The sequence below is a fragment of the Sceloporus occidentalis genome, unplaced genomic scaffold (genome assembly GCF_023333645.1).
Source record: "Sceloporus occidentalis isolate IW3139 unplaced genomic scaffold, rSceOcc1.0.p SCAF_23, whole genome shotgun sequence".
NCBI classification, from domain to species: domain Eukaryota; kingdom Metazoa; phylum Chordata; class Lepidosauria; order Squamata; family Phrynosomatidae; genus Sceloporus; species Sceloporus occidentalis.
The window spans coordinates 13,062,232-13,206,410 of record NW_028317003.1 but is presented as its reverse complement, the minus strand read 5'-3'; the positions used below and the strand labels follow the sequence as shown (position 1 = coordinate 13,206,410).

Sequence of the window (144,179 nt, the reverse complement as noted above, 5' to 3'; positions counted from 1 at the left end):
TGCTCGAATCCTTCATGGTGGGATGATTGACCGACAAGGCCTTCTCCACGTGGGTGACATTATTAAAGAAGTCAACGGACATGAAGTTGGAAACAACCCAAAAGAGTTGCAAGAATTGTTGAAGAGTATTAGTGGCAGTGTTACTCTGAAAATACTACCCAGCTATAAAGATACCTTTACCCCACAGCAAGTGAGTATGCAAGATAATGGCTTTATTTGTACGGTTTCAAATCACAGCATGAACCTTTGGTTGATTTATTAATTTGCATGTGTTCAGATTAACTCTACTAGATGCCGCAAAACCGTCTATAAATAACTGATCCTAATTTGCATGTTTGGTAATTAATCCTGCAGAATATCATTTTTGTAATTACGATGCAAGAAAATGTCTTTCTCTGAGCCACCTTAATTACCTAGTTTAGGGTCATACAATTTTGCTTACAAATAACTTTTTTTGTGCCTTTTCTCATTTCGTTTAGTTTATCTTTTTGCTTTTTTGTGAAAGAAAATCTATCCAGTAAAAATATAATTTTCCTGAGTCATTTTAATTGCGTTTTTGTTCACAATTTTTTTCTTTCAGAATTTCATTTTGGATTATCAATAATTTACTGTTTTTTTATTTCTTTAATGGTTTCGCCCTTCATTATGGAAAGGCAGCAAAAGCAAAGGGATAAATGAAATAGATTACAGTACAGCCCCAAAAATAGATAAGTAGATGGCACATTATCAATGGGAACATCAACAAACTATATGACTGTAGAATTAGTAACATATATGCCAATCATATTGCTATTGAAAATGACACACATTGGGCAGTATTAATGAAAGAGTAGGTAAGTAATATATCATACATTTCATTAGAAGGAACAATATTGTGAGCACACATAACACTCGCTGGCACAAAATTATATAAAAGAGGAGTTTAGAACATTTTAAACATTTAATGTGTCCTCAGCCTAGTGAAGCTATTTACCTCTTAAATACGTCTTAGTACATGAAGTAGGAGAACATAAATTCTCCTACTTTATGTAGGAAATTCAGAACACCGACCTGAGCACAAACAGTAATGGCAGTAGCCAGTTATGTTGAACCTGTCAATCACTGGGCTCCATCTTTATATTGAGTTATTAGTGTGTGCAGTCAAAATCTTTAAATAGACCTGTAATGTTCCCAACACCATCAAAGAGCTGTTAAAAGAAATAAGTGCGTTTTCATTTGTTAGATGTGATATATTACATAAAAATATTCTGTTACTCTCTTTTTAGGTATATGTGAAATGTCATTTTGATTACAATCCTTTCAATGATAATTTAATCCCCTGCAAAGAGGCAGGGTTAAAGTTTTCCAAAGGAGAAATTCTTCACATTGTTAACAGAGAAGATCCAAATTGGTGGCAGGTGGGGCAAACTATTTCTTTCCAAATACATTTGACATTTTGTACATTGCATTCTGACATCTCACATCAAACTCTATCGTGAACTGTCTAATTGTTATTTCAAATTCTCGCCTTGTTCACTAAAATCCTACCATTTCTTTTGTCCTTGTGGATATGGTTTGTTAATGAGATGGTGAATTTGTGCCTGCTTTTTTGTGTTTTCCTCTAAAATGTAAACATAATTACATTATTTCTGGTAAAGTGTCAGGCTTCAGCAGTACTAGAAATGTTATTTCTGTTTCTTAAATTGTTTCCCATTTAGTTACATTTAGTACAGTAAGTGCAATAGCACATTCCAAAGCCTAAAATTATGTTTAGGTTGTATTTAAATAAAGATATGGTTTAATGATTTGCTGTAAGTTGATATAAAGGGAGAACACCGCAGTGCTGAAGAAAATTCACGTGTGGCAAAACAATTTGGAAACTGTTTGTTTCAAACTTTTGTTTTTTCTCCACATAGTCTGATATAGAACTCTTAAAATTAGATCTCTCTCCCACTTTGGTAGAGCTTTCTTTGATGTGATTTTCAGGGAGTAATTTTTTTTTGTACCAATGCACAGACGCTTATTGTGTCACAGATGCTTTACTGCTATATTTTGTTGCTTATTGATGGACCAGACTAATTCTTCATAAAGCTTCCAACATACTGCTTGGTATTCACAGAAAGTTCTGAGATGAAGGTGTCCTGTCTGGGGAGCACAGGCTTTCCATGTCAATGAGCATGGTGTGTAGTCTCTGCTCTGTTTTCTTTATTTTTCTTGTAACAAAGACAGAGCAATTCCAACATCTCTATTTATATTAAAGTATGACTCTGCTCTATACATACTAACCCATTTGCAAACCCTTGCGATACAATGTTTATTTGCACCTTCTAGTGTTTGTGTGTGTATGTATATATATATTATATATTATATAAATATGGCACCAGGTCACCCTGGCGACTAGAAACCACTTCCTGATGCCCGGGGCAGTGCTGCCAGCGTGCATCTGGTACCCTATGTTTTCCTGGAGGGGCCTGGTGAGCGGATGCCGTGAAGTGGCCAATGAGGTCACGTAATGAATGTTACATGACCCCGCTAGGTGCTTCACAGCACCTGCTTCACTGCACCCGCAGGGAAGCTTAGTGTGCAAGAGTCGCGGTAGCAGAAGATGCGCACTGATGTGGCAGTTCCCACAAGGTGGTGAGGAGGAGGAGTAGTAGTGGTGTATGTGTACACTATAGTGTCAGTCCGTGTGTATATCTGTAGTGCTCAAGTTACTGAGTATGTTTGTGTATACTGTAGTCACTTTGTGTGTGTGTGTATATATATATATGTGTATATATATATATATATATATATATATATATATATATATATATATATTAGTGCCAGAGTCCGTATGCCTACTGTACTGTAGTGCTGGATTCAGTGTGTATGTGTGCATAGTGATATATAGTGTATAGTGTTAGCCAGTGCGTGTATGAGTGTAAATTGTTGGATAGTATGCATGTGTATAAGAGTGTGGTGTTTATGTTACAAACTCATGCAAATGCATATTGTATGTCAGCATATAGTGTTAGTGTGTGTATTAGTGTATGATGTTAGCATGTGTGTACATGAGTGTCAGATGTTAGCATGTGTGCTTGCTGGTGTTAACATCTTGTGTTCAGAAGCACTAACGTGTTTGTTACTGTATCATATTAGCATGTGTAAGTATAAGAATAATGGTTAAACATACAAGCTTTAATCTTTATGGTTTGACATACCCCTTGTCATGAAGGGGTTAAATGCAGAAAGGTGTGTTTGTATGTTGTTTTGCCCTAATAAACATCCATTAACTGCAGACCAGGGGTAATAAATGAAAAGAAAAAAAAAAGTTGGCGCCTATCCTTTTTTTTTTTTTTTTTTTTCTCTCTTACTGGCTCCTAGATCCGACTCCAAACTTCCTCCGGATTAATAAATATTATAATTATAGTATTTTCTGTGAAGTCTCCTCCTCAAACAAATACAACAAACACAGCTGTCTGCTGTAAAGCCAATGTTCCCTTTCATGTTTCACTGCCAAAGATTTATTCAGTTGTCCATACAAGCAATAAAAATTTACATACAGTGGTCTTTAAGACAGGGCTCGACAAATCCCAGGTCGCCATGGCGACTCAGAATTTTCTCCTGGCGCCTAGGTGTTTGTCAGCCTGTGATCGCGGGGGGGCGCTGCTGCTGCTGTCTGCCCAGGAGTCTGGGCAGACAGCACAGCCACGTAGAGCCCGCCCCACGGAGTGGTTCTGTAGGCTGAAACCGCGATTGCAGGAAAACCTGCAATTGCGTTTTCAGCTGCCACAGGCAGCTTCAGGAAAGGGGGTTGAGTGTTGATTGGGTCCACACACAAGTGTGGGGACCTGACACAACATCCCCTTGCTGTCTGATCGCTCCATGAGAGCGAAAGTGCAGCGTTAACCCCTTCAATGCCGCGATCGCGGCATTTTAGGGGTTAATTCCCGTTTTGTACGGGGCTCTGCTGCTGGTGGCTTCCAGGCAGGCCAGCAACAGCAAAAACGAGCCCCCACAAGCCCTGTGATGATTCCTGTAGGCATGGAAGCCTACAGCAGTCATCAGAGTCTCCCGTCTGCAATGGCTGGTCTATAGACCAGCAATTGAGTCCCAGCTGCCAGAGGCAGCTTCAGGGACAGGGGGAGAGGGTTCTTCGGTCTCCACATGAGTGTGGAGAGCAGTCCCAACACCCCCCTGCTGCCTGATCGCTCCATGAGAGCGACAGTGCAGCGTTAACCCCTTCAATTCCACAATTGTGTATAACACATTCGTGGCATTGCAGGGGTTAACATTTGTCTCCACAAGCTTGTGGGGACTAAATATCAGTCAATGCTGTGCTCCAATGGAACATCAGCATTGAAAGCGTTAAAAAATAAATAAAAAATAATTAAAAAAGGGTGCTTCCAGGTCAAATGCTGTGAGTTTAGTAAGTGGGCTGATGATGATCAGATCACTCCTGACCAACTGTTAGTTTAAAAAAAAATCCTGGCTCCTAACTTTTTTAACTGGCGCCCAGATTCACAACAAATTTGTCAAGCCCTGCTTTAAGAGTCTTTTGCATGTTTTTGGTGGTTAGGGTTATGTCTTCAACCAAAACCTGATATTAAAACCTGTTAAATGATCATTATTGAAAACTGGACAACAAACTATTTTGATATTTTTGTTTAATAGAAACGATATGCAACAATCACTTCCTGTAGCAATAAATACATTTAGGTTCCTCCTGTAGTTAGTGCTCAGTCATTCACAGCATTGTGGATGGATTGTGTCCCCCTCATTCATGCACTGTTCCTTTTTACTTTGTGGGTTGCACTTAAATTGACTGATCAATGACCTGGCTTTGTTCTGTAGAATTCTGATACATAGCAGAATTCATGGTTACTTCAGTGGTGTAAAGTTGTGCAGGTGATGTGATGCAACAAATCATGGCACTACCACCACCTTGCATGACAGATGTTTGAAGCCTTAAGTGTAATGTGGTATTTGTAAGATGTAAACGTCTGCATTTTGACCAAAAAGTCCCAATTTCTGTTTGCAGAATGTTGTCCCAACGCTTAAGATTCATCCAGGTGCCATTTTGTCAAACTCTAGACAAGCTGTGATGTCCTAAGAGGTGGTTTCTCCTTGCAGATGTACCATGATTCCCTCCCATGATTGTCCAGTGTATTTCTGATGATGGAGTTATGAACACTGTAGCAGTTGTGAGAGAGGCCTGCAGATCTATATTTTTTTCTGTGTCCTTCCCAAGACCAATAGACTTGGGAAGATTCAATACTGTCCCAGAACTTCTCTATTTCATCAATAAGGTTGTTAGTGTCTTAGTAGAGTCCTGTTGCCTTAGAAGTGGATGTGTAGTACTTTCTGGACTGCTTGTGACTGTTTTCCAGGGTTGTTCTGGAATCTCTTTTTTTGGCATGATGTGGCTTGAGCCCTGTGATGGCAGTGGTCAACTTTAGTAAGTTTTACATTGGGTAGTGCTAGCCCAAACCAGACCTGAGCTGTTAGGAAGCTCTTTAAACCCTTGACCACAATAGTGCCTTTCATAGTGATGAGTTTTATGAGACGGGGAGTAACTTGTTCATATCTGACAATTGTATGTTTGCTTATGCATCAAACAAATGAACAACACTCCATTATTTTGTCCTCTTAGACGACTCTTGTATGCTGCAACGTTCACAACAATCTGACCAAATGTGGAAAATATAGAACAGGGCAGAAAATCAGACAGAGGACAAATATGTTGTAATATCATAAATCCTAAACGTGATATGTATGCATGATTCATGCAAAATATCTTCAATCCCGTAAGATGTTATTACTGTAAATGCATCTCTAGTTTAACAGGGCAGTCCTATCTAATGATTTTCCTTCAGTGGCCGGTGGAACAAATCAGACTGCATTCTGGTGGACCGTTCAAGAATTGTTCTGTTAACGGTATATTGAATGCTGTTAGATGCTTTACATTAGAGTATGTGAAAGTCCAGGCTGGCATAAACGGATATTGACTGGATGTGGGGCTCTTTCTTGTGCAATAATTGCCAATGTTGACTATTTGCAGGCAAGCCATGTGAAGGAAGGAGGAAGCGCAGGTCTTATACCCAGTCAGTTCCTGGAAGAAAAGAGGAAAGCATTTGTTAGAAGAGACTGGGATGGTGCAGGTAGAAGTTTTTAAATCTAATAGGAATGACTAGTTCTGCCCACTGATGTGTTTTGCTTTCTTTATTTGCATTTCGTCAAAATGTTCCTTTTTATGTTTCTGAAACACTTGTGAATCTGGAAGTTGACTGGCTCTGAAGTGTGCTTGTTTTTTGTTCTTTGTGTGTTAGTTTTTTTGTGTTTTTTGCAAAATCACATATGAAAATCAATATAAAACAAAGTGTAAATCAACAGACTTTAATGTGAACATAATTTGTAATTTACACATAAGAGTAAAACAGAAGTAGATGGATTGAAATTCCTGTTAAATGCCTACTAGGCTATAATGAAAAGTGCCATAATCTTTTGGGCTCTGCTAGAATAATTGGTGCTAATGCAAATGTTTTGACAGATTTTATGTTGTAAAACTAAAATTTGCTTATGTATAACTTATTTTTTGGTTTTATTTTAGGGCAGTTTTGTGGTACAATTACAAGCAAGAAAAAGAAAAAAATGATGTACCTCACAACAAGAAATGCCGGTAAGGTCATCGGCAGATATTTCATCAGCTGTCTACTGATCTTATGGCAAAAAGCACCATTAGTGTTTTACTCCCTCTGTCTGTGCTTATGAAACCCAGCAGTCACAAAAAAGCCACATGGATTAGAGCGTCTGATGGATCAGAATAAAAGTTGTTTGTCTACATTTTTTTTTTTTTTAGTTTGCAGGCCCGTGATGCCAATCATCAACAGTACCCATTGCACATTTTTCAGTCCTGCAATGCCTTGCTCAGTTACATGCACAGTACTGCTCTGTTTATAGTCTAGCAAATTTTTTTGGATCGGCATAATATGTTTGTAGCTTATGGTTACATAGATGAACCAGTCTTTACAGACAAGGAAACATTTTAAGCTATTTCAAGCAGCAAAAAAAGTTAATAGGTAAAAATTGTGATTACATCCACTGTTGGATATATGGAAGATGAGAACTTTTCTGCTGCTCTTGTGGAAAATTCCAGCTAATTGTGCATAGATGGATCTACACTATAGGACCAACAGTATATGGACACTCCTCGTAAATTGCTTACGTGTTTCAGCTAACAGGTGTATACAAACTATATATAAGAGAAAAATACACTATATGTAAGAGAAAAATACACTATTGTGAATGATGGTCAAAATAACATTTCTAAATAAGGGGTCAGAAAACTGATTTTTATGTATACTCTGCACAGTCATTCTCATGTTTCTTCCAACTTCTGGCCTACAGAATTCGACCGACATGAAATTCAAATATATGAAGAAGTAGCTCGAATGCCTCCATTTCAAAGGAAGACATTAGTTTTAATAGGAGCTCAAGGAGTGGGACGTAGAAGCTTGAAAAACAGACTTATTGTCATGAATCCAGCCCATTTTGGAACAACGGTTCCATGTAAGTGCTATGTGATTGTAAGTGATTTGAGTAGAATCACTTGTATGGAAAATTAAAGTTTACAAAACGGTTTAGTAATGTTTAGTATATTGATAATAGAGACTAGGTAGATACAAATTCATAGGAAAGCTATAAGCTGTTAATGTGCTTCAATTTTAGGGTGAATTATTAATTTCAACTATTTATATACTGCTCAATACTAAATATATATGATTAAATCTTGTGTAGTAGGTTGGTGTAAAATGGCTTTTGTTCTGAGGGGATGTTTTCCTACAGAGCTCCTCTTTCATTAAAAACATGAACTGTTTTCTAACTCTAGTGAAAGCTACAGATAAATCTAATTTTATGGGTCGGTGAGTTTGATGGAAGTACACTGACCACAATTTGTGGCTTCAGAGGCATTCCTGATAACATTTAAGCTTTCTATTTGCAGCAAAGTAGTCAATTTAAGATCTGAAAGGATTTTTAAAAGCGGGAAAGCGACTCTGGTAAACCAGACTTCAAATTCTAAGACCTTAAGTGACTACCATCTTTGTTTAATTATTCAGTTTATAATAATATAATTAATTATACATTTAATATATTGTGTTTAAATATTAATTATTTTATAAAATAGCTATATAGACTTGACTTGGAGCAGTATTTCTGAGTAACACTAGAAGGGTAAATGTTGTTTGTGACCGTTTTAAATAATGGGAACACCAGATCTTTGAAAGGTAGGAGGAACTCTGCCAAATATATTTTGATCATAGTTCATTACACATTGTCTAAGTGCTTCGTGTGTAGATAAAGAACATTGGCACCCCGAGTTAATTAAGATATATTAAGTGGCACTTCTTTTAAACCATTTTAAGGTTTTATGTAGTTATTTTGGATGCGGAATTGTATCGTCTTTATATGTTATTGTTCCAAAAAATATCAACTACGTTTATAATACATGCATTCAGAACAAAATGGTTTATAGGAGCTAGTTTTAACTGCATAAGTGTGTTCTCGGTAAATCATGCTTTTATCAGGACCCAAGAGGTATATAGAAAAAAGGTATTCTACCCAGCAAGATTAAAATCTCAAGGGCAGGTTTCTAGTTATAGAAAAGCCTCAACAGTGTATAACAAAGGCAACATTTCCTTCATGTGCATGAATATGTACTGACTGGTCCTCAGTTAAAGAGATCTTATTATTTTTTATAGCGCCAACAGTTTACGCAGCCCTTAATAAATTCATATATTAAAGGGGAATGACAAGACGAGAATTGACAGACTAAGACTAACCGATACATTAGGTAGAGAGGACCCTGCTTACAATCTTAAAGGAGATTTCACAAACATTTACACCCAAATGTTCCACAGCCATGCAAAATGAACATTTCTTCCTTTAATAATCTTTGCAGTCACTTCACGCAAGCCAAGAGAAGATGAAAAAGATGGGCATGCATACAGATTTGTATCCAGGTCAGAAATGGAAGCAGATATAAAAGCTGGACGATACTTGGAACATGGAGAGTATGAAGGCAATCTTTACGGGACCAAGATAGACTCCATACATGAAGTTGTAATGACCGGAAGAACATGTATATTAGATGTAAATCCACAGGTAACCTTTGAAAAAATTATTCCGGGACAAACTTGCAGCCCTGTAGTTGCATACGGTTTCTAGCATGTTTCTCCTAGGGGAGAAATGGGAAGTGAATCGAAACATAGGTGAAGCAGTGGAGGTTCTTATACATGTAAACTTGTATAAGTAAATAAGTAAGCTTGCATGATAATAAAATCAACATAAGTTCTGAGAAATGTGTACTTCAGGAAAAATATAAGGGAAAAATATTAAATTAAGAAAAACCGTAATTGTGTTTCAGATGGAGAGTAGGGGGGGGCTGGTAAAACAGGTTAAAGGGATGGCTAGCTAGACCATCTAAGAAAGATTTCGGTCTAAAAATATAAATGGAGGAAGCAGGAGGATAGATGTTGATTTGCATATGATCCAGTGTAGAAACCTAAATGTTTTTATATATATGGTGGAAAAAGATAATGCATGGGTATCCTATGAAATACAGAGATGGAGAGATTGGTGAAGCTCAAATTGTTCTTGTTATAATCCTTACAGTTAGTTGTTAGGTTTATAATTGCTTGAATATAGTTATATATATTAATATATTGTTTTCAAGACGAAGGGCTCCTTGTTTGTGTCATCCACCACTGGAATCACTCCTGAGCACTGTGGTAGTCTCACGTTGTCTTCTCGAAGTTCCATAGTTCCAAGATGTCATTGTTGGCAGTTGAAGTCACCAGCACTAAGATCTGAAGCTGTAGTGTGTTGGCCCGCTTCTGGACCCTTGAAATGGTTGGGTTACAGGACACATACATAAAAATGATTTATAGAATGAGATAAATGGTCCTTATATAGGACAGTTTAGTAATGGCCACCATTTTGCTGCATGATACCAATAAGCTCAATGCAAACACAATGTTTGCTCATCCTCTGTTTTACGTGATCATTTGAAATTTCAACACTCTACAGTTTTCTTGTATCCCATCCTTCTGATTTAGTAATTGTCCTTGGTTCAGCATGCAAATGCAGTACCAGATTAAGACATTAAGATGGAATGTGAATGTTAACTACAACTATATCATGATAGTTACTGTAAATATTAAACAGGTTATCATGTGACACCCCAGCGCCAGCCTTGTGTGCGATCAGTTGTTCAGATTACATTGAAATGGTGTTGCTGTTTACGATTGAAATAGTATGTGGATAATATAGACATCATAGTTGGCATTACTGTTTCCAGTTACTCATTTTTTAACTCAGAAATCAGTTGCTTATGTGTTTATTATTTAAAATATATTTTAATAGCAATAAAATCTTTCTGAATGCTTTTCCGCCCCACAGGCATTGAAAGTGCTAAGGACATCTGAATTTATGCCATACGTAGTGTTTATTGCGGCTCCTGAGCTGGAGACTCTCCGCGCGATGCACAAAGCTGTTGTGGATGCGGGAATCACAACCAAGCTTCTTACCGTAAGTTATTTATACACAACACAAGTATTATAGCATAAGCTCTCTGTGATTAAAAAAACTTTCTTGCATCTTGATTTGTTACATGACATCTTAATTTTATAATTTTAAAAGTGGACGCACTTTGCACAGAATTTATGAGAAAGAAAAACATACTTGCCAAGGTATTTTTAGTTGGTCATCAGATTAAGTAGATTAAAGCCCTTCATCTTTGCTTTTAAACTATTAAATTGGATTTGTTGAAAATATTTATTGAACCTGAGCCAAAGCTCTCCTTAGATAATATTCCAAGTGCATACAGCTAATGTTATTACTGTTGGAATGTTCTGCAACAGCTCTGTTTTGTATGTATTGCACCAATTCGGATTTAAAATATCCTTTTTTTTTTATTATTATTATTTTTTTTTAAGAAAAATCCCAATTCCTTCGTATCTCAAAATTTTAAGTGCGTAAAGGATTTTTCCATATAAAATTGTTAGTGTTACTAACTGGGATAGATACTATACAGTTAATTTTGTAGTACAATAGTACCTAGGGGTTTTTCCAAGAGGCTGGACTAGATGCAAAAATTGTAATGAGCTATATCTAGCCTTACAGTCCATCTTTTTACATGAATGTGTTAAATTATAGTAGTAATCTAATCAATTATTATGTTTCAAGCTTCCCAGGTTGCTCAAAACCCCTGTAGTCAGCATGTGTTTAGCCCTTTTTTATTTAGAAACAAGATTTCTAAACATCCTTTTTGTAATTCTCAAGAGGCCGCCTCGTGTCCTTTGCTCGGCTGTTTTTAATAAAACAGAAATGTTTGTGTAAGCATCTTAAAGCTGTGTGTAAGGAATTACAATATCCCATTTCAAAAATCGCTGGATTAGTATATCCAATTTAATATTCCGCTCCCATTAATTTAATCGCTTTTTTTGAAGATTTTCATTTTTTATAGTAAACTGCTGCCAAAAAACTATGATATCCGTGCTTACATTCAAGGATTGTTATTTCTATTTATCTACGAAGACACAAATTTGTACACAATGTGGCTATGATAGTTTTTAAATATTCAAGGTAATGTATTTTTCACACACTACAGAAATGTTTAATGCATATGAAAGAAAAGTGTTGAGAACATCTGTGTTGTTGTGCTTAACACCCTGGTACACATTGGACTCTGTATAGGCATTTTCAGATAGTGTGAAATGAGTAGTGTGTTGATTCACATTATAATTAATAATGTTATATTTGCTGATATAATTTATGGCATTTGTTCACGCTACCATAACCACACGCTCTAATGAATGAAAGCTTGCTAGATTAATTGACAGGGATCTAATTAAAAATAAATTATGAATGTTTGCCCAATTTGTACATAACCAGTAGATGCATTTATCATGGTGATAAAAAAACAAAACAAAAAAACAACACGTCCAGTGACTGATTTATGAATAAAGCCCTAAAAGTTTGAGGGAAAAAATGCTTGGCTTAAATTTGACTAGCAAAGAACGTTTACAGCAACACACACTTATTAAAAGTACTCTCATGCAAGAGTTACAGGGTTCTAAGGAGAGCCCTGCACATGCACAGAAAACACCAATTTATTTTAATATATTTAATTAATGCTCAGTGTATGAAAATCATGTACCCGGGGCAAAACAGGACGTGAAATAAAAACACAAGATTTCTTTCAATGGTGGATTGATTTATGATCTCAAATGGTACTGTGCACATGACTGTGTGGAAATGCCTGATCCAGCATACTTTCACACAGACAGCTGTTGGGTCTCTTCAGTGGATGGACCTTACTGCTTCCCGTTCAGTGCAACTGTTAAAAGGAAACATACCAGATATGCACTAAACTTGTAGGTAAAAAATCTTGCTACTAGGGCTGCAACAACTAATCGATAAAATTGATAATGAAAATTGTTGGCAGCAAATTTCATTATCGATTAAATGCTCTGAAAAATACCCCTCCTGTTATAATCCGACCTCAAACAAAGGTTGGATAATAACGCTAATATCCAGATCCCCCGCATCGCTGCAGGGGACCCAGATCCTCCTCTCTGGCATCCTCCGCTACTGCCAGCACTTCTATGATGGAGCACCAGCGTGACATGACCTTCCGATGCTCAGTCATAGAAGTTCCAGCGAAAGTGCCGGGTATATAAGGCATATGTGGGGATGGTGGAGTGGCATATCTGGGAGGCATGTGGCATATCTGGTAGGCAGTGTGGAAAGCGGCGCTCAAATGTGCATAATTGGGGGGCAGGTTGGGAAATAAAAACAAGAAATGCATATTTATTCTGTTTGGTTTTAACATCCAGTTTGTTCATTAAATTATTTTTAATAAGTGAAAAATGTACATTTATTTTTTTATCCGATTAATCGAAAAAATAATTGGCCAACTAATCGATTATGAAAATAATTGTTAGTTGCAGCCCTACTTGCTGCAAGCTCTTAATGGCTACGAGCTCTTAACATTGGCACACAATCTTCTTTAACCTGCACAGTCATTCTTTTAAAGTTATAAATGGTGGTTGTAGGTATTTTAACCATTTCCTAGGTTGTTTTTTTATTTTTTAATGGTTGTGTAGTTTATATGTGATGTTGTTAAGACATATGATGGCTGGAGGGACACTCCAGCCATCATATGTTCTCTGATGCATTTGATAGCTGCACGGTCCCTTAAAACTTAATTTAAAATGAAATGTAAAATGTTTATATGGTCCATTTATGAAATCCAAATGATGCACCGTCCATTCTAAGGCAGAGTAATGCAGAGCACGGCCATACAGTTTCTCTTACAATTATCCTATAAGCCATGTAGATCCCTCACAAGAGGATGAATACAACTTTGTGGTTCCTGCACAAACCAGATTTTAAAATCACAAACAATAAATGCCACAGCTTATAGCTGCCTTCACTTACACAAGTAGGAACAAAGCACTTAATAATATTTAAAAAAATAAATTTGAAGCAGCGGAGATAATGGTAATATCACACATTTTTCAATACTTGCGAGTCCTTTTTTTTAATATATATATATATATAAGTTTACCTACCAGCCATGATTCTATTTATTCTTCAGTAGTGATGATCTCAGTGTGATTATAACACAATCTTCCTTTGCTAATAAAATGTAAATTAAATAATGTATATTTTTTTCCCTAGGATACAGATCTGAAGAAAACAGTTGATGAGAGTGCCCGGGTTATAAGAGCCTACAACCATTACTTTGACCTGACAATTGTGAATGATAATTTAGACAAAGCCTTTGAGAAGCTGCAGGCTGCAGTAGAGAAGTTAAGGCTGGAGCCGCAGTGGGTTCCCATTAGTTGGGTGTACTGACTTGTTTGCTGAGCTAGTATTTTATTAAGAGACAAAAAGACACCATTTACAATGAGTTCATACACTGAGCAAGGAGACCTGCTCTGGTGTCTTTATTTTTTTCCCATTTACCCCATTTAAAGGATCGTACACTGTTCTGAATTTTTATATAACACTTTGAAGGGAAAGTGTACATAAATATGTAATTTATTTTAATTTTTATAACTTTTTACAGATAATCTTTTTATTCATAATACGTGAAAGAAATGCGTTAAAGCATTTTTTTTATTTCAATTGGGTACGTTTGCCTTTCATCCAAGAAGGTTTGTCATTCGCATTAACATTTGGTCTTACATTTTCACTGTGATATAAAGCATACTTGAAATAATTTTGTAAATCTTTGCTGTTTGATACATGAATGAATTAAAACGAATTTGTATGAGTTAGGGGAATAGTACCTTTTAGTAAGATATATAATAAAGAGAACTCAAGTCAATGTAAACCATTGTGGTATGACGCCATGTATGTTGTATTCTCATTGATAATCTAGTCGCTGCCATACGTCTGAGATGTGCCGCAGAGCAATACATGAAGAGCCCTTGGCCTGGCCGTCTGCCTAGCAGCTTCTCAGGGGCAGCGCCATTAGGTACACAAAAGACATGGCACATTCAGTCAATTTTGTTCATTTAAAGAAATCTCGTAATGGGGTTTCTTAACCTTTTCTCGGTTAGGTACTATATCATATTCCGCCTACTAAGTGTTCCAATACTAAGCTTTTGCACAACAGGTACCCATAATTGTTTTCTATGAAAAAAGTAGGTTGTAAAGTACCGACTTAAGTTTCTGAAAGGGTACATGTACAATATGTTTGATTAAACAATGATCTCATATTGAGCTGCTAATGCAGTGTATTAGCAATTTTGCCTGAGTCTACAGCTATTATTCAGTGGAAACTTAGATAAAATATTTATCAAGAACGCATACAGTGGACCATACTGAAAAAAGCTCCAGTTATCCATGTGCGTTTTCCTTACACATGTAATAGCAGTAACAGTGTTCTGTTAGCAGATTTTATCCAGCGTTATATATTGTGTGTTTTTCCATAAAAAGCTATAGCTAATGAAAGTGAAAATATGTATGAGAGTTGGATACTATATCTGACCTTTGGGATTATACGTGTAGTTCTGCAGCTGCCTGGAAAGTTTTTGTTTTTATGTCTTTACACTTTATATTAAGTGCTCAATAACGCACACAGAAAATAATTGCCTCTCTGAAGGACAACAGGTGATCTCCAATGCCCTTTAAGACTTTGAATACAATCAGATTTGATGTATATTTGGAGATGTCTCCCAGGCAAATGAATCTGAGGTATTACTTCGCTGATGATGGGTTTGGGTTGCTGTGAATCAAGTATACTTCGAAGACACTATTTAGTAGTTAAAAGAAAAATGTTTGAGTTGAAGTCTGCAAATCTAAACTGCAGTGCTGTTACTTATATACAGTCTAACTACATACGACTGAAATCATTGTAGTATGTCAAGGGAGTTCTTGTAGACGTACACCCCTCACATCTTTGTAAATATGTTATATCTTTTCATGTGACAACACTGAAGCAATATAAAGTAGTGAGTGTACAGCTTGTATAACAGTGTAAATGTGCTGTCCCATCAAAATAACTAAACACACAGCCATTAATGTCTAAACCTTGGCAACAAAAGTGAGTACACCCTCTAAGTGGAAATGTCCAAATTGGACCCAATAAGCCATTTCCCCTCCCCAGTGTCATGTGACTCGTCAGTGTTACAAGGTCTCAGGTGTGATTGGGGAGCAGGTGTGTTAAATTTGGTGTTATCGCTTTCACACTGGCCACTGGAAGTTCAACATGGCTCCTCATGGCAAAGAACTCTCTGAGGATCTGAAAAACGAATTGTTGCTCTACATAAAGAGGCTATAAGAAGACTGGCAAGACCCTGAAACTGAGCTGCAGCACGGTTGGCAAGACCATACAGCGGTTTTACACCACAGGTTCCACTCAGAACAGGCCTCGCCATGGTTGATCAAAGAAGTTGAGTGCACATGCACAGTGTTATAGCCAGAGGTTGTCTTTGGGAAATAGACATATGAGTGCTTCCAGCATTGCTGCAGAGGGTGAAAGGTGGCGGTGGTGGTGGGTGGGTGTCAGCCTGTCAGTCGGTCTGCGTGGCTGTCGTCCCAAAAAGAAGCCTCTTCTAAAGATGATGCACAAGAAAGCCTGCAAACCGTTTGCTAAAGACAACCAGACTGAGGACATGGATTACTGGAATCATGTCCTGTGGTCTGATGAGACCAAGGTAATCTTATTTGGTTTGAATGGTGTCAAGTGGGTGTGGCGGCAATCAGGTGAGGAGTACAAAGACAAGTGTCTTGCCTACAGTCAAGCGTGGTAGGGGGGGTGTCATGGTCTGGGCATGCATGAGTGCTGCCGGAATTGGGGAGCTACAGTTCATGAGGGAACCATGAATGCCAACATGTACTGTGGCATACTGAAGCAGAGTATGATCCCCTCCCTTTGGAGACTGGGCCACAGGGCAGTATTCCAACATAACAACCCCGAACACACCTCCAAGACGACCACTACCTTACTAAAGAAGCTGAGGGTAAAGGTGATGGACTGGCCAAGCATGTCTCCAGACCTAAACCCTATTAAGCATCTGTGGGGTATCCTCAAACGGAAGGTGGGGGAGCACAAGGTCTCTGACATCCACCAGCTCTGTGATGTCATCATGGAGGAGTGAAAGAGGACTCCAGTGGCAACCTGTGTAGCTCTGGTGAACTCCATGCCCAAGAGGGTTAAGGCAGTTCTGGAAAATAATGGTGGCCACACAAAATATTGACACTTTGGGCCCAATTTGGACATTTCCACTTAGGGGTGTACTCGTTGCCAAGGTTTAGACGTTAATGGCTGTGTGTTGTTATTTTGATGGGAAAACCAAATTTACACTGTTGTACACTCACTACTTTACATTGTAGCACAGTGCCATTTCTTCAGTGTTGTCACATGAAAAGATATAATAAAATATTTATAAAAATGTGAGGGGTGTACTCACTTTTGTGAGATACTGTATATATGTGTTGTCATACTAAATTATTAGCAGTCTTCTCTACAGTTTTTTAATATGGTGCTGCCAATTACACCAGTTGCCAATTGATTCTCTTTTAGTACAGATGGGACCAAGGTGTTATCATTAAAAGAGCTTTACCTTTACATTTGACTGCATTCAGCTATAATGTCTGCTGCTCAGAAGTCTTGTTTAAATATATACCAATTATTTTACATAATTTTAATTTGACAGTTCAATATTTGTATTAATAATCCAGCTAAATTAAAATTGGTTAACTTGTGGTAATTCTATTTTTTTCTTCCATCATTGGCATGTGATCTTGTATTGTGTTTTGATATTAGTGGTGTACTAGTATGTTTGTTAAATGTTTAGAATGTGGCCTGTTTTTCCAATTTTACATTTTCGTACAGTTTTGTTTTTTTTGTTTTTAACTTGGTCTGATATGGTTTTTTTAGCCCTTTAATTGTTCCATGTTATTAAGATGTAGACATATGTAGTTTTGTGTATGCACAAATGTTTCTTTATAATGGAGCAGCTACATCTTATAGTGAGTATTTTGCTTATGGGGTGATAATACTGGGGGAACCATTGCTATTATTAAACCAGTTATAAAGGATTTAAATTTGGCGCTCACAAACACACTTGCTGCTATTTTTGAACATTTCTAATTTATTCTTGGAGCTTCATGTTTTTAGCATAATTTCTCAAGTATTTAATATGAAAATTCTAGTGGATATGTAGTCTTTGATCCTTACTGAAAAAAATAATTAAGTATTTAATGTTTTGACTCCTGACACCAAAGCATACAACAGGATGTGATTGAAGGATGCTTCCTGTGAAAATTTCTTTCCAAAGGACAAATCTCCTAATAATTTTTAAGAATGAACGTTGTTAGCTTATGAATAATGTTAAATGTGCATTTAAAGTATGATTTTAAGATATTTAACAGTTGTGAGTTTATATTGATAATATGGAAGTCACAATGGTAAAATAAAATTCAATATTTAAGGTGACGGCTTTGTTTTGTAGTACTATTTGTAAAAAAAAATTGGTTGCACACATTATACTAAAATACATAACACATTCTCTTTTTATGGAAGATCAATCAACAGATTATCCATCAAATCCCAAAAATCTAAAAAACCATCTAAATATCTCATTGGGCTTCAAGCTTATGGATCTAGATGTCAATGGCTTTATCTCCTGTTGGTAAATTTAAAAATGTGTATCTCAAATGACTTCTTTTGTTTTTGTTTTTTACTTTCATGATAGATAAGAATACATTTGTATCGAGATTTTTCACTTCACCTGACCCTTAATGTTGTGAAATTATTAAATTTGAGATCCATGTGTAAGGCAATATTTCATTGACCTAATCTGATCATGCCTATCACTAACACTATACAGTAACTGTATCCTAAGCCTAACATCTAACATGCCAACAGTACTCCTGCCCTACACCTTACACTATCCCCTAACCCCTAGGTATATTAACTAAGCTGTTAGGTTATTTGCATGCTAGTTGGTTCTGTGATGCTAAAAACACATTTGAAAACTTAACCCCAAACTCAGAGAGCGCACACACACACACACACACACACAAAAACATTTTAAAAAATTGCCCCAAAAGCCAGGGAAGGAACTTCAGCAAAAATCCATGCCATGTGTGCAAGAAAAACGAATTCTTTAAATTCATCCTGCTACGTGCAAGAAAATGTGACAGAGAAAACGTCCTCTCCTGTGTTCCAGTTTGATTCCTGGTTGTGGTGTTCCATTTTTAGAGGTAACTGGGGTGGGTTTGAGGTCCTCCAGCTTTGTGCTTTCAGGGAGTATATAGGTTATGAGAATATTTTGGTCTTTAGGGTAATAGCTGTATCTCTGCACGCTCATGATTTGGGGGTCTCCTGTGATCGTGTAATACTGACATACCACATGTGCAGTATCTATGTGCTCAGAAGTGGGAGATTGTTTTGTTTCAGGTATCCCAGTGGGTAGCATTTATCCCAAATGTGCCTGAGATGTGAAAAGGTACAGAACCCCCTGCAAATTGTGTTCTATTAGATTTGTGCTTGCACGGGATGCTAAGTGGGGTGTGCTTTTAGGGAACATATAGTTTTATGGGGTTAAATTAAAATGAGACATGGGGCTAAGAAAATTATTTGTCAAAATTCAAAGTTTGAGGACTGAAATGCACATGCCTTTTGACACCACAACATCTGGGAAACATGACATATGTATGGATGTGGGGCATTGCTGTACTCGGGAGATGTTGCTGAATACAAATCAATATTTATATAATATAATGCTGTTTATTGGGTGAGGAGAATGTAAGAGCCCATGTGAGACGTAAGACGTTTGGTACAGCTTCAGAATAGTCATGTAGATATAGTCAGTGATAAAGAATAACTTATTTTTTAGGGGGGGTGGGATTGAGGTTCCGATGGGGATCAATGCAATTTTGGTTACTGTGACTATGTCACCCGTTTGGCCCTTCTCGCCTTGCACCATGGTACTCTCTTCCTCCCCCGCTCCCAGTGGGTGGTCCCCGTCATCTGCGCCGATCCTCCCCTATTTCTCGCCGCCTAGCGGCTTAATCCGTGCCCACATGGGGTTTCTGCCTGCGGAACTGCCTATTGCTTGTTGAGGTCCCCCTCCCCTCAGTTGTTTGCACTAAATGCTATGTATGGTACCAGTATCTGCTATGTCGCCACTTCCGGGCCTTCATTCCCCGCTTTATTATCCTCGCCCCCACGTGTGGCTGTGGCCCTTGATCGCTCGAGATACTGGTATTGTTGATGTTACAATGTATTTACATTTGCTACCACATGTCAAAAAAAAAAAAAAATGGCGTCTAGGCGCAGCTCCTGTCTAATCTGATTTATCTGTATTTTCTTATTCTGTCACATGCTGTGCCTGGTTGTCAATAAAAATCTTTTAAATCGAAAAGAATAACTTATTTTTAATCAGGAATAAAGTTGCATCATTTTGTTTCCTCCTAATGATACCCTCATAAAACATCACATGAAAAAGCCATAAAAAGTAATTCTTCTGTTTTGTGCATAATTTCACCCTTAGGGAATTCATTAGAGATTTGCACAATTATTGTTTTCATAAAATAACTATTATATAGACATTTAAGAGGCAAACCTTCTGTAAATGCCATTTGATTATTGCTTAGGATAAAACACACGGATTGTGTTGGTTTACAGGTACATTTGCAGATAACATTTTTATATACAAATACACGCGGAAACACAACAAACCAACTTGCTCTGAACAATATGTCATAAAAGTAGTCTCAAATAGTCTGTACTGCTTTAATTCACCAAATTGATTAATTTTGTATATCGCATGTGACCTTTTAGCACAGATCGAGGGCCAGATTAAAACTCCAGCGGCCCTTAAGCATATAGAACACTCTTTCTGTGTCTGTGAATGCCTTGTTGATTCCTGCCCCTTTAAGTGCTTTTCCTGCATCGGTGAAATTTTCTGGAAAATACTGGCCTTATGATGATCACGCTGTATACAAATCACTACTATTAGAAGCAGTTGTATTCATTATCACTTATTTTTTTAGTTGCCGCAAAAGAAAGATTTTTGGGCTAAGTTGTGTGATGTGCATTAATGCATAAAAACGGGATCAGAAGCTAAAAAAGTGATAAAGGAAGAAATCTTAATGAATTCATTTCTTGAGGAATTTGATCTCAACGGTATTCTATCCCCATTCCACTACAAAGATAAATAAAACAGAGATCATTGCGATTTGCCTGCGGGCCCACGACACACACATCTACACTTCTGAATAGACCTTTTTGTTTCATATAAGAGGCCACCAGCCCCCATCACGTGCATGCAAAAGAGTGTATATACTAATGTTTTTATATTAAGTTTATTGGATTGGATATCCAGTATTCAATGATTAAGGTATTTTTACAAATAGTACAGTTTTGTGCCTTTTGTTTTGTGGTGTGATACATTATTTGTATGTGCTTTAACCCCTTAACGACAATTGCCGGTCCTGGCACGACACGGAAAAGCATGTGCTTTACGACAATTGACGTGCCAGGACCGGCACGTCTTTAAACGGGTGCTGAAAGCGATCTGTTTTCGCTTTCTGCACCCAAAAAACGTTGCTGAATGCCTCGACCTCGAGGCATTCAGCAACGCCGCTATCGGAACGAAGGGGCCATCTCTGGCCCCTCCACGGGGCGTCAACATCCGCCATACTTTGTATGGCGGCGGACGCCCGTATTAAAAGCGTTTAGGAGGCGATCGACGATCGCCTCCTAAACTTAAATGGTGTCGCTGGAATGCCTCGATCAGGAGGCATCCAGCGACACCAAACACTTACCTTTCGATGGGCTGTGACCGCTCCGGAGCCGATGATCTTCGCCATCAACCAAGATGGCCGCTGCCCTGTAACAGGAACCAACAAATTTTAAAAGTTCGCTAGACGGTCCAGACCATCTAGAGAACTTTGGCTCCACTTGCAGGTTGAATACAGGTACTGCATTCACCATGCAAGTCAATGGAAGCCAGCTTTCTAATCACAGTGTGATTAGTAAAAATAAATTAAAAAATAAAATAAAATTTATAATAATTAGAAAAAAAATAGTAAAAAACTAGTAAAATGTAAAAATCATTTCCCACTGATGTCACTATCAGGGGAACCTCCAAGTTGAAAAAAAATATATTTTTGTGAGCAAGTCCTAAAATTAGCATATTAGCTTAAAACAATTCTCGCATGGAAAGAGTTAAAATACTGGCATATTAAATGCCCGTGGGGTGTCTACTTTTAAAAAAGGTATGATTTGATGGGGTAAATTGAATTGGCCAGGTTCAACAACGTCCCAATTAATACCGGGGGAAGGATGGCCACACACCTAATTTCCAATTAGAAAAATGCACACGTACCAAATGTGGCCTTTTAGTTCCCACAAAAATGACACACCCATGCATGTGGGATATCACTGCACTCAGGAGATGTTGCTGAACACATTACGGGGTGTCGTGTGACAGCGGCATATACCAGGAGCTGTAAATTCATACATAAAGTAGGTGTGTGTGGGAAAAATACACACACAAAAATACTACTGCAAACTTTGAAAACATGCTGGTGGTAAAATGTGTGCATGCAAAGAGTTAAAATACTAGCATTTAAAATACCCTGTGGTGTCTAGTTTTGAAAAATATATGGTTTTGTTGGGCACACTGAAATGGCCCGGCTCAAAGATGTACCAAATAGGGCATGGGCAGTGGATCCCCAAATGCCAAAGTTCAACATTGAAAAATGCGCATGCCCCAAATGTGGCCCTTTTGCCCCCAAACGGCCAGGTAAAATCATTCATGTGAGGTATCGCTGTACTCAGGAGATGTTGCTGAACACATATTGGGGTGTTTTGTGATAGTGACATATACGAGAACTTTTTAATTCATACCTGAAGTAAAATGTGTGTGGAAAACCAAATGCAAAAAAATGACTACCACAAAGTTTGACAAAGACTGGTGGTAGATATGGTGCATGGAAAGAGTTAAAATACTAGCATTTGAAATACCCTGGGGTGTCTAGTTTTCAAAAATATATGGGTTTATTGGGCACACTGAAATGGCCCGACTCAAAGATGTACCAAATAGGGCATAGGCAGTGGATCCCCAAATGCCAAAGTTCAACATTGAAAAATGCGCATGCCCCAAATGTGGCCCTTTTGCCCCCAAACAGCCAGGCAAAATCATTCATGTGAGGTATCGCTGTACTCAGGAGATGTTGCTGAACACATATTGGGGTGTTTTGTGATAGTGACATAAACGAGAACCTTTTAATTCATACCTGAAGTAAAATGTTTCTGAAAAAACAAATGCAAAAAAATGACTACCACAAAGTTTGACAAAAACTGGTGGTAGATATGGTGCATGGAAATAGTTAAAATACTAGCATTTGGAATACCCTGGGCTGTCTAGTTTTCAAAAATATATGACTTGATGGGGTAAATTGCATTGGCCGGCTTCAAAGATACCCGAAATCGCACATGGGGGGAAGAATTACCAGATTTGGAAAAAATGGCTTTGAAATAGCAAAACGCTACCTGTACTTATTGCCCCATAATGGGTAGAAAAAAGCAAAAAAACATAAAAACATTGGGTATTTCTAAACTCAGGACAAATAGTAGAATCCATTTAGCAGGTTTTTTCATTACCTTTTATAGATGAGTAAAAGATTTTTCAACTAAAAGTTAGAAACAGTCATTTTTTTCTAAATTTTTCACCATATTTTATACTTTTTTTAGTAGTAAATAATATACAATCAAAACAATGTCATCTAAAGAAAGCCCTTCTTGTCCTGAAAAAAACAATATCTAATGTGTGTGGGTTCAGTAAACGGGAAAGAAGAAAATTACAGCTAAACACAAGCAGCGCAGAAATGTTAAAAAGGCCATTGTCACGAAGGGTACAAAAAGTAAAATCAGCCTTTGTCACGAAGGGGTTAAACAAGAGAACTGTGCGTTGTCATCTGAGACAGCTGTCGGGGAGAAACGTTCCTTTTCCAGCCTAAATGTCTGAAAACACATTGAAAGCACAAGAAAGCCCTCCTGCACACTGCGTCTTTCCAGTACTGACCAGACTTTCTATTTATAGAGATTTTGCAACTGCGACAGTAGATAAAAAAATTAAAAAGGCAAGGAACTTTTGCATATGCTAAACTTTTTGATGTTTGCTGTATTTATAGCACGCTACTGCTTCCGAAAATGAAAATAGAATAGTAGCTGTTTGGTAACAGATTTTTAACATAAGTTTAAAAAGCATCTAGAAGAGTATCATTGTTTGGCCTTGCCTGGAAAGTTCCCTGTTGTGAACATAGCCTTCAAAAAGAGTGGTCATAGCCTAACTTAAAAACAATGGGGGTTTTTTTCTTATTAAAATGTAGTTTCTGCTTCAGTTTCGCAGATAACTGCCTTGTGCTTCTACTTTCCACACATGGAAGGCTAAGGGTTATGCTGCAAAGTGAAATGTAACAAATTATTTTCCTTGCATGCATGTACTGGGGTGTTTATTTACTCGGTGTCCAATGTAGGACATTCACAGGACCCCGTCTGTTCTCGCATTACACTGCCATTCTTGGCAAACTAATTTTGCCCCCTTTTAAAATGTCAATGATGCAACCATCATACCTACCTCACACACTTGCTGCTTTAATTTTGCATGGCATGCCGGCAAAAAAAATAAAATACGTATTTTGGACTACAAATCCCTTAACCCTCGCACTAGCATGATGATGAGGGTAATACGAGTTTTTTGCCTGCACAAGCAGTTGCACCAAAGGGTTTATTTTTACCCCTCATATCTTATTGGATGAACGGTTTGTTTTAAGTATCAATGAATAGTTCAAAGTGTTCTGTAAACCGTTTAAATGGTCGCTTAAATCACAGCTGGGGGAATATAAGAAAGAAAAATATAAGAAAATGCCTGGGGAACCTCCAGGTCATTGAGGGCCATAAAGTGGCCCTTGTGGACTATGCTATATACCATAGTGAGAATGGTCCAGTGACTTTGACTCTGCAACATGGCACCTTGGGGCTTGCTAGGGTATTGTTCCCACCCAGCCATAGGCTGTGGCATAATAGAAAAAAAGTTTCCTGAAGAAGAAAGGCATCAGAAATGTGACTGACTTCCAAACCCTCCAAAGTTAGACATGCTATTGAGCACTACGCTACTTCAAAAAAAAAAAAAAAAAAGAAACTGCAACTGCAAGCTAGTAGCTCAATTCTCAATAAAAATCCTCTAGAAGGTTGAACAACCTGAGGTAAAAAAAGTATAAGATGACTGACATTGAAAAATGACCTAAAGTGGCCTTGAGGGCTGAGTTTAGATGGGACGACTTACACCATGAATGACATTGAATTTGCTGGTTCTTGCATCTAGACTGAAAAGTCGTTCTTCCTCTCGTTTGTTGTACAGTTGTTTTTGTCTGTTTTATTTTGAAAGGTTTGTATGCTGTTGTATGCAATGGTGCATTGATGGACTAAAGCAATCAAATTCTGCCTAATAAAATGACAAATATATACACCACTCACCCATTTGTCTTGCATCACATAATTACTACAACGTTATTTAATAAACACTAAAAATTACATATTATGCATTATATTTCATTACTAAATATTTTAAGGTGTGTACACGGTCAGGGTTTGTCTCAAGAACATTTTTATCTGTTACAAAGCAAGATGATTCTAATCAGTGGATTTTTGAGAGAAAAAATCATGGTTGGGTGTGATGTCTAAATTAATCCTGGAATGGAAAAGGGAAGAGTATGGAAATGAGGAGGTAAGAAAGGGTGGAGTGGAGAAAATGGGATACGGTGAGAGAAAGAAGGAAGGCTGAGAATACAGAGATATAAAATTGCATAAAGAAACAAGTGAAATATTAAAACATAGCCACAGTTTTATTCCATTACAGCGAGCAAAGCAAAAGCAAGATCAGACATGTTTTTTGTCTGATTGTTAATAGGAGCTGTATGCTGCTGCTTTGGAGTTGGACGGGTTTCTGGAAGACCTAGAAGATAGTGATGTTTGTAGAAATAGCACACACGATATTTATTTATACTGTTTTACAGAGACTGGAGACTTTGCCATTCATGTCTTCAACTTCTTCTGTAAAGCCGATAACCCTGATATTGAAATGTAAAGGATGAGGGGTAAAAAGCCAGGGTTGTTGGTGGTTGTTGCAATTATGTTATGCTCATTCATTTCCAGTTTGATGTTTGATAAGGTAAACAGTCTTTGTACAATGTCAAATTTCCCTTGGTCGATGAAATCTGACAGCATTGGGTCTGTCCTTGAACAAAGTCCTTCATCTGATGTGATGTTTGGCTAATCAAACAAAAAAAAGAGAACACGGGGATATGCCATTAATCCCATGGCCTAAAAGGTTATGATTTATTGCTCTAAACAAGGACTTGAGTTTATAAAGCATTTCAGAGGCATCGCCAGCAGCAACCAAATGCACTGGAACTTCTGAAATTATTTGTATATGTAACATATGTATTCTGAACTAAGATATGGTCGAAAAATAGGAAACGTCATTGTTTTATACATAAACTCCAAAACATTCAGCAATATTTATAAGACACCTACATGGAATAGGGACAATATTTCACATGACAGGGATTTATTAGGTTCATTTTCATGCACTTGGGTTGCAAGCACAGGGTAACCTTATTTATTATTAAGTACTTTAATAAGGTGACGTAACTTACCAAGGCGCAGAGTACTGGTAAAAGTTGAAGTTTACAGCAATCCCCAAGTGTTGCCAAGGCATAGTCTGAAAATTCTGAAAGACAGAGAATCCATGTTTTGGTTTTTTTTCATAACGCCAAGTGACACTGCATCCACAGCTGCTGTGGTCCACAACACCTTTATCACAAAAAGGTCAGCTATTGGCGATATAGCGCATGCTTTATTAATTTGGATTGTTTTATGCAGGTCAGTGCCAAGGCGGCTGCACAGCGCCCAGGCAGCAGTAAGTAGAGATCAGAGAGGGGCACTGAGCAGTCGCTGAAAACTTTCTCACGAACAACTGGATCATGAAGAGGTTTTCACCAAATGCTAGATGCCCTCTCTCCTCCGCTCCCTGCCGCCACCCTCAGTGCACCTGTGTCTGCGGTGGTGGGAGCACAAGGTCTCTGTCTCAGTTGTGGTGCTAGTGCTTGATGATGTGTTTTCACGTGCACTGCGAGGAAGCAACGAGACAGAGGCCTCACATTTCCACCACAGGACTTCATCAACGTAAGTGAATAAGATAAGGGAGGGAGAGGAAGAGGAGTGAAATCTAGATGCTGGGCAAGTCTCGTGGATGCAACCTGGGTGCTGGGCAAGTGGTTTGGATGTAACTTGGGTGCTGAGCAAGTCCTGTGTGTGAAATCTGGGTGCTGAGCAAGTTTCGTGGATGCAACCTGGGTGCTGAGCAAGTCCTGTGGATGCAACCTGGGTGCTGAGCAAGTCCTGTGGATGCAACCTGGGTGCTGAGCAAGTCCTGTGGATGCAACCTGGGTGCTGAGCAAGTCCTGTGAATGCAACTTGGGTGCCAGGGCTGGGCTTTGGGATATGTAACCAGTGATCTACCTATCAATACTAGTGTGCATTTTTCATTTGATTGCACTTTGCTAGTTTTCTGTTTGGTTTTTTATTCTAACTTTTGTTGAATGTGTTGATCTGAGATGAATAAATGTAATTCTTAATTGTGCATTCTTCTAGCTGGTCCTTTATACATTATGAAGGGCCAGTTTAAATATTAATTAATTATTGGACAACTTTTACCAACAACTAAAAACTCGGAAAGCTTGCACCAATGGCCCAGCACATATAATTAAAAAGTGATAGTGATGTTTGGTACAGTATATAAAAAAAATATACTGGATGAGATATGCTGTGCTACTGTCTGTGTCTGTCTTGCTATAAGATATTGCTATATACTAAGAGTTATACTGTTGGGGGGGCAAAGATGTAACTGATAACCTGCTTGGGCCCAAAATGGCACTGACAAACTGTTTGAGGACAAACTGTGGGAAGTGAGTGACATGTGATATGGTGAAGTCGAGGGGGGGGGTAAAAAGGTGGAGTGGTTGCCATAGAAAATGGGTGTGGTTGTAAAGGTTATGTTTTGTTAAGGGGAGGAATTAGCAATATTGCCACACCCAACATTTTTCCACCCAGACATCGTCCTAATTTTGTGAATGGAAAAAATGTTCATGTTACATTCACATATCCTAATCAGTGAATGCTGTTTTGGCTGTGTTAAAAAATTCTGTTATGTTGCGTGCCACAGGGACAAGCCACTCAAATGAGTTGAATGTTCATAACATGTAGAATAATTCAAAGTTCATGTGGTGAAATGACTATCCGAAAATTATACTATTTAAGAGACCAAACTCTTCTTGCAAAAAGTGAGTATCCCTCCTTAATGTATGAGAATGAACTCTAGTGCGTCAACATGTAGACAGCCACTAACATCTTGTCAACTCGGTAAGAAATAACGCATGGAAACCCTATGAGAATGATGCTAGTAAAATACCTCTTTTGCAGAGAATCATAAACAGATAAAAACAATCATGAAAAATTACCATCTAGAGAGCTAAAGAGGATATGCAAGGCAGTTAACACGTCTTTTTTGACTCGGTAGATAGGGTTTCCATTTTGCATATCAAATCCTGCAAGGTGCAGAATGGCCTGTACTTGTTTCCTCTGGGAAGGCTTTAACTCATCCAAGACTGTCAGACTGGGCTGGTCTCCTGAACATATCTCTTCTACCTACCGGAGACCGGAGTGAAAAAAGAATAATAATAATGAATGTGATCATTAGTCAGCCCTAAGAAGGAATACAAATTACATCTGATCTGTGTTCACATATAGTTCTCTGCTTGACAGAGCAGAAAGCAGTAACATGAGCTATATTTAAACAGTGCAAAGGCAATGGTACAGAACGGGGAAACATTAATTGTGGCCCTGAGCATATTAAAGTAGATTGCACTGTAGCGATGTCATTTATGATATGAAAATGACCTTACAGCCAATTTAGCTATTTTACTTTGCAGCACAGAAAACCCACATCTCTCCCATTTCTAAGCAGCGTGAAAGTAAAATGACTAAAACAATTGTAGTCAAACTGTTGGAAGGAAAGGTAGATGTGGCTCTGTGGGTTTTATTTTTTTTTACACTGACCCAGCCTAAGAATCTATTCTGTTATATTTGCTTCTTACATTCTGTAAAAATGGATTTTATTTGTCATAGTCTCTAGTCAGAAGGGAAATGTTAATGTTATTTGGTTATTCAGTAAGGGGTAGGTGGACACAGAATAACCTTCCTGCAAACAGTTACTAACACAAGGAAATAAAAGGAAAGCAAAGGACTCCACCAGGATTGTGATTTTAGAATACCTAAGAAAACAGAGAGGGTAAGAGACTGAGGAAATCTGATCCAATTTCAAGGCCATGTATTCTAAACGATGCCACATCCAAATGTTATTTGCTTCACTAGCCAGAAACCTTTTCAGAGATCAATTGGCAGGTGTTTTGCTATTAGTGTTGCACAGAAAACTTTTTCTTGGGTGAATAAAAGCAGTGGAGCCATGTACTATCGCAAAGTTACGCTGATGTCATTCTAGCTTTCTCTTTAAACCATAAGCACATAAAGCATGCTGAAACTAGCTGTGCATGTTGCATGTTAATATATATGAACATATATACCTTGATGTATGTTGGTATATCTTTTCACCTAGGGGAATGGTGGGACATGTAAAATGATGAACCAACATCAAAAGTCTTACCTTGCCACTGCTATGTACAATAGCAGCTTTTCCTAACAGGTCTGTAGATACTTTGTTCAAGAGCATGTGTTAACCACATATAACATTATTTCAAAGGGGATATGTAAATAAAAGAAAAAATAATCATACTGCTATTATGAAGACTAATACTGGTAAGTTTCTCCAGCAGGATCAGACGGGACTGCATAATTCAATGGCTCTCACTGATTTAGCTATGCATTACCCAAGGCCAGCCAAGTTCTTCCTGCACACTCACCTGACAATTTTCCCTTTAGTGAATAAACCCCTTTTAGACCATAATACTATGTGTAGAAATAGTAAAGTAAATCTTACCATAGTCTGTAATAGAGTAACTGTTTGATAATCATATAATATTTCACAAAGCAGTTTATACAGGTCCAGACACTGGGCTTCAGGAGCCTCTTCCAATGCCAAAAAGTGCTTTGAAAATTCCAGTACGTCTTTGAAGAGAGAGAAAGGGGGGAAAAAATAAATCACAATTTTGCAGAAACATTTAAAAATATTGAGGCAGCGTTCATATCTTCAAAACAACCTTTTAAAGGGTAAGAACCACTTAATGGATTTGATCCTGTACAGAAGTCAAACATTCTTTACAGCATCGCTTTCTCCTGCTATGTTTGGTGCTTTGAAAGGCTGTCTGCATTTTCAAAAAAAGAATTGAAACATTTTTGATAATTAAATGAATATTAGTGACTGTTTTATTTCAAAGGATTTTAGATTGATCGAGTGACATTTGTGTGAACGGTAGCAAGATCCACAAAATAGTGTGCTTCATGAGAGTGAATTACTAATTGGGTAGTGTCACGGAGCTGGCTAGTCTGACCGACTACCTCCGCTGTCTTGTGCTCCCTTAGCCTGGGACAACACACTTTCCCCGGTTCCCCAGTCACTAGCCGAGACTCAGTGTAGGGTAAAACCAAACGAAGACTGATTTATTTCTCACACACAGGACTGGATATATCCAGCAAAACACACATTAACATAAAACAAGATATTGGGACACAAACCGCCGCCTTAATCTGCCTCCCAGAGACAACAGGGGCAGTAACGGGATTAACAATACAATAGGGGGGGGGGAGACTGATTTATATAACATTAAACTGAAACAATGGTGGTCACTCCCTGGTGGCAGATCCAGTGATGAGATGATACTGCTGGGGGTAGCCACAGATGTCTTTACAAACCCAGGGCCCATAGTCAATAGGGAGGAGGCTGGCAGTCAGGCTTCTCCAGTGGCCCCAGTGATGGAGGCTTCCGTCACAGGTAGACTACAAGACCAGCTTCTAGACACAAGTTTCACACCCTATCTGGCTTCCTTATATTCATTTAACAAGCAGTGGCATAACAGTTTTCCATTTATGTCTTCTTCTCAGAACCATGCCATGCATTGTACCCACATTAATTATATTCATTACCAAATTTAACAAAGTTAAATCAGTGCATTGGGTTGTAAATGATACAAAAGACAGTACGTCCAGTACCGGGATGTAGTAGGGAGAGGTAAGCAGCGTAGACTGAGAGCATGAACTGAAGACAACCCGTAATCTGGCAAGGATTAGCACAAACAATGTTTTTTTTTACCCTGGTATTTGTGAAGTCAGAATACTGGATCATAGTAGTTGTTAAACTTCATTCTAAATTTCATTTTTTTTCTACATTTCCTTTTTGTAACATTTTGTGTTCCAATATTTACAATTGTTCTATGGCAAAAATATGCAAGCTTTTTTAGTGCGGGTTACTGCAATTTATCATCAGGTTGCTCAAGGAAGCGGAAGAAACGGACCAAGACTGGGATGTGTTCTGCAGCTATGAATGGAAAGTCTATAGGAAACGTGCACAATGAACTCGACCGTAACGGAGTCAATACCGATAACATTCTAATTTTTATAGAAGCCTTTGTGAGGCTCTACAGACCCGGGAGATAGTTTGTGCAAATTGTTTGTCTACGTCCCTGGGGTGGGTGGAAAGCATAGGGAAACTTCCTCTACACTCAACAGTCTCTCTGATGTGCTGGAAGGGGACAAGTCCTGGACTGGACTTTGAAAATCCGGTATGGAGTTGGAGCATTGGGCCGCTCTGCTCTCGAAATGCTTCACGGCAAGGAGCTGTACACACAATTTACACGTCACCTGTGTAGAGAATATGCACAAAACATCTCCGTGGGGCTGTACAGCGTCACAAAATATACATACATACATCTTTAAGTATATAAAAGTATATAAAGTATATAAAAATCTGCAAAAAAGGGCAAAAATCTTTGATTCCATCTGACGAAGAGACCACTGAGGATCTGACAGCTTATGTAATCTTGGCCCAAGACTTCATTTTCTCGTTGACAATCCATAAAAAACAAAACTTAAAGCTTCCCAGCACATAGACCTTGTTGATAAGGTAATCAAAAACTAAAAATCTACAGATAGCTATACGTATCTTTGTTATTCTATGTCTACGGCTCTTGCTCTGAGGTTTTCTCTGTCAATGTTTCTAACTTTTAGGTTTCCCACATTTTCTTCATAAACACTGCAAATAACAGCTTGCCGGCTGCGGTGATCAATAAACAGGTACTGGAGCTTCCCTTTTACGATACTAGAGAATGGCATCTCCATCAGTACAGGACACATTCATCTCATTAATAACCTTTTCAATACATTATTGTGCTGGTGAGGATTCAACCTTTCCCCTCGCATAGCAAAATTACTCATGTCACACCTGTACTGTACCTTGGGTTATTAAATGTAAAGGCGCGTTGCTTTGGACATGTTTCCTATCCAAGTATGTTTCTCTGAGACCATCTATAACATCGTAATCATACTTAGACGTAGAGTTTTCCTTCTCAAAGCCTCCTTGTTTTTCCAGCAACAAACAGAACTCTGACAAGAAAAAACAATTACGAATACATTAAGCAATGAACAGATGTTGCAAATGAATTGTGTGGATGAAACAATGGCTCACTGTTTGTGACTTTATGGTATGCCAACCCTCTGTAATATTTCAAATAATTAAAACAGGATCAAAAAGTTTGTCGATTAATCATAAAGGCTTCATGTGATGCAATATATCAAATACTATTAAATCAAGCTTTGATCTTTCTGTTCCAACACTGATTGGTTGAGTTGTACCGGAGACAGAAAGGTGGCGATACATCCGAATGACTAACTCTGGGTACCAAGGGTTAACAGAATATAAGATTTACGAATAATACACGCTATAACTGAGAGAAGACACAGGGGTGCCAAGCATTAACTAATACATTTGTTTTTATGTTTCACTTTCTTTTAGTCAGGAAGAAGAATAACACCGCTAAAGGAATGCAAAGCATCTTATTAAAATCACACCCTGTCAGATACCATGCTGATACCGCGCGGCACTCACCGCAGGAACATTCATATATGACCTCACAGAATGTGGCAGCTGCAGAGTAAATAGACGCCTAGCGCCCAGCAGATGGAAACTAGTTAGAAAAAACTGTGATAAAAAATGGACTAGACCTTTACTTCTCATCTTCAAACTGTTGGTTTAATTTCAGGGTGAAAACAGATTATATATAGCATTAGGAATGAGAAAGCGGAAGAATGAGAAAGCGGCGTACAGAGATGCACAGGCAGTGTGTCAGATAAGATAAAACTATACATCTGTAACATATACAAATGCGGTAGTGTTAAGCCTTAAAGGAAAAGTAATGCTATTTCTCCCATGAAGTTCCACATAATATGGGATTCAAACGTACACTATATGTGGACATATGACCATCACACCTATATGAGCTTGTTGAAGATCCCATTCAAAAACCCTGGACATTAATATGGAGCTGGCCCCTATAATAGCCTCCACTCTTTGGGGAAGGTTTTCCACAAGATTTTGAAATGCGACTCTGGAAATGTATACCCATTCCGCCAAAAGTGCATTAGTGAGGTCAGGCACTGATGCTGGAGATGTTCAATGGGGTTAAGATCAGGGTTCTATGCAGGCCACTCAAGTTCTTCCAAACACGTCAAACCATTTGTTTATGTATCTTGCTTTGTACACAGGGGCACAGCCATGCTGGAAAAGCTAAAGGTGTTCCCCAAACTGTTCCCACAGCGTTGGAGAATACATTTTCTAAAATAGATTTCTATGCAGTAGCATTACCTTCACTTGAACTAATGGGCTTAAACCCTGAAACAGCCCCACACCATTATCCCTTCCACCAAACTTTACAGTAGGCACTGTGTGTTCCAGTAGGTGTCTTTTTACCGGCAAACCCAGATTTATCCTTCCGACTTCCAGATATCGAAGCCTAATTTATCACTCCAGAGAACACGTTACCACTACTTCACTGGCATTGCGATCTTCGGGTTTTATGGCCACAACCTATCAGTGTCTATTTTTCAGCAAAAAACATGATTTAAATGATTAAAGATTTATCTCGTGGAAGGGTTTAGGCTTTTCATGGGTAGTAGAAATTAATTTTCTAATTTGAAGTGTTACATTTTATTTTATTAGCCCTATGATACATACGATAAACTATATAAGTGCTGGCTCAGTGAGTTACACATCATTTTACATATTGTCGCATTAACATTTGAGTGTACATTTTTACACAAAGGTAAGCAGTACAAAATAGAAACAATTATTTTTGCGGCAAATTAACTCATTAATCAAATGTGTGTATGAAGATCTCAACTAGTTATAACATTTGCTGCATATGAATGGCAAAACAAAACACAGTTTTCTTACCAAAGCGGCCATCACGTTGAACAAACAGCTCCACAACACCGAAAGCAATTACAGTAGGAGGAGGGATCTCCAGAACTGTGTTTTCGTCTTTAATATAGTTTCCATTGTCATTAACAGCTACCTGATCAACAGAAAAATATGCGGTGAGATGATCTTAGGCAGAGGAGGCCTGACAACATTCATCCATGTGGCCCACTGGTTAAAATCACATCCGCCACACAATACATTTAATGTGCATTATCTACTTTGTTACACAGAAGGGGTCCGGTATAGATGTAAATGCTGGTAAATTTAAAGTAAAAAAAAAAAAAGCCATTGGATACTGGCTCCAAATGGCATTGGAAAACTAGCTATTGTATTTGGAGTGATCAGTAAGCATGCACCATGTATGACACAAGAAGGAACCATAAAGAAACATGTTATGGAGACAGGATGCCTTAAGGGGGAAAAAAACTGAGATTTATGGAAATGTTATGAAAGCATGAGGTCTTATACATGTGGAAAGGGGAAAGCTAGCATTGAGGGAGTGCAAAAAGGTACAGACAATTTGGAACACAGAACAAAATAACTCAATGATATGAAACCACTGACTCTATACAAATGGAGACTGAGACAAAATACAGATAGTATAAATCACTACTTATTACATAAAGTAATCTTATACAAAACACCAAATAGCACCAATCAAATGAAAATGCTCAAAACAAACTAACAAAAATGCCTTACATGTTCTTTCCACTGTTACGGAAAGTTTGAGTTCTGAACTTTTGGAGACAAATGACCAAACCCTTCTCAATCTTATAACTCAAAATACAAGTAACTGAGTCAATGGCTTGTGAACAATGAAAAGAAAGGAAGATGAAGTGAGAAAACAAAAATTGCGGTTCATAACTATATGCCTACAAATCTCTTTTGTTTCTACGTTTTATCTTTTCAGAAGGTATTTTTTGGGCAGGAGTTACTGAAACATTTATTATAGATAGCAAACAAGAATATAGCGTATTGTGTACTTATTGGTCATTATTATTCTAGCAGCAACCCTGGAATCTGTATTTTCATACCTTTTATGCTTTTTACATAGTGTACTCCTCTACTTCTGTATATGTAGCAAAGATAAATACACAGATGTAGAAGTCGCTGCTCTTATAAATATGCTGAACGAACAAACCTCATCTTCTAATAGCCACTATGTTCCTGGTATAGGTAAGTACCTATGTTACTTTATTACTGGTTTCGCGATACAAATAAAGAAAGAATATGACCTAAAAATGTGAAATTACATACATATACAATTTTAAGGAATAGAAAAAGTAATGTTTTAGGGGAGTTGTGGTTTACACATTAATATTAGTAAAGCATTTAGCATTAAGAAATAAATGTCAAGTAAATTGAGTATATTAGGATGTGCCTGTGCTGGCCATCTTGGTTTAACTTTCAGGAGAACAACTATAACTCGGTGCTGACTTTTAACTGAACTGACCATGAACTATATTATTAATAGTAATGCATATTAAGTTACAGATGATATATTTAGCAGAAGAAGACAGTGGGTACTTTTTGTTACTGTTTTGTTTTTAACTTTTCATTTGAACATTTTCCTTCAGCTTTTAACAGCTTTGCCCTTGACAGGTTGCCCTTGCTAGTTTTCACATCTTCAGTGTAACCATTAACCTGCAGAGCAGTCAAATCTATTAATGCCACTGACCATTTGACTAGTACAGTAAGTTTGGAATAGCTAGTGTCTGGGAGCAGAGCAAAATAGGGCCCTGCATCCAATCAGTCCACTGACCCGTCTGATAGTAATGAGCTTATAAAATAAAAGTTTGGAGTCTTTTAAAACCCCCGGTTTGGGTCATTCCGCTAGCTCTGTGGTCCAGATAGTTATATAAAGCTTTGGATCTTTTACACGATGCAGGGGCCACAGCTTCACTAAAGTGTAAAAGCTGCAAAGTGGCATTCTAGAGAAACCAGAACAGATTGAGATGTGAATCCTGAATGATTGCTTTTTATTGGTTTCTCGGGCGACTCTGCTGAATACAAGCAATAAATTAATGAACACTCTGGGTGAGCAGACATCCATCCTACCTTCACTACCTTTCCCTTCATCCCAAGTTTACTCCCAAACGTTTCTTCTGTTTGACTGTGTTCTGTAATCACGCATTTTTGGGTGGTGACTATTTTCTCTTTTAGGACGCACAGTACATCATTTCGATTTTCATGCAGCTGTTTAATAAAAGGATGGTCCAAGTCTATTCTCCTTAAAATAAAGAAAACAAAAATCCATTACAGTGAAAAAGCAACCATTCTGTAATACAACGATCACTGATCCGCAGACATGGCAGAGGTAAGTTATCATTCCTAAAGATCAAATCTACAAGTCTCGTCTAAAAATAATTGACAATGTAAATGGTACTTTTAAATATAACAGCATTTTTCTCATTGCGTTTTTGCATTTATAATCTAAAAACGAATGCCCCCCTCGCTGGCAGCTAATATGAAGTGCAGAGCCTGCAGTGCAACAATAGAGTATAGCCGTAGGAATTAAAATTCCGCTTATCAAATTGGCAAGCAGTTACAATGATAGCCATAATTCATGTGGAAACGCAATGCGGAAACGAGGACTTTGTCACCCTCTAGTGGTTCTAACGTAAAATAGCAGAACCATTGGGCTGGTTCACTGCTGGTCAAAACATACATTAAATATCTACAGGCGTATATCAGGTATTTATATCAGGTATTTCTTTGTGTTTTTTCCTCTCTCCTATATACCAGTGACCAAGAGACCTCATACAGTCATACAATCCAGCTGTAGGCTGTCTAAAACAAACATGATACCAATAATTACAATAAGCATTAGAAAATGTTATACCTTTTCAATGTCTGCAAAGTAGTTTCTTTGCCATGGTAAACTGAAAACGAGCATTTGCCACGGGTTAAAAATGAATGAATACAATAGGCTAAAATGTCATAGAATAACATGACTACATTTATTTTACGGAATACATTGAAGCATCATCTTTCCAAAAAAAAAAAAAAAAAAGAGGTCATTGGTGTCTATGGACAATCTTTTTTTGGCTGTTAAAGCAATCTGCCTGCTAAAATATTTAATATATTGTCCTTAAATTCAGGGATAATTAAAAGGCATCTCTTGTGTATTATGCACAGCATTGAGGTAGACAGAGGCCTTGTTCAAAAGGCTGTTCCCTAAGTAAAAGTCGAACCTACGTGCTGTTTCCAACTACAAAGCCGTCTTGCATAGCTGTGGATTACAACTCTCTTTCCCACTGGGCCTATAGGCTTATAAATCATTGATGTTAAACTTGATCCGATTCTCAGATTAATCGAGTTAAGGGGACACTCCTCTCATTGGAACACTTATGATGACAGCGGAGTCTACTTATTTTTGTTCCCTTGCATTGGATTCATCAGAATACCTCCTATGCGTCAGTCCTGTCTCCCAGCCACTTGGCTTGCAGAACATGCTTACTACCACTGTGCACATGCAATACTCACAGCCAACCCCCTCCAGTGCCAGCTCTCGCAAGAGTTCCAGGGGGCTAATGAACCCCCCAAACATATGCAGCAAGTGTCCAACAGTTCTTTCTGGCCACTGACTGGCAGCTTGAAGTGGCCAAAAGTGATGCAAAACAGACCATGGAGGGGCAGTGCACTCCCGCTCTCCTAGAGTGATTTATTTTCTCCAAGAATGCTTATTCAAAGAACATCAATGTTTTTAATATGCATTCTTTGCTAGGAAGGTTGCATAGGACAATAAACTGACCCTTTGACTGTCTGTGTGAGCTTCATATTCATCTCAGATAAGATGAATTCCAGAAGGGAAATGTATTTCTTCGGGACACTGTGATTCACCAATAGGCTTAGAGATGTGTTTCCATTAATATATGTCGTTATATAGCTTTCTATAAAGCCAAAGTCAGCCAAACTTAAACTGCCCAACTTTGAAATGAATCATAACTTTAAGAAAAATATTCTTTGTTCTATAACTTAAGTCACATTCAGAAACACCATATTTATCTTGCACGTATAGGTTCTACAATGCCAATAGATAAATGACACTGACAATGTTATTTCTTACTTTATTTAGACTGATGTGTAAAGGAAGACCTGCATCACGTCAGATCAAATCATATGTTCTGATGCGACTATCAGACGCCATATCAGAAGCAGAATAAAAATTAAATTACAAGAGATATAAAATATTGAGAAACGTGCAATACATGTGTGAATTATAATTGATTTAAGTATCAGTATAGTGTCAGTGCCATTCAAATACATGCCAGAACTATAACAAAACACAAGTAAAAGAAAAAAAATAATGGTATCACTGACTACATTCTGTCTCCTTCCCTGACCAGTATTATATATTATCACATCTGTTACATAAATCATTACTGTTGTGATTTCTTAAAGAGACAAGTTTGGAGCAATAAATAAAAACAGAAACAAAAAAGGACTCCTGTAAGGACAAGTTTGGTTAACAACGAATGATCATCTGTTCACATTAGTGGTGAGGATCCTTATATTAATGATTTTAAAGGAGGAGAGGAGCCATGCACCTGAGGTGTAAGGTGATTTGTTTTGTGTGTATGGATGGATGTATGTATGTGTGCATGTAGTTGTTTACAAATTGTAACCACAATGTAACATACACTATATGAACAAAAGTATTGGGACGCGTGACCATTACACCAACAGGGACTGTTATGACACGACATTCTAGATACATAGACAGTAATATGTAGCCGGTCTCCTTTGCGGCTATAACAGCTTCAACTCTTCTCGGAAGGCTTTCCACAAGATTGTGGATCGTTTCTGTAGAGATTTTTGCCCGTTCATCCAGTAGAATATTTGTGAGCGCAGGCACTGATCTTCTTTAGCAGCGGTTCCTGCTCACACGTCCAGATTTCAGAAAAGACAAACAGTGAAGGAGTAAAATGAGACACAAGTCTCAGTTAACTACAATCACTAATGAATGCAAGCACCAATTTGCATGCAGTATTGCAAAATCTAATCCAGCATGCATTAAAAAATAACAAAATACAATTTGGGGGATTTACTTGGATGTTAACATCAATGAGGACTTAATTTGCCAGATTATCTAGGAAGAAAGGCAAGAGGTCAGTTTTTAGTTGTCACAATTTCCCACGTGATAGTATCCTATTCAGTTTGGTCGTTGAAAATACCTACAACAAACGTATTGAATACCACAAGATGAAAATTCACCCTGTTTTTAAAGGGTACTCCACATAACCCTGTATTGCTAACTCACAAGCAGGAACCAGAAAGAATTATGTTACTATATCAAAGCCTAAAACAAAGTAAGAAGGAGAGCACAACAAAAGTAACTATGATTGCTACAGATCACAGATTATATGAAGTAACATTACTTTTTAACCAAATATAAATTGGTAGACAAAGAGCACAAGATACAAGTACATTTAGTTATGACAATTATGGCGGAAGGTGAAGCAACACGGAAATCATCACACATATGTACATGAGTTTCTTTTGTGAGAGTTAATCTTTCAGTATTTGTTTCCTATATGTCACTTGCAGGAGTTCCAAACATGTACTTAAGTTGAGTGAATGTTAATAAAATTGATAACATTTCACAGGGGATCTTACACTCTTAAATATATATATATCTATATTTATATATATATATATATATATATATATATATATATCTGTGTGTGTATATTAATACATATTTCTAAGCACCAAACTCAACAGTAATTAGCAACTTGTGAAAAAAAAACCATTTTTAAGACGTGGCTCATGCTGAAAAACAGCAACAGACTAATATTTGTAGCAGGCACATTTCCATGGCTGCCCTGTCCAGACACGCTATCCATCCACTCATCATCAGCAGATCAGTACACTACAAAAGTGAGTGATCTGTTCAAAGATATGTCCAGAAACTGTCCAACTTCCTGTAGATTTTCAGTTCTATTTGGTGTTCCAAGCATTGGAAGTCAGTTCTCTATATATGTGTAGCTTAAAAGGTAAGGATCACCTTAGCAAGATAAAGCGTGCTACACTAAAACGAGCGTAACAACAACCCATGGGCTCAGTTGAACAAGGAATCTTACAGAAAACCACAACAAATTTATGTATACAGGAATTTAATTCAACACCAAAGTTAACGCAAAACAAAAGCGATTGTGATTTCTATATCGACAACAGATTATGGTAAACTGCTGCCAAAGGGAAAATAAAATGTGAAAAGAATTATAAAGGCAAACTACAAAAATGTTTACAATGTTTAATAGAAAACTGCAGATTATTTAACATGTTGTTATCTGACAGTTTAACATTCAGATAGAATTATGACGTGAAGGGGTGTCATTCTTAGGAGTTTTATGGTTCTAGTGCCCCCCCTCCTGGGTGTACACGGAAAATACACTTTTGAGTGGCGATCAGACAATATTTCATACTTTTGCTGTATTGCAATCTCAATACATTGATTTTCTTTGTTGTTTTGTATGTGGGATAAAGGTTGCTATGGTGACCACAATCTAATCTTTTTTTAATAGCTTTTAATGTAAAACTCACATATAAATCATATTGCGTAATTCCATTGTTCTCATGCTGCATTAAGGTAGGTATTTCTCGAGTATTGTAATCATAAATCCATTGATTAATCCAAAAAAATGTTCTGCAGACTTACTATGCAATACAGTGACAAATTCTGGGGTTTGATAAATATTGACATGAAAATTATTAAATGGCTGATCAAAGCACAGAATTACAGAATTTAAAAAAGTTCAATGAGTAGCCACATTGGGTTGATGTATCCACAAAGATCAACCAAGCTTATATATAAAAGTAATCCTGGTGCAACGTTTGAAAGGTTTGTCAATTACTGTAGTAACCAACAGAATGGCCCAAACAGCAGGAACGTTATATCTCAGGAGGATAAAAATCACTTTATTTTAAAAACTTTTCACTATAATGACCTCTATTCTCGCATCTGTGTCATTGGCCTCGTTTTTAGGAAGATTCCATGTTCTGAAATACTGTGATACTCATCTGTTCTCTGCCTGATATTCATATGAGAATGTGAGCAATTCATTGCTGTGAAAACTTTTTTACACAAGTTGAACAGTTTAGTCAATTTACAGTTGAGATAAGAAAAATCTAAATCAAGCTACAGTTGTTGTCAAGCTACAGAATAAAGTTCAGATGCCTCCATGATGGTATTGCCTGATAGATTAGTATCTGCCTGTACCTCTCAGCATTGAGGAGATCATTAATTCTGACCAAATCTCCATCTCCATTTGCAGAAATGCAGCCCCAAACTTGCAAGCAAACTCCACTATGCTTCATTGTTGACTGCATCTTCTAAAGAGCTTGGACAGAACATCTGGAAACCCCTATCTGCCCTGAAATTTCTGCCAGGCAGGGACCTTGCTGATACAGTATAGCTACCTTGTGTCTTGTTGCTGTGCTCAGTCTTGCCACGGTCTATGACGTTTGACATTAAACAGGCTCCAGCAAACTTGTTATGGAGTTTGGCTATCCCTCACCCAGTTTTATTCCTCTTACACAGCTGCACCTGTTTCAGTAAATTATTGTGTTTCACCTACATATTGTTACATTGCCGCGACCTGTTGCTGGCAGACAGCCCCCTGTCTGCCAGCGCGGAGCTTCCAAGCAACGCATACATACCCAGTCCCGGCTGGTAATGCCGGCAGGTGCCCCTGTGACATGTGGCACAAGGTTGGGCGCTGCATTAAAAAATCCGGAACTGCTCAGCACAGGCATCCTGTTGTGGTCCAGTTATTCTGCATTTTGGAGTTAGATTGCATGTTTGCTGCTATTGACCCTTGGCTTGCCTGACTACTCGTTTGCCTAGTGACTGTGTTCCTACTCCTGAGCCTCCTCACTTTTGGAATCTTCTAAGTCCCTATCTACTTAGCTTGGCGTCCCACTCCTTGCAAAGCAACTTAGTGCTGAAGAACTTCTGTTGTGAGTTCTCATTCGGTGACGGCAGATGTGATCATTGACACCTGTTAGGAGTATGATTAAACAATTATACCACACTATACAAAATCCCGGACGTTTGCAAGTGTAACTAGAACTGAAACCGTTTTGAGGACAAAGGGAGGTCACAGCAAATATTGATTTGGTTTGTATTTTTCTTCTGTTCGCTCACTTTGCATTTTGTTAAATGACAAAATGTCTACTTTTAAAAGCATTCTTACTTTACAGCTTTTTTTACACCTGCCTAAAACTACTGTATATTCATGAAATTTTGATCACATTTTTTTGTATACAAGAACCAGGTTTACTTGGTGCAGCCTTTTACAGACAGGTGTATTTACACCATAAAGCCTACAGGTGACCTAACATCTTTCATAATAATATTCACAGGGTTTATGAATTAAATATATACACACAATAAGTGAAGCAAACTACAGGAGACATAAGTGTCAACCCTTTCAGTTAGTTGTATGTTAGCCTGTCCTACACAAGTTTAATATAAAACCACTAGAGAAAAATGCACACACACATACATACAGAGGACCTGGCGCTGACGAGTGACAGTATGAAATATGCACAAAAATAAAACACCATATAATATGAAAGCAGTGAAAACACTGCTAAAGACTCGGAAAAAAGCAAATACCTTTCTTGTACATCTGTCATAAGATGCTGCAGGTCTACCTCTTGCTTCCTGAGGGTACCAAAAGATGACTGGCTCTCTACATATCCTATCCCAGCCATGTTCATGTGCAGAGCACCCACATCAGCTCCGATATTTCCTCGTATTACATCTCCACAGGTCCCTTGATATTTCACAAACTCAGATTCCACTACCACTAGAAAAGAAAAATAAAGGAGTTTTTTAATATGTTTTATTTTTGCAATTAATGCTTTCATGATCAAGAAGCTCTGGGAAAATCAGGAAAATCAAAATACATATACATATAGAACAGAAAGCGATATGCACTGTCAATTATTTATATATAAATATATTCATTTGTGCATGAAAAATATCACATGGATTTCAAAAAATCTATGTTCTTGGTGATTAACGCAAGAAATGTCACTGTAAAACCAAAATTACACAAAAACTTTATTATAGTACCTATGCAGACCCTTCCATCCCTCTTTGCAATCCCTCCTTAAATACTCGGCTTCGAACAGACACCCCCCCCCCCAAAAAAAAATAAATCTTCACTGGGGCCATATCATAAACACGAGCAAAAATAAAAGTGTGCCACTGAACATGTAAACAGATCAAGTGCTATACCAGCCACCTATAGGCTCGGTCATTTTAAGTGCATGTGCATATTACTGCATGCTTTAGTTACTGGATGTAGATAATGAGACTTCTAAAGGCTAAAGATGTAGGTTTTGTTTTTTTCTCTAGCTTTGGATTTAGGCGACCATTATGGATGAGATCAGTTTATTATGCAAATACAGAGGTTTTCAACTTACCGTATTTGCCCGAATATAGGCCGCACTCCCCCCCCCACTTTAAGTCTTTAGAGTGGGGGTGCGGCCTATATTCGGGGTTTAGCGCAGGAATGTGCAATCGTATCACCCGCCGACCGGGACATCCAGTTCCGGGCGCCGGGCAGGCAGCAGGGTTAGCATCCAGATCCCCGCAGCGCTGCAGGGGAACTGAATCCTACTCTCCGGCAGCCGGTGGATGTCTGCGCAATACGCATAGACAACTTCCGGTTCCGGCACTTCCGCTGTGGGAAGTGCTGGCAGGTTGTCTGCGTGATGCGATTAAACAACCTCCCTTGTCGACACTGGAAGTTGTCAACGCAAATCGCGCAGACGTCCACCGCTGGCCCCGCTAGATACCTGGAGTCTGCATTGGAAAGCCGGTGGGGGGGGGGACAGAGTGGCAGCATATCTGGAGGGCAGTCAGAGTGGCAGCATATCTGGAGGGGCAGTCAGAGTGGCAATATATCTGGGGGGCAGCGTGGTATATCTTGGGGGCAGCGTGGCATATGTATAAGTAGGTGCATTAAAATGGCTATTGGTTTTCTGTTTGTATGTAATATATGTTGGCTAACTGCATAATAGATACCAAAAATTTTAAAATACAGTATGTTTGGTAGAATACTGTTTTACTATTCCACTGTGTATTTTTTTCTAAAAATATAAATTTTTCTTTAAAAAAGCACCTAACTTTTAGGGTGCAGCCTGTAATCTGGTGCGGCCTATAATCGAGCCAATACAGTAAATAGCACAAGCAATTTACAAAAAAAAAAGTATGAAATTATCCCAAGTGGATTTACTATAAGTACAACTTCTGAATTTTGTTTAAAGTATATATATTACTTAAGACTTACCTCCTATATGGCAGGTGAGCTTATACCAAAATACAATACTAAAGTTCATTTTATATGGCCAAATGTCATGCCACTTCTGTGGCTGAATTTTGTCTATTGCCAGTTGATACAATGTATTTCTTTTCTTTTGTTATACTATTCCAAAGCCTCTCTTAGTGTTTTGTGGTGTCATGCAGTAAGCTGATGGCCATTAAGATGATATAAAGCCTACCTGGTTTCAATGCTTTATTTTCGGTAAGCACATCACTCAACATGCACGTTAAGGATGCAAAATGGTATTTTGGTTTTTGCCAACACCAGAATCGCTTCTTCTTTGAGACCACACTAAGAAGCTGGGCCTTATCAGAGTCATTGAGACTGGACACATATATTAAATCACCACCAGCATCAACGTCTTTCAGGAAGTTCCTTGTAGCTCTTGCAAACATCTTAGATTATCTGATGAGAAATACATAACTGATAAATATACAGAACATTATACACAATATTATGCATAGTTATCACAATTACATGTTGAGTTGTTATATTAAATGAAATGTAATTAATGATGTGTGTGTATATATATATATATATATATATACCGTATTGGCTCGGATTTAGGCCGCCCCCGTATATAGGCCGCACCCTAAAAGTTTGGTGCTTTTTTAAAGAAAAAGTTTTTTTCTTTAAAAAAGCACCAAAAAAACATGCTGCCACTCTGCCCCCCCCCGAGATATGCTGTCACTGTCCTCCCTCCCCGAGATATGCTACCACTGTCCGTCCGTCCCCCCCCCCCGAGATATGCTGCCACTGTCCTCCTCTGCCCCCCGAGATATGCTGCCACTGTCCTCCTCTTCCCCCCGACTTACCGGAGCTGACTCCCGGGTGTCTTGCGAGGCCGGCGGGGGACATCTACGCAATACGCGTATACAACTTCCGGTGCCGGATGTGCCGGCACCGGAAGTTGTATACGCGTATTGCGTAGATGTCCCCCGCCGGCCCCGCAAGACACCCGGGAGTATGCTCCGGTAAGTCAGGCGGGGGGCCAGAGGTAAAACGCATCGTGCGGTTAGACAACCGCACGATGCGCTTAGACAACCTCCCGTGCCGGCACCCCCCCGTGGGAAGTGCTGGCAGGGGAGGCTGTCTGAGCGTATCGGGGAGTAGGATGCAGGTCCCCTGCACCGCTGCGGGGGATCTGTATCCTAACCCCGCTGCCTGCCCGGCGCCCGGGACTGCATGTCCTGGGCGTCGGGCGCTAGACCCCGAATATAGGCCACACCCCCACTTTAAAGACTTAAAGTGGGGGGAAAAAGTGCGGCCTATATCCGAGCCAATACGGTATATATATATATATATATAGTTGTAACCTCTATCATGTTGATTAGTATTGCTTCAGACCTGATGAAGGGAAGATAACTCTCGAAAGCTTGTCTTTTTAATATTATGTTAGTCCAATAAAAAAGGTATCACCGCATACTCATATACATATATACACATATACATATATATATATATATATATATATAGTCAAGTTCACACCAAACTCATTCAACCATGCACAACACATCAAACCTTGAAGCAGATGGGCTACAGCAGCAGAAGATCACACCGGGTGCCGCTCCTGTCAGCTAAGAACAGGAAACTGAGGCTACAATTCGCACAGGCTCACCACAACTGGACAATGGAAGACTGGAAGAACATTGCCTCGTCTGAGGAGTCTCGATTCCAGCTGCGACCTTTAGATGGCAGGGTCAAACTTTGGCGTAAACATGAAAACATGGATCCATCCTGTCTTGTATCAACAGTTCAGGCTGGTGGTGGTGTAATGGTGTGGGGGACATTTTCTTGGCACACTTTGGACCCCTTAGTACCAACTGAGCATCGTTTAAGTGCGACAGCCTTACCAAGTATTGTTGCTGACCATGTCAATCCCTTTATGACCACAGTGTACCCATCTTCTGATGGCTACCTCCAGCAGGATAATGCACCAGGTCACAAAGCTCACATAATCAAACTGGTTTCTTGGGCATGACAATGAGCTCACTGTACTCCAATGGCCTCCAGTCACCAGATCTCAATCCAATAGAGCATCTTCGGCATGTGGTGGAACGGGAGATTTGCATCATGAATGTGCAGCCGACAAATCTGCAGCAACTGCGTGATGCCACACATATACAGCCATCAGCATAAAATACACTTCAAGGAACACTTACCTAGTGTAGAAACATTATCCTTCTCTGTGGTCTGATGAATCTTGAAGCAGCCAACCAGCGTCAGGAAAGCGTTTCCGCTGAATTCAATGGGACTACTTTTTGCACGTGCATACGGGGGTCTGAAAAAAGTAGAGCATCACGTTGCACACTTTAAAGTAGACTTGCCATGCAAAACACCCAGACCTGTATGGGAAGCTTAACATAGTATAAAGCTGGACGTGTCCTCTAAACAAATATAGGCAGTGTTTGTACCTGTGTGTATGAGAGTGTATTGTGCAGGTAGCTGTATAACATACTGATTAACTAGTACAATCTAACACTGCAGGAGGTGAGGTTAAACTCTGATCACAATTTCTTCTCACAATCAGTTATAACAACATTTAAAGGGGAAGCTGCATTGTCGTCGTCCTCCTCCTGCCTGTGTGCTGCGCAGACAGAGGGAGAGGAAGGAATTGCAGAAGTAGAGAAATGATTGGCAGCTAAGGGTACGTTTGAGGGAGGCGTGGTTTTTATAACTTTAATATCTTAAAAACTAAATGTTTTTGGTCAATTCTGTCAAATGCTCTAAGTTGAATTTCCACGACAGGCGCTCTTTAAATGAAACAAATGGGGGGACTGTCAAGCAACTGCAGGCACTCACTGTGCTGGGACTCCTCGTGTCAGGAGACTGTGCAGACTAGTAAACAAGAATGACTGTGCTGCATGTCATTAACAACTTGTCTTCAGCCATGCCTTGAAACTGTTTATTATTCATACTGAATCAGGCCTGGTGATAATGTTAATTATGAAAGGAATAATCTGTTTCTCCCAAATAATTTGGACCTTAGAGAATGTTTATATGAGAAAAACTATGCAAACACCTCTGCTTACACCACCAGCACATTAGTCTGTCTCATGGCTTGTATTAAATGCATAAGATCCATAAGGCATTCAGTCACGGCGCTTACTGCTATGTGTGATTATTATGGATTCCTCATCCCATTATTACATTAAAACATTCAAATGCTCTTGAACCCGTGCAAAGCCAAGCATGTAACAACCGTATTTCCCCATGTATAAAACGCACCTTTTTTAGAAAAATTTGGGTGCGTCTTACAGTGGTGGCAGATTATTATTTTTTACCTCTGTGTTGCTCAGCAGCGTCTCTTGTTCCGTCAGTGGAGTCACGTGAATGTACATCACATGACACCGCTCAGTTCCTGTTCGAGCAACGCAGAGGGAAACAGTGGCCCCCATGGAAGTCTGCAGTTCAGGTAAGGGTGGGGGAGTAGGGGGCACAAGAGGCTGAAAGTGATGTGCATGTACTGGCTGCCTGAGCATGATAGGAGTGTGATTGCTAACAATTGCTATCAGCTAACATCAATCACACTCATATCATGCCCAGGCAGCCAGTACAATAACTTTATGCAATATATATTTTTTCACATTTCGGGCCCCAAAATTAAGGTGCCTCTTATACATAGGAGCGTCTTATACATAGGGAAATATGGTATATCATATGATAAAGGAGTCACGTCCGGACAAAGTTACACAAGGAATGTTTTATCTGCAGCTATAAATAAGCGGTTACCTGAGATGGGAACGTGAAACAGACTGCGGTGACATCTTCAGCACGGACATGTGCTGTAAAACATCTACCTCCTACCCAGTTTACAATTAGGAATGAGATCATGAAGCATGTGAAAGATAATACTAATATCACTGGCATAGTCAGATTAAAAAGGTTTTATAGTTGTTACATATTGTAATCAATCATTATAAACAGGTATAATCCCTGTGTCCATTTAAAGGGTTAATTCCTGTCAAATTTTCAACTATGCTTTTTAATCATGTTCTTTCCTGCAAAGGTGCAAAAAAAATGTTAATAGACTGATAAAAAGATTTCTCAGTGAATCGCATTCTGATGAATATTTACAGGGAGTTTGGAATTGGAGGCCTGTGGACCCGAGCACCAGACAGTCCTGTTGGAGGGTGAACTGGGGCACATACAACAAAACAGACGGCCAGAGTCAGCCTGAGAGGGTCACGCATGTCACACACCGCTTGCCGTCTCCCCGGCAAATAAAGGAAGAGCCTCTCCGCTCACAGAGACCGGGGGCTGCCGGACGGCAGCTGTTTATACAGAGGCCAAGAAACGCCCCAGACACGGTGCACCCGCCCAGCACTCACCTGCACCCCAGCGACTCGATGAACGGACAGTCACCCCCCGAACTCTCCTCTGACAACTTTCCTCCGCTCACTGTAAACATTCACACGAGGCGTCTCATTGGTTGGGTGTTATCCTGAGCTGTCCTGTGATTGAACACATGAGCTGTCAGTCAAACACCACAATGGGCGGGATTCCGCAGGCGATGTACTGTGAGGAGAAATGGAAAGAGGTTGTTAGTTGTTTTGTTACTTTATAAAAAATAGGCTCTCGAAATCAATGGCGGTCGGTTTCCCAGTACTGTTTTTTTCATACAGGAATCTGCAGAAAGATTTTTGAAACATGCACAACTGATCGTTTTAGTCAGCGTCATTTAGTTTTAGAAATAAAACACACTAACATGCAAGCTCATTCTAACACCATACACTTACTCATTATACACTATATATATATACATATATAGTGATTATACTCAGCGGTGTCTCCAGCTTTCATATTTAGGGGGGGCACATGGGGGGACCGGGACCAAAGTAGGGGGGCCAATTATAAAACGCTACATAAACACTGTGTATGTATGTATGTATATGCGTTAGACATGCATTTGTAACTACATAATATGTACTTATCGCTTTGTTTGAAGTAAACAGCTGGCAGTTATTTTTCATTCTTTAATATTAGACCCCGCTTTGCGCTCCCTAGCATGCAATCACTCCCTCCACTCCTGCGCCAAAAAAAAGTATTTGCCACAGTGACTGCAGATTAGGGAAAGACTGTGAGAGTCAGTGCAGTCTTGCCTCCTACCATGACATTGAGAGATTCTCTCCCCCGTAATCATCCCCAGAGTCCCTTTGTCCCCACATTCACTAAGCCATACATCTATTTTACTTACTCCATGTAGTTCAGGTATAGATCAAATAAACAACATATGTAAACGGCACGAGCATGTATAGATCAACTGTGCCATCTTGGCCCCACGGCTTAAACACCCTGCTTGTGCTATCTTTGCCTTTCCTCAAATCAATATAGATTTATGATACACACAAACGCTTTTATAGTCACTCACTAATTCACATTTTCATTCACATAATTCACACAATTTATTATCTCACTCTTTCACACAAATCATTTACACATATTCATTAATGCATTCTCACAAATTCATTGATTCTGTCACTCATTCACACAATTCTTCCACACATTAATTCATACACTCATGCATTCAGACAATTCATCCATACATTACTTCATTAATTCCCTCACTCATTCACACAAATCATCCACACATTAATTCATTCATTTTCATTCATCCACACATTAATTCATCCATTCTCACTCATTCTCACTCTTCATTTATTTAAATATTCTTACTACCTTCCTTTCTCACTATCTATCCCCTCCCCCCCCCTTTGTAGTTCATTTACCTTACAGAAGTCCTTTCGGTGGGAGCGCAAGGTGTCTGCCTCTGCCACAGTGTGCACCGCTTCACTGCTGAGCACCGGATATGACGTCATATTCCAGCACTCAGCTTGAAATTCTGGCACCGCGACCAAAGCAGAGGCCTCGCGAAAGGAGAGTGAGGGGCGCCGAGTGGTTGCTGAAAACTTGTTCATGAGCGACTGTAGCTGCTTAAATTTCAACAAGCTATTTCATGAAACATAGATATAAGGATAAAATATACATGATCACACTAGATTTAGCTACCACAAGCTAGTTACATAAAGCGCTTTCTTGTTATAGAGGTTATTATAAAGTACATTGTGTCAAGTTGATGTATACGTTATTTATTCAACACCCATGTTTCTATATAAGAGGTGTGCTAAAGCTTAAGGTACCAAAAGTGAAGCCATCCCAGATTTTCACTAGGTGGCGCCACATGACTACCTTGAACACTGTATTTTTGCAAAATTCCCTTGATGAAACAGCATACCTAAAAACCTTTTATACAGAAGGTGGAATGGAAACACTTTGTGCAAGAGTGATTATTATTACTATAAATATCAGTCTAATATCTCTCTCTTATTATTATTTCTTGTTTTAAGTAGGACCAACAACTTCCACAGCACTGTACAAAGGGTAAACGGGGCATAACAAGTAATCCATACCATAACAATTTGACTTGAAGCAAGAGGCAAGAAAGGCCCTGTTAGAAAGAACCTATAATCTACATAGGGTATATTACACAAGAGGTAAAAGTATCACTTAGCAGAAGCAATGCCCCCGCGATGTGGCAGCATGAAGGACTGGAGGTTGAGGAAGGGCATTCCAGAGGGAATCATTCAGCAGATACAAATAGCAAATGCTATTGAGATAGAGGGAGGAAGGAGTTTACCTGTCAGGTATAGGTATAGCCAGTATAGGGCATTCCAAAGGATAGAGGCAGACCTTGAGAGTTTTGTATACTGTATTTTTAATGTCTAGGTGGCAGTTTTTTTGAAACAGACTGAATGTGAGGGGTGAATGAGAGTTTGGAGTCAATGGACACAAGACGACAGTAAGTGTGTGGGGAAGACTGTTGACATTCAGGAAGACTGTTGAATGTTAGCATTGGAGGGAGGAAAAGTTCAGTTTAGGAGATATTGAAATAGGGAAAGGAAAGAGATCAAGTGAAGAGAGGCTCATCATCATATAGGCTGTAAGTCAAAAGATGAACTTGGGGTACAGAGAGGAAGAGTCTCACAAAGTTGAGGCATGATGGGGAGGCATGAATGGAGTAGCTGGCACCCATTAGGAGGAGAGATGTCGTGAGATCAGCATCGAGGGGCCACATGCCATAAAGATTATGCTGGTCTGCCTGTGCCGATCCTCACTGAACAACATTGCTAGGCTTTTATCCGATTGGTTACCCTTCCCTATAGGATAAGATGGAAAAAGCTAGATGCTTCTCCAATTGGTGGCCCTCCCTCAAAGAGGGAAAGCAATCCTCCCCTGAGCAACCTTATACCCACCCTGAGGATGTTTAATAATCTGCCTCTCCTGATTGGTTAGTTGATGTAAATATGCATATTAGTTTATTATCTTCTATTATATCACCTTCATATTGTTGATTACATCAAAGAATAGATTAACAAAAAATGATGTTTTGCAGTACCTAAATAAACAGTACAGCCAATAAAATAGAAACACAAAACTTTGATGGCAGATAAGAACCGTTCGGCTCATTTTCCTCATGTTAAAAAATAAACCTTAATCAGTCCTTGGTCTCATCAATGGCAGCTTGACCAAAACTCTGTATTCATGTGTGTAACCCACTTGCTTTCCTCGGCTCCGCAATGGGGCCCGTAGAACACGGCTTGTTGAAATTAGACCCTGCTGTTGTATTTCTGAGTTTTTGTGGTTTGTGAGGAATGTAATATTGAATACCAAGAGTCATTAAATCTTACTGTATGCTGAAGTGAATGCATACATATGTGTGGGAGGGTACGTAAAAATACTAATTGTGTTATTAAAACTCCCAAGCATATGGATATTTAAACTGCAGTGTGTATAAATTAGTCTGCATGTCAATACGCATTTGTCAAATACCTTCTGCTACCATGACAGCACAGGAAATTACCGGCTGAAATACAGCCAGATCGTCCAGGCCTTAAACATCAAACAGACTAAGAAAGAATTCTTCTCTTTGGTTCCTATAATCATGGATAGAGAATGGGACTAAATGATCATAGATTACTGTTCTGAGTGTCCCTTTGATTAATATTAATTTGATTTGTAAATCTTGTGATAAAGTTGGTGACATTGATAGCCTGCATTGCTTCTTGAAGATCTTTTCTTTCTTGCCATCCATCACAACTAAAACTACTCTGGTTAGTGGTCAGATATCTGGAGTTTTCATTTGGGAGTAAAATCACGAGTAGTCCTCGTCTAAATCTCTAATGACCTTATATTACTGGTTATGCAAATACAAGCTATAAATGATCAATGACCACATACCCAAGTGTTTCTCTCAAGATCTCCGACAAACCAGCCATGCTCATTGAACCTTTCTACCCATCTATGGTTCCTGGGTGCCCCCACACCGCTCGCCCCACCATTATGTGTGTGTGTATGTATGTATGTATAATATATATATATTGCAAGGACAAGGATATTTTGCACACAGTAAAGGAATACATATTGCTAATTTACTGTTAAATAGTTTTATTTACACAATTTCAGTAAATTGTCATGCAGGTTTCAAGTGCCCAAATTTTGAATCCCTCTACAGTTAAAAGTCATTATAGCAGCTCGCCCAGTTAGATTAATGTTTAATTTATTATACAGAAGTAAGGCTGTTTTGTCTGATTATGGAAGACATTTAGACTTTATTGTCATGGACATTGTTATAATACAATAATAATGAAATTTATTATCAGATACATTCAGTTATAGATGTACTCTGGAGGGGTCTGGGTTGTATAACAAATGACATTAAACATCTTTTGGATAATGAGACAGAAAGGGAAAAAAAAAACCCCACAAAACATAATTTAGTCCTTATGTCAGATGCAACCAGTATGGTTTTCCAAATTACAATTTCCTTTTTAAAGAACATGTTCATTATAAATATGCCTTAAACAGTGACAATGTGACGGACAGTGGAAAACACACAGCTGTCACTATACAGGGAAGAAAAGCAAATAAAACCTAATTCAGTGGTCCTGGTGTGAAAGGATTAGGAAACCATCAGCTCCACATAGATAAATCCCTTAATCCTGCAGTAAATATTAAACACAAATGTTTATTAATTAATTAGATTACAGATATTTTTGGCTGTCTTTTACATAATAATTGTTAAGCAAACGGCTGCCTATAATTTCCACTTTAAATTTTCAGATCTCTATTTTGGTGTAAGAGAATATGGAAGTTTTGCTTATGAGTTGGCCCTTCATAATGCATGGTTAAATCTACTGTACAAAAATAAATGGATAATTCAACTATGCCTTAGTACGAGAGTAAAGGAAAATAGATTCCTTCCACCTTGTGGAGCAACACAATTTACCAGGTCTGTATTAGAACTAGAAACGCAACCTGGAAAAAAAACCATATTAGTTTTGAAACACACTTGCCAGTGAAAACACAATTTAAGAGCTTGTGGATAGTATTATAATCAAAACTTTCAATTTTTAGAGTATAGAGTAATTCTATTCAAATCATTTTCCATATTCCTTAGAAACCAATATTTCTGTTGATTGCTTGAGATTTAGTACTTTGCATCACTACTGCTGCACGTTTGTCATTAAACATATGACTCTGAAATGCGTAAAACATAATAGTGAAAACATGATATATTTTAGAACTAGTTGTAGGATCTCTTACATTTCACTTTAGAGGCTTCTGCTCACATGGAACCATCAGTATATATGCCGCTGTATGGCAGCATGAGTGCAGCCACTCTACCTTAGTGTGGCCAGTGGCACCCCTACAATTTGTATTTTGTTAATATACACATACATACATATATGCACACTACCGATCACTAAGAAATTTCCTTGTTTTGAAAGAAACGCAAATGCTGTTCATTACAATAACATGAAATAGATCCGAAATACAGTGCAGACATTGTTAAAGTTGTAAATGACTATTCCAGCTGGAAACGGCCGATTTTAAATGGCATATCTTCATAGGCGTACATAGGCACTTTATCAGCAACACTCCTGTGTTCCAATAGCACCTTGAGTTGGCTATTCCAATTTTAAGTTTAAAAGGATAATTTTGCGATCAATGAGAATTTTTTTAAGATCAACTCATTAATTGAACTATACATTATGTAGGGCCAGCTAAGCATTTTTTGTAGGAGAAACGTTCCAGGGATGTCCCTTCCAATTGCACAGGGAAGATCTCTCCTGCCAATTCTCTCTTAACCTCTTAATGGCAAAGCACGTATCCAGGCTCACAATGCATTGTTTTTAATGAGTTTAAGGACAATGTATATATCTATATATATATATATATATATATATTATACACACACATAGGCACATCCTATCACCCTCCCCTAAATACATATACAGATAATAGGTTTTAAGGTGGAAAGGCTTTTATTCTAACAAACACTGTAAACAGATGTAGATTGTGTAGGCTCATTTAGCTTATTCACCTACAATAACTTTGCTAGGAGAGTATTTTTTTACTATGCTGGTTGCATCTTCCCATTAGATTTGACAATAAAAAAAAATATCTTAACTAAAAAAAACCCAGAAAAAGTAACCCTTCAAATATACAAATAAAATGTATGGGACATAAGAATGCTGTAGTTCCCCATTTTATAACAGAAAATGGGCTGCAATCTAAATGTTTTCTGGTTAATGACATGAGCTGAATTATAGCGCTCTTGTAGACAAGTGTCCTAAATCTCACGCACATTTGACCTCTCTGTGTGCTATTTTTTATAAAATGCCATGAATATTAAGATATTATTAAAATGTTATTATTAGATAATATCAGCTATAGTATACAGATACCTATATCAGCTATAATAATTCAAGGACATACTTGAAATATTAAGGCAAGTCCTATAATGCACGTTTCTTAATCTAATTTGAAAAATAACATCGCTACTAAATCCGGATGCTGATGTTCATATTAACAGGTAATATCTATCAAAAGACATTTTCAAGGTGCCAGTTCTATGTACAGAGAATACATATGTGGTCTTAACGTCAGGACCAACTGATATTTTTTTATTTAACATTTCTTTTTCAAAATTTGTTCATAAAAAACTTTTTTTCCTGTTTTTTCCTGTTAAGTAACTGTCAAACTGAATGAGAAAAGTTTAAGCACGTTTGTTAAAATGTATATTCTATGGTAAAACATGTTCCCAAAGAATTATTATCTTGTAAAAATGAAGACTGGGTTTTTCTTTTGTTAAATTAGCGCAACTCTCCCATACTGTAGGCACAGGCATAAAAAGAAGTGCAGAAAGTATATTTTTTATTATAATATTTTATAATATTCAGGACTGGAATGTGTTGACTATAGCTAAGGAACATTAGGTCAGGCTTCATTAATATCTAGACAAGTGTATTGTGTGTAATATATATATATATATATATAATATATATATATATATATATATATATATATATATGACACATACACACACACAATATTTTTTTTTTAAAACACACTGAACTTTATATTTTATTCAGCAAAATTCTAAACAGTGTTTGGTGCAGATCCATCCGTTCATCACCACAATATTGGACAGTCCATTTTAGAAAACCCTGGGTCTTTTCTCAGTTGCCAGTATGTTCCATTTGAAACCCATGAATCATCTTCTGTTTTTCTGAAAATGCAGAATATTTCTGTGTTAATGCAACAAAACCTGGTTGTTTGCCAAGACAAACGATAACACTTTCCCTGGTATAAATACATATAAATCATGAAAAAATGCTACATTATAACCCCTGGTATGTTAACCCAACTGTGGATTACAGAGTGACGTGGAGAGCATTAAAATGGAAAAAAAATTGATAATCCTAGCATTAGTTACTAATTTACTAATATATCTCTATTGCTTGTGCTTTTTGTTTATCAATCAATTATTGAGACATTTAACTTGAAATACACCCTAAAAAAATAAAAAAGACTGTCCCTTTAAGTTGTTGATTGTTGCAGACAGTCTACTTCCTTGGGAGTGCCAAATGCACATACGCATGGAGGTTCACATTAGACTACCTGAACATCTTGTGTGATACAGCACTTCAGCTGGCCGGAGTGGAGGACCTGCTAATGCGCATTGCTGAGCAGGAGATGCGTTAGGCTGACCACATCTCTTGAAAGGCAAACTGCTGGTCTACTGGGAAATTCTGATGAATCCTTCTATGTGTTTGGATGAAACCTCAACCCCCTCCCCCTTAAATATAAGGTAACATTCAGCAATCATATGCATTAAAGTGCATACGAGGGTGGCGTGCAGCTTTGACAAAAATGAAGAGCTAGGTTAGTGAGGAGAAACAATCATGCAGATCCAGAGAACACGATGTTAAGATGCCATCATATTCTGCAGCTCTGTACAATGGGTAAACAAGACATAACAAATAGCACGTAACATAAGAATTTTCACTTACGAAAACAAAAGATAGGGCATTAGGGAATATTTTACAGAAGGTAAAAGTGTCATTCTTTGTGACAGACCAGACATGTATTAGAAGTTATTTTGATAGGTGTATATAGCTTATTTTAATCTGTTTATTTAGGTTATAGAACTATAAAATGTAGAATTTGGGAAAACGTCAATGACAAATTACATCTTTTAAGCTCTACCTGAAAAATCGAGGTTGATGCTCCATATTGTTCCCCTCCAGAACCCTCCTTCGCTCTCTTTGCAGCTGTTCTATCCTTTGTTTTTGCATTTCCGCTGCCTCAACATTTCCTTCTTCAAGATATCTGCAAAAATAGATTTTTAATAACATGAATCCCTATGATGTCCAGGAGATTTAACGTCTTACTATTTTCATGGTCTCGAAAAGTGAGAGAAGCTTAAAGGGCATGGTTAGACACTCAGTTACCTTGACTGTGTTTTCCATCGGGGGATCTATATATTGGAAGCTACAGTTACAATTATTTTCCTGTGCTAAAAACATTTTTTTTTATTAAATATTCAATTAGATACTAGTTGTGTTTGGGTTCCCCATGGAGTTGTTTCTAATGGTGCATAAGTCACTCTACGGCAAAAACAAGGACTATGACCAAAAGTATGTGTTTGATACATTAATATGTAGTTGCCCCTCTCTGTTTATGGTCATAACAGGCTCTGCTCTACTGGGAGGATTTATGGAGTGTTTCTGTGGGTGCATTTGTGAGGTCAGGCACTGAAGTTGGCCGAGAAAGCCTGACTTGCAACTGGCCTTCCAATTTAAAGTGTTTACTCGTGTTAAGTTCAGGGCTCTGTGTAGGCTGCTCAAGTTTCTCCACAACAAACTGTTCAAGCTGTCTTTATGGACCTTGTTTTTTACACAGGGGCACAGTCATGCTGGAACAGGAAAGGACCTTCCCCAAATTGGCGCCACAAAGTTGGAAGCATACAATTATCTAAAATGTCTTTTGCATGCTGTAGCATTAACATTACTCTTCACTGGAATTAAGTGGTCCAAACCCTGAAAAACAACCCCAGACCATTATCCCTCCTCCACCAAACTTTACAGTAGGCACAACACATTCCGGTAGGTAGCATTCTGCAGGCATCCACCAGAAGCAGATTTATCCATCAGACTTTCAGATCATGAAGCGTGATTCAGCACTCCAGTCAAAGCTTGGAATTGAACATAGTGATCATTGTGCACAGCTGCTCAGACATGGAAACCCATTTCACGAAGCTCCCGACACACAGTGTTTGTGCTGATGTTGCTTCCAGAGACCGTTTGGAACTCGGTACTGAGTGATGCTACAGAGGACAGGCGATTTTTACGCACTACTCGCTTCAGCACTCAGCAGCCCTGCTCTGTGAAGGTGCGGGGTCTATCACTTTATGGCCGAACTGTTACCCCTAGAGGCTTCCACTTCACAATAATAGCACTTACAGTGGGCCAGGCCAGGGCAAAAATCTCACAAACTGACTTGTGGAAAAGGTGGTATCCCTATGGCAGTGGCACATTTAATATCACCAAGCTCTTCATTAAGATCCATTTCACTGTCAATTTTTGTTTATGGTGATGGCTGCCCATGTGCTTGATTTTATACGCCTGTTGGCAATGTGTGGCTGAAACACCTGAACTCAATAATTAGGAAGGGTGTCCGTATACTTATTAAAATACAAACCAGTTTCATTTGATATTTTTGTTTATATCAGGTGAGCTGTGTTCTGTAGGCATCTAAAACTTACCACCTGAAAAAAATTGAAATTGACATAAATACTGACCTTTGGTCTGGTCTAAATCTAGTGTCAGTCCCCGGCAGATGTGGTCTTATCTTTGGTTCCATTTCATTTAATGCCAATGCATACTTTGTGAATCCATAGTACAGCTCAGAGTCTTTAGGCACGGGGTCTAATAGATAAGCAGGAATAAACAGCACTTGTTAAAAAACAGAATTTTTTTTACCAAGTACAACTGTTGCAATCCAAGAGCAGGGGTGTCATACCCTATCCATGAGGGCCAAACCAGATCAGATTCTGAATATCCCAGCATAAGCATTGGCAGCTCAGTCAAAATAGTCTGAACTAATTAAATCACTTGTGTTCAAATTATTTAACTTAAATCCTGGTCTGTTTGTGGACCTTGAGGCCTGGAGTACAAACCCATGCTCTAGAGTTACACTTTACATATACTCAACTTTTCTGAATTGTATTTGTGTAACGTTTATTATGCAGAAAAATATGGATATCCAAGCATAATGAAAACGTCCAATTTTAACCCCGCTAAACATGACATACCATGGCGTATGAGGGGTTTCTGAAATCTAAAAAAAATACCTAAATATATCTTAATCTGCACTGGTTATGTATTGCCTTTACAGGTAAAACTGCAGAAATCTGAAGCTTTTGTTTTGTTTTGAAATGTAACCCATTTCTTGAATGTGTTCTATGGACTTGCCCAATGCATTTTTACATGATATGCATCAAACATAAAGACTTTAAAAGGTTGAGCATTTGTCACATTAATGTCACATTTGTATTTTTGGCCAATCTTCTAAGCCAAACCCATATCCCCAAGAATGTATGAGCCCAAAGTCATTTTCATGAACATACATGCTCTCCAGATGCACGTCGGTGAAGAAGGTGAGCCATAAAAAAGACTTTCGTGCCACTTCCCAAATAGCCGATGCACCACTTTGCCATTCCTGTCCATCACCGTTCCTTCGATTTCATGCACGTTTGGATTCCAATACTTTGCCTGTAAATTATTTTCACTGGTTAGGAAAAACATTCTACATACACAATGTGTGTGTAATCTATGTAGGGCGGGACACATTTATATATAAGTGTCACACAGTCTAGTTTTAGAAGACAATTTGCAATGTTTTGGGTCCAGGGAGACATAAAACGGTAAAATATTTAGTAGGTACAGCCAAAGTGTTAAAGATTCTGGTCACAAAAACGTTTTATACAGCTTTGTCATGTCAGTTCTGATGAATAGAAGGCTAGAATGCAATGTCACAAAATCATATTGGGTATTGCCAGACAATTGATGGCCACTTCAGTGAAACAGTCATCAGAGTACAGAAAGTGGTTGGAATGCATTTGAAGATTAATTTTCATGGAAATAGCCGTCCGGGGCCCACCTTTTCTAAAGTGTCCTACTTAATATTTTCTTGCCATCACCTCCATCATCAAGACAACTGTTTTTTGGGGGGGTTTTTTTTAATAGAATGATTGATATTTACCTGATTGGATATTTGTTTGAATACAAACATGGAAGGCTTCAACAATTATTGCAATAGTGATAAAATATTGACCATAAAATAAGTTTGATACGATATTGTGGTCTGGCTTAACAAAAGTTTAGTTGTGAGCAATGTAATGATTCCTAAAGAATATTGGTGTTTCTTCACCAATCAGGATTTCTGGTAATTATATAAAACAACATGACAACTAATCTACAGACTATTCCAACAACTGCAATATCCTACATTTCCAAAAGCTACTAAAGCAGATGCTCTCTTTTCACTGCATTGCTTGTGCTTGCGATTCATTGAAATATTGCATTAAAAAGTTTCATATACACAGTACACCACCTTAGGAAAATATTACATACTATAAATACAGATCATGAACTACATGAGTATTTTTCTTCAGCGTTTCGTACCTTCATGAAGGTTACTTTACAATGACAGTAGTTATTATTGGTATTCTTGATTATTATCTCGCCATAATGTTCAATCCATCTCTGGCCACTTAAAATGTTATGGATGCAAGAGGTCACTTTGTTCCATTCATAGTGGTCATCAAACCTTAATAGAAACAAAATAACCAGTTGTAAAAAAAAAAAAAAACCACCAAAAAAAACCCCACACAAAACTAAAAAAAAAACATCTCATTCTGCATATTTTCATTGCATATATTGACATTTCAAGTACATTTCAAATGAATTAACGCTTTTCTTGCAACAGGTATTCAAATAACAGTTAAAAAAAATCCTCAAAGGGCTACCTTTGTAAATACCTGATTTAGTACAAAACCAAAATACCATAAAACTCTCGGATGTAACGTGTCAGATTTGTACCTTATACTTAAAATGGCAAATCTTACCTTTTTTTTAAAAAAAAAAAAACAAAAAAAACACAAATGCACAAAAAGCAGTATGTTTCGAATTAGCGACAGATGATCATTCGTGACTGTTGCATCCATAGTAAAACTGTAAAACCTCCCACGCTAGATTCCTTAAGTAACAATTTCATTCATACACAATCGCCTTTTGTAATCATGTGTCTTTGAAATGATTTGAAAGATAATTACTGTTCTAACTGCAATAACGTTAAAACAATGTATATCATTTTGAAAAATCTAGCCATTATACCTGGGCCGTACATGCAGTCAGATCTTATCTTGTAAGAGCAAAGTAGACAGGACTAGTGTATTTAATCTATACAGAGCCACCTTAACACATGCCTTATGATAGTTGTGGTGCATTCATTTTGATTCCTAAATTACTGTATTAAAACCCTAAAGGCAACAGAGGCCAATAATTTCATCTTTTAAATCAAGATCCGTGGACAGACACAACCCATCATCAACTGAAACAGATTAAACGTCTTACAATCCAATTATCTTCTCCACCCATGACTCAACTGGTGCTGCAACCATACCATGGAACCTTCATCCACACAATTACAGAGCTTTAATTCTAAAAAGCTAATCATCGTAAAAGACAGATTGCACAAAGAACACAGCACAACTCTAGTTAACATAGACTTAATTATGGCACACGTATCAATATGAACAGAATGCATTGCCCTCCAATCATAGTCACCAACACTTGTCCAAACACCCTCATCATCTATTGCAGTGTTTTTTTTATTATATTAATAAATATATTTTATTAAAGTTTGCAATATACAACAACAATAAAATAAGGGGATAAACAAGATTAAAGGGTAATATTTTTTGTCTCATGTTTGCTTATTGTATTTAGTCTCTTACTACACAAGTGTTGACTTAAATGATAGATAGATAGATAGATAGATAGATAGTGTGACAGGGAACAGGGCATTGTGGTGGATAACATGTACATTTCCCACCAAATACTGCAGTGCAATGTATTCGATAACCCCAGGGAGAATGTTTTGTTACCAGCAAAGTAATGGTAATGTTGTAGTTATGTTTGGGTCCCTGGGGTGGAGCATTTGGAGAGAAGGGAGGGCCAGTGCTCCACTCCACAGTTTACTTGCAGCAGGTGATGCAGCCAGTCCAGGAGCTCTGGTTCAGAGATTTACTCACCTGTTACCAATGAGCAGCAGGGGGCTGCTACAAAAAGGAGCCCTGTAAGTTAGTCAGGTGAGAAACATACAAGCAGTGAGCGAGACTGCATTTTCTCCTAAACAAATCTGCTGAACGGTTCCTAAACGAAAAAGGTCTGTGCTAAATGTTTTTTTGTTGGTAGCGGGTAAGCCGTCCAACGATAGTTAGTTTTTGTTTGTCAGTAAGTGCTCAGAGAGCAAGGCTTTTCTTTTTGTTTTATTTATGTTTGTTTACAGACCTTTTAATAAAAAGGACTACAATTCTAAAAATAATTCAGCCTTATGTGGTATTTCAAACCTTAAGACTGTGTGGTTACATGATCCCAGCTCACATATGGTGGAGAATGCAGGCACCACATTGATAGTCTGGAAAAGGAAACAATACCACAAAACATAAGCATGGAGGATGTTATTAAGGCTTTACTACAGGCAGCAGCCACACAGCAACAAGCTACAACTGCCCAGCAACAAGCTACAACTGTCCAGCAAGAAAATATTACAGTCTTGCAGCAACTGGTGCTTGCACAGAAAGAGGAGCAACAAAATGTTACTCGTGCCATGCAGCAGGAGATCCAGGGCTTATCTGAGAGGCTGGCCAGGTATACTGCAGAAGTGCCACATAATTCTAAGACTCTGGGAGTGAGTAACTATTTGCAAAAGATGGTGGCTACAGATGATGTAGAGGCTTACCTGATGGCTTTTGAAAGGACAGCTGAAAGAGAACATTGGCCTGAATCTGAATGGGCAAGCCTTTTAGCACCGTTCCTGAGTGGAGAGCCTCAAAAGGCATATTATGATTTGGAGCCTGCAGAAGCCTGTGACTACGGTAAGCTGAAAGCAGAAATTTTGGCCCGCCTGGGAGTCACAATAGCGGTTCGGGCCCAGAGATTTCACTCCTGGACTTATAATCAAGACAAAGCGGTACGGTCACAAATGTTTGATTTAATACATCTGGCCAGGAAATGGTTACAGCCAGAGGTTAACTTATCTAGCCACATCGTGGAACAGCTTGTGATGGACCGGTTCCTGAGAGGATTGCCTGTTTCCCTAAGGCGGTGGGTCAGCCAGAGTGATCCTAAAACTGCTGATGAACTAGTTGCCTTGGTGGAACGGTATGTGACAGCTGGAGAATTTTTGCAACTCCCTAACCAGGAGAGACTTAGGACCCCGAAGATCCAGAGTCCCAGTAAATTGGGTAAGACTGATCCAGGGAAAAGGGGGTCTCGGGAGGAGCAGATGGGGTTTTACAACCCTAGGGACACTACAGCAAAAGGCAGGAATTTTGTGAGGCTGGAAGAGACCACACCATCCTCAAGAATAATGCCTAATTATACAATTAAGTGTTTTCAGTGCAAAGAATATGGACATATTGCAAAAGACTGTCCTGAGAATGTTGTTGCAATGGAATGTAATGTTGGCGATCAGTGGGGTGCTTATTCACTTTTCTCTCGCTCCGTATATACTGTCACACAAAATGAGTGTCTGAAGGGCCATCCCTGGTGTACTTTAAAGGTAGAGGGAAAAGAAGTAAATGCTTTACTAGATTCGGGGAGTATGGTTACACTTCTAGACCAGAGTCTGTTAAAAAACACTCCAATAGATGACTCCCAGAATCTAGAGGTTGCCTGTATACATGGGGACATACATCAGTACCCCACTGCTGAGGTGATTATTGAAATGCAAAGTGGTACTGTAAATCATAGAGTTGGTCTAGTCAACGGATTAGTCCATGAAATGATAGTTGGCAGGGATTTTCCTTATTTTTTTACTTTATGGACAACTGCTGAAACGGTTAACTCAGTACCAGTAGAGGGCGCTGTTAGTGACTTTTTCCCTTTTCAGATTTATTGGGAGATGACTTGGACAGAGAAGCTGCTGCTAGGAACAAGCCTTCAACCCCTATTGAAACCCTAGTGGGGAGTAACACTGAGCAGAGTGAGGCAGGTCCTTCTAATATCACGGAGCCTGATGTAGAATTGACTGACCTAGAAGGTAACCTGGGTAACTTCAGAGCTGCACAGTGGGAGGACCCCACTTTATCTGGGGCAAGAAACCAGATCACTATGAGGAATGGGACCCCTGTTAATCCTGGAAAAACCCTGACTTATCCATATTTTGAGGTAGACAATGATTTACTGTATAGAGTTGAGAAATTAGAGGCGGTTAAACAACTATTGGTACCCCAGGCATACCGACACACAGTATTAAATCTTGCACACAGCCATATTCTCGGAGGGCACCTAGGGGTTGAAAAAACAAAAGAGAGAATCCTCAGGAGGTTTTATTGGCCAGGTGTAATGGCGTCAATTACAAATTATTGTTCCTCCTGTCCTGATTGCCAGTTAACTGCCCCTTTTACAGCGTACCGTAGTCCATTAGTGCCCTTACCTATTATAGAGGTTCCATTTGAACGCATTGCTATGGACTTTGTGGGCCCTCTTGTAAAATCTGCCAGAGGACACCAGTACATATTGGTAATAGTAGACTATGCTACGCGTTACCCTGAAGCAATACCTATGCGTACAACTTCAGCAAAAGCTATTGCTAAGGAACTAATGTCCATGTTCAGCCGGGTTGGGATTCCCAAGGAAATACTGACAGACCAGGGAACTCCATTCATGTCCCGAGTTACAAAAGAATTATGTAATCTCCTTCGTATAAAGCAATTGAAAACCTCGGTATATCACCCACAAACGGATGGTTTGGTGGAAAGATTCAATAAAACCCTAAAGTCTATGCTTAAAAAAGCCATTGATAAAGATGGGAAAAACTGGGACTGCCTTTTGCCTTATTTAATGTTTGCTATTAGAGAAGTCCCTCAAGCCTCTACTGGGTTTTCTCCTTTTGAACTCTTGTATGGTAGACACCCTAGGGGATTGCTAGATATAGCCAAAGAGACTTGGGAACATGAGTCTACACCACACAAGAGCATCATAGAGCATGTAAAGCAGATGCAGGAACGGATGACAGCCATTATGCCCATTGTTAGAGAACACATGAAGAATGCTCAACAACGTCAGCAGACTAGCTACAATAAAAATGCCAGAGTCCGCACGTTTAAACCAGGAGATAGAGTGCTAGTTTTGGTTCCTACTGTAGAGAACAAATTCCTAGCAACGTGGCATGGACCTTATGAAGTCATTGAGAAAGTGGGAGTAGTGAATTATAAAGTAAGACAGCCTGGAAGACGAAAGGAGGTACAAATTTACCACGTGAATCTACTTAAGCCATGGAAAGAAAGAGAAGTGCTTGTGACCATAGAAGCATCAAACCTCCCTCCAAAGGATAATGACCCTGCCGTCATTATATCTGAAACCCTGACTATACATCAGAAGAGGGAGGTAAAAGACTTTATTAGATTAAATAAAGATGTTTTCTCCACAGTTCCAGGGAGAACTGCTGTAATAAAGCATGATATTGTTACTGAACCTGGGAAGAGGATCCATCTTAAGCCGTATAGAATACCAGAAGCTCGTAGAGAAGCAATCAGAGCAGAGGTGAAGAAAATGTTGGACCTTGGGGTAATCGAAGAATCCCAAAGTGACTGGTGTAGCCCAATTGTGCTTGTACCAAAGCCTGATGGTACAATCAGATTTTGCAATGATTACCGGAAACTTAACACAATATCCAAGTTTGATGCATATCCCATGCCGAGGGTTGACGAACTTGTGGAAAGACTTGGGAAAGCCCGGTATCTCACCACTCTGGATCTAACCAAAGGCTATTGGCAAGTGCCCCTCACAGAGCGGGCAAAGGAAATTACTGCTTTTTCTACTCCAGATGGACTTTTTCAATATAAAGTGTTACCTTTTGGTTTACATGGGGCTCCAGCAACATTTCAAAGAATGATGGACCGAATCCTAAAACCACATACCCTTTACGCAGCGGCTTACTTGGATGATGTGGTTATACACAGTGAAGATTGGGAGTCTCACTTACCAAAAGTGCAGGCCGTCCTTAATTCCATACGAAATGCTGGCCTGACGGCAAACCCTAGTAAGTGTACTATTGGCCTAGAGGAGGCTAAGTATCTAGGGTATTCCATTGGGAGAGGGTTAGTCAAGCCACAACTTGCTAAAATTGAAGCCATACGGAATTGGCCACGGCCATTGACTAAGAAACAGGTCAGAACATTCCTTGGTCTTATTGGCTATTACAGGAGATTTATTTCGAACTTTGCAACTATAGCTGGTCCCTTAACTGATCTCACAAAAGCTAAAGCCCCTGTCATGGTGAAGTGGTCCCCTGAAGCTGAACAAGCATTTCAAAGTCTCAAGGAAGCTATTTGCATTCAACCTGTACTGGTCACACCGAATTTCTCAAAGGAATTCATCCTACAAACCGATGCATCTGATGTAGGATTGGGAGCAGTGCTTTCCCAGATAACTCAAGATGAAGAGCACCCAATCTTGTACCTGAGTAGGAAACTTCAACCCAGAGAAAAGAATTATTCCATAGTGGAGAAGGAATGTTTAGCTATGAAAAAAGGCTGTTGAAACTCTGAAATACTATTTGTTGGGCAGAAGGTTTAAGCTAGTGACCGATCACGCACCGCTAACTTGGATGAGTCAAAACAAGGAGAAAAATAGCAGAGTTACACGTTGGTTCCTTAGTTTACAACCCTATCATTTCTCGTTAGAGCACAGGGCAGGCTCTAAACAGGGTAATGCTGATGGTCTTTCACGTAAACATTCACTTATGACCGTGGTCGCTCACCCCACAAGGTTTGAGCTGGGGGGGAGGATGTGTGACAGGGAACAGGGCATTGTGGTGGATAACATGTACATTTCCCACCAAATACTGCAGTGCAATGTATTCGATAACCCCAGGGAGAATGTTTTGTTACCAGCAAAGTAATGGTAATGTTGTAGTTATGTTTGGGTCCCTGGGGTGGAGCATTTGGAGAGAAGGGAGGGCCAGTGCTCCACTCCACAGTTTACTTGCAGCAGGTGATGCAGCCAGTCCAGGAGCTCTGGTTCAGAGATTTACTCACCTGTTACCAATGAGCAGCAGGGGGCTGCTACAAAAAGGAGCCCTGTAAGTTAGTCAGGTGAGAAACATACAAGCAGTGAGTGAGACTGCATTTTCTCCTAAACAAATCTGCTGAACGGTTCCTAAACGAAAAAGGTCTGTGCTAAATGTTTTTTTGTTGGTAGCGGGTAAGCCGTCCAACGATAGTTAGTTTTTGTTTGTCAGTAAGTGCTCAGAGAGCAAGGCTTTTCTTTTTGTTTGTTTTATTTAGGTTTGTTTACAGACCTTTTAATAAAAAGGACTACAATTCTAAAAATAATTCAGCCTTATGTGGTATTTCAAACCTTAAGACTGTGTGGTTACATGATCCCAGCTCACAATAGATAGATAGATAGATAGATAGATAGATAGATAGAATAAAAACAACTTACCCAGGTAGGATTAAATGTGTTGTACCAATTGGTACAATTTCCATAGATTTGCCCCAAAATTTATTTTTCCACCGGATATCTGAAACAAAAACAAAATAAATGTTTCATATGTTTGTCATGTATATAAGATGAGAAATGTAAGCACATTATGTAAATGCATCACATTTAACAAATTATTCTATTAAACTTATACTGGACACATTTGAAATTGTGGTAGCTGGACAAGAAGAGATGACTTTAACCGTATTAAATACTATGTTCCAGAAAGTATTACAACAAGACAGCACAAAACTCATTCAACGTGAACTTATCAAGTAGATACACCACATTTTACTTTATTCCAATATTAAGGAATCTGCATTAACCCTATGGCACCTATTCCAGACTATATCCACATTGCAAATGTCACCTTCTTGTGAACCATTGTAACCCTCTGTCTTTTGCTTGGTACATCAACTCTACACCTGACCCACTCCTGATTTCATCTCATAATTGAAATCTCTGATTAATTGGTATCCAGCTGTCCAGCTTGTTTGAAACTGTTGAAGGCCAGGTACTGACTAGATATAATAAACTATTCGGGTCACTTATGGTATATCCAAATATCCTACGTGAAGGCTAATGCTTGATACAACAATGCCGTTAAGTCACCCAACGTGAACTTATCTCAAGTGGACAGGTGGACTCATTGGTGTTCAGCTGGAAGGAAACTCCATCTTCCCTTGGCATCCCTACGTATTTAAGTTTAATTTACTTATTTGTTCCTGTTAGCACTAAGTTTCAATCATGGTTGTCTCATCATTTTATTAATCCCCCTTCCCTTTCCTTTATCTTACTGCTTCTTCAACCACACTCTAAACAGAAATCATCTTTTCCCACCAACTTTGAGATCTTCATACATGTGAAATTGAGATTTCTGCATGTGATTCTCCCTACAACCAAATAATTCTGACCCAAGCAGTCGCTCCCCACTCAGCATCCTAATAAGACTGTTCAGTCACAAGGACATAGCCCTCTTCTTCTTCTTCTGTACTAGTGTGTTTTATGTTTATTCATGTTATTGTCAGTCTTTGTTATTGTTGTATGACTGGCACTTGTGCAATAATATATACTACCACTACTACTACTAATAATCTAATACTGTCAGTAAGTTCCTGACCAACAGTGAAACAGCAGCTGCATTTCTCCACTAGGGGGCGATCAAGTGGACTATTTTGGAACAGAATTTACAAAGGGAAAGACACACACTAATATATATACATACATACACATATATATACATACATACATACATACACATATATATATATATATATATATATATATATATATATTAGTATGCATTATAAACACATACATATAAACACATACATACACTATATGGACAAAATTATTGGTACCATTATACCAACAGGGACTTTAATGACATTGCATTATAAATACATAGACATTAATATGTAGTTGGTCCCCTCTTTGATGCGATAACAGCTTCCACTCTTCTGAGAAGGCTTTTCACAAGATTTTGGGATGTTTCTGATGGAATTTTTGCTCATTCATCCAGGACAGCATTTGTGAGGTCAGGCACTGATGTTGGATGAGAAGGCCTGGCTCGCAATCTCCCTTTTCAGATCAACCCAAAGGCGTTCAATGGGGTTGAGGTCAGGGCTCTGTGGGGGCCAGTGAAGTTCTTCCACAAAAAACTCATCCATTCATGTCTTTATAGACCTTGCTTTGTGCACTGGGGCACAGTCATACTTGAACAGAGAAGCGTGATTTGTCACTCCACAGAACGCGTTTCCACTGCTCCAGAGTCCAGTGGGGGTGTGCTTTATACCGGTCCGACGCTTGGCATTGTGCTTGGTGATGTGAGGCTTACATGCAGCTGCTTGGCCATGGAAACCGATTCCATGGAGCTCCCGTCACACAATTTTTGTGCTGATATTAATGCCAGTGGAAGGCTGGAACGGACCATGTGCCTCAGCACTCTATGACTTTACATAGTCTTCCGCTTCGTGGCTTCCATCTTCCAGTAATACCACTTAGAATAGACCATGAAATATCCTATTGCAAAGATGGCATCCTATCACAGTACCGCGCTTGAATTCACTAAGCTCTTCTGAACGACCCATTTTTTTCACAGATGTATGTACACGCAGACCTGCATGGCTGTGGCAATGGGTCTGATTGAAACACCTGAACGCAATAATTAAGAGGTGTGTCCCAATATGCTTGTCCATATAATGTAAGTAAGGGTGCGGAGACTTTTTTTATCGTTTGCATTTTACATGTCAGTTCTCGCTTTTATGGCACCCCAATTTTTTATATATTTTTTCTTTGCTCTCAGTGATCCCTATTCTTTTAGCTTGCAGCTTTTGACTGTATTACGTGTTGCATATTCCTCTGCAAATCTACATAAATGTCTCAAGAAGCTGTCAAGTCATTTGCGAATAATTGATTTGTCTCCCCCAAACACTTCAGCATAGGATATAGAGCCATTGGACTTGGTGACACTAAAAGCATATGCTTTGGAATACATTATTCCAATGGGTGAAGTAGGGAACATGGGAAGCAGTTTTCAACTGTTTAAGTGTTTGTATTCTACATAGTGCTTTCTGGCATAGAAAGGGTTAACCTTTGTTCTCAAAAGAGCAGAAAATTGATTATTAATTCTCTTAGGTTCATGGATTAATAATTAAAGGCAGAAAAGTAGCTAGTTAGCCTGTAAAAGTAGAAGAAACAAACACAGACACAAACAAAGGCATATGACAAAAGGTTCACTGGAAGAAGATATTCACAAGTAATATAGCAGATATAAATTTACCAACAGTGTAATGGTCCCTGTTAAGTTGAAGTGAATATAAATTATATATTGTATAAAGTTACAATACTAAAAGTGTCTATTTGTACATTTGTAGATGGTGCTTTACAAATTGTAGTAACGTGTTTTGTTCCCATAAACATTAAGGTGGGCGTTCTTAGAATCCTTCCCTCCCACAGTTCACTAAAGGAAGTGATGAAACAGGATGTGATGTCAAATGAAGGGTATATAATATAATGCCACACATGAACTGCTTCAGTTCTTTTTCCTTTTCCTCCATGGTGGATGTGGTGAGAGTCAGCTCCCAGCAGTGAGCTATTATGGGATCTGGAGGCTTAACAGTGGGTGAGATCAAATTGTGTTGAAGGGAATTGTTATATGTATAGAGAGAGATAAAAGGGGGTTGTTGTCCTGTGGGGTTTGGCTATGCGTGTATATGAGATAAATGTGTTTGCTGTGTCGTTACCTTATAATAAATACCTTTGAATGTAGACGAACCTTTGTTATATTTTTATATTTGGTTTAACACCACACAAATCAGTAAGTAATAATTGCTAGTATAATATTTGATCATTAGGTAGAAAAATGGTGTTAAAAATAAAAGATCCCTTTTGGAGATAAAGTAAAATAATGTATTTAAAGATAAAAATGCAAATCCAACATCCACCCTCCTGCTGGTGCGAAGAAAGATGGAAGCAAAATCCCAATAAATCCTTGAACCGTACCTACAACTTTTTTTTCACCACAAGCTACGCCATTAAAAGCTGCATTATGCACCATTATGTCTCACCCGAATTAATCACCAAACCAGACCATTTCAGAAACGCAAACCTCATTACAATTTGCACTAGGAAGCGTAATGTTCCCAATCATTTCCAGGCTTGCTATCAATATAAAGGGCGTTTGTGAATCCCATGGTGAAACCTGACCCATTAAAAGCTACAAGAGATCTCAGCCAAGCAGGCAGCATCTCACTTATTTACTGCTAATGGTTTAGCTTGTCTCAACATGAACATGTTGTGGTGACCCCACGGGCCACTGTCCCGGAAATCTCTTGGAAAAACCATTTACTAAAGAAAAAGAATGGAGAAAGGAAAAAGCACTTAACACATAACAATACTTCTTAATTGGACTGACGTGTTTTCTATCACACCTTGATGGTGCAAACTGCAATTAGGAAATGCGTCAAAATAATTGGAAGGTGTTAAACATCTTCATCTTATCGATTAAAAGCCATAAAATCTTTATTTTCAACATACAACTTGTAAAGCTGCTCAGTCTCTCAATATTTATGTTTTCCCAAGCCTCAAGTATTAAGCCAGTATACCAACCTCATGCTGACGAGTCCCGTTAAGGACGAAACAGCTGTCCATGAGCGGTGATCTGACTACTGCACCTCTTACCAGAGTTTTGTCTAAAGGCTGTCCTGTACAGCGGGCAATTACTTTCAAGGGATCAGGGGCGTAACTAGACGCCTCAGGGCCCGGGTGCGAGAATCTGTTAAGGGCCCCCCCACCCCCTCACCCCCCCCCAAAAAACATGATTTTTACCCAACAATTTTTTTTCAACTAATTCAACAAATTCAATTTACATATTGAATCATATCTGTAAAAAAAATCAAAGAAAAAGGGGCGCATGTACAAAGGGCATAATCCAGGGGTGTCCAAGTTTTTTCTGCAGTGGGCCACTTCATCAGAATTGTATACGTGCGCGGGCCGCACTCATTTTTCACTGTGACAAAAAATATGGCCTTTGATAAAATATGCAGATTAAAATAAAGTAAATAACACAAAACCTTTACTCTTCCTCTCACTGATTTCTGGGCCTTGAAAGTTTTGCGACTACAAATTCAGGATTCCCTAGATTTATTCTAGGGATGAACTAAAATGAAAATTCTGGACCAAAAACATTCAGGGTTCACTTAGCCAAAACCGAAAATGACCCCCACCTTTAAAAATAATAATAAAAACTCACATGTTTAATAAAAGTAGGTAACACACAATTGGACAAAATTAGCAATATGACTTGGCATGACAGGAGTGTGATTGCCAACAGCAATCACACTCCTATCATACCCAGGCAACCAGTAAATGCTGGTACCTAGGCATGATGGGACTGTGCTCGCTGTGATTGCTGTTAGCAATCACACTCCTATCATGCCAAGTCAGCCAGTACATGCTGGTACAGGGTGGCTGTAAGTGATGTGCAGACCCCATACTGCTGGCAGCATCACTACACAAGGGGGGGCAGCTAGCCAGGTTTCAGCATGTACTGGCTGACTTGGCATGATAGGAGTGTGATTGCTAACAGTAGTCACAGTCCCATCATGCCTAGGTTCCAGCACTTACACATCCATCCAGTAAATGCTGGAACCTAGGCATGATGGGACTGTGATTGCTGTTAGCAATCACACTCCTATCATGCCAAGTCAGCCAATACACGCTGGTACAGGGTGGCTGTAAGTGATGTGCAGACCCCATACTGCTGGCAGCATCAATACACAAGGGGGGCAGCTAGCCAGGTTTCAGCATGTACTGGCTGACTTGGCATGATAGGAGTGTGATTGCTAACAGCAATCACAGTCCCATCATGCCTAGGTTCCAGCACTTACACATCCATCCAGTAAATGCTGGAACCTAGGCATTATGGGACTGTGATTGCTGTTAGCAATCACACTCCTATCATGCCAAGTCAGCCAGTACATGCTGGTACAGGGTGGCTGTAAGTGCAGACCCCATACTGCTGGCAGCATCACTACACAAGGGGGGCAGCTGGCCAGGTTTCAGCATGTACTGGCTGACTTGGCATGATAGGAGTGTGATTGCTAACAGCAATCACAGTCCCATCATGCCTAGGTTCCAGCACTTACACATCCATGCTATCACACACACACTCATTTATTCATATAATCATTAATTCACAGATTCATTCCCTCAATCACACACACTCATTCAAACACCCTGCCCACCCCCCTTACCTGCACTGCAGCTCCTCGATGCCGCTCACAGACTTCAGCAGGGGGCGCGGCCTCCCTCTGCCTTCTCTGCTAAAGCACAGAGGAAGTAGGATGTCACGTGAACTCCGCTTCCTCTGTGCAGTCCAGAAGACCCTCCCACAAGTAAGTAGCAGGGCTTGAGGTGCGGCTCGTGTAAGATCGGTTGCCCTGGCTGCCAATCTTACGCGGGCCGCACCTCGAGGTCTCGCGGGCCGCATGTTGGACGCCCCTGCCTTATTTAAAAAAAAAAAAAGATTTCGGGCGGCCCCTTGGCTTGGGCCCCCCTGCTGCCGGGGCCTGGTCGCAGTCGCGACCCCTGCGACCCCGGCAGTTCCGCCACTGCAAGGGATCCATGTATAAAGTGGACACAGAGGCAAAAGGTGGTCATTGTTGACCTTATTTGATGGAGTACAGCACTGAAATTATGTGTAGAGCTTTTAAAATAATTGGGAACAAGATGTGAATACACTTTATACAATACAAAATTATGAACAGATGAATACACTTTACTACAATAGATGTTATCATTCTCTGAGAAAGGAAAGAAAAGGAATGATGGCAATATTGTAAACTTTTTACCTTGGTAAAATACAAACTTGTCAGAATCGGCATGGCAAGCAGATACTGGAGGGTGGTGGCAGACCTGCAAGGAAGAAGGAGATTAACATTATGTTTCTAAAATATATATATACTGAATAACACCAATCTGGATAAAATAAATGTTTTTCATGCACAAGCAACATTTGCTCAGAACAGAGGAAGAATTCACCTCCGGTCAGAATAAACCCCAAATACCCTTCATTACCAAAAACCAATCCAGTTTACCTGCCGGTACCTGTGCCCATCATATCCAAAGATGTGCCTATTAGAGTTTTACAAAAGGACTCATGTTTGAGACCTCCGTTCTCCCTATGTTTAAGCCAGTTGTCAATCTATGTACAAACAGTTGCAGATACATGAGTAAATCCGGCTGCAGTCTTCGTATGAGGCGCCAACAAATTTGTTTCACGGCCTGGTTGAATCAGACGGTGATGGGAGTCGAAGACGCCTCCAAGATGACACCAATCACAATTGAAATAAGCAGAAAACTCCACACTCGCATTTCGTGACCATGCTGGTACTTACCGATGAGTAAGCACCAGCACGGGCGCAAAACACGTTAAGCTTTATTCATCCTATGTCAACTTGTTCCTGTAAGCATGGATTTATTTGATTAAATTCTGAGACAAGCAAGTGCAGTTTTCTGTCTATTCATTAAAAACAATATCCCCTGGATTTCGCAGAATCCACACATATGCATTTCCCCTTTTCCCACCCACAAACTAAATCCTGTGCAGGAGATATGCTCAGCCGGATACATCTACCTAGATGTGATGAACTGACTTGGGGAATGCTGCAGACGAGGGGTTCTGTTCATAGCCCAGTCCATTGATTTCAAAGGATGCATTTTTCCTGCTTCAAGCAGCCAATCAGTGGCAATCAATTGGACCATGAAGATCTATTTTAGCTCTATTTTAATTTAATTTTTTTTTTTTTGAGGATTTTGCATATTAAAGTACAATATTTTTGCACAGTGAAATGATCGCCACTTTATTAATAATGATGATATTAACTTTATATTACACTAACAAAAAGTTAGAATAAAGAATTGTACCTGCTCTGCTATGAATTTAAAGCCTTGGTCCTCTTTAATACATTCATATGTCTCACCCAGCACAGGGTTAAAAGGCTTGCTTCCAGCCCTATAGAAGCTAGACGCATATGCAGATACTGCAAAAGTGGCCACGTAAACCTGTAACAGACACATACATAAAAAAGAAAATAATTGGATATAAATGAAGAAATGCAACTTGTGAAAAGACTGGGAATGGGAACAGGGGGGCTGTCAATGTTATAATTTATATTAATAGCATGAGTAAATTAATTTAATTAAACTAAGAACGGTGGCCAAAAGGGGCAGAACTAGCACATCAAAGAATTTCTTAAACTAATATCATCTCTTCCCCTAAACAATACAAAAGCTCCACAAAAGGTGGTTAGTTGCTTAAACTTATAACACACCTCCTTCAAACTTCAAGGTATACAAGCTAAATGTATTGTTTATATATATATATATATATATATATATTTATATTTATTTTGGAGCATTACAGTTACTTTTATACTACACTACAGGGTAATGTATGGTTGCATATGTAGCACAGTATGTATATAATGGATAGCTGCTTTGGTATTCAGAAGGTACAGTAAGTATAATAGTTATACAGCCACTTCGCATTTGGTTTTGCTATTGTCTAATGAACAAGCCCTAATTCATACCATTCTTTCGTATGGGTCCTGAGTCTCGGCTGCCTTGTCCAGCAACTCGCTGTATTCAAGTTCCTCACAGAGCCTCTGCAAAGTATTAAGGGGCTCATTGAGCTGCACTGGCATGGACACCTTGGACAGATCCTTGCCAATGTTATTCCGAAGGATGTTCCACAAGCTAATGTTACTTGTGTTTGGGCACGGGGCAGGAAGGCAAGTACGGCTTTTTATGCAACCATCCACTGTTGTGACACCAGCTGAATCTAAAATCAAAGAAATAAAGTTGGACAAAAATAAAATCGCCTAAAATAAACTTAAGTAAATGGGATTAGTGTTCCTGGTTTGAGGACTGCTCATTCTTCACTACACAGTGGCTCTAACCAACAATAACCAAAATACTTCCCATGGAACAACTGGAAAGCAGTGAGAAATACTGTTGAAAGTTGCAATTTCTGCCACCACCGAATAGGATTTAACAAGCCAAGATTAAACATTTCTTTAAAATCTAGCCCTGCAGACGTATTTTATGTATACATTGGACATTTTTTCAATACCACCTTCTAGAACACCACTGGAAAATAAATCCCAATACCTACCTAAAGACTGTCTTTCATTGTCAATATCATTACTTAGATTATCCTCTGAAATGTTGTCACTTATGTCACTTACATACGAGTCATCATCTGATATCTGGAGAAGAAATGAGGACAAAGAATGTGGATTAATAATAAAATATATTTTGGAGACAACAACCAATGCAATGGATAATGCCAGCCAAGCTAGTCTTCTGACCACTTCAGAGAGAGACTTCACATAAACCACGCAAGTACAAGAAGAATTTGAGTTGTTGTAGTGTGAGGTTCAAAGACCAAAGGACTCTGCCCAATATGCAAAAATTCATTGATGAGTGAGTTGTAGATACCCAGATAAAACTTGATTAGCACTGTAAACATGTTTTAACTATCTCAGGAACACTGTAGCTAGAGTTCTAGTATCAAATGCGTCCTCTGGTCCGACACAAGGGTAGTAACGTTGGAGCAGAGAAACAGGCAGACCAGAGGACATGAATGAGCACAGATTTCTACATATGGAAGAAGGAAAAAATCTTACTAACTTCATTCTCAGATGAGCTCGATGATAGTAGCACTTCCTGAGCATCATAGAACTCAGTGAGGGAGTCTGTGATTGACAGTCTACTTTCATTGGACATCTGATGGACCAGAGGTTTGCTGTCCTCGCATGGGACCTCCTATTAACAAGAATTGCAACATAAAAAGAGGTAACGTTACATATGGGAAATGTTGTATTCAGTTAAGGTGGTAATTGTTACAAATCAATGAAATGAACGATAACAAAAAATATAAGAAGACACTAAAGGGACAAAATTCCACCTGTTTGGACAGACAAACACCGTGTATTTATTGCAATGCATGGTTGTTAAATATTTTCATACTACATACCAAACTTTAAGGTGAAATGTGGCAAAGATTTCTAAAATATGCAGCATTTCCAACACAGGGGGGAAAAAAGCATGCTCTGTGTGTTTTAGTTACAACAAAATAACATCATTGGTGTCATCTCCATGCTCTTTATTTTCAACTCTTTTCTGTGCTGTGTCTCATTTGCTGATGCCGATGTTCTTGTAGCAGATGCTGTCAGCAGAGATCTAACTCCAAGCATGGAAATCTGACTTCTGGACTTTTCCTGTTTGTGTGACTGTGTGTATGACCTAGAAGCCCACCTGTGTACTGCTTCTTTAAATGGCCTTTAAGCACTCTGTTAAAAACACCGTCCAGAACTTGTATTATAAGTAGATCAGAGTTCGTTTTTTGTATTTTTTTTTTTTAAACATTTCTACTTAGGTGCCTGAGGACCTGGAGGACAAGCACCATCTTTGCTTACAGTGGTTTCCTTGTTTTCTTCTCCAACCTAAAGTCAGCCTAGAACAAGACTTTCTTTCATCCATTCTGCTCTTCAATTTGAATGACTATTCCTGATGGAGGTGTTACTTTAGGCATTGTATTTATTTTAAGAATGATTATTAGTGGAAGATATGCACCATCTTCTAGAAGCGCTAGCATCACTCTACTTCTGAACTTTTAATTTTCTTTTGGATTGACTTTCCTCCATCTCAGTTATATGGTGTTGTACATTTATCTCAGTTAGTTATGCATACTAAGTATGACTTATGTCCATATCAAGTAAATGATAATTTGGGGTCACCAGTTAAAGCAGCACTGTTATCTTTATATTACTTGAAATAATTCAAGACAATACTATTAATATATGCCTTTTTTCTCATGTGTTCAAGGACCCACGCAATATTCATGCTTCCATTATACAAGTCAGAAGTCTAAAGCCTTTCTTCTATAGTTTGTGAATTAAGGTGGCTTAGATAAACAATTTTTAACACACATCTGGCAGATGGGATCTGCCTCACTAGAGTTGATTGAGTGAATGTGACATACTTGGAAACCAGTAGTTCTATACTAATTGGTCAATGATAACTTTACCTTCTTCTGGCACAGATAATTTAACCTGGGTAAGGTACTAGCCTGGGGATTTTCTTTGGAAACCGTTTCATTGCTGGATCAACTTTTGTGTAGCAGTTATTTTTTGTGACCAAAAAGTTCCTTTTAATCATGGCTGTCACTGAGCAACAGAAGTGAGGTCTAGCATAACTGTCCTTAAGTTGGTTTTTACAAATTTATTCCAGAGACTTCTCTTCCATAAGTTCATCCATGTGAAGACTTGATGGCTCAGTTGGTTCTTGTCTGCCAAAATCTTTATCTTAAAATCACGCAGTGGCATCTAGTAACAGAGTGCAGACTAAGACTCGCCTACATGTAACCCTCAAACTATTGGAGTAACATAACACGAAATAAAAACAAACTTTAACAAGCCAGTTTTGGATATACCATAATATACAGCAATGAGATCCACTGGTCGCCAAATAAATTTTTTTATCTAAAACTGGACAATAATCATCAATGTCTGTATTAATAAAATATGTTAATATGGATTTTCAGGATCAGTGGAGAAAATAATATCTGATAATGCAGTAAGACACCCACATCTGCCAAAGGTCTGGTTCACATGTTTAACAAATTTTACAGGAGGTCTTAATGAAAAAGGATTCTTTGAACTTACAATTTGAGCAGATGGAGAAGACACTTGTTCCAGCATTTGTTTCAGTTTTTCTCTCTCTGTGAAGACTGTGCTATAAGCAGATTTTAAAGTAGAATAAGCTGATAAGGGAGAAAAAGTAGAACATATTTAGCTATTGTATGAACAAGTCATAGTTTAACAAAATATGGTACAAATATAAAGTTAAAAATCTCACACCAGGCATAAGATAGAACATGGATAATATCAGGCAGATAAGAAACACTCGTATCCAACCAGCCAATCGGGTAAAAGATTGATATCTGATTTTGATGTTTTGTTTTTTTATTATTTTACTATCATTAAATAAAAGCCATTTAGGATTGCAATGTTATGTGATTATCTATTATATCCTTCGGCTAGTTTACGCTTGTTACTAAATGGATTTCATATAGAGCTCTTTAATATGCTATTATTGCAATTTAAATGCAAATCGTATCCTACGTGACCTTTCTCACCTTTGTGTGCTATATGACACAGATCATCTTGCATTTTGGTAAACTCCGAGCTTTCAGAGCTAGTGGAGTATTGTTTTTCCTCCACGTAATCGATGGTAGATAAGTTTGGGTTGGAAGCGTGTAACCTCATGTTGCCAGACATGGTTGGTGGCACCTGCAAGCAACACACAAAGCTGGTCAGGACAAGAGAGCACATCAAAAGCACCACGTTTACATTCTGATTTTCTTTAGCATTAAAAGAGAAAACAAATGGAGGTCATCAGAACTGAACTGCGTAACAAATCAATATAAATAATGGATAACAATTTACATTAAGGTTTGGAACAAATTAACCAATAAGCAGATGGATTTACACAAATAACAACCAATTGGATTATAGCACACACTTAGGCTGGGGGAAAGGTGGCTCATGGGAGAATTGCCTCCCTTGTCCAGGGGAGGGCGACCACGCCTACTTTCTCCATGTTACCCTATGGGGCAATGGTGGCCAACTGGAGAAGTGCCTGTCTTCTCTTTTATTCAATGGGGATCAGCACAGGCAGTCTTAATTTCCCTTTAGAGACTGGCTACTACCTGCAGTGATCTTTTGGAATCTTTGCTCATTCCTTTTGTCCGCCACTTCCTTCTGTGTATTCCTTTTTCTTTTTTAGGGCTTTCGAAAGCAGTTACCTTGGAGGAAAAGGGTGATTAAACATAAAATATCTACTAAACGTTAAAAGTGATCTTTGTTCCTTTGTACTAGCCTTCTGTCTTGCGGCATCAGCTAGTATTAATCAACAAGTTAAAAATAATATGACGGTCCAATTCCTAACCATGACCACTTTCTCCAAACTAAAAAAGATGCTTGCTAAAACACACCAGACAAGCACCTAGTTACTATAACCAAATGACCACTTTACGGACATATGTCATACTTAGTAATTCTAGCCTTCATTATTGATCACATCTAATGAGCCTACAATCATAGCACGTGGAAGTTAACGCATTATAGTCGTGTCAAAGATACAAAAGCAGCTGCAATTATTTGCTGGATGGCTGCTGCTAAACAGCTGTGATCGGTAAACAATTTTGCTATGATACACGTGTGTGTATGATTTTCCTTATATTTCGCAACGGCTGCTATCACGTATGGTGACCACCATAATAAAGAAAGGCAGCTGGGACACAGAAAAGAGTTACACGCTAAATGGGGCATAAATGATTTCATGAGTCAGGAGAGTGCCTTTCTTCCTCCACCACATGTGTTTTCTTTATTGTTGGTCTTATGATCATTGCAAATACCATCAGCCTTTGAAACATTGATGCGTGACAGCTGGGTATTTTTGGATTCAGCCAAATTATTTCCTTGACTATAAAACAAACACAATCCCCAATTAGTGTCACAAAAATATGACATACGTGAGCTGTATGCGGGAAGGGCAATCAACACTTACAACTTGCTGAAAAAATACCAAATGAGGCCATCGGAATATAAGCAATAGCATCATTCTGAATTATGTAAAATACGGAACTTTGTGTATTGTGCAATGTCCATGAAAACAAGTGACTCAAAAACTATTTACTGGGCATAACTACCCAAACCCACAAATGTCATGCAAGACATATGTAAATTATGGTAGTTTTAAAAATATATATTGCATATTTTATGTAATACCCAAATGTAGATGGTATTGTACCAGTATGTCTTAATGTGTTATGACACTGTTAATGCCAATTTTGTATACTGCTAATTTTAAGGTTATTGTTATTTTCCCCTCTCCCCTGTTGTAATAGCACTATGGGATCCGATGGTGCTATACAAATAAAGTGGAATGCACTGGAGCTATGACACGGTCTGAGTCATTAGTAATTGTCAGGGTTATCCAATCTATAGTTTATCTATACATCTATATAAAGGGTTAATTCTCACCTGGATAGCATTTATTGCAGGTGCCGAGTATGTCCTATGAAGAACGTCCATATTTTGCAGAAGCTGACTCATTTCCAGCAAATAACCGTGACACTGGGCAAGGTCTACATGAAAGAATGAAGGCAATTACTGTACAACGCACCCAGGCCAGGTTATGTCAGCACTGCCCGCATCTCCAACATCTTTCCACGACACCTATGTAGTGTATACCGTCATTATGTTGATATAATTACAAAAGACTGGATAACGCATGAAGATAAAAAAGGCAGTACTGACACCACTTCTGAAATCATTTAGCCAGGCTTTATATTTTCATCAATACATCTCCAGGCAAATATGGCAGCACAAGCTGTCCTTGTGGAAATACCCACTTATGTGAGATATATAGCTAAGGTAACTGCCACCTAACGAAGAATTCATTTTACCTTTTGCACACTTTTCCATATCATCAGAAGACTGGAGCCAAGCTGGTATTCTCGTGTCAAATGGCAGACTGGGTCCTAGCTTCAAGGAATTCTTCCTATTGAAGTTGGATTCCTGCGACATTAAATAAAAACCCATACATACTTGCATTTTCCGAAAAGATCTGCACAAAGCATAAAAACTTACATTTCTTATTAATTTGGCTTGCAAGATCCGTTTTCCCATCTATAAAGCGTGACATGTTCATGACACTTGAAGCTTTAGGAATCAGTTGTTATAACACTTTGTGACATTAAATGCAGACAATGTGTAAAATATAATACAAACACCCCATTATCCTGTTTACATTTCTTATATATAAGACAGATCCCTAAAGAGATCACCAAAGGATAATGTGTTACATTACATTCTGGAGAACGCTATATTCTAAGCTTGTTTTGTCTGAATCTGTGCCTTTAACAGAGTAAAGGCCTCCCTCGTGCGTAATGTATGTGTAAGATGAGTATCGGACTCAGTGTTCATTTATTCTAGCAAACTGATCAATCTCCTGCTAAATGTCATGCAAAGTGATCAATACACATCAGTGCACATGACCACCTTATGCGTTACAGATCATCAAACACGGCCAAATCTGTTTTATTATTGTTCTTATTATGCAAGACATTAAGTCGAGCTAGGTTATGGATGAGCAAACAAGCCCCTTAGTCTATGTCGGGATACAAAGACCCTCAGCCTGCCAAAAAAAACTGGAGCTAGAAGGTGGGACAAGAAAACCCTTCTGCAATGTCCAGATTTGCCAGCAGCTTTGACTTGTGAGTTTCTCGGACGTGTCTGACGCCTGTCCCTGGGGTACTAAAACACTTTTATAATGATATTCATTTTATATTGCGGAGCGACAGAAACCACATGATGAATGACATAATTACATACGTTCTAAATATTTAAAGGTTCTGGTCTTGAACAAGAACTTTGTACAGGTTTGGTTTTTTCTTAGTGATAATCCCCCCTCCCCCTGTGCACTGGATGCAGATGATGATCCACATGAAAAAGTGAAATGGGTGAACTTGCCTGCACATGATTGACTCCACGTGCAAGCAAAAGTAACCTCCCTGTTCATTCGATGCATAACATTTAATATAAGGACCTCTGTGTTTACTACAGTAGAGTTAAACATAAGAATTCAAATAAATAACTACAGATGACACACATGTTCATCTGGCGGCAAGGTGCATATTCTCAAGAAAAGGAAAGATATATGGATACCCTATACATTGATAATCCAGTTCATCCAGCAGCGGAGACAGTGACTGTGTTCAGGGGAGTTGGTATGTCCGATGCATATCCAGCATCTTACATGAAAAACGGATCAGTATGCGGCATAAATAAAGTAAAAGCGACTAATGAATGGGCCTTGGGCACAAGTCAGCCCTAACCGAAATACTTTTAATTGCCAGCAGCTGGGAAAAATGCCAAAAGACACCTTGGCTCCAGAGTGCAAGGATCCCATGACCTGCCTCCGACAGCCTACAATAGCAAAGGAAGTCTCTGCCTCCGGTTTGTAGCCAGGCTCGTCACAAGTCTCCCGTTCGCATAAAGACCAGTACCGTGCATTCACTTTTTATTCTCTTCTATCTAACAGGAAATGCTTGTTTTTGGGGCTATTACTTAACATCTGAGTTACATCGGGATATTTTTTTTTTTTAAGACTCTATCTAATTAAAAGCACTTTTTTTTTTTAGCACTAATGAGCCCCCAGTTCAATTTACCTCTCCAGGGCTCTGTCTGATGTCATTAGTGACGTTATCTACAAGTTATCAGCCCGACGAGGTCTGCTCACACATACATTATAGCTGTAGTTGCAGCTCTGATTCACTGAGCAGGTCAGTCCTGCACCGGCTGCCTCAGCTGTAATCAGGGAGGAATCACACAAAGGATTAGAATATAATGGTAACCTCCCTTCATCCCGCAGACAAAAAGACCTAGCTAGGTGTGACCGACATTAACTACACACACTCCGGCTGCCAATCAAGAAGGAAAAACACGCATTGTGTGAAAAGCTACCGGTATACTGTCATTCCACAAACCTTTGAGGCAAAACGAAACACAGCAGAGAAAATGTGGTCTATTTTAAGTCCTTAACTATACTATACATCATGAAGGGTCGACCCCAGTGCTGCAGGATGGGCTTGGCTGGCCCCGTATAATGATTAGTTAAATCATCAGGTTTCTTCAAAGTCTCCTCAGCCATTGAACTATACATATAGCAGGGCCAGTTTAGCCCTTCTTTCCGGAGAAACCTGCCAATGCTGTCCCTTTCCTAATGAATAATTAAGTGAAGGTGTTGAAGCCATAACTGTCCTGCCAACTCTCCCTTTAATAACCAATTGCCAATACAGTGAGGTCCCAATGCCATCACTACGCCAGATGGAGTACCCGACACAGGATACTCTGCAAGAGGAAACCCCAAACAAATAAAGGACCATCCACGCCATATTTTACCCTCCCTAGGCCTTTACCTGTTGAGATGACACTGGATCAAAACTGGAAGATGATTCAGTGTTGGAAAGCACTGGGAAAAAGGGAAGGTTCAGATCGTGTGGAAACACCGATATTTCATTCTGCCGGTAGAGGCGGTGATCACGAAGTTTTAGCACCCATTCTTCAAAAACTTCTGGAGACTTTGCCTAAATAATTACATAAATATATACTTTTATAGTCTCAACAGATTCCACAACAATAAAATGTAACACATTACATAGTTTTATGCAGAAATCATCTATACAAAGTAAACCTCTATGACACTTACTAGGATATAGTAACGGTCGTTAACATTGTTTTTTCCCCTGTTTTATGTGACCATTACATAAATGCAATCAATTCATCAGCAGGACTGCATCCATTCTCCTCTAAGTCATTATAATTGGTGTCCCTTAAAGCAATAAAAGCACATTTTTAATGTAGATGGCCATTAAAGGGAAATTTTATCAAAAGATAATTTGTGGTAATCTGAAAGAAAGTGAATGTAATTATAAAATGATTTGTGGATTAGTGGCAGATTTTAGTTAAGTACACTTGTACTTTTAAATCAAGGCCACTTTAAGACCAGACTATAAGGCTCTTTCAAGACTTTTTATCAGTGATCTAGCGTGGGGTACTTCTTGCCTTGCATTTCTCAGTTTCATTTCAAATATGTGAACTTGCTAAAATGTTCATGACCAAAAGCCTCTAGAACACAGACGGAAAATCGATACAGCTACAATACAATTGCAGCCGCACATGGAATATTGAGTAAAAACAAGGGGGGGATGGGTGCCTCATATAATTCATATTAGTAATGTTTGGGGCTGGAAAACACTCCATTGCCCCTGGTTAATCCACCATTAGTTCAGCAGTGCGCTGAGGAACACCAGGGACTACAAAGTTTTAGACTTCAACAAGGTCTTCTCATATCTCAATGATCTTCGTAGAAGGATTACCTTCAGGTGGTATATATGCTCTTCTGTATCCAAATCTATACACTTTGTTGACTTTTTGACAGACATCACAGAGAGACCAACGTCAATACAGCCGTGCAGTTTTCCCTTCTCCATCTTCGTGGAAGGAACAAAAGAAGGAAGATAATTTAATGGGATTCTTACAACATTTTGCGCATCAATAATTACAACATCGGCATGCACGTTTTGCAGAAGAACAAGTCTAGGTACATTTCTGTTTGCAGCTTTTGCATAAATGGAATTATTTTCTCTAAAATAACGCAGTTTATAATCCAAGTAATAACTTTTTGTGGGTATTTTTACTTTTATTGTACATTAACATGGGGTGGCCAAGTCACTTAAAACCACCACTACAAATTGCTAATTTTATTAAATGGTAGTATAATTGATTAACTTTGGGATTTTTCTGCATGTATAGACGTGTAGAACTCCTACAGAAACCTTCTTCAACTGAAATATCAACTACATTTCCAACTTTCATGGTTTTACTTTGTTTCCTTAGCATTCGACACCTAAACTAATGCTACACTACAACTTAACATTCTGATCAGAAGGATCGATTTAGGTAATGGAAGGCGCACGATTTTAAAATTCAAGTTAACGATAGAAAGGACATAATGTGCATTAAATGACAAAGCAAGATTTATTGGGCCATACTTACAAAGAGCAGCCAGCACGATCAGTCTACTGGCTTCCAACATGTATCTCAACATTTAAAACTTTGCACAAGCTTTATACAAATATTATAGCAAAAGTGCTAAATATGGATAATAAGAGGAGAATCTGTGTCCATTGTTTCTTTTACTTAATTTTAGATGGGATTTGAGACTCTTATTTTTTTACTCTTTTCTAGGCATTATTACTTATTTTGTTTGCCTGACAAAATAAAAGTAATAAAAATTAAAATTACCTCAGTCGGGCCTTTGGCATACTTCAGGATTCCTTTGTCCAGAAAAAAATATCTCTGTTTACAGAAAAACAAAGTAAGGATAAAAAATACCAAGTAGTAAAATAGAGAAATTCAGTTACTGTAAAAGAAAAATTCTATAAGGTGAAAGATGAGGAGTAGCACTCTTGTGTGACACAAATTGGGTTGATTTTTAATACATCGCTTGCAACAATTTTAATACAATTTTTAGTCTGATAGAAATTTTGCCGCATGCAGCTCAATTTCTGCACACGTTGTCAGAAATGATTTTACATATTGAAATAAATTATTTTGGAAAATTGTGATTACATTTCCGGGGAGCCACATTTGATACATAACTTTTAAATTGTTGTTGCATCATTATTAGCTTTGTACAACAGGAGCAAAATGTGCCTTGCAGGCAGCAATGCTTTGTGGCAGAAACATAACCAAACACAAAAATGTGCCAGATGATTCCTTCCTTGTAAATATTAATGACGCACGACATTGTAAACACAAACCAATAATTAAGATGATGGATGTTTGAAAAGCCGGCTGTTTGTACACTCAGGAACGGATTTCTTACAGATATAACATTTGAAAGTTTTAAACACTACACAAACTTGTGCAGTGGTGTTGTGTACATAGTTCTGTCTTCAGTCTTCATCATTAATACTCTATTCCCTAATACGAAGCTGCTGACTATATACTGCTGGTCCTGACCCAGACTGTCACCAATATCTGCTTCCATGAAGTGAATTTTACACTAAATATCTCCAAAACAATTATTCTGAATGACAAGTCAACAGCAGAGGTAATGGGTATTTTGGTTTACACACACTAACATTGGGCAAGCTAGGGCAAAGAAGTCATAGTCTAAACTTTAGGGTAGACAGGGTATGCTTTGCAGAACTAAAATTGTTTTACTATAAGTGATCTTTCTTCAGAACGCAGGTACATACCTTGTGCCAACCTTTCAGCGGCCACTTTCTCTTCTTCAGCAGGAAGCCTTCTAGTTTCCATGGTTCCTCGATGCAGCTTGCACTGCCACGTATGCCTTCTACTATTTCCCAGCTATCCTGTTCACAACAGAGAAAACTTATCTATGGACTTCTACAGACGAAAAAACCACCAACATTTATCCTTTAACTGCCCCCTAGTTTCATATCATCGTAGCATATAGTACAAATCAAATATCTCAAACATGATGCTTAGATACGTTGTCCAGAGTTACGGGTAGGTCCCGTCCTCCATAAACTCCCACTCCCCCCTGGTACACACATCACATTTTGTAATAGTGCGTGTCAGATCCTGAGGCCATCTTCAAGCAAGTCAAACACATAATGTCCAGCATACAATATAGATCTGCATGTAACCATATATGGCAATTCCACAAAATATTACATCGGATTTCAAAACTAACAAAACATAATAAACAATAAAACAGTGTATCCAACCAAAGTACTTTTGCCCATTTGGTATTATATTGTTCGACTCACATTCAATAAGAAGTCATCATCATCCGTCCCAAATGTATCCTCTCCCCCCTACAAGTTACAGTCCCTTCAGTGATGGCCCTATCTTATACACAGTTGCTAAGAACCTCTTAATATAATACAGCATCGCAACTTCCAAACGGCAGTAAAAAAACAACAAAAAACATTTCATTCACTGGTTTAATCCTAAACCCAGACCTGCCCATGTCTTCAGTGGGTATAAACCAGCCTCTCATATGCCCAGTGCCATGATATGACTGAAGTCAAGAAGAGCCTTCAGTAAACACAGAATGGCATTTCATATTTTGCAGAACAACTTGAATCAGCAACACTAAATCCCTTAAAAAACACTGTCCCTTTAACACAGTTAGCCTAGGACATGCTTATATTTCCCTGCATTCATAATTTGCCATTACAATAAAAGGAGTCGTTTCAGGCAAGATCAGGTGAGGAACTATTCAGCAGGAAACAGAACAAAGCCGGAAGCATAGTTGGAACAAATACATGACTTCTGGTAAATCTAATACTTTAACCCTTTCCGTGTCAGAGGGATCAAATAAAAAAAACACAAAAAAAACCCAGCTCAATATTAACTTTTAATTCATTACTTTAAATCTGCTATCTCCCTGAAAAGTTGAAGTTTTGTGATGATGCATATGTGCATACGATCCGGCTAGGACAGCGGTCTAACATACATGAATAATGAATGGGAATGTGTCTGGCACCTACAAATCTCCAACTTCCCAGCACTTACATTTTACAAAAATATGCTGAATGAGAAGGAACCAGATCTAGTTTGAAAGCACTAAAGTCCCAGGAATAATTACAGAACGTTAAACATGTTACTACTGCAGAGGCAAATAAAGCCGCTGCTAAAATTAGCCTTTTAAACGGTTATTAGGAGGGAGCTAATGGCTGAAGTTACGGAGAAATACCGGTTTCTTTTACAAAATGATAATTTCAAGTATAATATCCATTAAGCCCATCTACTGACAGAAAGCTGTAATATGTACACCTCCTAACTGTCCCTGTGTAAGAGCCCATCTTTGGGACTCAAATCATTGTCCCTCTTTCATCCCCTGATAAATGTCTATGCTTGGAATGTTTGCTGGGTATGAGCTTATCATGGCGTTCTATAACCCTAAAGGTCACGGTAACGTGTATTGTCAGCAGAAATATGTTTGTTTTGGGAGTGCGTTAAAGGCACAGTCAGCACAATGTCCCTTGGAGAGCTTTGTCATGATGGTAGGTATACAAATTCCCCCTTTTGCAGAATAAATTGGAAGTGGATTTCCGGTGGTTGCCCTTTGCCGTCCGCAGTTACATTAACCATTTAAGCTTATGATACTCTCTGAGACCATACGTGGTGAGGAACAGAGACATCACTGGATAGGATAGCGAGAATCCGGATAAAAATTTTACTATAAAGATATGTTTTCATTTAATTTTTTTTGTAAAGCTGCTTGTGAAAGTGATCATTCACATTTTCAACTGCGAATAAACACACGTAAAAGGCACACTTTAAAATATCGAAGCCACCATCCATAACCATAAATTTAGGTTTTTGTTTGCTATAACAGCTAGACACAAAATAAGTCAAATTACTTCAATGAATATTTTTACACTGCTTTTCTCTTACTCATCACATATTACTGTAAATACACGACCATAATTAATATTTTATTTGTTATGAGTGTACTCCGTAGTATTGCGTATACAAACCTATCCAAGAAAAATAATCATTAAGTGAGAAAGAACTGGCAGCTCCGCAACTTTCAGTTGCTGACTCCGGAGACATTATTTGTAGGTTTTGAGACTGCTATTTATAAAATAGCTAACATATGGGGCGGTGACACCCATTTCAGAGCACTGTTTCTTTATAAATCTTCAAATTTTTATTGAAGGTAAATAAATACTTTGATAATCAGTGGAACGGTCCAGCTTTGTCCTTGACCCTGTGACTATGACATTCTGTTGCTGGGCCAGCAGGACATTTTTTACATCTCCAGATGGTGGGATTAATAATTTGGCTCCATCCAATTGCCCACAGATAGGGTAATTTTCCAGGCCTGACTCATACTGCTTTGGAACATGTGACATGAAGAATGAGCAGCAAGGCTTACTTGAGAAAGAAACACCATCTTAACCAAAGCCAGACAATAGAGACAAGCATCTCCTCAACACAACCAGAACCATGAGTGGGTGAATGACAGAATTATGCATAGTGACGTGTACCGCCTCAATCTTCACACCAAACATTCTAAATATTTAGTAATATGTTATTGTGTTAAAGTGAATCTGTCCCATTACACAAATCATATATTTTACAGTTCTTTACACTAAATAAATGCAACAGTGTATACAGATTAAATATGTTCTTATAAAAAATAATTGTATGTTTATAACCCTGGGAGCAGCCATTTTAACTTTCTACTCCTCAGGTTGGCACGATAATTCTTCCCTATTAACTCATGTCCCTTCTGTTTGCTGATTGCAGATGTGCTATTTTAAGACATAAAGCTCAGTTCCGTCAGATAAACATTTAACTAAATATCTCTAAAACAAGCAGAGCGGTTACAAAACAAACCAAAAAGTAGAACAGAGTTCCAATAGATGAATTTGGTTAAGCTAAAAGTAGAATGAAAATACTTCTTCTAAACGTGATACCTCTAGCGTTTGAACATGTTCCTTTCCATTACTTTATTATTCCTATTAGTTTCCTCTGCAAATATACAGTTCTTAAATACCACTATTGATACAGACCATCCCACAGAATCTCTACGATCTTCTCCACATGGACACAACTTCTACTCCCATGACAGCAGTAGTGCCAGTGACTCCACGGAGCTGCAGCAAAGCCGGTTAGGCAAGGGAGGCGGAAATTCTAGAGTGCATTCTTCCCAGAGGAGTTACCTTTATTCTCTGATGTCTTTGCATGCTCATGGCACTGACATAGAATAAGATCATTTTACATAGTTTCAGTCAACATGACCCAGAGTACAGGCATTTCCTTATAGCAACAAATAACTCATTGGTGAATAAGAATTACCATATGCCTCATAAATAGGACTGTATTTTCAAATAGCTGAAAGCACAGACACGAGATGTCACAATGAACAGCATATAAGGCCTTTTCTTGCAGGTCAAGAGCAAGGGTACACTCAGATAATTATGTTATAGAGAGGTGATGGAAACAAAACGCAGGACATGGCGTATCTGCAGATGGCCAACGTCTTGTGTTCTACTGCTTTTAAAATGTGCAATAATGAAATGACCATCCATTCTGATAAAAAAATTGTCTTCTCAGCCTCCTCATGCCCTAAGGAGGGTTTCTACGGAAAGCCCTACTTTTATAGTAATATTGAATGTTAGCCTATCAGGCTAAAGTGCTAAGGTGTAAACGTTGTGTACAATCCGGCACAACATTATTGATTTTTTACACAGTACCAAGAAATTTTTGGCTATTCTTGTGTAAGAAGCAGGATACAACATACAATGGCTTTCAATCCATCCAATGTCTCTTTCAGCAGAATTTTTATCCCATCGTATAAGGTTTCCAACTTAAGAATAACTTCTGATCTTATATCCTCCAACAAGAAGTGGGGGTTTAAATGAATAATAATTACATATTTAAAAGAATTGTAAAAGTTGACATTTTTATTTAGCCACTATATGACTGAATAAATAATTTACTTTCCTCATGATCTTCCACACAGGGAAACGCTTTCGCAGAGGATAAATATTCTGTGACTACTATCCCTTGGCCTCTATAGGACCACATATAACTGACATGCTGGGTAGTTGCCCTTGCTTTGCTTGACTATTAGAAGACAGGGATAAAATTTTTGTTTGCCATCATACTATTACCCCTGTTTAACCCCTTCAGGTCCGGGACGTACCTGGTACTTCCTGGTCACAGGTCACCGGTAGACCGGGACGTACCAGGTACGTCTTCCTCAAAAACCGCCCCCCACATCGCCACAATCGTGGTGATCGCGGGGGGCGCTGCTGCTGCTGTCTGCCCAGGAGTCTGGTCAGACCAGCACAGCCTCTCTAAGCCCGCCCCCAAGTCTGAGATCACTCCCACGGAGTGATTCTGTAGGCTGAAACCGTGATTGCAGAAAAACCTGCAATCGCGTTTTCAGCTGCCACAGGCAGCTTCAGGGAAGGAGGTAAGGTGTGTTGAATGGGTCCCCACACAAGTGTGGGGACCTGACACAACACCCCCCTGCTGCCTGATCGCTCCATGAGAGCGTCAGTGCAGCGTTAACCCCCTTCAATGCCGCGATTGCGGCATTGAAGGGATTAATTCCCGTTTTTTATGGGGCTCTGCTGCTGGTGGAAAAATAATTTCCCTGTGAACTTTGGTAGACATCAGTGAAGAAATGGCTGGCTGAAAACTGTCAAAATTACCCTAGTTGAACACCTTGACTTGTCTGCTGTACATTAATATATACTTTTATGGGGTAATTTATAGTGGGGGGCTTCCAAAATCTCCCAAATGGGACATGGGCCCAGTAAACCAATTTCTGAAAATTCCAAATTTGAAAACTAAAATGCGCATGTTCCCGGTTCCCCTCATAGCTTCCTCAAAAAATGCATGAACCATGCATGTGAGGCCTTGTTGGAACCGGGGGATGTTGGTGAACACAATTAGTTTTTTTTCTGCAGTTGCACATATTCTATACAAAATATAATATGAAATCTAAAGCAACATTGCAACATATGCAAAAAAAACCAAAAAAATATAAAAATACCTCAAAATTTAGCAGCAATTGGAGATAAAATCCCTGTTTGAAAAGTGTCAAAATGACCTTAGTTGTACACCTTGACTTATCTACTATTCATAAACATATAATTTTGGGGGGATAATCAGTATCTGTGACAACTATTGCAGTTATTAGACTACCATGCCAAATTTCAAAAAAAATTACATTTTAAAAACGTGATGCATGCCTTGCCCTATACTGGTCAAAATAGATGAAAATCTTGGCTTTATTGGGTGGTTTCCAAATAAGGACAAGTAATGAATATATTTTGGATAATTTTTTCCCATTGGTTCAATGTGTGTACAATTTGTATGTATACAAAACTGTAAAAAAACGCGTTTTTTTCATTTCCCCCCCACTTTTTCCAGTTTATTTCAAACAAAACAATGTACTACCCAGCTTAATATGGTTTCAAATGAAACAATATATGATTTGTGTGGGTGTGCCAATTGATGAGAGAAATTACAGTTGAAGAAAGACATAGCAAAAACACAAAAACGGCTCCGGTCCTTTAGCGACACCTTAGTATCAAAATCCCGGTCCTGAAGGGGTTAAACCTTCAATCTTACATCTCTCTCTCTCGTATTATTGCACTTGTGTAAAAAAATACAGCATTTGGGTACTTATAGTAGTCCCCCAGACAGTAATGCAAATGGAAATACAAAAGCCACTGTAGCTTTAACAAGTTGCCGATTCTTCCACTCTAATATTACATGGCACCGTACAACGTTGGTGTATAAAGAATGTATTCGGGGGGGGGGGGGCGCACTTTGGTACATAAATATGACTATACCTCTATCTGTTTTACAAATAAGTCCCATGAATATCCATCAATTTATTGTTTAACAAGCTAAAAGAGCATCCTTCCCTACTAAATACTTTATAATGTATGAAATAAAATAGGTAATTAAGCCCCAGCCACAGCTCCAACGCCATTACCTTAAAGGAAATTGTCTAGTTTTAAGACATTTGATATTTTGAGTTCCACTTAAAGTATTAATTACGCTGTCTAATATGTTAAGCTAATTTACCTTGGTCGATCTGTCATTTTATTATTTCCTCTGAATGTTTAATCGCATGAAAAACACAAACTTTTAGGAAGGCTTCTTAGTGTCTAGCTAACATGCTGCTAGTGCCTGGTTTTGCGATCATGTGACTATTAGGTGTTCTCATTGAAAATTAAAATGAAGCAAACTTTTACTTGATCAAAGAATTACTAGACAAGACTTGGGAATTGAATAGTTGGCATATCTAATGCTGTATTGGTTTATAAAACTGTTAAATATAGAATAATAGGTAGATCAGCACCTTTGAAATAAATCCTCTTTTATTCTTTATTACGACCCTTACCTTCACATATTTCTCACATCATTGTATAATTAATTTGCATACACTAGAAGCAAGTTTTCATGAAACAGTTTTTTTGAGATGGCCCAACTTTGAAGCGTAGTGCACTGACCTGGCGACTCCCCAACTTGGAGGAGCAGCTGCTAGTACTCCGAGATGGAGAAAGCATCTTTTGGGACACGGCCAGACTTCTCTCTTCCCCCATAACGAAGCTTTGGTGCTGGTCTCAGGGAGAGCAACGTGGCTTCTCACAAAATTCTGTAAGCGCAGGTTGGGAGACACCAGGTACACAAACTGTTTCATTCATTTTCTGAGCTTTGCATACACATTCCTTCACCACCTAGTGGGGAAAAAAAACTCAGTAAGTGATTCAAGTCATAATCTTCTGGTGGAGAGCATTTAAATGGTTAGTATTCTGCACACAATCGGCATATTGGCCCTTCCAGAATAAACTGATGCTTTACCACAACAATGGGAAGTTTGTCTATACATTTCTTAAAATACATTTAACAATGTCTTACAAATGCCCAATTTACATAAGAATTAGTAAAATTATTCAGCCAATATTAAACTTAAACTACGATACATTAACTAAAAAAGCTAAGAACCAGCAACTCCTGGCATGGTGGCTAAAGTGTCCTTTGATCTCCCATCACGTATGCTCAGCCATCTGCTAAGACTTACAGCTCGGCTTGTGGCTATTCAGTCAAACCAGTTTAAAATTCTACCTGTAAATTAGTAAATACCAAAAATGACATGTCCGTTTGAAATAAACTTGATGGGGTACTTTTTTAGCCCCCAGGGTGCTCCAGGAGAGGACCAAAGTCCCCTATGTTCCACTTAATTTTCCTTTATGCCCAACAACTGAATCATGCATAATCCGTAATGTCTTATAAATTATATTTGTGATTTTTTTTCTATGGGTGGAAACATATTTATACCTTGGGGTACACTGAAAATCTGGTCCCGATGGCAAACAAAGCAATGTTGTTTATATTTTTTAAAAAGACTCTGATCTTCTAATCTTATACAGTACACACTGCCTAATGAACTATGTAATTACAGCCTCAGGTGAGTAATCTTCATCAGAACATGTGCCAATGTAACCATGCGTACACTTGCAGAAGTAATACATGACCTCCATTTCACCTCCCAGGTACGTTACCTCCATTTACCATAATTAACATATAGCGTGCAATGTGCTAATGACAAACACTAATGCATTATACACATTTACATAATATAGAACGTGCAATGCCAATCCCGTCCATGTTTTATATAGCAACATAGGAAGTGGCCTAAGTAAAAGTCACGTCTTCAGTAAAGAAAATATACATACGTGCATAACGGAAATATGTTTCGATTCTTAAATTACAACTCTTCTTTTAATGCGCAAACATTATAATCTTCACTCTGTAAATCTACAATCAGCCCCTCTGAGTGGAATTATTTAATCAACATGGCTTTACATCCAACATTGTTGTATGATTATGTGAGCAATATAGATAAATGGAGATGGTAGGAGCCATGCTTGGCAAATTCCATGAGTAGGAGCTGCATTTTTCTCATTTTTTGTTTTTGTGCTACTATTCAGAGGGATCTATGGGTGCATCACTTCTTCATCTCAAAACAATCAAGCTGTTGACGGGATTCTAAGCAATAAACGCAGGACACTTTCATGCGAATACATGTATCCATATGGTAGAGTTGTTTTGTGTTCTGTGTGTTAAATTTCACACATTTTAACACTGATTCTGGAACAATGGACATTTTAGGTTTTAAGCCTAGTGACCTGTGGTTAGAAACCTTTTGGACAAATGCTGAAAGTTTCACACAAACTACATGGCTACAACTGATGAGTAACAATCTCAACAGAATTACATAAACAAGCACAGCAGATTGAATATTGCAAAAGGTTCTGTAAATGGGGTCCTAGCGCCCATAAAAGTCCCAATCAGGAATCGGCTGCTGACAACACGCAACTAGAACATAACGGCTAAACACAAAAGTCTACCAACTAAATGGAGATGGATAACAATTCTAACTTCCTTATACAGTTTCAATAAAAAGTGGCCATAATTTGGACCTTCCTAAAGCATGTTCTGTACAAAGCAACGACAAAGGCAAATGACACGCACAAAGCTACCTGCCTCAAGAGCTTAGGAAACAGATATGTCTACAATCTACCTAAAAATCATGTCCGGTAGCCCCCAAATTTATTTCTGTTGTACAGGTGCCTACAAATCCAAAAGAAACACTACATATAGGTAATCTAATTAACAATACATAAAAGGTCTCTTGTATGGTATTGTGAGGATCCTCGTCTCATTGTCACACACCTGCAGCTCTGTGTTTAGTGAATATGACCCATTAATTAAAAATGGTGTTGGGATCAACAGAACTCCATAGTGGGCCCATTAATATGGAAGGCAAAAATAGCATGGTTCTTAAACTTTTTAACAGCAAAAGATACAAATGAAATAACACAGATCCAGCATTAAGTGAAATCCTGCAAATAGCTGCATCTTATATTAGATGCCCTTGTCACGTGTGCTTGGTTTTAATGGCACTGGGGAGATGTTTAAAACAAGCAATGGAATTAATTATATGCACACTAAAAACTCAATAATATACTCATGATTGTTTAGGTGCGTAGGTTATACTGAGCCAATAATATGTTTCATACTCCTCTGATCACCTGCAAAGATTTATGAAGACCTAAGGCGGCTGCTTGTGTGATCGGGACAAGCAAGCCTTTATGAGGCTAAAAGTATGGATTGAGGTAATGTGGCACAATTTAAAAAGATTTATTTTTATATCCGTGCAAAATAAGAAATAAGTAATACAGATAGGCAACACAGATGAGATAAGGAACACTATAAGCTAGTGTCGTTAACCTGCAAACTGAACTTGTAATAAAAAGAATGAGGATTGACACAGTTTATTCCAAGCTATATGGTTGCCAGCAGAAACACAGCATGGCTAAAAATAGTGACAACCTGCAGAAATATTAATAGAATTTGTAAATGGAGTGCCGAGAGGCACAAAACAGAAGAAAATGCCCTAGCCATGGGATTTCAGTGTGGGAATCCATTGCCATGGAGATTAAGCAGTTTTTATACATCTTAGAATACAAAAATAGGACATTACCTGTCCAGGTTTACTGCATATACACAAACACACACATTTATTTAAAAATAGAAACATAACAATAATGCCAATCAACAACAAGGCCATGTGAGCAAAAAATAGGGATCAAGACAGGATGAAAGAAATGACACAGTTAAGAAGAAACTGCGATTCCCATGAAATGCAATTTTTCTACATCAAAGAGCAAGATGTATCTACAAGATGTTTACCCATCAAAGCACAGATCCTTGGGGTTTTCAGAGTTCTCTAAAAGATATAGGATAAAGCATAAAACATACTCTCCACACTAGTTATGCTACTGCTACAGATGTAAATGGCAAAATAAATAAATTACATAGATTAACAAAATTTGATAATCTGGTATTTGTACCTCACTGAGCATTATCTCAACTAGGGGTACAGTGTACAGAAATAAGCAGGTTCTCAGGGTCACAAAGGCTGTAAAACAGCCACACAATACTCACTGGAAGATGGTGTAAATGTAGGTGATATGCCATTAGGTTTACCACATTTTGCAGAGCCATTTCCTAGACATTCTTTGAAAGGATGCTCCTCGGGGTGTAAAAATAGGCATTTTGTTGTGAAAAGAAAAAAAGAAAGGTAAGTGAAAGGAGAGAAGAGAAAAAGGAGAGAGGAGAGCAAAGAGAAAGTAGATGAATGAGACAAGAACGAAGAGATGTGACTATAAGACATATAAAGTGAGGAGAGAAGATAGTAGAGGGAGACAATAGAAAAAAGGAAAAAAGCAAAAGGAGAGAATACCGAAATTAGGACAGAGAAAAGGGGGAGATGAGCGAAAGTAAATGAGAAGAGATGGAAGAGAGATAGTAAAGAAAAGTGGAATAAGAAAAGGAGAAATGGGAACAGAAAAAAGGAGAGGGTGGGAGCAAAGAGTGTCCAGGAAGCAGGTCAGCAAAAGGTGGCAACCACAATTGTAATGCTCAAGATGTATGTCATATTTTTAAATTATCAGTTAAGCTGTAAAGCACTAGAAGATTCTCTTCTTAATAAATGAGATCATAAATATTTCTAAAATTACTACTACCAGGCATTGGGAAAACCTGAAATTTTTACAAACACAGATTAACCTACTCAAGCATCAAAGTCATACAACAAATCCTTCTGTAGCTTAGGGCCTGAGAATGTAAAATACTACGGCAGTTTATTTGTTGAAAGTTTGATTCCTGGTATAATAGCAAAACTAATACGAGCTAATCAGATGATGGAAATTTCTCCAGGTCTACTAATAATTGTTGAGAAAACCAAAATCTATACTAAGGATAAATAGACCAAATAAGGGTATAACTACTCTCCAATATCAAATGAAAATTCTTCCTGGATCCCGATTTATTACTTCGTTTTTATTTGCAAGTACAAAAAAAGAATCCCCTACAGCATATGTAATAATAATAATTTGAGGGACGCTCGGAGAAATAAAAAAACATGTATAATTGCAATGATGGCCCATACTAGCTGTTGAAGGTGGGGGCAATTTTCGCACCAGGGCCCCGTGGTTTCTAGTTTACGCCTCTGTACACACAGACATACTCACATGAACAACGCACACTAACACACCCCTCAGACGTACTGTGTATAAGTGTCTTTAGGCAGGTACGATGTAGACTGTGTAGAGATCAGAACCACAATGCCATCGAAAGGAAAAAGGCCAAAGGAAAAAGAGCCGAGAGCCACTAATTACGTATGTAATTATGTCTGTGTGCGTCTCATATTTCTTTTGAATTTTTTTTGTTTATGCTAATTAAAGTGCAGTTCTCTGGCAACAAGAAATCCGTAAACATTCCCAGCACATTACTTAACATGATACTCCTCCTCATCTTAAAGTATATAATCACCGACCCAAACTATCTCGCATATACTTAGAGGTCATTTCCCTTTTCAAACAGAGTAAAATAGAGCTAATAGAAGCCCATAAAATAGCTAATTTACAAAATAAAATGCAGAACGCCAATAAATGGCAAATGAGTTGTTTACACATCTGGCATTCAAATTAAACAAGCAGTGTAAGTCTGGGCACCAACATTATGGAGCTTGAAAAAGTCCAGAGGCGGGCTTATTAACAGAGTTAATACGAAATGGGAGCCCTGAATTATGAAGAAAGGCTAGAGAAGTTACATTTGTTTACATTACAAAAAATACCTCTTAGAGGGGACAGCACAGCATTACACAAATACACAGGGGACAACTCCAGCTACTCTCAGGTGACCTGGTCATTAATTGGACTACGTAAAGGACTGGACGTCACTCATTCAGACTTGAAGAAAGGAATTTCTCTCTCTCTTCCTCTCTCTTAGACGCTGTGCTACCAAATGTGATAGATGCCTTAAATTATGGCCTTGATGACTAATTAGCAAAGACGAATATACAGGAATATAATTACTTATAATGACATGATTAGTTATAGCTTGTGGATCCAGTAAGTAATCAGGTTGCCATCTTGGATACTAAAATAATTTTTTCCTCCTTTGAGGCACAATCGGAAATGACTTCAATGAGGGTTTTTTGGTGGTCTTCTGGATTACCAGCAAGGTGAACTTGTCTTTTTTTTTCTTCAAATGAAATTACTACGTTGAAGGGTTACAACTATTACTCAATTCTGATAAAAGATCTGTAACACTAGATGGTAATTTATTGCAGTCATTTGCACTCTACTGCACAATGCAGGTACCATGTCCTCCTACCAAAACCAATTAAAAACCTGTTGTGTCATCAGTTTAAGATGACCTCTGGTCACATATATCTGTAATCTAGTGAACTGCGTGGATGTGATGAATCATCCCCTAATACATTTATACACTAGAACTAGAATTAAGTTATTTTATTAGCTCGCTAACAGAGCAAACAAAACGATTGATCTTATTAAATGCCGTCCTCCAGTATTATGCGAAAATCAAAGCAGAAAAGTGTGTGCAGTCATCCGTTACAGGATTGCATTAAAGGAGACCTGTCAACTTGGCATGTGTGTTATAAAACATAGTATATGTAATATATAAGGATATATCTATTTAAAGATCACTGATTCTTAAAATTCCAAAGCCCCTGAATTATTTATTAGCAGAATTAAAGAAATAACAGAAATCCACCAAATCTAAGTTTGGTGGCATTAGAAAGTTGGAGAATGATGACAGAGAATGATGACAGAGATATGGCTGTGGTCTTCTTGAAAGAGCTGCATGAAAAAAAAAATATAATTTCACAGAATAATTAAGAACTTCCTTGAAAGCTTCCATTCTTAAAACTACAAAAGAGAAGTACACTTTGTATCCAACATCTAAACGCACTACCTGGTAGACCGATCTGATTCAAGATCACACTTATCATATGCTGAAAGTGTCTCCCCCCCCCCCCCCAACACCTGCACACAATTCAACCAGACTGACTTTTCTATTTTACATACTTCAAACCTTGATGCAGTTTGAAAAGAAGGCACAGTATTGTAACAGAACAGTGATGTGAGAATAAAAGGCAAGAAATCAAAGCTTGATGGTTTTAAAAACTAATTCAAGAATAACTCATCGTGTAAATTGCTTTAATAGGTTACACTTTGTTCTGCAACAGAAAACTTCCAGCAGTTCATTGCAGGAGCTCATTATATCCCTATTACACACAGAATAACCTCCACATAAAGAAAAAAAATATATTTATATGAATAACTAATACAATAGTCTATTTAAAATAACATTACACAACTTCATTTAAATAATATCACAAATGTGCAAGTAAAGGAATTAAGCACCAATTACAGATTGGTCCAGCTGTACATTCCCATCTCATGTTTCTAAGGTGGCTTCTCCATGCAAAAACCATCAGGGTCTCCTTTCAAAAAAAAAAAAAAAAAAAATCTTCAAGCTCACTAAATGGCAGACATTTTGCAGAGTGTGGGGCTAGTAAAGCCAATTTTGGACAAAAACAGCATTTAAAGTTATATGTCTCCCATAAAAAAACAGTGTTAAATATTCATCATCTAGTGGAATATGAAATTAAAAGTAATAATTAATGCACAACATACTGGCAACATCAGAAGTAATTCTGAAATACATCTTGGTAAGACTGAGTATTTGGCTAACTGGCATTGACTCCAACAGGCTCCACAATTGAGCATGTGCTCAGATCTTACAGGCACCATACAATATTGCCAGAGTAAAGCCAATAATCTCTGCATAGAACTTCATGCATGTTAAAGAGCTTGACTGGTGACATGAAAATGTCACGTTGATAACAGGTCCTCATTTTTATTCTGTTGATGGCAGGACACCAACTGTCTGCTACTTACATTTTAATAACACTTGCTTTAAAGTGAACAAAACATGCTGTCACTATAAATTCAGAAGATAAATAATGTAGCAGACACAGGGCAGTGAAGACAACCGTCTATTCTTGTTCTGTCTGAGCCAGAGAGGTGATAGATCAGCATCAAAGCTTGTTTATTCATGACATCATCGACTGCTTCCAAAGGCTTCTGACATTCAAGCCATTAAATCTAATTAACACATTACTGGCCACAGAACTGTGGATGAACAGTCAGATGTACAGTATATGCCAACTCAAGACTATCTTGAAGTCACTGCAGTAAAATTCAAGGCCAACACCACCCAAAAAAATGTTGCGCAATCATACATGTGACTTCTAGTACAGTTTTGCCCCTATTTCTATCAACACAAATTAGTTAATATCCATTAACGATTGCTATTTTAACACCTGTTCAGCCCTGGCTTATTGGCCTACTATTAAAGCTACGACTTATGTCTAATAAAATGGCAAAGCTCCCAGTCATCAACTTGTTGACTAAATATTTCCTTGAGTATAAATTAACATTACTTAAACTATAAAAATCCTGAAAGAAAAGTCACGGAACTGCCTTAATGAATGGAAAGATTATTCTAGTGCCAACACCCTGGGAAATGAACATGATCTTTATGAATCTTAGAAATTGACACCAACCTACCTACATTTGTGTGCGGGAGGCATACAAACCTACACCCCCCCTCATCTTTACCGATTTCTGAAGACCGATTTTTACTGGAATATATTATGTTCTAATGTTGGAGGCAGGACAATGAGGACAAATAGGGAAATTATTTGTAATTTCTGTCTTGAAAGGTCATGGTTGTGCCTTAAAGGTGTTTTCTGCACTTTCTAAAATTTATATATTTTGTAAATGGTTATTTCGTGTCTACACTGGAAAGAATTCTCATCCTTTGCTTCAAGCAAATGCCAAAGAAGATTAATATAAAATACCATAGTTCTTGCTTTACTGTTCTATCTGCGCTAAGGAGTAGATATACATACATTACTAATTCAACCTATGTCCAGTAACACATAATTATCAATAGGTTGCCATAGGTTAATGGAAAGTAAAACCCGATGAATGACTAATACTGCAAATGGAATACCGAGTGTTTGAATGGGAAAAAATATATAATTGAAATATTCTGTGGTACATATTAGTGTAATGCGGCATTAAACGGAAAGTTTGATTTACTTTTTACTGTAAACGCTATCTGGTGGCTATAATTGTCAGCAACCATGTGAAATTTGAGTGCTGCCTTGGATTCACAAGCGATGCAATGCTGACTGTTTTGGGACAGAGATTATAGAGTTCTTGTAAGGTCCATTTCTGGTAAATTTTCATTAGAGATCAGGACTGATTGTATGGTCTACCATCGTTGTGTGGGAAGAACTGGGTGTGTTAGATTACCATATTAAAATTAAATAATAAAAAAAAGATTTCTAAGCATATGCATAAAGCAAATATACAACGGCAAGTATAAATATGCCATTCAAGACTATTTATTAAAGTGGATCTGCCACTTTCCTATATATATATATATAATATATATATATATATATATATATATATATATATATATATATATATATATATATATATATATATATATATATACACACACACACACATATACACACACGTATACCACACATGAGCAAAACATTGCAATAAAAATCATAAATATTCAGCATTCAGAAGACTTTCCAGATGATCCCTGATCATACTTCTTACACAGATATACAACACTAACAATACTTTCTCTTTATGCCCACGTTTAATTAAAAAAAGGTCCGCCTCAGCTCTGTTATCATACTACATGCACATAGAAATCCACTTTGAGTAGGCGCCAACGCATTTTACTGCATGAAATTGGTGAATGCATTCTTTAGTTACTGGAGTTCAGCAATGAGTGTTATGTCTCATTTAGCTCCTCCCCCAGCCGCTTCTACCAAAAGAAGGAAGCATTTGTAGGTACACGACTTGCACATGCTCAGTAGGACTCTCAAACTACTCAATGCAGCCAACTGCATGTATGCTTGCAAAACACCCATATTGTGTAAGCATACACGTGATTGGCTGCTACCGAGCATACGCAGGACGTATACCTTCTGTTTTTACTAACCAGTTTCAGTAGAGGGGTTAAATGAGACAGAAGGCTATTTTTTTATTATTAGTTTTGTTCTTTAATTTCAATACGAATGCTTGTACTGTTTACGTGCAGTAATACATTGAGTCTAGACGGTTCACTTAACATAAACCTCTGTTAGTTTCTGTTGTACTGTTGAGCTGATCTTCCTGCTGCCCCCATCACATTTTTTTTTTAAACTGGTGACTTGCGACATTAGCTTTACGGAGAAAGTGTGCGGCTAGAAACAATCTCTAGCATAATTTGTAGAAAATCCCCTGGCTATACCCTTGGTAGATATCAAAGCTAGAAAACCGGTCCCGGTTTTAATGTACTCTATGTTTATATATGAATTTATGTTAGAAGACTAAAATGATCATAGAAAATTAATGAATGAAAGTAGTGAGAGATGCAGCCAGAGATGAGACGTCTTATTTTGAAATGTACCATTTTGTGACAGGACATCCTTGGAGAAATTCCTTGGCTACTCTGCTTTTCTGATCACGAGCAAAACAAAGCATATCTTTCTTTTCTCAAGTATTGCCGCAGGTTTAAAACTTTGCAAGGAAATAGAAAGTCTGCGTGCAATTACATGCAATTTATTATCTGCCCATTGCTTTACAAATGATGCAAATTAGGATCCAGGTAACATTATATAAATTAATTAGCCAATGTTTTCCCAATTATTGTTCTCAAGACAAGATTTCACAGCCAACGTTATTCCTGGGGATATTTATACATTCCACTACCCAAAATACCATAGGTAAATAAGGCAGAATGTTTACTCAGACTAACAAACTCAATATTTTTTTCATCTTATCATAATTTCAGTATTAAAATAAAGATTATGTTGCACTTTGTAATTAGATAATGGTCTCAAAAGATACCTGTGCTGAAACTAATTAAAAATACCGGTAATTGTTGGAGACCAGGCCTGGACTGGTCATCTGACACTTTGGGCAAATGTCCAGTGGGCCGCTGGCCTAACAGGACCATACACTCACCCGATGTGCCGCTCCAGTGGCTAACCAGGTCCTGTAGTGTGTGGCCACTGGCTGGATGTGCCCGGTCGCATGCTATGTGAGCTTAAAAATGCAGCGTGCATTTCTAGACGTCAGCCGCACTTACACTATCAGACGGCCGCTGGCTTTAAAGTGCCAGGCCTGCCTCTTCATCACCAGTCCAGCCCTGTTAGAGACAGAATGAGTCTGCTGTGTCCATTTTTATGATTCTTAAATAGTACCGTCCAATTGAATGGTGCTATATAATTAGAACACTAAATGTAACTAAAATCACGTATGTCTACGGAATATTTGACTACTAAAAAGACAAGCCAAAAAAAAAAAAAAAGCAATATTTCGGTAAATTGTCACCGATGACCTACTTAATAAAGTATCTTCCGCATTTAACCAACACATGCAGTAGTTACTTCATTCATGAGCTTGTTAGGCACATGTTGATTTGCGGTTTCCTGTTCTATAAGGGAAGGACTCTTTGATGACTAGCGTTTTTATCCTAGGCACCCATGGGGTAACAAAACCTCTAATCACTTCCTCTCGAAAGACTATCGGCACAGCAGCCTCTGCCAGACTCTGGATCTGTCACCAGAAACACTTCACTGTTTATGACACTTTGTAGGTAACATTTGGTGGGCTTAGCACATTTAACATAACATGTTTTTACCCTCTTGACAATACTACATAAATGTACTAAATTATCACAGGGATAAATTAAACTTCATTTATGGTACCCCAGCCTCTACTTTTCCGCCATTACCCCAGGTTAGACAATGTATTTCTCTTCTTGCAGAAGGCATCTGTGTGTGCATTGGGTACAAGCCCACAAATTATTCTTCTCTCTGGGACTAATGCCCAGCTAAGTGTGGCAAGTACACCCTAGGAGGTAAGGCTCTAACATTTACATTTTAAGTTATTAATAGCAACACATAAAAAAAAAAGAATATTTTGAAAAGGCTTTGATTCCTCAGTAGGAGAAAGCAGTGATTAACTGCTGTATGAAATTGTGTTTAATTATTCAGAATAATAATTCAAGCTTTTAAAAAAAAAAAAGGATTATATACACACATACACACACACACACACACACACCGGTATATATAGCATTATTTTACTAGAAAAAAAGTAGAACAAACAAGTAATAGTCCTGGGCTTTTACCATTACCTTCTTGACCTTCTGCTTCCATAAAGACAAGATAGATATGGATTTCTTGACCTCAATGTTCTTTATCATGTCAATAAGCCATAAAACATTCAGTGTGCGGAACATTTGTCCCATTATTCATACTCTATACTGCGAGGCAATTATTGTTCATGCTTTATGTCATAATGTTAAATTAGGAATCATTCATTATTAAACGTATTGTTTAATAGCTAAACGCTGATTGTTTTAAGAGAGACACATAGTTAGCTAGTCTGGTATTCATGTGTCTTATTGACTCTACAGACATTCTACGAAAACTGACATATTATATATATGTGGCCTAGGCCTTTTGGTGCAGGTCCCTGGCCACCAAACCAGGGGCATATCTCTATTCAATTGGCCAGTTACAAAGGGGATCTCACATCTCCTCTTCTGGCCCATTTAACCTATGGGGGACCGTGGCTAGCCGGCACACATACTCCATGGCACGCTGTTCCCAAGTGCTGCAGGTCCATACATTTGGTGACTTTTCAAGATCTTAAAACACAGTTAGATCACCTCAAAACAAACTCACTAGAGTTTTCTTCTATGAAATGAAAAAGTAATAAAGAGGTTATTTTTTAAGAAAAAAAAAAAAAGACCTGAGTGCGCACTTGTTCTGGATTGTATATGGATTTCCATATATTTGGCAGTAGTAGCACCTGGGCAGTTTCTGATTATGTTTGTAGTGAGTGCAAGAGTATTGGACTATATATATATGTGTGTATTTAAATATATATATACACACACCGACTATATAGTTAATACAATTTTACATACACTGCAAAAATAAAATCTATTATAATTAGAGCTCTGAAATCCACTTAACTACAGCTAGTAAATATTGCTGCTGAGAAAAATAAATCTACAGAAGAATAGATTATTAGTTGAATTAACTGGACTGCCAAATTGCTTTAGATTGTTTCTTTAATATTATTTTAATTTCATAGCTCTGTAAAATAATATCACAATGCACAAAAACAGATCTAAAGTAGCATAGCTTCAAATGTTTCCAGGGGCCAAGGGGGGAATACTTGCTGCGGGTGCAACCCCCACATTGCTGGGGCTTTTTAGGCGACTTCATAGGTTTTAGTGTTAGCTATTCGCGTAACCAAGTGATTAAAAACAAAACTACGCACCGTATTTCTACATTCCAGGTAACAGACACATTTTTGCTACAGTAACACTTGTTTAATTGACGTGGATCTCTGCAAGGAGATATTGTGGGTTTTAACAAGTGATTTTAGGACCGAAAACTTTTTAATTTTACACTTGCAAAATGTTTGCATAACGTGCTAATCTTTTTATTGCTTGAAGTAAATGCATTAGAAATACTGGCTATTGAACGTGTAGAAAAAAAAGGGAAAGTTATTTTCAATAGGTGCTTAGGCTAATAGAAAAAAGTTGCAAAGTGTGAGCTACGGCAGATCATTTTTGGTCAACACAGTATTGCCCATAGATAATGTAACAATTAGATGTCAACACTATCCTGGACACAGAGTTACTAAAAAAATGGTTAATAGGCATATTGTTAAAGAAATGAATACACTGCGGTTAGCCATTTTGCTTTTTTTTTTTTTTTTTTTTATTTTTTTAATTATAAATGTTGCTTTTTTTTTTATAAATGTGCATTTTAGGAAAAACACTTCTATTAGCATTTTCCAATATATACAATGTATGCGGCTGTATAATATTGCTGTCATGTTTTAAGGAGCAGCTGACATTTGCTGTAAGAATTTTTAAATGTGAGCAACTGTGAGACAGAAAACATCTGTTTGCCGCCAAGCATATGGGAAGGGAGTAGATTGTTTTAGACACACATCTGCAGCACTGGCAGCGTCAAAATTCATTCATCATGTTATGTTCTCGACATCCTGATTTGTATGCCAAAGTGTAGAAGAACTAAGCCATTCTAAAAGGTTTCTAATAAGTCACACGGAGCAAACAGGAATTGCAGTTAATAATTACATATCCTGTAATTCGATTAGGGACATATCATCAGGTCGTAGCGTGTAACCTACCTCTCGGAGAAACGAAAATCTGCAACACTAGCCATCCAGCAGAAGGGTACATAAAATATGCCAGTCTATGGGATTTAGAAGAAAATAAATAAATAAAGCTTCAGTTTGGATGCTAATAGGTCAAGGGGCCTCCACCCCACAGTGGCCACGAATTAAATGGTTAACTGGCAGAATGTAAACATGAACCCTAAAGCCACAAATTAAACTATTCTCAATCAAGGTTCCAAGGATGAAACTATCATCTACTGGGCAAATGTTGAAAAGGATTTTAAACCGCCATTACTCAGCAGTTTTGCTGGAAACTATCCACTTGTGTCCATCTTCCAAGATCCTACTAATGACCGCCACCTGCCGCCTGTGTCAATTTAAATATGAAAAAGGCTATGGGTTTTTTTTATACATTGGAAGGTTCCCTTCTAAATGCTCTACCTAGATTGTTGGGTAATTATAGACTCTCATATATACTTTTTTTGAACAGGGGCAAACTCAGTTGTAAGTCTTTGAATTAAGTGAACAAAACAATTACAGGAGAAGTTTGAAAACCAATATTTTGTTCTGTATCACACCAACTATGTCAGATGATAAACATAACATGAACCTGAAAATGTCAGAAGATCGACAGTAAAGTAATTTATCAGACATAAGTATGTACTTTATAAGAGTAAAGTATATGCAAGTACGTTTTGACTTGGCCAATAAAGATGCCTATTTGATGCATTCATGTAATCTAAGTGTTTATTCAGTAAAAGGGTTGTTGGCAATAAAAGCGGCTCCAGGTTATTAGTAGGGACCCCCAATCTTTATCTGCCACAATTTTGGGGGTCTTAAGGAATAGGCTTCCATTCTGCTTATATTGTAGCACCACATGTACTCGTCACATGACCTATTAATTAATTTTCAATTCTCTAATTAGGAATGATTATAAGTTATGCTGCAAGAATCAAACTTCTTGAATTCAGAAGTCAGCAGGACCAAAATCATTGGCCTTCCGAAGCAAATATGATACTAGAAAAAAAAAAAAAAAACACACCTTGCACCATCTTCGGAGATTTTTTTTGTAAAAAATAACATATTACACATGTTTGTTTCTGGCAATTACAATGACAAAAATATTAGGATTTTTACAAGCAGTTGTTCACACTCTATTACATATTGTCTCGGCTGACTACCGTAGTTTCATTAGGGAATTTGAAACTTCAAAAATGCATTAAGACTGCCTGCAATGTATAGAAGGAAACCAGATGCCATTACTCATAAGTACTCCCAAGGAGTTCTCTGTCTGACATTACTTACTACATATTTACAGCTATTTACTGTAACATAAAGCCTAAAAGCTTCTTAAGCTTTAAAAAGGAACCACAATAATAAGGTGAGTAATAACATTTAAAAGTGCAGTTCCACTGAATAACGACTTCTCTTAGTAGGCTAAGCAAATAAATGTAAGCAAATCTGCCATTTGATTCTTAGCTCTGAATCACAGAAAAATATCACGGTAGCTTTTGGATGTTTTTCCAGTTTCAATGGCAGCAACCTATTAGGGGCTGGTTTTGTGTCAAATACAAAAGTGTTCTCAGCAAAAACCAAAAGGCATGATTAAAGAATTACCCCTAGAAAGTTTTGGGCATAAAACTACTAGAAATAGCTTTGGGCCTCATGAGTCTCAAATTTTGGACCCAATTGGATCACAGGAGAAATCAGGGCAAAAAAAACCATACCAAAAAAAAAAAACCATACCAAAAAAAACATTATTTCAATCAGATAAGGATTTCATGACCTGCTTCATCCTCGTAATATAAATACACCTAAATATAATTCACTTCCAAACCAGGTACCTCCTCCTTCTCACCATCACCTTCTATTCTGTGGCTGCCTCTCTGGGTCTTAAACCTTTAGGAGGAGACACTTTGGTAGGTACATTGAATAGAACGAACGCTTATTGGGATGCTGGACTCAGATTTGACGAACAATGTGATCTTTTCTGTGTTTTTTTTGCACACAACGGCTGTGTTCATCGGACTTCTTTTTCACATCATATACATTTGTTGTCTAGCACAGCAATCGTGAAAAAGAGGTCAACGGAGAACTGATCGACAGCCCAGATAGAGCTTTAGATGTAGATTTTCTCTACACACACATTTTATATTTCTATATTTTTATGAAGAGGTTACACTTCAAAAAGATGAGAAAACAAATAAGATGCATCTATGCCGCAGCCCTCCAAGGGAAAAAATATGTCTCCTAATATGGAATCTCAGAGCAGAGAATCAAGCACACCTTCAAAAGAAACACAGATTTATGGAAATTCCTGTGTAACAACCTCCCAAGTTTTTGCCAAGATATTTAATAATTTCACTAACATATTTGCCCCTTCCCAATTTTTTTTGTTGCATATTTGTCTCATGTTCTCTTTGTCTTCTATTAAAATTAGTTGAATGATCTGAAACACATATATATATATATATATAGTGAGAATTATGAATATCTCCAATAATTCACCATCACAAATAGAAAAATAAGTTTGTCTATAATCAGGAATCATTACATATGCACCCAAGTATACACTTAGTTGAACTCATCTCAGTGGAAAAATACGCTGTAGAAAAAAAAATGGCCAAAATAACTTTTTTTTGAGACCAAATAAAAATTTGTGCATGCACTCTATGCCTGGTACATGCTTTTTAGACAAATGTGTATCTATGTCCTTTTAAAAAAACAGATGAAATAAGTATCTTGTGATAATACCCTTTTTTTTTTTTGGAATGACAAGCTTTCGGGAGCTTTTCTCCCTTTCTCAAGTCTAAAGCATTTCTCGTATGAAGTATTCCATGATTTCTTCCAGGTTTTAAAAATAAATGTGAACATACATTTTTTCAAAATATATTCAAAAACTTTTAGCAAGTAGATGGTTTTTAAATTGATTTCCATGGAGTACCCATTTGGGACATACCCGACTAATCTTTTTCATGTTTATATTTGTAACCCCTGGATACACAAGTTAAGCACAATAACAAACATTATTTTAGCACAAACAAAAGAGCATCACACAATATCCAAGAAACAAGACGCTCTGGCTATGCCAAACAGGGTTAGAATAAGAAAGTAAATCAAACATAAAGGCAAGGTAATAATATACAATGACCTTATGAATAAATACTCATTAGGAATACAAATTGAAGGAAAATATTAGCATGGCAATTTAACTTACTAAACCAGAACGGTGTTTTTTACATTTTCAGTCATGAAGAACAGCCAAATGGTTTTCGGGCAAACCTGTCTTTCTTGTTGTCCAAGCATTGTTTGGTTTATACCATTATTATTTATTGGTGCATATAGAAACATCATATTCAGCAGAGATGTACAACGTAAACAATGCATAACATAACTTACAGAAACAAGGAGGTACGGAGGGCAAGCGTCACTCTTTGGAATGGACCAGCCACACAAGTATAAGTATTCTCCGAGGGCAGGAGAGGAACTAGGGAAGGTGAGCTAAAGGAAGATGGGGGGGGAAGGGTGTTAATGGTGTATGTTCATTAGCATCCCTAAAGAAGTGGGCCTTGAGGGGTTGTTTGAAGAGCCAAGAGGCAGGAAAGATGGATGGGCTGGGCAAAAGCATCCCAGATAAGTGCAGCCCTTGAAAAGTCTTGCTAGTGTGCATGGGAACTAGAAATGAGAGCTCAGGGCAGACGATAGAGCATCAGATGAGTGGAAAGTCCGGGTGGGAGTAGATTTTGAGATGAGGGAGCGGATGTAGGTAGTGGAACCATTATGAAGAGCTTTGAAAACAAGAGTCATGACTTAAAATGAATCAGCAGAGACAGCAAGTGAAGACACTGACAGAGGGGAGAGGAGCGAAGTTATGGTGAGGAAAACACATCTGACAGTAGCATTTGTGATGGATTGTAAAGGGGCTAAAGGGGTATGAGGGAGAGGGTACACAATATATATTTCCTTACGCGAGCAATGCTGGAGTGCCAGGTGTCTACACATGCATGTGGCTTTTGCAGGCATTGGCAGCATACATATACAGTCTCCGAGTGCAAACTGTCATATGGTATGCTACACTGGCATGTTTACTAAGTATGGCAACCATTTACCCAAAATAAACATTTTCCCAAGGACATCAGCTATTAGATCTTAAGAAACACATTTATATATGAAAAGTTTTTTGTTGCCGAGCATATCTTAAGCTTTAATTCCCCCTTTCCCCATGCATACTACCTAATTGTAACCCATGCCACTCATTAAAGAGCACAGATGTTCATTACCACAAAAGGAAAAATGTCCTTTATTCTATCACCCAAATAAATGAATATTGCATTAAATAAGCGCTGAGCTAAGCTATGCTTAGATAAAGGAATATGTCTTGGTGACGATTCATCTATTTCACTCTTATGCCAATAGCTAATGAGTTATTCTGCAAAGCTATTTATTTAGACAAGAAACATACTTTTTTGCAAAGACTTTACTGCATTAACTTTAATTGAACCCACAGATATCCTGTTAAAAGACAGTCAATGTTATTCATAAGACCGGAAACAAAAAGGCAGAGGAAAAGATGTTGCTCAAAACCATAAAGAAAAAATAATAGATTTGCTACTGTTCTACATCACTTGAAAAAGCTGTCAGAATGTTTATTTGTCTGAATTTAATGGAAGCTCAGGTCTCTTGGTATCAGTATGGCTCTGTAAAAATACTTTTTCCCATCCCTCAAACAATAAAAGTCTGATGACAGCCATACAACCCTATCTTACACATTTTAAGAAAAAGAGAATACAATGATTTCATATTTTAACAAACTACATCAAACTATATGCGGTGCTTTGAGAAGTAATTTTATAATTGAGTAACAAAATTATATTGCATATGAACAGCCGTATTAGTAAAAATACCACTTAACCTTAAGGGAAAGTACACCACCACTCAAAGAGTTCCCCTTGGCCAGATATGTATAAGCATACCTTGGAAGTTTCCAAATGAGCTGAGAATGTTGAAATATTAACCATTTGATTGCTCATCGTAAAGATTCTATATGGCAACAATAAAAAATGTGTTAACCAAATGGCTCTAATTCTTGACAGGAGGGCCCCCGCTCCCTCTCCTCTGACTCCACCTAAAACCCCACATCAAACCAAATAAGATGAGGTATCCCCTGGTCCCCACTGTCATGTTGGCCTATGCCACTAAAGCTGCCGGTCATTACTGGTTCTATTGGAATCCTTGACTTGTCATTATTCAAGTAGAAGCATAACAACAAATTGTGGCGTTTTGTATCCAATCATAGCAATGTAGAATAGGAAGGAGTCAGTGTCAGACTGTGAGACCCTGAGAATCTGTCCCTTTACCCTAAGATTGGGCCAAAACTTCAGAGATTCGGTGTCAAACCTTGAAAGTTCCTAGGTATGTGTGTGCCATGCAAATGTTTGGTTTAGAATAATATATAAACACACACAATATATTATATATATATATATATATATATATATATATATATATATATATATATTATGGAGTAGGCTACCCAAAGCTCTCCCACTTCTAGAGGAGCAGCTTCATAAAGGGGCAGGGTAGGAAGACGAGCAAGACTCTGGAAAGACAGTATGTATCTTATAATGAGCGGTTTGCTGATGTGGCAAGTAAAAATAGTTTTATAGACGCAGCTGTGTGTTTTATGAAGGTGTTCACACCTTTTTTAGGGTTATAATATTGATTTCACGGGGGCAATAATTTCCTAAATACAATTTGTACAGTAAGAATGAATAATTTGTAAGTGTTCCAACAAACAGAGGAATTAAGCCCTGGGTGCCCTATGATTTTACCATAGACAGCCAAGGTTGACACATTCATCAAGCAGACTTTGAAAGCTCACCGACAATAGAAGCACTGTTCGGTGAAACAGGACCTATACCGGGAAGAGCTTTTGCCAAGAAACAGAAATTAAAATTTCCTTTATAAAACAAAAGAGCAGAAAGAGAAGAATCCCAAAGATTTGCATCACTGGTGATATCAACTTGTGAAGATTTAACCACAGCTATCCAAAGACAGGTTCATGCTTATTAAATTATTTGAGCCAGTTCTTAATAAAAGAAAGTGGATTACTGGATTCATTCAATTTGAAGACCTGTCATCAATGAGATGAAACCATAACCGATATCGAACACACATGACTCTAGTCATCTTATTCAAAGCACCTTGGTAAAGAGGACTCTAATGGCCACCAATGATGAGTGTATATATATTTAAAGTAATTTAATACTCATTCTTTACCTGTCACACTAGGACCTAGAGATGTATTTAAAACACAAAAAGGTTAAAGACTACACTCAGCTCCATATGCATTAAAGTGCTTATGTGTTGGCTGGAGAGTGCCTTCAAGATGCTTATATACCCCAGCCCAGCATCTACCAAAGACATAGCATGAGCGCTAATGCAAGTTTCCATTTATATCCCATGAGCCATCGTTTAGGATTGGACTGGAATCCTTCTGTCCGCCCCTGTAGGAAGCTCTATTACCAGAGATTGTTTGTATCTTTAGAGTTCATCCAAAAAGCAACCATCACAAACGGGCTGAGGCACACATCCAGCACACGGGTACTTTTGGAATGTGAGATCTCTAACAAATAATACTGAGTTTACAGCTTCATCAATGCTTTTTAGAAGATGGAGCATCCCAAGACGGCAGGAACTAAAGCCCCAGGCTCATTGTCCTGCAAATCCCGTGAAAGTTGGAAGGCGAGAAATCATAATGGTCTTAGGTAATTTTCCTTTTACCATTTGTTGCTACAACTTTACAGCTACAGCCTTAATAACTAAACAAATAATCATCAAATGCAAATATAAAACTCTCACCCCGCTGCTACTTGTACCAATAGGCTTCACATCACACGCAGTCTTTTCAGCTACTGTTCATTTGCACTGAATAACAACACAAAATGTACTTTCTCTACCCAGGCATAATATTTGGCTATCAAGGCTAATACGTGTAATTTATGTGGAAGCACAGGCATAGCACGGCGAGTATAAGGGGGCGAAAAAGTGGACACGTCCAAAGAATCTTCCTTCCTCTGAGGATTACGGGTCCCATGTCACAGCAATTAAACTAGACAAAGTAAAAAGAGGAAAAAGCATATTGGTATTCAAGATGGTAATCGGCAATCTTGGTTTGCCAAAAGGGGAAAGAGAACGATCAGGTACAACAAGCAGGCATCACTTAAAAGGACTTTACCTACTACAGGGTAATCAATGCATTTGCTTTTTAACTGTTCATCACAGAGCAAATATATTGCCCAACTTACATGCAGCGATCCCCAGGGTATGATAGTAAAATATTTATCCAAAGTTAATGCAGCACTTAGGAGGCAAGTTTTTATGGTAGTGTTTGTGGTATTAGCATTCTTTCCCCTAAAATCCATAATGGAAAGGCAACAAATTAAATATTCTGGGAACACACAACTCAAACCCTATCCACCAAGGAACAGTAGAAGAACTAAACACTATTTGGCTTGAAACTACATTGTATAAGAAAGACAATACCATTATATATTCCGTCCTCATCCGTAACACAGAGGAATAAAAAAAATGTGCATATTAAGGCTTTATAATCCTTCAAATGTTAACCCCTTAATGACAAAGCCCGTACATGTACAGGCTCAAGTTGCATTGTTTTCAATGGGTTTAGGGGCCGCCCATTGTCCTTAAGGGGTTAAACTACAACAACACTGGTCACTCCTAAAATAAACATGAATCTACAATCCATATCAGGATTCCTTCCCACCCAACCCAAATGTAATACAAAAATAAAAAAAAATAAAAAAAATAGATTATTGTGCAATAATCTGACTAGTGATCTCATAAAAGTGCACGGCCATCAAAACATTGGGACCTTGCTTAAAATTAGTGATTTGGTTTATCATACTCGCACAGGAAGGCCAAAAAAAGAATCCTTTCACGTACTTTTATTATTCTGAACCAATGGACAGAAAATAATTCCGTGTTTATTGCATTTTACAGTTCAATTTGTCACTTGCCCCAAAGCAAAATGAGACATTATTTAGTCGTTAGCAAATCATTTTAATGTAAAGTCGTGAATAGAAACATCAACTGAAACATAAAATAGACGTTGAGTATTGACATTAAGGTGGATGTCACTTTTTCTAAATCTTAAATTTTTGAGTCCTGCACCCTAAATATATCCATGACATTTTTGTTCCGGGATATCGGATACATTTACATTTGAATTGGTGACCAAAGTTCCATATCAACTGCTACTATTAGAAATATTACACATCAATCTGACCTCCGATGGGCTCACGTCCCGTCTGCTTTGCCTCTTCAGCTCTGCTATCCAGACTTGCCTATGCTGCATATTCCTCTACCTCTATTTGTAAAATTTCCCCATGATAATTGGTTTATGAGTTCCAGTACATTTTGTGGCACTGAGTCTGAACTTAATAGGCCCGAGAAAAAAACAATAATTATGAGCTAAAAAGCATAATAATGATAACAAATGTCAGTCTTTGTTTTGTGACTCTTCTTGCTGTGAATTTTTTTCTAATTACTATTTAACATACTATACAGTGCTGTACAGTTTAAATACAGGGTGGTTAACAAATATACATTTGCACATACAGGGGTTGAGGAGTTGTCCATGAGCTCGCCATCTTACCTTATGGTACTTAAAGTTCCTGGCAACAAGGGCACTGCTCGTGAGTTTATAATATAATCACTACACTAGAGGACAGAAGCTATAGTGTAATTGGGTTTAACTTGTTACACACCCCTCTTTGGTTTAACCCCTTAATGACAAAGCCTGTACATGTACAGGCTCAAAATGCATGGTTTTCAATGGGTTTAGGGACCGCCCATTGTCCTTAAATTCACCAGAAACATACACTTTTAACCAAAGTGTATTCATTGACACCTAACACTACAGAGCAGCTTATTCAAGATATGTGTAATTTTTTTCTACAGTAAGTATCTGTTCAAGCATTCTTGTCTACTTTTCCTTGAAGGCAAACACACATAGACACAGTAACAAGCACACATTCCCAGTTCTCTTAATGGGTTTAATTCTTCTGTATTCTCGGCAGGATAAGATAGTTTGTTGGCACTTGATAATCCTTGGCAACAGTTACGGTATTCAGTAAAAAAAAAACAAAACATGCAATTACTCAACAACTTCCCATAAGGAATTTACCATAAGACACAGGCAACAACTAGGCTACAGCTTGAAGCTGGCCAGGCTTGGTGAGCGTTTAAGTCCTCGACACCTAGAGTCTCAGACGTTGCCTATCTATGTATGTCAAACATTATTATGATGTTATAGCAGGAATCAGAGTTTTGTATTGGAGTCTACAGCAAATGAATGATTTCATTTGATAACAACCAGAAATCGTTAAGTATGAAAATGTGTTGGGTTGTGAAATCTAAAATGTGTCATAAATGTGCTTACACCAAATATGCATTGATCTAAAGCAAACCGAAAATGGTTTTCCAACTCAGTATGGTTATGAATGTAAATATTTTTTATACCAGAGTCACGGAGGCATTTTCTGTAGAATCTCCATACGAAAGCCGTGCAAATACAAAATTTCCATAGAAAACGTATTTTCTTCTCTTTTGTTGAACATGGATACACTCACCCACGTAAAACTCTTTGCATTTCTTTATGTGGACAACCACAAAAATACTGGCTTTAAGTCATATCTATGCATACAAAGGGTTAAGTACACATAGCAGACATTAAGCGTCATGGGAGCTATACGTTGTCCACGTCACCAATACTATCACATTCTACAATCATAATAGTTCATACTGTCACCAAATCAACAAAACATGGCCATACCCTTCTTAAAGAAAAGAAACAACGTCCCCCCAACTCCTGCAGAGTCCTTCCCGTTACGTTACAAGTCCAGATACACAAAGTTAGCTCCCCATTGCTTTGCTTGTAGGCCACAAAACTGTGACACATGAACCTTTAATGAGAATTATATTAACTTTATGTAGTGTTAAATATTTAAACCTTCTGACACTACTCTTTCTAAACATAATCTCTCAGAAGATGAGCAAATTCTATTCTACTCCACAAACTAGTGTCTATATATCAATAAAGGGTTAATGGTCTTATCTAAAATCTCTCTGCTATGTGATACACTAGCATTTTACTTGTATTAATGTGTTTATTTTAACTTCTTGTTGTTAAACTTACCCTCCCTAGCACTTTTTTGCCATTTTTCATTGGTACTTGGCAAACCACTTATGATAATGTCACATAATAGTGGTAACAAAGCACAGTTTGCCATTCCATTGTATTTACTTAATTTTTGTTTCTGTACAGCTCTGAATGCATCTTAGTCTGCTTTATTAAGAGAAAAGGGCGTTTTGTAATTTATCATTTTGATCTTAAACCCTGCAGAAACCATTTGAACTATTAAGAAGGATTAGTGCTGGAGTCAAATTCTATGTTACCAAGGCAGGACTCTAAAATAACATTAACATTAATTGCATGATAATTAGAAAATATCTGCAATGATTATGGTCACTAAATCCTATATACGAGAATATAATAATGCGCAGGGCCTCGTCTCTAAATGGATACTGCCTGAAAATTATGGGTACAAGAGGTGGCATCCAGCTGTCATGTTTACGGCGAAATTCCAAATCTGAAATATTACCAAAAAAAGTACACTTAATATACCGTAGTGGCTCGAATATAGGCCGCACCCCCCCCCCCACTTTAAGTCTTTAAAGTGGGGGTGCGGCCTATATTCGGGGTCTAGCGCCCGACGCCCAGGACATGCAGTTCCGGGCGCCGGGCAGGCAGCAGGGTTAGGATACAGATCCCCTGCAGTGGTGCAGGGGACCTGTATCCTACTCTCCGATACGCTCGGACAGCCTCCCCTGCCAGCACTTTCCACGGGGGGGTGCCGGCACGGGAGGTTGTCTAAGCGCATCGTGCGGACGGTCACCGGGTGCGGAGGTTGTTTACCCGCATCGCCGCAGCCGGTGACCGTCCGCACGATGCGTTTTACCTCTGCCCCCAAGACTTACCAGAGCAGACTCCCGGGAGTTGTATACGCGTATTGCGTAGATGTCCCCCGCCGGCCCCGCAAGACACCCGGGAGTCTGCTCTGGTAAGTCGGGGGGGGGCAGAGTGGCAGCATATCTCGGGGGGGGGGGGGGGACAGTGGCAGCATATCTCGGGGGGGGGGGGGGAGAGAGTGGCAGCATGTTTTTTTGGTGCTTTTTTTAAAGAAAAAAACTCTTTAAAAAAGCACCAAACTTTTAGGGTGCGGCCTATATCCGAGCCAATACGGTAAATCGAAGCCACAAAAATCACTAATGTGAAACGCGAACCACCCCAATTCTTAGCATTGGGCTTCTTCTTGTTAATCCAACCTTTTCCCGTGAGTCTTTTACTTCCTCAAATAACACAAAAAACACCATCAAAAGTCAACCTATATTATATAAAAAGCAATATACAATAAGACTAATCCGTGGGTCTTATTTGAAGTCAAATCTGAAGATTATATTGATGGGTATCATGTTCCTTGGGTGATGTCAGACCTGTTGTCTTTCTGGAAAGCAAGACCTTCATTGTGTGTGTATATACCATGGGAGCAGCCATCTTAACTTTCTCTTCTGTGGATTTACATGAATATTCCTCCCCATTAAGTTATCACTCCCCTATTGTACCATGTGATGAAAAGTTCTGCAAATGCCCATTTGTAGTTATTTGTAACTCAAAACTGTATGCAAGGTTTACACATAAGGAAAGGTAGAGCTGTTTAAATAATAAGCCAGTAAGTCACATCCAGCAGCTATCAGCAGTAATAACCTCCACAAAACCTGGAGCCACTTCCTTTTAGCATGTGTAAACATTTAAATATTAAGGTGAACAAGTAAAAACCGGCCAGCAAAGCATTCTGTAATCAGCAAAAGATTACGGGATATGTTATAGTCTGACTGTTAAGAGTCCACAAAGTTCTACCGCAGATCCCGAGGTCACATTACTAAAGGCCGTACTGGTACACCCCCTGAGATTTTACCTCCCTGTGCAAATAAAAAAAGACTCAATCACCTGAGTAAGCAACGTTTGGTCTGGCCCCGTTTCCAAGCTAAGTGTGGCAGGTACTGTGGGCCCTGAGATCTAACCAGAGTTTGAGAACAAGGTCAGAACACTCTAGAAACCCAGAACTAGAAGGAGAAGGAAAGAGCAGCAGAGTTCACTCAGCCTCCCCCAGGTTTTAGGTGTGGGACTATTCACCTTAATTGATTTTGAAAACCTTAAATGATTGTGAACTCTCATCTATCTGCAGATAACTCTAGAACAAGGTTGTGTAACAGCACTAGCATGGTGGAAGGTCCAGCAAAGATACTCATAATTGCTTAATCTCTGCAGCATGCCATCAACCGAGCCAAGTCTGTACAATGCCAGCCAAACTTCCCTAAGGCAAAGAACATACGTGTGTCGGTTATATTTTGCTACCGTCTAGGGACGGATGTCTACATTTTAACTGGAACTCAGCCCACCACATCTCTTGCTTACAAGAATGACACATCAGAAAATAGAACTGTAATGCTATTTGTTTCATGTCTTGACACGCCACAATAATATTTTGGTATCTTGTTGCATAGCAGACCACCTTTTTTTGGAAAAAAACAGATTTTAATGCTTTAAAAATACATTTCCAAAAGTTTTGTTTTCTTAAAAAGCAGGTCTTCATTCGCATCAGAAACGGAACAATAATGAGTGCAGCCGGTACCCTCAAGAAGCTCGGTAAGGGAGATCATCGTGTCTCCCTTTACCGGCCCCACTAGCGTAACATTGCAGTGGGCCGCCTCCAGTGCCAGCACCGAAACCTTGGTCCGGGCAAACCATCAGGCCACGTACATGCTAACACCATACACTAATACACACACTCTAACGCTATATGCTGACATATAGTGTTAGCATGTGTGTACATGAGCGTGTTAGTGTTTGCGAGCATAGGATGTTAGCGCATGTCTGTTACTGTATGGTGTTAGAGTGTATAACTGAATGTTAGTGTATGGCAAGGCTCCACCAAGCACGGACGGCAGGAAAAAAAAAACAAAAAACATGATGGATGAAGGGGATGAAGAAAAAAAACTGGCTCCTTACTTTTTTTGGCTGGCTCCTAGATGCAGACCTTAGTCGATCCCTGCCCCAGTAACCAAGGCACCTATCTGGGTCATGTAACTCACGTTGAAGCTCGCATAAATAGTACAAGCTGCACTATAGATGGTGCCCAGTGCTCCTGACACTAACAGGTTCATTTACAAAATCCAAAATAGGGTCAGGTTCAGATGTGGACACTGCATGTAATGCAGAGGGATAGAAAAAGGAATAGGGATGCAAACAACAACAAAAAAAATCTGGGAAAGCATTTGAATGAACCGTTCGAAACTTCTTTACAGGAATAGGTGTTCTCAGTGTGTCACATTAGATCACAAAGGCATTCCACTCACACTGAAATCTATTTATGTACTCCTGGAATTATATTTATTCCAATTAAAACCTATTTATGTGCCATTCTTTTTACTGGAACCACACAAAAGGGTAATTCAAGTTGTGCAGCGTGAAACACAGAAATTGTACAAGCAATTGCCTTATCAGCTTGACGTTTGACTTTTAGAGGATTGTCAACACTGACTAGCGATATGGCCGACTGCTTAATGCAAACTCAAGTGGGAAAAGTGCATATATCCCGAGGTTATTGCTGGAATATTGCAATTTCTATTTTGCATTACCAGTAGGGATTATATTTACATTATTTTAGTATAAAAACTATACTTTTTTCCTGCACCAAGGTTTAATACACAACACCAATACCAAATAAACATGTAACTGTACAGTCCGAAACACCGTGCACTTCAATTCCATGGTAATATAATTACTTCTTTTACATTATTACTATGGTCATATTAGCCACAACGGCTTTACCCCCCTTCAGGACCAATGTGGTTCAACCATAGCAGTGTACTGGTAGGATTTAGCCATATAGATTATAACAGCATGATGAGGTCTCTATTCTTGTACAGCAACCAAAAAATAATTCCTAGTGGTGTCATCCTGTGATGTAGAGATACTTGAGATGGTCCAAGCTAATCCTGGGGCCATTATGAATTCCAATGCAGATTGAGTTTTTTTTCTGTAATCTTTGTAACAACTAAAGCATCTTAAAACAAAACAGAGGCAGTGTATTGTGCTTTTTTGTAATATTAGCCATTTATCTACTTTAGTACTTCAAACAATTACTATCCAGACAGAATGTAATGGAATTATAATGACATTTGTTTTCTAGGAGGAAAGTGTCCTGTGAGTTTTTGTGTCGAATGAGCTAAAGTCAGACAAATAATGGACAGAGAATTGATAGCAGAGGAACAGAGCTGCTATGCTGTCATTTATTGTGATGCCAGATTGATACTCTAATGGCTTTTAATCTTTCCTATTTTTCGGATCTTAATGTTTAAATTGTATGCAATTTTTTTATTAATACAGTCAGTCAATGTATGTTGCTTGCAATTTGCTTGAATCACTATATATCTGTTAAGCTTGATACAGAGACAAGACAAAATACAGTGGAAATCCCAATATCCTTATAGACCCTTTTTGTCCATCATACCCTAGGATATTTTAAAGTAATCTGTATTGAAAGCATCGGAAGGAAAAATTGACCACCTCATGAAAAAAAATCCTAGCTGGATTCCATTACAAGTCCTCCTCTTGTGATCAATAGTCTGACGTGAGATGTGTTGAATGGCAATTGTCCAGATTCCTGGGTAGATGGCTTTATGAGCCCACTGAAGGGTTTACTTTCTTCTACCTGCATTAATAGCCTTGATATATGCTCCAATGTGTCATATCTTCATATCACCAAGCCCCACTCACCCAGTTTAGTTTAAATAGGGTCAATTAAATAACATAGGAACTGTAGAGAAAGCTCTGTCCCCTTCGAGCTTCCCCCTATATATCAAGTTAAAAGGAAAGTTTGGCACACATTGTTTTATTAATCTGTTACCTGGTGAGCCTACAAATATCTGCTAGTGTCGTAATATAAACTGGTTTTACAGCAGATAGGCCTTTACATCACATAATATGACTTAGTCAACTAGAAAGAAATACTTCTTGGAGATTAGGTCATCGAGGAAACTAAAATACAGCATACCGTAATTACAAGAATGTTCGGTAATTTCAGTTCATCTTATAAAATGCAAAAAAATTTACTTTAACCTCTTCTGTACCAGTATGTCTTTCATGTGTTCATAATTTTCATTGTGCCAAGATCAAAGTCAAGTCAACACATTTTACTCCCCAAATTTTCTTAAATACAGCTCCGAATTGGGGGCACACTGAGGATAGTTTCTTATAAAAAGAAAATAATATTTTTGTAGCAAATATGTTTATTTGCATAAAAAAAGTATTTGCTACAAAATGCCACTTGTACATAATCAGATGTGCACAATCCCTTTCAAGCGATGAAATATTCCAGAATGAAAAAATGCAAACAAGACTAGGGTGCCAAAAATTCTACTTCCTATTTACTGACATACTCATTTCATACAACACAGATTTATTTTGACCGTACGTGAAAATAAACCTTATAAAGCATGCGAGAAAAAAAATAATGAGGACATGCACATCTGAGAAAGATTTGGCTCAAGGTACATTTAATTATATGATTATTGTGTAGCTGTTTGTGAAAACAAATTACTTGAGTAACTGGCACACAAAATAGACCATGCATGGACACTGTAGGTTCTACTCACTTCAAGGGTCCTACACAGCACCTAAGCTCTTTAGCGACACTTACTATTAGTTTAATGCAAAATCTAACCCAGGTTCCCCAGTTTACTCTATATACTGGGTAACTAACCCACAACTATGCGTTGCCTTGATTTGATGTGATGCATGCTTTTATGGTTTTAAAGTTGTTTCCATGGAGGGTTACTAATTCCCTCCAATGAGTCCCATTGTGCCCTGGGTATTTCTTAGTACTTAATTAGCTAAATCTATTCATTAGTAGAGAATAATAAGGAATATACAAGCTATACATCATCTTCCCCCTACTACAACCAGAGCTCCTGATCTATAGATCTCTATCATTGATTATTTTGGGAAATAACATGAAAATCAAAATCTTCTTGAGCACAAAACGAAGTGCTACGTACAGAAATACGTGTTAAAAAACTTGCTTTTATTTCATATTGCTCCAAATAAGGCCCTTTTATCTGCAGGCCTATATGATGCCAATGCCGTCAGACAAGTGATATTTGTGTGTAATGAAGTCCGGCTTTTCCAATTAAATCATTTCCTCCGTAGACTTTCATTTCTCAGTGTGTCAGAGTGATCAAAACCAGGTCATTCTAATATTTACAACAAGGCAGTATAATGATAATTGAGGCTGTACGTCTAGCAGATTGGGCCAAGATTATAGTTAGAATACATACACATCACTAATATGCAGGTAGAAGCAGGACAAAACATTTGAAAAGTTTTTTTTTTTTTTAATCAATACCTGGGAACTCTCCAGGTTGCGACCATAGACTCTGGGCGAACCCCACTCCCCACCAACAATGGAGCATTCTGCAAGGGGTCCTTTAGAAAGTTCCTAGGTATGAATACTAGTAATAAAAATGTATGCTGGGGTTCTACTTTAAGGTCCTCAAACCAGGGAAGAGATGGAATTAGCTTTTCTTTCATTAAACCATTAATGTGAAAATGGGTTAAACATTTCAATTTCTGATTGCAGAGTTTATTATAAAGGTTCTCTAGCAATAACGGCACGTTTGTCCTGTCTGGTACATAATTTACGCGAGCGGCTTTCTTTTAAGTTACCACAATATTTTATTATGCAGGCCAATGCAACCTTTTTTTGATGCAGAAACTCAGCCAGGGTTTTAATTTATAATGCATATTGAGTAGTTGCTGAACCAAAATGCTGAGCATGCATTCAAACCTCTAGTTTGGCATATACAGGCCATAACCATTTAAAGTGAGGCTGGTGGTATTGTTATCCCTCAATATACATCATTTACAAAAAAAAAATCAAAAAAAAATAAAAATAATAATAATAATAATAATAATCACCGTTCTATGAATGTCTCATTCAATTTATCTTGGGAAATGGACCGTACTTTTGTGTTTTTATATTTACTAAGTAAAAAAGATCTGTGTTTGCTAGGCATCTAGCAAACATAGAAGTGGAACATCTAGGCTTTGGGTACTCTGTCCAGTACGTAGGAACCGTGTCCAGGAACAAATCATAGAATGGCATTAGTCCTGTCCCATTATTTTATTCAAAGCCTCCCGAGACCCTAGGAACATCCAAGGATGGACAGAAACGATAAGTCATCTGTATATGTGATACACTGACTGTTAGTCCACTCTTATTATGAGCTGGGTTTGGGTCCCAGTCTCTCTATTAGATCCCATAACATGTTTGAAAACGTAAAAGAGAAAAAAAAAATAAAAAAAAATAAAAAATCACAGAACGGAAAAGATTCTGGAAAGCAAGATTTCATTATCGCCTTTTAATGAAGATATTTAAACTAAATAGAAGGTTCTACACACCTGCCGTGCTTTTGTTCCAAGCAGCGTCATAGCTACCGTGTGATTTGTCACATGTATCAAGTGTCAAATTACAATGACTCATAGCAATAATGTACCATTAACTAGCAGATCAATGCTTTCAGATCCTATAAACGCTCAAACACTTAAAAATACACTCTCCCACTTAACAAAGCCCTGATTTTCAGAGATCATTCCCAATACAGCTGCTCACGGATACGTCTATTGTTATAAACCTAAAATATGTATAATACATACAAACCGCATACAAATGTTTATCTGTTTGGTCCCTTGCTGCTTTAGCTAGGAGAGATGTGTCCGTGTTACTTTGCTGTAAAATTTGAACCACTCATCTCTGATGCAACAAAGCATAAATTCATAATCGTGAACGTCCCTCAGTGAACAAATACGCAGCCACGCTGGATTTGCGCATATCGAAGGAGGTCAGAATCCTCCCCGGGGCCCCGTGCACTACCCTTTATCTTTGTATGAATTTAAAGGAATAGAAAGCCAAATCATTTAATGGATACGTGAACCCAAATCAAGGAGTAGGTGAATTTCTGTATTGACTTTCGCTCATGTGAAAAGGCTAAATAAAGATTCAAGGAGGATGTAAGTAAAGCTAAATCAATTTAAGTATGCCTCACAAGCAAATGTGTCACCATTACTGCCATCATAGTAATACCACCATTCTGAGACCTTTGCTTTTAGACCAGTCTTTCTCTAGGGCAAAGCCAATAATTATAGCACTATATAGAGTGCGTATGTGTGTATTTACGTATGTAATAGTGTGTGTCTCTGTATGTTAGCTATGTACATAGGAAGCACAAGCAATTATCAAAACAAATGGCTGTTTTAAAGCGTTCTTAAACACATCATCAATAAAGTTATAAACATTCAAATTGACAATAACACCAACACACGTTAAGACATACACTGGCACCAAAGGAGGCGGCGGCCCTGGTCTTGCGATCTTACAATGAATTGAGCATGTTAAGCAAATACAACATAGCAGATCTGTGATTTTATTCTTTTTCTGAAACTTTTATGTGCATAAAAATAGAGACACTTCACTTAATGGCAACAACCTATCAGTGCCTGTTTTATGTCACATGACAAGAATTCCCTGAAAAATCACAAGCAAGGCAACCATTAACATGATAAAAGAGTTACTTCTAGCAACAGTTTGGGGATTCACCAATACCAGTTATGATGCTATACTACTAGCAAAAAAGAGAGAACAAAACAGCATACAAAACATCCTGTATATACGAAGCAACTCTGAATATCATGAATAACCTTAGATCCAGGTCTCAAAGACTCTCCTTTTGTAAAATACGCCAAAAACTACACTATGTTTTGTTCTCTCTTTTTTCATGTATGAGGAAGAATCTATACTATAGATTCAATCGCCTTTTTTCGTCAAAAATGAGAAGTATATATGCCCACTCTTACTATTATCATTTATTGTTTTATATAGCGCCATCAAATTCTGTAGTGCTGTACAATGGGTAGACAGGACATAAGTAGTATATAACATAACAAGTTGACTTATAGAAACAACAGGTGCCCTCTACAATCTAGAGGACTATTATACATTAAAACACATTTATTAAGAGGTGACAATAGGTTTATTTGCTGCATGATTTAATTTATTTAAATTATTTGTGATAAGCGCCTAACCATACCTTAATACTATGAATAATGTTTGTTATTCGGCATTAGGCGACATACGTGTTTAATTCAGCGGACTCTGTGGAACAGCACTATAACAACAAAAACAAACTACTGCGTCATCTCCAATGATAAAGTGGTTTTTTATTTCTCCAGGTGACCCTTATTTTAAATCGCTCGTACTTTATTCTGACATTTCTCATGCCAAGACTACAAAAAAATAAATAAACACAAAAAGCCTTATGCACCGAATAGGCACATTGTCACAGATATGCCATTTTGGCAAAAACAGCATGGTGTCCGATTCTGCGTCCAACTGCTGCTCTCTTTAGTATATATACTGGAAAAATCTGAAAACAGATGTACATCAGCATTCAATAGCTTTGCATGGATGCAACATATTTAATCATACCCTTTAAGGAAAATGTAGAAAATGTGTTACTAAATAAAAAATAAAAAAAGGAGATCTCAGATATACATGAAATTACCCTGTACGGGTGATGCTCTGCTGTTATGTTCTATGAATACTTCAAAATCAGGAACTGAAGTGCTGCGGTACAGTAGGAAATCCTTCCTAGTCCTAGGTATTTTATTTGCCGTTTGGGGGAAGGGATTCCCTATCTATGACTGACAGATGCAGTCAGCAGCACAAGAGAAAGCTAATCCCTCGCCGGTCTCATCATACATAATAAATGCAGAGAAGTGATAAAACATGTCGCTGGCAAGGCCATCCCACACAATGTCCTAAAATACAATCATTGCATGCATGTTAGTAACTAAAAACAATGCAAGACAATAAAACCACCCCTGCACTGTATGTATATATTATATACATATGTGTGTATATTTTTTTATACATATGTATATGCCGTAATATATATGTTTTAAAACATTATACATTTTTATTTTTTACTTGTAATTCTAGAAACAAAAGGTACGGAGGATCCTGTTCAAACAAACTTACAATCATATTTAAAATGTTTACACATAAATGGTTCGGCTTAAGTACAGAAGCTGTACTGAGGAACTCTGTTTTTCCTGGTCACGCTGTGAACTGCAGGTAGTTTTCAAGGCTGGGTGCAATCTTTGCGCTGTGCATCTTTGTCTAGATTTTTAAATGCCACCAGGGTGAATTGTGATAAAGAAAAAGTACATCATTTGTTTGTTTTTTCCTTTCCAAGAAACTCTTGTGGCAATAAATATTACATTGTATTCATAGAAAATATACTCACTTTCTTCAATGGGGGGTAGAGCAAGATGTCATGTAAGGAAAGCGTAGCGAAAGATTCATAGATAAGGGAGTGCGGCTTCAACATTGGATGCATGACAGATGCACAATTGGTACTACTATTCCTGTTGCTATTGGCACAGACAGAAGAAAAACAAACACACGCGCGCGCACTCACACACACTCACCCGTACCTGCCAAAACGGTGAATACACCGGCTGATCAATAGAGCACAAACAGCAAAACCCTCATTAGTCACCCGGGTTTCGCAAGGTTCTTACCACCATCCGATGCAGAACCAGGAGCTACACGGGCATCCAAAGGATCAGGGAATTGTATGTGAGCATACAGTGCACTGATTTCTTAGATTATGCATAATTATTGTGAATTTAAATGGGAATACGGATAATGTTTGTACTGGTTTTAGTAGCTGCTAGCCCTACTTTTTTTTTTTTAGGTTATTGTAGCTGTAAAATTGGTCGCCTTCCAAGTATATACATTCCTTGCGGATATTTTAAGATAGCTCTCTCATGAATACTGTGCTTGTGCAAGTTAAAACATGCATTCGTGCCACTATAAGAAGCAATTACCATGTTTTTAACATATAATTTAGGTAGGGGATAAAGAAGTGTAGCAAAAAAAAATAATCTTTCACCTATACGATATCCCAGTACAAAACCCACGACCCTTTCTACTGCCAATGTTTGTCTATGGAGATGGCTGCCTATATGCTTCATTTTATACACCTGTTAATGGGTACAATGCATATTTAGGCCTACCACAAGGCATTTTAACAGCTCCTTGGCATGCCACTGCGCATGTACGCTACAGTCACCACTAGCCATAACCAGAAGTGATTTATTACTTGCTCTCCATTTTGGCTCTATTTTTGTTGAAGAAATCATGACACGGTATAATATGTCATATGTTGTTCATCTGAGGCTAATGATGGATATCTCCTGACATGTAACACCACAGGCACTTCAAATTATATGTTTTATGAAAGAGCTGAATTTTGCCAACTAGAGGTTTAAGTTTTATCATTTTAGGTTTTGATCACATTAGGAACCAGATTTTCCAAAACGGGGATAACGTGGGGCAAAATGATGCAAGGTACTATGTATTATTTCCTATCTGCATTCCATCACAGCATAGCATGGGCAAGTCAAGACAATTTTAGGGCTGCAGCTTAATCGAACAACCCTAAAAATAAATATTTACCTAGGAACACAGTATGAAAACTAAAGAAAAAGAAAAAGGAAGTTGCATACATTTAAAATACGGTAAACTTAATTTCCTAAGATAAAAATAAATGTAAAAGAGCAACATAATTACATGCAAGGTATGCCTCACAGGATAGTATGAGACTGAGTAGGTATAATAATTAGACTGCATCTGTCCACACAATTTAATTTTACAATATATTGAAGAAACTTGGCAAATCCCTATGTGGAATGATTCAGCATCAATCTACAGCACTGCATTAATGATTATGGATTCCGTGCCTATGGATGTAACAAAGCAAAATCCATTCACCAACCACTAATACCATGCCTCCTAACTGTCTCACTTTGTATGGGACAGTCCTGATTTTGCCACTCTATCTTACTGTCCCACCGAGTTCTACCTCTGTCCCTGCGGCCACGATTTAATTCTTTGGAGAATCCATTCTGCACATGTACAGTAGCGCTGCAAGTTGGAGTGGCACTACCTCCCAGGGGTAGGGAAAGAGGGTTGGGATGTATGGAATACCTATAGATATAGTTGGACAGACATAAGGTTCTGTTTATATTCCATTAAGAAAATAGAAAAGGCATTCCAAACATGGAATCCAGAATCAAGGATCCAGTTGAGGCAAACAATGTAGCCATATTCCCAAAGTCAACTTTCTGGTGAACTTATGAATCTGCTGCATTTATAACGGGGATCAAATAGATTTAAAAGGGGCACTCTAGCCTCCAAGGCAGCCGCCACAACAAAGAATACATTCACTAAAGAAAAGATTACCTTTAGGAGAAGCTGCAGTGCAACTCCTCTGTGGCCTGTTGATTTTCACCACTGATTGGTGCTTGTTTTGGCCATTGTTTGGACAATTTTGGCCAGCTTTAAAAGGGGAACAAAAGAAGTAGGAGGCAACCTGCTTAAGGATATAACCATATGACATGGGGTTTTGTGTAAACCTGTGCAACTGCCAAAAACACAATATGCAAGCCATGTGGCATTTTAACAAAAAAACAGACGGTTTATTACCAAACAATACTGATTGATTTGCAACAAGCCACGTTTTTGTCAACAACATAAAAAAAAGTTTACTCACGGAAGCCTGTGGCACATGGACATGATATTGGGTAAATGACATACAGTATTACATATTGATCCTCGCTGTTAGTCAGATATGTTGTAATGTGGCCCATATTATAGAGCACATGTTGTTACATTGCACAGCTCATTCAGAGAAGCACTATGTGAATCCTGCAAGGTGAGGTTCTACGTTGTACACAATGCTCCTCGCTTCTGTGAAACTGAGAAAGGCTACTGAGCTTGTTCCTCAAGTATCCGACATAGTAAGATGAGAAAACAGTGACCCAACAGAGGCCGGTGCACACATTCATAAATATTGCATATAGTTTCCATCCACTTAGTGCGCACCAACCAATTAACCATGATGTCAGCAGCGAGATGAAGGTTAGAAGGACTTTTCCAGAGTGTCAAGCCAAGGCAAGGACACAAAAGGCTAATTGTGTGGCAAATGCCGTTGTGATTGTCTTTTTATTATTATTTAAAAACAGCAGTGAAAAAGCAGCAGTTTTGAAGTCGAGACATCACGCAGTTACACAGCTGAACTGGGGACGCTCTAGGCGGCACTGGGGACGCTCATCCTTCAGACAGATGTTACCTGAGTTTCACAGATTGGAGAGACATGTTTTACTTTACTGAGAAGGTGGTAGATAAGTGGAACAGCTTCCTAGCAAAAATGGTAGAGATTAATAAAGTGAGGGAACATACACATGCATGGAGTAAGCACACAGCCATACTGAATCTATGACAAATCGAAGGGATGATTAACGTTTAAGTCTTTACAGCACGAAAAATGGGCAGACTATATGGGCCAAATGGTTCTTCTTCAATGTTACTAAAGGACCAACTCTGTATAATAAACTTGCATAGCCACACAATAGTCCCACAGCTTCCAATCAGAGATACTATAAAAAATGTAAACAAAAAAAACACATGATAAATCTTGAATTTACCTTTTTTTGTTATTAACAGGGCACTCCAGCCCTTTTTGATGTAAAATATTATAACGTCTCATTGACATTATTTAGTTATTAGAAGTAGAAAACTTCTGTCTCATTTAACTCCTCTATAAACAGGGAGGATGCGTCAGTACACTTCTTGCACATACTACATGCTACATGTTACATAGAACTCCGGGGAGCATATTTTAGACCTCTAAAAACGAAAAAAAAAAACACCTGTAGTAAAACGCACTGGAGCTCAAGCACAATAGACTCCAACATGCTCTAAACATTAAAACAAATAAATACATTTTTGACGACTAGACAATAGCAAAAAATTATTAATCTGTATCTCCTAGGTCACAGAATCAGTGTGACTGTGAATGAAGAACTCCCTCTTTATTAAAACATGTCAGTCCATATCATAAATCCACAGGATACGTGGATCTTTATGGTGCCCGATTCCTCCATACAACCAAAGACATTACCTTCAAGAAATATTTCATCTATAAGAAAACACAGAACTACTACATGACCCAACCCTTCTTTCACAATATTAAATAGTCCACAGGAAATACCATTACGTATTAGAGCATAGCCTAGTAATCTCTAAACCGTTCAAAAGACACATTATAACCGTTCTTCTTCTTTGCAAACATGTTTATAAATTTTAATGGCAAGTTAAGATAATTAAGTACAATATGTTCTAAACTAGAACACAGTTACTGTAAGCAACGCTTAATGTTTTCCACATACTTTATGTGCCATCTTAATTATTGATGACTTGTATAAATCTAAAATGACTTTCAAGAACCATGTGTTAATTATTCAATAGTCAAACATTTTTTTAGTAAAATTATGTAACTGTAACCAGTCAATCTAAAATTACATAAAAATATTAAAAATTACACTTTATGGCTTTGGTTCCAAAAAGCACAACTAAACATAACTGTGCTAAATAGTATGTGTTCCATTTCACACCACTACATAACAGCATAGCATCAAGGATGTGAAGACAGAGTACCCAGCGGCATCCAATTCCTCCCCTAGGAGATGCTCCACTCTGTGCTGCCTTGTGCTGATCTAGGAATTAATACAAAGATATACTGTATAGCGGCAGATCGGTGCCAGCAAAGCACTTCCTTAGAGGACGCAGGGCAGACTTAGCAACTAAATGTGAAAAAAAACCACAAATCTAAGCTTTTCAGACGATATGATTGCAAAATACAACATATATTTATATATATATATATATAATATAAAAATGTAATTTCTAGGAACATCTCACCCTTATCATGCACTCAGCATGAGTTCGAATTAAACTTTTCTGTCTTCTAGATTGTAAGCTCCCTTCAGCAGGGCCCTCCTAGATCCAAATATGCTACTTGTTATATACCCTGTATACAGCACTGTGGTATATGTCGGTGCTATATAAACCTATAACATATTTTTACAGTGATTTTTTTTATCCATCACACAGTGTAGTAACACTATACCACTTCTAATTGAATACATTATATTAAAATACAAAATGGCAATTTTATTTTTAAATGGTAAATTTACCTAAGAGCCAATCACACGATCGCTTTTAACTTTTGAATACATTATAAATATATACCCAAGTGCCTAAACATATATATGCCCTCTGATAGTTTGTGAGAACTACCTTCCATGTTTCTGCATCTCTCTCAATGCGATCTAAATCAATGATGGTGAAGAGACAGAAATCAGGGCAAATCTGATGCATTTCTAAACTGAGTGATGTGATAAGTATTAAGGGAGGGGCAAGAAAGGTATCTACCCCCATGGTGCAACAAAGAGAATCAGGGGTTATAGTTTAGAATGGGGCTGCCCTATATGAAAAACGCAAGGGTTAACGCCATGCAGGGTCACAGTTATTCCAGCAACGTCTACAATTCAGCCAACAGCCTGAGAACAGGCACTTTCTATTACAGTTAAAGTACAACGTCAACGTTCATTTCCGGTAGGTGATAAAAGGAAGAGCATTAAGCCCACACAGAGGGTTTGCCAAGGTAACGTGCTATTCCTTTGGATGTGTTCGCTGCCACCTCTCCTGCGGTTATGACACAAGAATAGTCAACTTGCTGCTGTGGCTAAGGGTCATGAGAGTTGCCGATCAACAAAAGCCAGCAGGTCAGTCAACCCTCTGCTCTAAATCACCCATCATCCGACCATTCGTTACTTAAAGCACACATTTCACCACCTCACCCAATGTACTCATCTGGGTATAAAATCCAACACGGGAGAGAACGATCAACCCAAGTTATCCGGTGCTTTCGGAAATCCGTCTTTCATTGCGTTAATTCCTACCTGTCTGTCTGCAATCAACCGTCATGTAATCGCCTTTGCAGTTGCTGTGTTACCGGGGGACAGAGACAGAAAAGGCTTTTCATCAATTAGAGCTGCGAGCTGTCACCGCCGGTTTAACAGGAAGCTGGGGGCAGCTCGGTCACCGGGGACCCGCGCTTCGGCGGTAAAGTGAACTTCTCCGCTGCTACTCACTGAGCTTCTGAATGCGGACTCCTCCTGTCAGCTATGGAGCGAGAGCCTAGGACGTTCGGAAGGGCGTGGCCAACCGCCAGCCACAGGCATTCTAAGGTTACGAGGTAGTACTAGAAGCACGGCCCATGTTTCGTGACGTCACAGGGCTGTGGGCAGGTAAAGGGTACACCAGGCGAAATGCTTTAGTAGGCACAGCCATATAAATAGGAAATTGTTATATCCTGGAAATGCTCTTACCATATGATTCTGCAAAGCTTTGTAACTCAAGCAGGAAATGGTTTATACTTTATCTACATGCATTCTTTAGGCAAAGGTCATAAAAGTTTGACAGGTGTAGGGGGCCCGCAGTCCCTCTGCTACAAATCCATGGGGGGCAGATCACCCTCTTGGGCAGTCAAGCCCCCCCCCCATGTCCCTCTGCACAAAGAGACATTAAAGAAAGATCATTATTCTCCTCAACCTGCCATCTTACTCTTTGAGCATGGCCCTCGTTGTCTGTTGTTTCTGTAAGTCAAATTGTTGTAGTGTATACTACATGTTATATCCCATTGTACAGTGCTACGGATATGATGGCACTATATAAAACAATAAATAATAATAACTTACGCTATGGAAGCTCTGCTGGCTCAGCACAGCCGCCATACACTGCATTAAATGGTACTGCGGGTCTTTACGACACAGCACGCTGGGTAATGCATTACAGATGCTGACTGTGGAGGTGGGCGGCTGGTGGCACTGCCCTGGGCTGGGCCTAGGGCAGCAAACAAGGTAAATCCAGCACTGCATAATATAATGCATATAATCTGTAAGGTTCCGGCAAACAGATTTTGGTGCATGTGATATACTCACCGCCAGTCAGCTCCAACACTGGCTCAGCAAACATAGCAAGCAGTGTGTGGAAAGCACTTTCATTGACAATAATGGGAGCTCTTTCCTGCCACTTACTGGCTACTTCAAGCAGCCAATTTGTGGCAAGAATTGCCTGACTACTGAGGAGAAGAGCATGGGCGGGCTGACTCTACATCAAGTATGGAATCATACTGATCACAACTACTAACATGGAAATTGGATCTTCAAGGAGACATCCCCTGCACTGGGAACCTGTCAATAGTAGAGCAAACCACTTACCTATATCCATGACATTCATTGTCATCGTGATGAAGTTAATGTGACTTGCCAATCATTATGTCATGGAACTCCACGATGGATGCTAAGGGATTAAAGGGTGTTATGGAACTTTTGTGATAGGTAAATGTAAAAAAATCTTGGCCAGATCCCACTGTTATATTTGACTTTTAGCAAATACACTTAATGTTTGTAACAATGTCACTCTAGGTTACACCATAGTTTGATATTTATGGGAGTTATGCATAAAGGTTGAGTTGGGTATAAAGTTGACACTTCACTGATTGCTATGGTGATAGCACATATTTCCTGTTAAGATGACGTTAACACGATACTAGATTCAGGGGACTGTCAAACAATTAAAATATGTGTGGTTTCACAACGTTTTTGTTGTTCAAATGACATAATTAACATTTTTATTAAATATTACCAATAAAAATTGAATGAGGCAAAATTATTTATATCAATTATGTTATTTTTCATTCACCTAATATCATACCGCCTTACAGCTGAGCAAAGAGGGAGTGTGGCTTTGTCAAGACTTTTTGTGAATTATTGATAACTGAGTAAAGCATTTAGAAGGCAAGTAATATGTGTTATTTACACAATGTAATTTTGAAACCCTTTTTCTGTGGTTTATATATGTTGTGTACAAAAACTCTAGTTGGTGCTCCAAAAGTGGTAGGGCCCCAATGAAAACCAGGTCCCCAGTCTTCCTCTTCTATGGCCGCACTCCGCATATAGGGCTCCTTCTATTCCTTCCAGACCGAAGCCTAAGGAGGACTGGAACTTCTATGGGCCTCACGACGAGAGGACCCACTGATACTCATACCCAGCCAATATTCTAAGCTCTCTTTAACCCCTTAATGACAATTGCCGGTCCTGGCACGGCACGGAAAAGCATGTGCTTTACGACAATTGACGTGCCAGGACCGGCACGTCTTTAAACGGGTGCAGAAAGCGATCTACTATCGCTTTCTGCACCCAAAAAGCGTTGCTGAATGCCTCGACCTCGAGGCATTCAGCAACGCCGCGATCGGCACGAAGGGGCCATCTCTGGCCCCTCCACGGGGCGTCAACATCCGCCATACTTTGTATGGCGGCGGACGCCCGTTTTAAAAGCGTTTAGGAGGCGATCGACGATCGCCTCCTAAACTTAAATGGTGTCGCTGGAATGCCTCGATCAGGAGGCATCCAGCGACACCAAACACTAACCTTTTGATGGGCTGTGACCGCTCCGGAGAGCGGTCACAGCCGCAGCTGCCGGCAATCTTCGCCATCAAGGAAGATGGCCGCCGTCCTGTAACAGGAACCACAAATTTTAAAAGTTCGCTAGATGGTCCAGACCATCTAGAGAACTTTGGCTCCACTTGCAGGTTGAATACAGGTACTGCATTCACCATGCAAGTCAATGGAGCCCAGCTTTCTAATCACAGTGTGATTAGTAAAAATAAATTAAAAAATAAAATAAAATTAATAATAATTAGAAAAAAATAGTAAAAAAACAGTAAAATGTAAAAATCATTTCCCACTGATGTCACTATCAGGGGAACCTCCAAGTTGAAAAAAAATGTTAAATTTTTTTTAAAAAAAAATAATAAAAAAAAAATATATATATATATAAAAAATATATTTTTGTGAGCAAGTCCTAAAATTAGCATATTAGCTTAAAACAATTCTCGCATGGAAAGAGTTAAAATACTGGCATAATAAATGCCCGTGGGGTGTCTACTTTTAAAAAATGTATGATTTGATGGGGTAAATTGAATGGGCCAGGTTCAACAACGTCCCAATTAACACGGGGGGAAGGATGGCCACACATCTAATTTCCAATTAGAAAAATGCACACGTACCAAATGTGGCCTTTTAGTTCCCCCAAAAAATGACACACCCATGCATGTGGGGTATCACTGCACTCAGGAGATGTTGCTGAACACATTATGGGGTGTCGTGTGACAGCGGCATATACCAGGAGCTGTAAATTCATACATAAAGTAGGTGTGTGTGGGAAAAATACACACACAAAAATATTACTGCAAACTTTGAAAAAATGCTGGTGGTAAAATATGTGCATGCAAAGAGTTAAAATACCAGCATTTAAAATACCCTGTGGTGTCTAGTTTTGAAAAATATATGGTTTTGTTGGGCACACTGAAATGGCCTGGCTCAAAGATGTACCAAATAGGGCATGGGCAGTGGATCCCAAATGCCAAAGTTCAACATTGAAAAAAGCGCATGCCCCAAATGTGGCCCTTTTGCCCCAAAACAGCCAGGCAAAATCATTCATGTGAGGTATCGCTGTACTCAGGAGATGTTGCTGAACACATATTGGGGTGTTTTGTGATAGTGACATATACGAGAACATTTTAATTCATACCTGAATTAAAATGTGTGTGGAAAACCAAATGCAAAAAAATGACTACCACAAAGTTTGACAAAGACTGGTGGTAGATATGGTGCATGGAAAGAGTTAAAATACTAGCATTTGAAATACCCTGGGGTGTCTAGTTTTCAAAAATATATGGGTTTATTGGGCACACTGAAATGGCCCGGCTCAAAGATGTACCAAATAGGGCATGGGCAGTGGATCCCCAAATGCCAAAGTTCAACATTGAAAAATGCGCATGCCCCAAATGTGGCCCTTTTGCCCCCAAACAGCCAGGCAAAATCATTCATGTGGGGTATCGCTGCGCTCAGGAGATGTTGCTGAACACATATTGGGGTGTTTTGTGATAGTGACATAAACTAGAACATTTTAATTCATACCTGAAGTAAAATGTGTATGACAAAACAAATGCAAAAAAATGACTACCATAAAGTTTGACAAAGACTGGTGGTAGATATGGTGCATGGAAAGAGTTAAAATACTAGCATTTGGAATACCCTGGGCTGTCTAGTTTTCAAAAATATATGACTTGATGGGGTAAATTGCATTGGCCGGGTTCAAAGATACCCGAAATGGCACATGGGGGGAAGAATTACCAGATTTGGAAAAAATGGCTTTGAAATAGCAAAATGCTACCTGTACTTATTGCCCCATAATGGGTAGAAAAAAGCAAAAAAACAAAAACATTGGGTATTTCTAAACTCAGGACAAATAGTAGAATCTATTTAGCAGGTTTTTTCATTACCTTTTATAGATGAGTAAAAGATTTTTCAACTAAAAGTTAGAAACAGTCATTTTTTTCTAAATTTTTCACCATATTTTATAATTTTTTTAATAGTAAATAATATGATACAATCAAAACAATGTCATCTAAAGAAAGCCCTTCTTGTCCTGAAAAAAACAATATCTAATGTGTGTGGGTTCAGTAAACGGGAAAGAAGAAAATTACAGCTAAACACGAGCAGTGCAGAAATGTTAAAAAGGCCATTGTCACAAAGGGTACAAAAAGTAAAATCAGCCTTTGTCTCGAAGGGGTTAAAAAAGCACATAAAGGGAGGAGAGACAGTGGTTTTGGTCTTAAAGAGGGATTACCCTTCTAAATAGTGACACTTGGGTGGTATTACTATTACAGTGCATAAATCTTCCTTCTTTTCCTTGTTGAAATCAAAAAATTCAAAAGTCAATGTCCACAAGTTTTTAAAATTCTGGCCAGCTTACCTTAACATAAAAGTAACATAATTATGTTTTTTTATGTTATGTATCTAAAAAAGGAGTACTTTAGCATACCAGGTAATATTTATTCAACGGGGTGTAAAAATTGTAAGGATTTTTCAAATTTGCTAAGTCCTATATATTTGCTGGGCTTGCAAAGTAATGGTGAGAGTATTATTGTAATAATAACTACTTAACAACCAGCTCACATAATGTGATTGTATCATTGCCAGTCATAAGAAATTCTTACAGTTTCCAGAGATGATCAGATATGTCAGGAAATGTAGTTTCAGTGCTCCTATCTGTATCCTATGCCAGACTGCCAATAATAAATTGTTAACAATAAAACACAGATAGATCAGTAATGTGATTTTCCTTTTTCATGTCTTGGGTGTGGGCATTAGAGTGTGGAGGGTAGAGGACACGGGGGAGGGTTGGAGGCAGAGGAGTATGGGTACTGTGGGAAGAGGGAGGCAGAGGAGTATGGGTAAAAGAACTCTTACCATCATTGTATACCCTTAATTAATTGTCAAAGTAGAGGCCCCAGCCAGCCATAGATGGTTAGAGGGGTAATCAAATATGAAAAATGTTAACTTATTAAGTATGAATAAAAATTATACATAGAACTGCGGAGGTTCTGCCCTTTTGGAAAAGTCATGGGGAGGCCTCACTAATGGAGTTGAAACTGGGGAGAAGCGCAGAAAGACAGAAGAACAAGAAGATGTAAAAGAAGAAGCTGTGGAAAAGGAGACGGACACGAAAGTGGTCGGCAGAGAAAGTAGGGAGACATGGATAGAGAGTCAGTAAGAGCGATTAGAGTGATTGTTAAAGAGTGTGCGAAACCGTGGGAGTGGGTAAGTGAATTCTCAATTGAAAAAGCCTTCCAAATTATGTCTGAAACCAAAGGGCAGGAAAAATTGTTGCCCGAAAGCGAACGCACCAGTAGCGAAATGAGAAATTGTCTGTATTGTTTTTGGTTGATTTGAACCAAGTCTATTTCAGAATTACAATGAGAATATAGAATGAGATGCAGTTCTCCACGCCTACTGTAACAACTGAAGTGGGAACTGTTCAGGTTTTCTTGGGACTCTTGGTCAGTTTCTCAGGTCTGGAGAGGAAGGTTTGGTCATGCTCACTATCTGCCAACTCCTGATCGCCAAAGACTGTGTGGAGCCAGCCTTGCCCCTAGCTTTGCCTCACACAAACTGTATAACTTCTGTAAATAACTGACACACACATGCTAACACACACTCACTCTAACATACATATCCACAGCTTACTAACACACTTCTGCCACTTTTCTCAACCACCTCTACCTCCTCCTGTCCTGATGTTGCCACAGTTCAGTATAACCATACTCTTGCCTCAGTTCTAGATACGGTCGCTCCTGTAACTGTGCGCCACCCCCCATACGATCCACCTCAGCCATGGCATTCCACACAGACCCATCTCCTTCAAAACTGTTCACATACACCTGAGCACCTGTGGAGGAAGTCTCGCTCACCTGAAGACCTTTACACATTATAAACTCATGCTATGTTCCTATACATCAGCTCCAAACCTTATTTATTTCATTAACCGTCTCCCTTTCCCATAACCCTAGATGTCTGTTCACCACATTTAATACCCTTCTCTGTCCTCCAGTACCTCCTTCACCTTCCAACTTCTCTGCCCAAGAACTTGCCACCTATTTTAAAAACAAAATTGACACCATCAGGGATAACATACTCCCCCATGGTGTTAATTTTATTGTACCCTGAACCCTCTCCTTGCCACAAGCCATTCCTAAGTGCTTCAGTCCAGTTACCCCTACTAAAGTTTCTGAGGTCCTCTTGTCCTCCAACCACACCACCTGCCCCCTTGACCCTGTATCCTAAAATCTCCTATGCTTTCTGGCATCCTTACACCAGCCCTAACCAGTATCCCATCCCCATTTAAACATGCCATCATCTCTACCATCCTAAAGAAACCTTCCCTCCAGAATCAAATTCAAACTTCAAACCCTGACCTACAGACCCATAACAACTCTGCACCCCCCTACATATCTACCCTCTTATCCAAACTCACCCCTAACAGGTCTCTGTTTCTCTCATTAGTGATGGGAAGGTCGGATCTTTAAAATGAATCGGTTCATTTCGAGTCATTCATTGAAATGAATTGATTCATGAACCAATTTATCAGATCACTCAATGTCACTCACAGCAGTTACTACTTCCCAGTCCCTCCCTGCAGTCACACTGACGATTGGCCCCGCCCCTTTCCTTATAGCGTCCACACTGCTCAGCAACTCATCTAACAGTAAGTATAAAATTAATATTCGTGCTGCTGAAAGTTAGGGGAGGTGGGACACAGTTATGATTAATGGGGTTTTTAGGGTTAATTTAGGGGCAGTTATGGTTAATGGGGTCTTTAGGATTAATTTAGGGGCAGTTATGGTTAGTGGGTCTTAATCAGGGGGTGTGGTCTTGACAGGAAGGGGTGGGCCAATTTTAGATTAGGGGGGTGCCCGAGTTTAGTCTTGCCTAGGGCAGCACAAAACCAAAATACACCACTGCAAATACAACAAGATTATTGTCCCAGCTGGTCATTGTGTCTCCACAAGTCTTGCATTCTTATGTTCTGTCTGCTCTTCTCATAGGGTTAGGAAGGAACCACTTAAAAAGATGACTGCCTTTTTGGCATTTGCAGATGTGCAGGACCCCCTAGTGACTGATTTTGGTACCACAAGGCAGAAAGGAAAATAATTTCTCTGGTTTGTCTGCAGTTGTATATTTGGTTTAATGGTGCTGTTTCATTTGGACAAAACAATTTCCGTCACTCTTTATGCTAAGAAGTAAACCTGTTGAGATCTGTCATTATTGTTTCCTTTGCAGGTTTACTAACATAAAATAATACTGAGACAGAAGCTTTCCCCCATTCCTATTGGAAACTACCTCAGAGCTTGTTTTTGTGTCACACGACAATTACATGTATATGCTATTTACAAACATAACAGTCCATGAATGCACATATGAAATACAATGGTGAAACGAAATCTCCACCGCTACAAAGTGCCACCATAACATATTTCCATTGTAAGCACACTTTATAGAAATAAAGGATACCACAAAAAACACGGTGTATGGTTTGCTTACATGAATTGGTATTATTAATAAAGATAAATTATTGTCTAAATCCGCAGTGTATTAGTCATCAGCCCGGACTGGCGATCTGGCACAATGGGCATATGCGTGATGGGCCACTGGCCATTGGCACCCTGTACTCACTAGACGCATCTCCAGCCATTAGCAGCACTGACATCAGGCGCCTAATCACTTCCAGTCCGCCTCTGCTGCTGATTCAGTCTTTCATTTTGCGCCAGAGTTGCTCTTTATACATTACCTCCAAAGTATCGAGGAAAGTGTGTGACATTCTAACTCCATACACCACTTTATGTTAAAAAATGAATAAATGAAAAGAAAAAAAAAAGAAGGAAATACATCTGTAAACCTTTACAAACTCCATCAGTTGGAAAACAAAGTCTACACAGAGACATCTAGTGGTGGTGTATGAGAAGAACTCTTCTAAACCACATTTGTTATTGTATGCCAAAAAATGACATCAATGTAGTGACTATTACCCTTAAAATCAAATTGTTAATAATACATTTGATTACATTTTCCAAGGAGTTAATTTTAAATATATGGTCACCTGACCAGAGCAGTCAACCGGTAACTCACATGTGCACTAGCACACACTTAGACAATCATGCTAACATACATTTCTGGCTGCACACACAGTATGTAATAGTTAGGGCTTTAAAACTCCCTCCATGTTCACAGGCTGCTGTCTCTTAAGTCTCCAGCGTCACCTCCCCAGCAAGACCACAGACCAAGCAAAGCCTTGACATCCTCCAATGACATCAGACACCAGGTGTATTGCGGAAAAAAAGGGCACAAATTTGCAAATACAAGGTCCCCCTACTTAGATGATGATGTCACACACTACCGATCATGCGACATCATCACTGCAGAGGTTCTAAGTTCTAGGCTTCTAGGTTGTTCAGTCAGATGTTTAAGAGTACCAGAGGATTATGGGTAGTTGGGTATTCCCATTAAAGCTACAACTAAGTAAAATAAAAGATTTAAATTGACAAGTATATGTTACTTAACATATGTAATGCTTAAGACAGGCTTGTGGGGGGCTTCTCTTTAACATTTACCTATGTTTTTATTTACTTCAAGATGGGTAGAAAGTGACTGTCCTGCGATAAGTATGATTTCATTTTGTGTATGTGATAAGTGTAATGTTTGTTTGAAAACATGAACCCCCCCAAAAAAAAATTGGCCCAGTAAAATTACCATAGGATTGCTCTATAAGGATAAATAGGTTATGGTTTAAAATAAATATAGTATTTTCCTGTGGGCCTGCCCTACAGCAGCGCCCCTAATCCCCTTTGCAGTCGGAGTCTCCGGCACAAAGCACCTTTAAGAAACAGAGCTTTGAGATATGGCATCATATCCCGTTGTACCGTATCTTAAAGGCACGCAGCACCTTTTAATATTTCAAGTCTATGGAGGCTGTGCTAAGCTGGCACAGCCTCTATAGTGGAAATTGGCCTGTTGGAGATCAAAGAGCACATACTTTTAAACCACCCCACGTACTCACAAAATGCCCTTTCCTTGTGGGCAGTGCACCACCCGGTTGTCACCTCTCCCCCTACATAAATTACTGCGCCCTATCACAGTAGGAAGTGCAGAGAATAGAATAGAATTAGAGGCAAAATGTTCACACAGTGACCAAATATATATTTAAAAGATAGTGATCAAATTAGCAAGAATTGCCAAATGCAGATATCAGTATCATCAAGAAGAAGAAAAGTGAACAAAAACCTACATTTCCAGCTACACCAAAATACGAAGTTTTATTGTAAGGATACTTTTTTTCCCCCCTTTATAAATTAAAGGGAAAACACATAACTGGGATAATTATTTTAATGGTGGCAACATTTCACAGTCGGATCATATTGACATTGCCGAATTTATTTGCTACATTGTGTTTACATCTGGTTGATGAGACATAATCTATGATACACTGACAGTACAAATAAAAAATATATATAAAATTTAAAATGATCTCATCACGCATAATGCCATAAAATAAATAAAGCAGCAGGTGCCGTTGTTAGCTGGAGGTAGCTTGTTTGAGGTATGCTATTAAGTCGTCTCTTTCACTCGCCTTCTTTATTCCAGCAAAGATCATCTTTGTCCCGGGGATATACTTCTTTGGATTTTCTAGATACTCAAAGAGTGTTTTCTCATCCCAAGTGATACCTAGAAAAGATACAGAATCAATAGTTAGACATGTCAATTGCCAAAAAGTAGTAGCAACTAGCATGATCGATATTAAGTGGTCCATGGACTCCAAATCATAAACAATTACACCATTACTTGGATAAAACTTTCATATAACTTGATAATGAGACTTAAACGGTTGCAAAAAAAAAAAAAATTACATCTGAATTTAGGGTCCCATTAAAGTCCCTTATAAAATGATCAGTGTTCACTTAGGCTCATTTTGTTAATCCTACAGATTATGCTTTAGCCATCATTATGAGAAGGATATAAATCAAAATAGCTGCATATTTATATTATTATAAACACGTACCCTTGTTTTTGTTGGCATCTGTATAAGAAAAGCCTTCTGCTTGCCCAGTCTTGCGCCCAAATATCCCATAGAGATTTGGGCCAGTCTTGTGCTTTCCTCCCTTTTCAACAGTGTGGCAGCTGGAGCATTTCAGGACGAAAATCTTTTTGCCCTTTTCAACGTCTCCCATTTTTCCAACTACAAAAAAAAACAAAAAA

The 144,179-nt window shown here is 38.4% G+C and overlaps 4 protein-coding genes across 4 annotated transcripts in view; 1 reads left to right on the top strand and 3 right to left on the bottom strand.

Moving 5' to 3' along the window:
- LOC149300829 (protein PALS2-like) overlaps window positions 1-13,881 on the top strand; it is a 19,455-nt gene extending 5,574 nt beyond the window's left edge. The window contains exons 4-11 of the mRNA XM_089484838.1: window positions 1-190; window positions 1,266-1,397; window positions 6,023-6,122; window positions 6,572-6,640; window positions 7,369-7,530; window positions 8,921-9,123; window positions 10,420-10,548; window positions 13,705-13,881. The exon at window positions 1-190 is cut by the window's left edge and continues 38 nt beyond it. Coding sequence (XP_089340964.1) covers window positions 1-190; window positions 1,266-1,397; window positions 6,023-6,122; window positions 6,572-6,640; window positions 7,369-7,530; window positions 8,921-9,123; window positions 10,420-10,548; window positions 13,705-13,881 — 1,162 coding nt within the window. The remainder of the gene's footprint in view (window positions 191-1,265; window positions 1,398-6,022; window positions 6,123-6,571; window positions 6,641-7,368; window positions 7,531-8,920; window positions 9,124-10,419; window positions 10,549-13,704) is intronic.
- An 11,707-nt stretch (window positions 13,882-25,588) lies between these two features.
- LOC149300828 (gasdermin-E-like) lies at window positions 25,589-44,778 on the bottom strand. Its single transcript, XM_089484817.1, has 9 exons — window positions 44,562-44,778; window positions 42,667-42,859; window positions 36,099-36,270; window positions 34,014-34,134; window positions 32,018-32,167; window positions 29,610-29,737; window positions 28,075-28,261; window positions 26,212-26,285; window positions 25,589-25,825 (listed from the first exon to the last, which is right to left on the bottom strand). Exons 1-9 carry the CDS (start codon window positions 44,776-44,778, stop codon window positions 25,589-25,591), a joined length of 1,479 nt encoding a protein of 492 aa, XP_089340943.1.
- An 11,080-nt stretch (window positions 44,779-55,858) lies between these two features.
- On the bottom strand, window positions 55,859-93,760 carry LOC149300827 (oxysterol-binding protein-related protein 3-like). The gene is made up of 21 exons (XM_089484830.1): window positions 93,668-93,760; window positions 86,906-87,022; window positions 85,947-86,000; window positions 85,019-85,132; window positions 84,059-84,226; window positions 81,545-81,656; window positions 81,120-81,223; window positions 79,784-79,879; window positions 79,211-79,364; window positions 78,702-78,835; window positions 76,702-76,836; window positions 76,157-76,277; window positions 75,600-75,829; window positions 74,935-75,072; window positions 73,860-73,923; window positions 67,468-67,546; window positions 60,415-60,559; window positions 59,358-59,502; window positions 58,530-58,656; window positions 56,936-57,058; window positions 55,859-55,955 (listed from the first exon to the last, which is right to left on the bottom strand). The coding sequence occupies exons 1-21, from the start codon at window positions 93,758-93,760 to the stop codon at window positions 55,859-55,861; spliced, it is 2,550 nt and encodes an 849-aa protein (XP_089340956.1).
- A 49,739-nt stretch (window positions 93,761-143,499) lies between these two features.
- Window positions 143,500-144,151, bottom strand: LOC149300826 (cytochrome c, testis-specific-like). Its single transcript, XM_089484868.1, has 2 exons — window positions 143,983-144,151; window positions 143,500-143,648 (listed from the first exon to the last, which is right to left on the bottom strand). The coding sequence occupies exons 1-2, from the start codon at window positions 144,149-144,151 to the stop codon at window positions 143,500-143,502; spliced, it is 318 nt and encodes a 105-aa protein (XP_089340994.1).
- Between the last annotated feature and the right edge of the window lie 28 nt (window positions 144,152-144,179).

What these genes read in the sequence shown, in the direction of transcription:
- LOC149300827 (XM_089484830.1), bottom strand. Translation starts at nt 93,760, where the DNA reads ATGGGGGAAGAGAGAAGTCTGGCCGTGTCCCAAAAGATGCTTTCTCCA. An exon ending in TATGGAAAAGTGTGCAAAAG is followed by an intron (nt 81,224 to 81,544) that starts GTAAAATGAATT and finishes TCTTTCATGTAG; the next exon opens with ACCTTGCCCAGTGTCACGGT. An exon ending in AGGACCCATACGAAAGAATG is followed by an intron (nt 75,073 to 75,599) that starts GTATGAATTAGG and finishes TGTCTGTTACAG; the next exon opens with GTTTACGTGGCCACTTTTGC.
- LOC149300826 (XM_089484868.1), bottom strand. Translation starts at nt 144,151, where the DNA reads ATGGGAGACGTTGAAAAGGGCAAAAAGATTTTCGTCCTGAAATGCTCC. An exon ending in AGATGCCAACAAAAACAAGG is followed by an intron (nt 143,649 to 143,982) that starts GTACGTGTTTAT and finishes TATCTTTTCTAG; the next exon opens with GTATCACTTGGGATGAGAAA.
- LOC149300828 (XM_089484817.1), bottom strand. Translation starts at nt 44,778, where the DNA reads ATGTTTGCAAGAGCTACAAGGAACTTCCTGAAAGACGTTGATGCTGGT. An exon ending in ATGACAGATGTACAAGAAAG is followed by an intron (nt 36,271 to 42,666) that starts GTATTTGCTTTT and finishes CTTTATTTTAAG; the next exon opens with GAGAATAGACTTGGACCATC. An exon ending in TGAAGGGAAAGGTAGTGAAG is followed by an intron (nt 34,135 to 36,098) that starts GTAGGATGGATG and finishes TCTGTTGATCAG; the next exon opens with GTAGCTGTTAATGACAATGG.